This window comes from Mya arenaria, chromosome 6 (assembly GCF_026914265.1).
Source record: "Mya arenaria isolate MELC-2E11 chromosome 6, ASM2691426v1".
Taxonomy (NCBI): domain Eukaryota; kingdom Metazoa; phylum Mollusca; class Bivalvia; order Myida; family Myidae; genus Mya; species Mya arenaria.
In genome coordinates, this window is record NC_069127.1 from 66,071,402 (window position 1) to 66,195,644 (window position 124,243).

The following is a 124,243-nucleotide window of genomic DNA, read 5'->3' on the forward strand; positions in this document are numbered from 1 at the left end:
GTCACTTAATATACCAAAGACAGATAGCTCACCTTTATGCACTAAAATTATACTAACCTGTCCTGTTGTCCGTCTTTGCTTAGCTTTTAAACTCTTTTGATTTAAATAACATTTAGTGTTTACTAAAATACACCGTATTAAATTATTCATTAGTTTTCCAGTTATCCCAGGAATTACTTATACCGATATTTTAACATTTATGTAATGTGTTGGTTGTCTTTTGGCGTGTTTACGTCTCTCGTTTGTAGTTTGTTAAGCCTTGATCTGAGTGCCTTTAAACAGGTTTTTAGTTAAAAGTAAGGCTACTGGGCTTGTCCCTGTTGTTTTGAGTGCTGTATTGTTTCTTTTTATTAAATAATATTTATTTGGTTACCTGGTTTTCAGTACATATCTTAGTTGTGTTGCATGCATTCACTTCGGCCACATTATTACACACATAGCACTCCAGCGATTCTGAAATGTAAAACAAATGGTTATACGTATTGGCTTGTCCATATTGTTTCAACTGCATTGCATTCATATGCACTAAATTACATGCAGCGAAGGAACAAAACTATTACACAAATAACATTAGCTTATTTTAAAGTCAATCTATTTCCCTAGTGGATATTGCCTCGCAATCATTAGAGATTGATGTGTATTTACCGAGACAAGGCGATTACCCCAACATATATCAACGGCGATAGTTTGATTACTTTTGAAAGTTGGGCAATGTCATTCGGAACTCCTCGGCCATTTTCGATCGAAAACAACCCCGGATGTATGCCGGAACATCAGCAGAATAAGTTCGTAAAACTTTTTTATAATGCCTTTTAAATATTTTTGGTGTTTGAATGTGTATTTTTATATCAAAGTTTAAATTGATTGCCAGTGAGTTTATTGTTGCATAAATAATTTAGATTTCCTGGAGTAAAGTCTTAATTTTAAACTGCTTAATTGAAATTATTACGCAATCTATTTGCAACGTAGTTAAATATAAATAATTCTGAAATGGTAAATCGTCCATCTAAATCCGAGGTTGTTTTCGCCGGAAAAAAGGCTGAGGGGCTTCAAATGGTGCAAGGTTTGTTGTTATGTAGCGTTGTCGCCCTTTTAACATGATCTTGGTTAATCTAGTTGTTTTTCCCCCTGTAGTTTCAATTGTATTATCAAAACGAACATTAAGAAAGATTATTCCGCCCAAAACAATCAAAACAAATTTCTAACCAAGCAGAAACCCTGAAGCACCAACGAACACACAACTAAACGCCACTGAAAAACAAATTGTGTTCTCATTAGCCTTTGAACTTTATTACTTTCATAGCGGCGAAACGTCATGATTAAATAATCAAGAGTGTATTATGTATAATTAGTAATACCACGAGCGTGTAAATAACGCAAGAAAGCTATTGAAAACTCAAACAATATAGTTCAATGTGGGATTGAAATGTTACAGAAACAAACAATAAACAGCTTTTGTATTTGTACTCACCAAATTTGAACATCGTTCCAACGTTTCTGTAGTTACGCATCCTGAAGATGAGCAATGCGATCAAATAAATAGCGTACTTAATGCATGCCCGATGCAAGTTGGCCTACATAAGAACTAATCAACTGATAAGGCAGTTACGTCTTTGAAGTACTTGCCATTGTCAGACATATTAAAGCGACAATCGGAACTCCTCGGCCATTTTCCATCGAAAACAACCTCGGATGTATGCCGGTACATCAGAGGAAGTAGTTCGTAAAATTTTAAATAATAGTATTATTTAATTGTTGTGCTTTAACGTGTGTTTATTATATCTAAGTTTATACTGATTGCGAGTGAAGCGTGTAATTGCATCACTAATTAAGATTCCCAAGAGAAATGTCATTAAGTTTAACTGATAAATTTAAATCTACTTGCAGCGCAGTTAATTGAAAATATTTCTGATCGGTAAACCGTCCATATACATCCGTAGTTGTTTTCGATGACAAATGGCCGAAGAGTTCCGAATGATCAAAGCGACACTCTCGGCTAGTTTATATTCACGGACAACACCTGGTTGAATTAAAGGAACACTATATGTGTTGATGAAAATATGATCTTTTTTCTCATTTTAATGCATGTTTATATTTAACGTGGCCACGCATATCCCAGTAAGCGGCCACAAAATATCGGTAATATTTTATCTGTAATCATGAATAATGTAAAACACAAAAAAAATATTTGAATAATATCAACCTAAAGTTTGCACCTAAAGCCTGAGGCAAAAGAAATAATGTTGTGAAGTATCTTCACTTTACCTAAAAAACAATTATTTTCGTGTTGAAAATGTTCTCTTCAATATTGACAAAGTCCGATATGTGGCCAAACTTAGTGAGTTGGTAGATAAATGTTTAACATCATTATTTAATTCTACCAGAATAGAAATATAACCTATTCATGTTCAATTTACTGGTCACTGTTCATTTGTGGACATTAATTCATTCAGCCTAACGGCAAGAATACTGCTGAGAATGCTCGGAACAAGCTCAGGTTTGTGCCAATTCAACCATAATAGAACTATAAAGGGACTGTACATCAGATTGGCATCATTTTTTCTGTAATGAATCTCAGGACAATTATTTAATAAAATGTTTTACTCGTTGATATCATAATGGTAAAAAAAACATACAAGAATTAAATTAAAAAAAATGTGTCGAAGTCCGGGTTCGTACCGGTGTCGCCAAAATTGCAGTCTAGCGTTGTTTTCACTAAGCTACGAAGGCTTAATCTATGTGGGTGATATAATTAAGCTATAAACCTTACTCGGTAATATCATGTGATAACATCGACTAGCCAATCACGCATGAGGAATGAATTCTACTAGGTAGACATACCCAGTAATCTTTTTTAATGGAAAAATACGAAAACACTGCGAAAAATAAATTAATTGTAAACTATGTGGTACTTCAGTTAGTAAGTTTCAATGCATTGTACACGTCGATACCAAAATTATGTCAGTTCTCGACAATTTTCATTATTTTTTTCCCTATTTCATCATACGGAGTACAGTCCCTTTAACGTTCTTTAACAAAACATTAAGCAAGAATGTCTTTGAAGGTCGTATAAAGGCGACATAAAAAGCTCGTAAACAGTTAAGCGTTAATTGACCTTATTGTAAATAATTGACATTAATTTTGTGTCAATAAAGGGAGGTTCATGTTTGCTTATGGTGTTTAATGTGGGGGTGCTATTAGTGGACTCATTACCAATTAAGGGGCTATTGTTTTTCTCAGTTTGTGTTCTCTGTTATTCCAATCAGCCGTCGACGAAATTAGGCACATAATTTTAAACCATAAAGGATGCAAACTATTTTTGAGCAGTAAAGTATCCAATCAAATTACTGCTCAACGAAATTCGATGCAGAATAAACCCTATATAGTTTTGGCAATTTTACGTTCTTTAATATCAAATAATATTTTCCTACTGATAGTGAAAGTGTGATTATACTATAAGGATACCAGGGGTGAATGTCAAGAAAATATGGGTAAGTTATAAATGTAAGATTAGTTTACATACAGTCATGAACAAATCAAATGAAAAACCTTGTGCGGTATTCCTTCCTTTTTACCACTCGATAACCACATGTATTTTGTGTATGAATGAACATTTGAAAGCTCGGATAAATATTGTCTTCTTCATTGAAAGATCGAATAATTGATTGATGGTTGATGTTTAAACTAGCAATTGAATAATAGAGCAGTTGATCTTTAAAAAATGATTGATTGAGAAAAAAAACAAACAACTAATGGTTGATTGAATTAATCAATTAATGAATGGTTTAAATAGGCGAGTTATTGATAAGATAATGCCTCATTCGTTGTATGATTGATTCCATTAATTACGCAATTATTAAATAAATTATTGATTGAATGAATCTGTTTTATATCAACTGGATTGTTTTGTTGAATTGTGTAGACGAACATTCCTCCCACCTCAGATAAGTAGATCCAATAATTTAACCATGCTAGAAATTCTTATCTTGCCCACGGGCGAAGATAAAATGCCCGTATTGAACTCCTTTTGAATGTTCGCCGCATTGTAATTACCTCCCTTGCTGAAAACTGTCGTCTGTAGCATCATGGAAACCTTGTCTTGTTGCAATATTTAGAAAGCTAATTAACTATTTCTCGCTTCAAATGTCACCATAAAACAGCGTTCACGCACCTTTCAAGAAATAATGCTTCACTCTCCTATTACTATTTAAATTTCAATCAATATTAGCAACATTTTAGAATTTTTATATGTATAAGTGGCTTTTTTTGTTTACTAATAATGCATAGAAATAAAAACTGAACTGAAACTTTCACTTTCGGTCAATGGCCGCATAGACAAAGCGAAGAAGAATATATACATATATAGAAGACGATAACCTGTAGACTTTGATAGACTGTGATATTGTCTACATATAGTGAACATTTAGGCCTCCATGACTTTTTGAACCAGTGAGCTTCCCAGAAAACCACTTATGGTCATTTATGACTAAAACAAAAGCCAAGGTCAAACGTTGGTCAAGCGTTGGTTTCATAAATACCAACTGATTAAAAAGCATTATAAATTGGACAAATAAAATTATTATAATCATTATCTGCCAATAATATTTTACCACCCAAAGTTATTGTATGGACTACTTGCTAAATAATTACTAGTAGCTAATGCTATATAATTACTTGAAAAGGCAAATGTATCATTTCAAAGCGTTATAAAACCCATTTTGAATATATATAGACGCAAAATGTGGTCACTATTAAATAAAGTTTACTTTATTTAGCTAAGGAGAAGTTTGCGATAACAACAGTATATATACATAATTCACGTTAACAGCAGCATTTCTTGAAAATTCAATATCCATTGCTCGAACTAAAAGACAATTTACAAACAATTCGTTTTAAGTCACGAAAAAAACTTTTTAAAGGCATAAATAATCTTCTTAAATATTACCCATAACTAAGAAATGCATACGAAACAAAGAATCACGGCGCACACAGCGTTGCATCGTTCTACAAAATACCGTTAAAATATAAGCAAATATTTCACACGTGTAGAAGCAGAAAACAACTTAGTCTTTTGTAGGCTTAGAAATATTTTCATATCTTTTCTGTCAAAAAAGTTATTTAGAAATTAACGCCATTTTCTTGTTTGTTTACATCGGTTTTGACCCGTGGCGACCCATTTATGAACCCTTAGAAGTCACTTGTTTCCTCACCCTGATCTCTAGCATGCGTAATTACGGAATTATCTAAATCTTGACTGGTACCTTGCGTTCTCACCGATACAATTCAGCGGTGTCGGGTCAAATGGGCCTTGTTATCATTTAGGCCCACCTTTGGCACTAAATGTTTTCATCAATTACATAAACAATAATTCTCAATATGCCCGTTTATTCTCACATGCGTGTTACTACGAAGTTCTCATTTTCAATGAACTGCGAAATATTATTACCGTTTCTTTCATGCTTTACGATGAAATATGGGGTTTAAACAGTGAAATAACAACAGTGAAAATATCAATTTGATATCTTCACTGCAAAATAAGGAGTGAAAATATCAACTTTCAGAACTACTTTTAAAATCCTTTTTAGTTACTTGCCTTTATCAAAACAGAACACTGAACCAGTAAATGTTGTCAAAAAACGTTTCAAAATTAAAGAAATATTTTAAAAATCTAAATAAATATATATTTGGAAATTAACAACTTACCGTTTATTACCGGTTTTCCCGTTTTTCAAACATTTTCCTGATCTTTGAAGCTGAATGTTCGAACATTTGCTTTCATACCAAACAAATTACAGACAAAAACAACTGTTCGAAAATAAATAGAATTTTATATCATCATTCAAATGTATTTTTAACTGTTTGCCGTTGTAGTACGTAAAATGAGCTTCCTGGAAAATTCACAACAATTTACAGATAATCCGATATTTTTACCCCACCCACACCTCAAACTTTGTCAACAAATTAGCGTGGCATTCACTCTTTATCTGGAAAACAAACCTGATTTCAAGCGAAACAGACTGGCCTCTGACAGTAAAATTAATTAACTATGAAACACATGCAGTCTTAAACTAAGAAGAATGTTTAAAATCCAATGAGTATCCGCATTTGTTTTGCTAACAAAACCTTCCAAATTTTCATTCATTAAATAGCGGCGTAGTAAATTGGTTATGTATTCATGCCCAAATTAAAATAAAAGTGTTTTTTATTATTTTTTGGAACATATGTGCACTTATAAAACTTCATTGTTTACTGTTCATAAAAGCTTTGCGCTAAAAAACGAGCGAATAATAAGCTATAAGAATAAATAGCAGATAACTATTTCCCAGCAAACCGAAATACAATTAGAAGATGAAGAAGAAGAATGTTTATTCAAGGAAATATAACACACAATATATATTTGGAATAGGCCAACATGACCCGTGATTAAATCAGTCATAGAATATGTAATGGTTTACCTATATAAATACAAATAGCGAACATGTAAACTATAAAACAAGTATGTTTGTATCAAATAAATAAATAAATAGCAACTGCATCTAATGAGTTCGACACATATCATTAATAATAAATAAATGAATTAAACTCTAAAATAGTACATTTGTATAATATTATTAACAGCCGTATTTATAGAATTTGATAACTTTCGAATTACGTCCCATTCACTATAGTCTAAATTTGAAATCGAAAAAGCGAAAGTAGACTATTACAGGACTCGATAAAATAGCTTATTTTGTCGGCATTGAAGTTTTGCCTTTCTCAGATAAAAATTCGTTTTCCAAATATTTTTCTATAATTTAAATAATATTACAGTGTATGATTTATCCTTTCATATAAATTTCTGGTTATGTACTACACGTTAAGAGTGTAGCACGCTGAGTTCGACGTCAGTATAATGGAGATGCGCCGTAAATTGTACGACGGAGCGAAATGCGATTTGCGGCTATATTTATACTTGACAAAGCTAACACGAGAATCCTGGTCGCAAAAATTAAAAAAAAATTACCGTCAAATAACAATTATATTTAAATTTGAATTACTCTATCCACATTTCAGAATTTGTTATAAAAACGACATCACCCTAGACAAGATACATTTATTTTTTAACATTTTGGTAATAATTTGATATCAGAGTAACAAAAAATACATTTGGTTTCAGAAACAATACATTATTAACATCATCAACCAATAGTATCAAACTGTTCTGAAATTATCATATGGTATTACAATTTTAACACACTGTTTTGACGCAAGAAAATGGAACCTTGACGAACCTAGCAAAATAATCAACAAGTTCTAGAAATACTCATGACCTGTTCTTTATTAATAATAAACTTTAACATTTTTATAACAGCAAGCAAAAAAATCAGAATGTTTTACCGTCTCGTTTAAAAAAATATGGGTTTGAAATTCCCAACCACCTATTTCAGCCGTGACTGCAAGTAAGAAAATCTTAAGAAGCTAATACTCATGTGTAAAAAATGAAATTTATTACTTTTTAATGAAAATACTGTAAACACTTCTGTCAAAAATGTTGGGTAATGAAAAAAATGCTTCTGGATCGATTCGAACCGCTACCATGGAACGCTCAATAGATTTGTGGTGCTGTGCTTAATAACATAGCCTAACTCATTAAAATTGAAGAGTTTCAGTTGAAAGTTTTCATTAGGGGTGTGCTACCTTAAGGATGAAGAAACTAATCCTATGCATTAAGTGTTATAACTGTATTTCCTCCAAAACTGGAGAGAACAGTGGTATACCAAATGGTGGTATGATAAGAGACACTATATCAGGTTAAATGTTAAGCTAGCAAATTGTATTCAAACTCTTCTAATAGTATAAAGAAAATGTTAGTACATAGGATGGGTTCGTTAATATATACTTTTGACGCTTTGCGGACACTGAACTTTTTTCTTTCTTTTTTTTTCGAATACCAACATGATGAACTTGAAAATTAAAAAATGATGTATCATACACGTCCGTTCTTGTTGACATCCTGAACTCTGGCTGTGTACACACTCATAACTTGGAAAAGCCACTGTGTTCTTGATTTCCACATTAATTTGTTCGTCTGAGATCCTGTACTTTTCCTAAGTCTTTGAGCTATTGAAACGCCCAGTAATGAGCATCATGGGTATTCTCTTGTAGCATGGAGTTCCTTTGAATCATTGGCGCTTCCGGAATTGTTTCATTTGTTCAGGTCAATCTGGAACCGGTCACATGCACATCAACGTATGGTTTGTTCAATAATACAATGAATAAATACAGGGACAAGCTCAGAAGTCGAAAATTTAAAAAAAATCCCTGTTTAAGGGCACAAGGCAACGGCTCAAACGACAATGCACGATAGACACAAACATATTTGCACCACATACACAAACACACACACACCAAATACAAACCAGCAGTATTTACCTCATGTAAATACTTTGTACAGGTATCATACAGAACTGCCGAAGGATTCGCGAGAAAGCTAAACGTATTTCAAATGTACCTCTCCACTTCCTTAACAAAACATAGTGCTGTAAATACCACACACATCTCTTGACGATGCTAATATTTTGCCTCTAAACGTGCTTATCATAAATCGCTAGTAGTTTTCGTCGTTGTAAATATACAACAAAGCTCGTTAAATGCTTCTTCTTTTGAAAGCGATGTTATAGTTAGATGGCATGAAGTAAAAAAGTAAAATCTTTATGATTAAGAATGGGTGGAGTGACCTTCTTAATTATTAAGATTAAACTTCAGGTTATCTTTCTTACTTAGAATACAACCTCATTGGCTGACACATTGTCAACATAATATATTACACAAATGTATCGGATGAGAGATAGTAGGCGCACCTGCTAAAGTGACATTCTTAATGATTAAGCATAGTACTTAATGATTGCCTATATACAAACCAGCAGTATTCATCTCATGTAAATACTTTGTACAGGTATCATACATATGCAATTCTACTGGCTGGACATCTAAAGGGTCTTGGTATTGGTATTGCATTTGTGTGAGATACCAATAAACGAGTTCAAGCCCGAATTGCTATCATTGGACTGCAATAATTTTAATAGGCAACAAGCTGCATTGTTGTGTAGTACTTGTTTGTGATGGATTCTTTGTGACCATGTGACCTTAAACTCGTCGTGGACACTGGTAAGGTTTGGTACCCATCGTCTAGTTTAAAGCCGTTAATCTCCTTGTTTTATGTATTGAGACGGCACGCCTTTTTCTATTTGAATGTCCCTTGTACAATATCATAGGACGTAAATATAATAAGAAATACTACACAGGCGTTTATCTGTTAAAATCTGTAAAAATGCAAACGTTTAAATCTTACCTGTATATTTTCAATGCATAAGAAATATACTCCATTTAGGTAAAATGAAGAATGGTCTTTCTGGCAATAATATTAATTTCACCTTGTTAATGCATACCCAGTAGTTTTCTTCAGTTATGTGGTTAAGTGCTTTTTACATACGTAATGCTTATATTCTGAACTATTTTTAAGTACCAAATACAATGGCTACCATTTACAATGATACCATTTTATATTAGAATATTATTGTTATATTGTTATGTTCGCCAAAAGTGCATACATACGCCGTTACATATTTCATGTACTTTAGTATTTGATCACTCGTCATGTTGGCCTTATGCTGGCTTAATATTGTGCCACTTAGACAGGGTACTTTTTGTTCAGCAGTAAGCTCATTTTGGTACATCGTAGGCAAACACGGTTCTGAAAAAGCGGAGCCGGTTTAAATCCGGCTTTCGCCGAAATATTTTTTTACGGGAAATCATCGTGTACCTTGCGGAACCAATGAAATTTCTCATTGATTGTTTATGACTATGAGATTTTCATAGCCAAATCGCCCATGGCATACAATGAAGTAAGGCGTATCGGGGGTATCCGACGATGATTTTGGTACTGCACCTAGCTAATACACCGATGTTCGTGGGTTCGAGCTCCACACTAGGCGTATATATTTTTGTTTCTATAGGTTTATTATTTTAATACGAAACCAAAGTTGTATTTTTATGAGCTTTCGCGTCTATAAACCGCTAAGTATAACCTGGGCAATTTGAAAGGCGCATTTCATAAATAAACGTTTCATCATAGAAGTGGTTAGATTCTAAATCCTATACTGTTGTTGTATGGATAATAAGAAATTAATTCAGAGACGTTAACCGTATCAATTCTGGCTTAAATGCACAACATATGCATACTAAATCCCAATTTTCTACAACATCATCTTTGGGATGCCTCAAGATATATCATATTAGGTCAAATATATCATGTTAATTTTCCCATGTATTTGCGACATGCGTTTTGGTTACTTGAACTCACTACTTTACTGCATCAAATACGTATTATCAGAACTACATAAGCCGACTTGATACAATTGGACGACAATTCTGCAAGCTTCGTTACCGGCAGATCCCCCTCGGGTCAGATTTTCCCAAATGTACCGGAAACATAAGAAATTGGTCTTATATTTTACCCTGGCAACATGAAGCACTGATACGAGATGTGTTTCATAAAATTATGCACTATTTTCACAACGACACACATAATGTTTCGAATTAGTTCACAAGTATGTTGTCTTTCACATAAAGTTTGTAGCTTTTTAATGTCAATAACACATTTTAAGAATACCCGGTACTCACTGGAAACGAACAAATTCACTCATTGTCATTAAGCATTGTAACGAATATGTACATAGTTTATAATATAACCTGTAACATATCGATGTGGAAATTTTCCCCTATGCGTTGACTTGTATCGTTGTTTACAGTCCCCCCTTCTGATTGATGGTAAAAATCATGAACCATAATTGTATTGCATCCATAGCAAATGGCTTTATGTAACAGAATAATTGAATGGAATATATTAAACGAACGTTCAAAAGTCACCATTTAAACTAATAAAAGGACACTATTGATTGATTTATAGATTGATTCATAGATTGAATGATTGATTGATTCAGATCTATTTCATGCATGTTTTTATGTATTTGTTTCTGTATTCGTTTGTTTGTTCATTCATTCGTCCGTTCGTTTGTTCATTCGATCGTGTCATTCAACCGATACCATCTAATCCCGTCCATTCGTTCGTTCCTTCATTCATTTTATTTTTTCAGTTAGGCTTGATCCCTTTGATGTATGAGTAAACTGCTATTTTTGTAATCTATTAATTACAGATTTCCAACAGTCCTTCAAAGAGCCAACGATCGTTGATACCGAGTCCGCAGTTGACGAGTCCTCGGTCCGTGACCAGCTAATCATCTACAAAGCCCCAGGACGTGACGTCACTGGGTCGTCCTCCGTCAGCACTGTCCTCACTGAGGGCGATTACGTCGTCAATGCATCGAGCTATGTCGACAACATCGACTGCAACATTCCCACTATGTCACCTGATTCCGCGCACAGCGGAAGTAGCATTTGTTCGGCCACAGAGTCCACGCAAGAGTCGTCAAATTGGAGCACCGTATCACAGGAACCGGAACAGGCAGCTCACACTGATTCTAACACTAACGTCCACGGTTCGTTCCGGTGGTACAAGACTCAAGACGGTATGGACCTACAGACGTACACGGCCCCTGAGCCCTCATTCCTTATGAACAATATTCAGAACGAATTCAGCTCATATCACTCCACTTCCGCTCGGAATCTAAAAAATTCCGATCCCAGCGAACGCGGCTTCGACAGTTTTCCACTCGTATTGCCGCATCTGTTCCCCAAACACATGTTTGACACTACGGCGGAGACAGACGAAGTAGTTCAGCAGCCGCCTTGTATGGCTAACGACGTCGTCCATCGGCCAGTCGATCAAGCAAGTAATAAAGCTGGGAAAGGAAACATAGATTCTGGCGGGAAACCGCCGTACACGTACGCATCTATGATAATTATGACAATACACTTGTCGGATAAGAAAGCACTGACCATTGGTAAAATACGGACCGGTCTTCAGAAAATGTTTCCCCACTTCTACAAGGAGCAGAATAGGAAGTGGAAGCACAGCGTAAGCAACACGCTCTCCAGTACCAAGTATTTCAGTAACTCGTACGACTGTATCCTTGGAAAGACGTGGAGGGTCAACTACGGGCACGTGCACTTTGAGATGTTCCGTGCGAAGAATATAACATGCGAAGGTCGAGACTACATGTCGTACCTGCACGATGAACTGCGTGTAGAGCCTGTCGTCCCGCGCCGCGCACCTCCCTTGAATCTCCCTCCAATGACGTGCTTCAAGGACAACAGCCCGCTCCAAATGGACGTTTCCTGTTCCCGGAACGATTGTGCGCCGACACCTACACCTTCCGTTACCAGCATAGAGTCTGAGACGTCTACGGCACCATCCAACCTACTGAAGCGTAAACGTCACGAGACAGATCCTCTTACCACACAGCCACTGGAGAGAACGGTCAAAGTGAGGCCTACTTCTAAAGAAGCTTCCTCCGCCGCCACCTTGCCGCCTGCGACAACCCTGCTGAAGCCCCAGGTATCCAATGAACAGGTTAACCGCGATGCAGTCACCTCTAAACCCAACATGAACCAATTCCAAAGCGAATGGCACGGTCACTACCCTGGATATACCTACTACGACTACTATGGCTACGGTGCTTCTTACAACCACGCTTCGATTCAGTACGAGCACTCAGCCGCTCCCTTCTGGATGAACCAACAGCAGCCAGCTCGTGCAAACCACATTGATCTTGCAACGAAATCCTGGTGGAACTCTCAGAGCCTTCCGAACGCAGCCTTCGCCCCCTCAGATTCGTACTATACAAACAAGGCAGACGACTACTGGCAGTATCAGGCGCAGTCCATGGAATATTTCGCCGCACATGCGCACTCTGCCCCGTATGTTTCTGCGCATGCTCAGTCTATGATCCATCCTTATGCTACCCAGATGCCCTCACAAGCCGAACCACTGAACCTGACCAAAGTGGAATGAAAAGTTATTATTCGTGATAAATCAATAAGTGTGAACTTCTCTTGTGTATCTCGCAGCTGGGAAGAAACAGATTTGCTTAAAAATAATACGTGTTCATGTATTTCAAGCTTTGAAAATTGTTTTATAAATATGTGCTTATTAATAAAGTTAATTTGAAACTATGTGTTGTGTGCTATTGACTTTTGTTATGGAAGACACTGCACTAAATGACTAAATACTTTCACTAAAATGGGTATTTTTGTTTAAAAGCTGTAAATTTTTCATTTTGTTCAATATGACTCTATATAACAGTGTGTGTACACCACGTGATAAATTACGTCATAAATGCTACGTCGGAAGGCAATATTTTGCTTCGAATGAAGACTTGTTATAAGCGATCTGATAGAGAGCACAACACCTTGATGATAAGTAAGTGTTCGACATTTTATTTTGTCCAATGAAAAGGCAGTATTCCAATCAATGTATTTCAGTAAATTACTAGTCAGCCGGTTTGTTTTTTCAGCAGGTGAATCGATAGATATAAACAGTGGAAAATGTAGAGCTTTTGCGTCGCATCAAACCTTTCATTTTTGTGAGTACATACAACTGTATTTATAATTATCTTTAATTTTATGTGCTTACACAAACACTGATGCTTACTATCTAGATCGGGAACGAGCTGTACTGTTGTTTTGAATGCATTGTTTCCCCGCTATTTCAAATTCACAACGTGTTAATTTGGCGGGAACATAATAAAATGACAAAAAAATGATGTCAATGGTGTATCATTTTGTTTGTTAAAGCGTACCAATAAATGTAGAATTGTACTTTAATGGAACCGTACGAAACGCTACGATTTAAAAATAAGCTTTTACATATAGTAAACAAAACTTTATCGAACCATATTTACTATTTAAGAAAAGGAATAATACCTGTAATTTAAAATTCATACCCTGCCTTTAATACACGGAGATAAATAAATCAATATTTTGCATCTGTCAGCGACTTATTTTCATGTGACTGATTCCACTAGCGGTCTGAGAAGGGGGGGGGGGGTGCCACCCGGCGCGCGCCTCCTCTAGAATCGTCCATGTTAACTTTTTACATAAATATTTTTTATGGGAGAAAAAATAGTAACCAAATACGCTCATAATGCACCATTTCCGACTACAAATTGCTTTTTTTTCTATCGAATCACCAAATCCACATGGAAACAGCTTATGCCATGTCTTCTGGTTCTTAAGGAGGGGCACATGTTGAAATGTTGCGCCCCTAAGTTACGCCCCCTCTAACGGCAAGTCCTGATACCGCCCCTGGGTTCGTCTTATCTGGTTTCTGAACGCTGTTACTTTCAGGCCATTCGTGCTGTCCATTCGGAACACCTCGGCCACTTTCCACCAAAACAACCCCGGATGTATGCCGGTTTTCAATAGAAGTAGTTCGTAAAAATTTAAATAACAGTATTAATCAATTGTACTGTTTGAACTTGTTTTTGTATTACTACGATTAAATTGATCGCCAGTTAAGAGTGTTATTGCATAAATAATTGAGATTCCCAACAGTAAAGTCATTGAGTTTAACCCCTCGATTGAAATTACTACGCGATCTTCTTGCTGCGGAGTTAGATATAAAGATTTCTGACATATACATAAGAGGTTGTTTTTGATGGAAATGGCCGAGGTGTTCCGAATGTCGTGCCGTTCTGCTCTTAGTATTTTTTAAATCAAAGAGATAACATTCCTAGGCGAATTGTTTGCACTGTATTTTTTTTGCTAAAAGACGGTCTTTAATGTAATAGTTAAATAACATGAAGTAAATTCTTAATAAATAAGAATGGGCGGAGTGTGCGTAGCGAACGAGTCATTCTTAATCCTTAAGAAATCACTTCATGTCATCTAACTGACTTTGAATACAACTCATCGGCTGAATTATTGACAACACAGAATCTGGCACAGGGAGTGTGTATCAGATGTGTGGCAGTGGGCAGACCTTTAAACACTCGCGAAAGGTGAAATTCTTAATGAATAAGCTAAGTACTTAATAATTGCCTATCTGCAATTTCTTTGTCTTAAAATGTAGGTTGTATTCTTAGGTTAAAATACGTAGGAAAACATATTGAATTTGCCGAGGCAGCTAGAGTGTTTGTGTTAGGTTTTGGAACGAGCCACCACGTGACAATGTGAGCAGAATCTAATCCGGCAGTACATGTCATATTAGGGCAAAAGTTATATTATATTAATTATACTTATGCTATAAATTCAAATCCGATCATAGAACTTTTGTCCAGCGTCAGCGTTAAATTCGAATATCTATAATAATATATGATGGATACAACTAAGTTACGAAATTAAATTACCTTTATTTAATCAAATAGTCTTCTTAAATACATTTGCTTTGGTTTTATATACTAGAGGGAGTTGTAGTAATAGAATCTTAGTCGAAGCTTTAATAGTCTTAAACCTTTTGAAAGGTCTTCAATAGCAAAGGGTCGATTGTTTTTATTTTCTTAAGTTGTGTATTTAGAAAGTTTAATTTTGACAAATCTGAAATCTGGCACTAAAATAATTTCAATTTTACGATTTTAGTTCTTAATTAAAACAGGCCCCATGATGCAGGCCCCATGATGCATATCAGACAGCGTTTTTTAGTTTTTATACCGGCTGGTGTCACTTCAAGGTGTTGACGATCAATGGTATTGATTAAGGATTCTACCCAGAGAAGAATGCGCCTCTTGTTGCCAACAGAGATGAAACAACCGTTCCATACAAAATTGATAAGTCGTTTTCCCTCGCATCGATAGTGCTACAGATGGTGTACCGGCGTAATATAATATAATGGGCAATCCTTATAATAAAGGCTTCATTAAGAATGCTTAACTTGTTTATGTGAGCTTATTCATCATCATTTCATGGAAGTATAAATACTTACTATTGAGCTTGTGAAAAATAAGTGGCCCTAGGAATAAGATGGAAAAGTGTTATATTTAAGTGTTACAGGCTCGTTGTAACCGTTAAGCCTATCCGAGGATTAACCAACAACAATGACAGGTATTTTTAGCAATATTGTTCCAGTAGCATTTAAATATCCCCTTCAAGATGATGTGGTGATGGTCGGGGGTGTTAGTGGTGATAGGGGGTTGGTGGTGGTGGTGGTGGTGGTGATGATAGTGATGATGATGATGATGATGATGATGATGATGATGATGATGATGATGATGATGATGATGATGATGATGATGATGATGATGATGATGATGATGATGATGATGATGATGATGATGATGATGATGATGATGATGATGATGATGATGATGATGATGATGATGATGACGAAGATGATGATGACGAAGATGATGATGATGATGATGATGATGATGATGATGATGATGATGATGATGATGATGATGATGATGATGATGATGGTGATGATGAAACATGTTAACAAGTAGACTGAGCTGGTAACAACTCTATCAAACATGCATGTTAACAAGTAAGCTGAGCTGATAACAACTCTATCAAACATGCATGTTAACAAGTAAGCTGAGCTGGTAACAACTCTATCAAACATGCATGTAAACAAGTAAGCTGAGCTGGTAACAAATATTTCAAACATGCATGTTAACAAGAAGGCTGAGCTGGTAAAAACTCTATCAAACATGCATGTTAACAAGTAAGCTGAGCTGATAACAAGTAGGCTGAGCCGGTAACAACTCTATCAAACATGCATGTAAACAAGTAAGCTGAGTTGGTAGCAACTCTATCAAACATGCATGTTAACAAGTAAGCTGAGCTGTAAACAAGTAGGCTGAGTTGGTAACAACTCTATCAAACATGCATGTTAACAAGTAGGCTGAGCTGGTAACAGCGCTATCAAACATTCATCTTAACAAGTAAGCTGAGCTGGTAAAACGCTATTGAACATGCATGTTTAAAAGCAGCTGAGCTTGTAACAACACTATGAAACATCGATGTTAACAATAAGCTGGGTCGGTAACAACTCTATCAAACATGAATGTTAACAAGTAAGCTGGGTCGGTAACAACTCTATCAAACATGCATGTTAACAAGTAAACTGAGCCGGTAACAAGTCTATCAAACATGCATGTAAACAAGTAAGCTGAGCCGGTAACAACTCTATCAAACATGCATGTAAACAAGTAAGCTGAGCCGGTAACAACTCTATCAAACATGCATGTAAACAAGTAAGCTGGGTAGGTAACAACTCTATCAAACATGCATGTAAACAAGTAAGCTGAGCCGGTAACAACTCTATCAAACATGCATGTAAACAAGTAAGCTGAGCCGGTAACAACTCTATCAAACATGCATGTAAACAAGTAAGCTGAGCCGGTAACAACTCTAATAAACATGCATGTTAACAAGTAAGCTGAGCCGGTAACAACTCTATCAAACATGCATGTAAACAAGTAAGCTGAGCCGGTAACAACTCTATCAAACATGCATGTTAACAAGTAAGCTGAGCCGGTAACAACTCTATCAAACATGCATGTTAACAAGTAAGCTGAGCCGGTAACAACTCTATCAAACATGCATGTAAACAAGTAAGCTGAGCCGGTAACAAATCTATCAAACATGCATGTAAACAAGTAAGCTGGGTAGGTAACAACTCTATCAAACATGCATGTAAACAAGTAAGCTGAGCCGGTAACAACTCTATCAAACATGCATGTAAACAAGTAAGCTGAGCCGGTAACAACTCTATCAAACATGCATGTAAACAAGTAAGCTGAGCTGGTAACAACTCTAATAAACATGCATGTTAACAAGTAGGCTGAGCCGGTAACAACTCTATCAAACATGCATGTAAACAAGTAAGCTGAGCCTGTAACAACTCTAATAAACATGCATGTTAACAAGTAGGCTGAGCCGGTAACAACTCTATCAAGCATGCATGTAAACAAGTAAGCTGAGCTGGTAACAAATATATCAAACATACATGTAAACAAGTTAGCTGAGCCGGTAACAAATCAAGCAAACATAAAATAGACTATTTTCATACGTTTTCTGCAAAAAAAAGTTATTTAGAAAATCAACGTCACTCACTTTTTTGTTCACATTGGTTGTAACCCGTGATGACCAATGTGAGAACCCCTTTGACCTGATTCTATTCGTTGTCAATTAGCACTAAATGAGTCTTTAAACAAATTTTTAATACTGTCATTCGCCGCACATGTTGCCACGGCCAGGGCTTGGACCTGCATGACCCCAGGTTAAAATTATATGGTTTTGTGTTTATTGTATATATTTCCAGACTGTCCGAGCCTTACAAATATGCTACCGAACTCAACGTTTATCACGAAGGAAACATATCGCGAGTTACAGGTGAACGAATTGTTTCATTGATACTTGTTCTTGAGAAAATTCACTTGCCTATATACAGCCAGGTTTGATAGTGAAATTCTAAAAATCGTAAAAGTCGTAAGAGTCAAAACAAACAAACTTTGATGTGAAATGTGTTATTTAATTTGGTATTGATATTTATCAACCTTACATTTTCAGACTTTCACCAAATAAATAATTTTGTGTATCAGTGGTAGATTTTTAACCTTCATTTGAGACCATTAATTCTAAAAAGATCTAAACCCATTAAGAGTTTGCCCTACATTTCCAGCCAATCGGGGTGCTAGATTTTTAAAATGTTTCGTTTCTTATTTGTGAATAATCTGTTCTTATTTCTGAAGACGACTCTACATGATTTAGTGAAATGCTATAACTGCGCATGCGCATAAAGCCACGCCTACTGTTTTCATATGCAAAGGCACGATTTCAGTGTTAACGCTGAATTAAATGACGTCACGATATTTTTGGAAGGGGTTGTCAGTGATTGATATGTCTTTTTGACCGGCGCATGGCTTAATGTAAAAAGCTGATGCAATAAGGGAGGGGCTAGCACTAAGTCGGTTGGAGTTTATCATTTTATTTCTTCGCAAATAAGAAACAACGATCGCTTCGCTGCGCTCTGCTTGCTTATTCGCATAGAAACTACGTAATAAACTCTAATCTATACGTAAAAGATGCGAGGCCCTTCATTAAAATATCAGTATAAGCCACCAAATCTCAAGAAGGGCTCAATATATTTCACACGCACACCTCATCGATGGATCACAAATTCAATAGCGCATTTCACGACGATTCTTATAGTAATATCTCTTTTATTTTAATGACTATCCGTATAATGTAACGTACAAGTGAGAGTACATAGCCCTCCCAAAACATTGTTAATTTAATATTATGTATATTAGTATAATGTAACCATCAGGTGAGCACGTGGGCGATGAGCCCGGGTACGGTGGTCAGGGTCTCGTGCCTCGATGGACTGGAGCTGGTGGGTGAACCGGAAGTCACTTGTCTCGATAGCGGTCTCTGGTCCGCCGATCCATACTGTGAAGGTAATTTTGACTTATCCAACTTTTTGTGTTACTTGGGGAATAATTAAATGATTGTATAATACATTACAGCCGTTTTGGGCAAACGAAAAAAACAAACTTGTGCACTGATAGATCACAATGATATGTTTTATTGGCTTGCATATTTCTTATATGGTCATCATGTTAGCGTTATGTCTGACTAGTTACTAACTTGGTGTCCGTAAGCTTTTGCTTGATTTCTGTTTCTACATGCAAAACGCAGCAGTATTAAACGAAGTGTAAAACAACATATCCATTACAAAATTATATACAACTGACAGTAATCTAAGAGTTAAATGAAATAGATCGGAAAAGATGACTCCCTCTAGTAACAGCCCGGTGGTCGCCACGTAGGGATTCATTAAGTAAAAACACATTGGCATATCTTATGAAATCCACCAATCGGTAATTTTGGAATATACCCACAACTCTAGGAGATCAACTCTAGAAATAATCGTGAATTTGTTACTATGGTTTGTAAAGAAATTGTACATTTCTGACTCAAGTTCAGTTTGAATGTCAATTGTCTTTTCCATCCCCAACGCTTCTTTAATCTGTTTACCAAGATTACACTTCAACTGGAGGCCATTTTCATAAAGCATCTTAAGTCATTTCCTAACTTAAGTTGATTTCTTAAAATTTTCATAGTTATATTAAAAGAAATGTTGAAAGTGTTTTAAACATTAGAGTATGTTGTTGTTTTTAATAAGGTCAATGAAAACAATATATTTAAGAAATTCTTAAGTTTAAATATCATATAACCAAACAAACAATTAAATTAGGAAAGTAGCTTAAGTTAGGAAATGACTGTAAATTGTTATGAATAGGATAATCACAGGTTCAGTGTCCTGCGTTGGCATTACACAATATTCCTGTTTTAAGGAATCTGACCCTCAAATATGTAAATTTGCGATGCCTTGTGAGCCCATATTATTTTGTATCCTTTGAAAGTTTCTTTTCTAAAGAAAACGGAAATGAAAAACATTAACCAAAAATAATATCAGATATTCATTTCTCCCACCTCAGATAAGTAGATCCATTAATTTAACCATGCTAGAAATTCTTATCTTGCCCATGGGCGAAGATAAAATGCCCGTATGGAACTTCTTTTTAATGGTCGTCACATTGTAATTACCTCCCTTGTTGAAGACTGTCGTCTGTAGCGCATCATGGAAACCTTGTCTTGTGGCAATATTTAGAACGCTAGTTAATTATTTCTCGCTTTAAATGTCACCAGAAAACAATTTTCACGCACCTTTCAAGAAATAATGTTTCACTCTTCTTAGAACTATTTTAAGACCGATCAGACCATTTACATACTCTGAATCACTGCGCGAATATCCATGACAACCACGTATGATCGCATATCCGTCCGCAATTATTTTCACTAAGCACAAAAGAGTTCCAGCAAAAAAAAACATTTTTATTAAATTTTCTTTAACTGAGGTGGGAGAAAAAGCATCTTCCACATAGCCGCTCGTGTAAGATAGGTTCATCCCGACCCTCGCGCAGGGTGTTTTGCGGAAACTCGGTAAACCTCGTTTCCGCAAAACACCCTACAATCGGGTCGGATCTTACACTCTCGGCCATGGAAAATATTTATATTCTTAGTTTTCACAGATTTCTAAATGGGTCTTTTTCGTCCTATTTAAGTTGAATTAATGAGAAAATAATGATGTAAACTGTGTTTTTGAAATTTTAATACTTGCTTATTTGTTGGTTAGATTATATTATTTAATTTTTATCAGTGAAGACGACACCGTTGCCGACAAGGCCAGACGGCATGGACGAACCTCTTATTATCGTCATAGTTCTGGTGGTCATCCTTGTGCTAGTCGCTGCAGTCATAATCTTTGTCTGCATCGCTCTCGCAATGGGCAGGGGCCGAGGAAACAAGCACAAAAGGTGAAACTTTTACTTGTTTGTATGCATCTCATTGTCGTTATTGTTTTGATTGTAATCCTTTTCTCGTCGTGGCTGTCATAAAGTCTTTGCACGCATCGCTCTTGTTTTGGGCAAATGTCGAGGACACAACATGAAAGGATACGACTTATTTATGCACCAGTCAATTGTAACCACGCCCCCAAAGGTCCGGGGGCATACCGGGCATAGCCGGGGAAAAGGGGAAAAGGGTCGTGTTTTTACCTTTCAGTCGACCCCGCAGTGCCGGGTGAATGCGGTGGTTTTGTCTTTGCGCAAAATATAGCGGGGAAAGGGCCTTCTTAGGGTCCCTGGGGTGCGGGGGCATTTTGCGTGGATTTTACCATTAGTTCGCCCCCGCCCCGGGGTTGGCTGGACCAAAAGTCAAAGTCCCCGCTATTCCCCGGACCTTGGGGGGCCGTGGTTCCAATTGACTGGTGCATTACATTTGTCACATTGTTGTACATTTTTGGTGGTAATCTTAGCGTCATAGTCCTCATATATAAGGTCCGAGGAAGTATAAAACTCAATAATTTATTTTATCTTATTTACATTTAGCTCAGTGTTCAGATGGTTCACTTTGTGAACTTAGAGCTTAGGGCATGAAGCTTTTTAGCTCAGTGTTGAGATAGTTCACAATGTGAACTTAGAGCTTAGGGCATGGAGCTTTTTAGCTCTGTGTTGAGATAATTCAAAATGTGAACTTAAAGCTTAGAGCATGGAGCTTTTTAGCGCAGTGTTAAGATAGTTGACAACGTGAACTTAGAGATTAGGGCGTGGAGATCTTAGCTCTGTGTTGAGATAGTTAACATTGTGGACTTAGAGCTAAGGGCATGGAGTATTTTAGCTCAGTCTTGAGATAGTTCACAATGCGAACTTAGAGCTTAGGGCATGGAGCTTTAACGCTCTGTGTTGAGATAGTTCACATTGTGGACTTAGAGTTAAGGGCATGGCGCTTTTTAGCTCAGTGTTGAGATAGTTCTCACTGTAAACTTAGAGCTTAGGGCATGGCGCTTTTTAGCTCAGTGTTGAGATAGTTCTCACTGTAAACTTAGAGCTTAGGGCATGGCGCTTTTTAGCTCAGTGTTGAGATAGTTCTCACTGTGAACCTAGAACTTAAAGCATGTGAACTTAGAGCTTAGGGCATGGAGCTTTTTAGCTCAGTGTTGAGAGAGTTCACATTGTGAATTTAGAGCTTAGGGCATGGAGCTTTTTAGCTCAGTGTTGAGATAGTTCACATTGTGAACTTAAATCTTAGAGCATGGAGCTTTTAGCTTAGTGTTCAGATAGTTCACAAGGTGAGCTTAGAGCATAGAGCTTATAGATCGGTGTTGAGATAGTTCTCATTGTGAACTTAGATCTTAGAGCATGGAGCTTTTTTTAGCTCAGTGTTGAGATAGTTTTCACTGTGAACCTAGAACTTAAAGCATGTGAACTTAGAGCTTAGGGCATAGAGCTTTTTAGCTCAGTGTTGAGAGAGTTCACATTGTGAACTTAGAGCTTAGAGCATGGAGCTTTTAGCTCAGTGTTCAGATAGTTCACAATGTGAGCTTAGAGCATAGAGCTTTTAGATCGGTGTTGAGATAGTTCTCATTGTGAACTTAGATCTTAGAACATGGAGTTTTTTTAGCTCAGTGTTCAGAAAGGTTTCATTGTGAACTGCGAGCTTAGTGCAAAGAGGTCGTTTAAGCTCAGTGTTGAAATAATTCCCATGGTGAGCTCTTGCATTGGGCAAGGGTTGATGAAACAAGTATGAAAATTGAAGTTTAAACTTGCATTTATTTAATTGGGAAAAGTGTCACATTTTAATTACAAATTATATACTAGCGTTATCAACGTATTCGATAAATGTTTTTGTAAAGCCGAAAACAGGAGGCCACTGGGGGCAATAGGGGTAAAAGTCAAAAACAAGAGGCCACTGTGGCTTACTATGGATAAAAGCCGAAAACAAGAGGCCACTGGGGTTTATTGGGGGTAAAAGCAAAACAAATCAGGCCACTGGGGGATACTGGGGTAAAAGCCGAAAACAGGAGGACCCTGGGGTTTACTTGGGGTAAAAGGCCGAAAACAGGAGGCCCCTGGGGTTTACTTGGGCTAAAAGGCCGAAAACAGGAGGTCCCTGGGGATTACTTGGGGTAAAAGGCCGAAAATAGGAGGCCCCTGGGGTTTACTTGGGGTAAAAGGCCGAAAACGGGAAGTCACTGGGGTTTACTTGGGGTAAAGCCGAAAACAGGAGGCCACTGGGGTTTACTTGGGGTAAAGCCGAAAACGGGAGGCCCCTGGGGTTTACTTGGGCTAAAAGGCCGAAAACAGGAGGTCCCTGGGGATTACTTGGGGTAAAAGGCCGAAAATAGGAGGCCCCTGGGGTTTACTTGTGGTAAAAGGCCGAAAACGGGAGGCCACTGGGGTTTACTTGGGGTAAAGCCGAAAACAGGAGGCCACTGGGGTTTTCTTGGGGTAAAGCCGAAAACGGGAGGCCCCTGGGGTTTACTTGAGGTAAAAGGCCGAAAACGGGAGGGCCCTGGGGTTTACTTGGGGAACAGCCGAAAACGGGAGGCCACTGGAGTTTACTTGGGGTGTAGCCGAAAACGGGAGGCCACTGGGGTTTACTTGGGGTTAAGCCGAAAACGGGAGGCCACTGGGGTTTACTTGGGGTAAAGCCGAAAACGGGAGGTCACTGGGGGTTAGAACGGATCACGGAATCTCAATCTCAGTGGGAAGCAATGGAATAAGCTATGACGACATAATGCCGACGCTGGCTCATGCAAACGGAATGGTAGTATTATATATATAGAAAAGAGTAGCTCAATGCAGGCGCGGCTCAAGGATTTGACGTTATAGGGGGTGTTACTTTTTTTACTTGCGGGCCTACCTCAAAAAAGTGTTGGTAGGAGGAGTAGTGGGTTCTCCTCAACGAAAATGTTAACAATTTATTTTTCCGAAATGGTGCATTTTGGGCGTATTTTTATCCTATATTGAAATAAAGTAAACGTGGACAATTTTAGGATGGGCGCGTGCCAGGTGCCCCCCCCCCCCCCACAGTAATACACAATTAGTAAATTTATCAAAATAGTTTCCGATGCCTCATATCCAAATTGACATTATTTTCTTTCAGGTCTAAGAATGGTGACACAGATTCGATGCCATACAGGTAAAATACTAATAATAAACTTATAATGAACATATATGGACCAAATGGTTACCAAGTTATTGATTATACGCATCTTCTATAGTCTAGAGTGTCCCCCAAACCCGTTCTTAGTGTGTTTTGTGGGAAGGAGGTTTACCGAGTTTCCGCAGAACTCCCTACACGAGAGTTGGGATGGGCACTTACATACACGTCTACGAATTATTTTTATTATGTACTACGAAATAGAAATACAAAGATAGTGTATAACGAAATACAGTTCGTTATTTTTAGATTATTTTAATTAACATCTTGCGAATAAATTACCTTAGCGTTATACGAATTGTAATAAGTAGAATATATTTTTATATTTATATCATTTTCAGTGTGTCCACCCATGTATTTGACCAAAACATCGCGCTATATGGAAATATGGGGCGTTCGCAAATAGTTGGAGAGGAAAATGACAACGCCGTGTATTACCATAACGACCCGACACGAAGGAGAGAAAGGGTAAGGGTCCAGGATATAATGCAAAGTCATGGGGTAATGATCCGTAATGCAAGACGAATTGATGGGGCAAGAATCAAGGATAAAAGACGGAGTGATGGGATAAGGGTCCAGGATGCGAGACAGAGAGATGGGGTAAGGGTCCGGGATGCAAGATAGAGAGATGGGATAAGGGTCCGGGATGCGATAGAGAGATGGGGTAAGGGTCTGGGATGCGAGACAGAGAGATGGGGTAAGTGTCCGGGATGCAAGATAGAGAGATGGGGTAAGGGTCCGGGATGCGAGACTGAGTGATGGGGTAAAGGTCCGGGATGCAAGACAGAGAGATGGGGTAAGGGTCCGGGATGCAAGATAGAGAGATGGGGTAAGGGTCCGGGATGCGAGACAGAGTGATGGGGTAAGGGTCCGGGATGCGAGACAGAGTGATGGGGTAAGGGTCCGGGATGCAAGATAGAGAGATGGGGTAAGGGTCCGGGATGCAAGATAGGGAGATCGGGTAAGGGTCCGGGATGCGAGACTGAGTGATGCGGTAAGGGTCCGGGATGCAAGACAGAGTGATTGGGTAGGGATCTAGGATGCGAGACAGAGTGATGGGGTAAGGATCCGGGATGCGAGACAGAGTGATGGGGTAAGGATCCGGGATGCGAGACAGAGTGATTGGGTAAGGGTCCGGGATGCGAGACAGAGTGATGGGGTAAGGTTCCGGGATGCAAGACAGAGTGATGGGGTAAGGGTCCGGGATGCAAGACAGAGTGAATGGGTAAGGGTCCGGGATGCAAGATAGAGAGATCGGGTAAGGGTCCGGGATGCGAGACTGAGTGATGCGGTAAGGGTCCTGGATGCAAGACTGAATGATGCGGTAAGGGTCCTGGATGCAAGACAGAGTGATGCGGTAAGGGTCCGGGATGCGAGACAGAGTGATTGGGTAGGGATCTGGGATGCGAGACAGAGTGATGGGGTAAGGGTCCGGGATGCGAGACAGAGTGATTGGGTAAGGGTCCGGGATGCGAGACAGAGTGATGGGGTAAGGGTCCGGGATGCGAGACAGAGTGATGGGGTAAGGGTCCGGGATGCAAGACAGAGTGATTGGGTAAGGGTCCGGGATGCGAGACAGAGTGATGGGGTAAGGGTCCGGGATGCAAGACAGAGTGATGGGGTAAGGGTCCGGGATGCAAGACAGAGTGATGGGGTAAGGGTTCGGGATGCGAGACAGAGTGATTGGGTAAGGGTTCGGGATGCAAGACTGAGTGATTGGGTCAGGGTTCGAGATGCAAGACTGAGTGATTGGGTCAGGGTTCGGGATGCAAGACTAAGTGATTGGGCAGGGATCTGGGATGCGAGACAGGGTGATGGGGTAAGGATCCGGGATACAAGACGAAGTGATTGGGTAAGGGTCCGTGATACACGACAGAGTGATTGGGTAAGGGTTTGGGATGCAACATAGAGAGATGGAATAAGAGTCCGGGATGCGAGACAGAGTGATGCGGTAAGGGTCTGGGATACAAGACGAATTGATGGGGTAGGGGTCCGGGATGCGAGACTGAGTGATGGGGTAAGGGTTCGGGATGCGATACAGAGTGATTTGGTCAGGGTCCGAGATGCGAGACAGAGTGATTGGGTAAGGGTCCGGGATGCGAGACAGGGTGATGGGGTAAGGGTCCGGGATGCAAGATAGAGTGATGGGGTAAGGTTCGGGGATGTAAGACAGAGTGATTGGGTAAGGGTTCGGGATGCGAGACAGAGTGATGGGGTAGGGATCCGGGATGCGAGACAGAGTGATTGGGTAGGGATCTGGGATGCGAGACAGAGTGATTCGGTAAGGGTTCGGGATGCAAGACAGAGTGATGAGGTAATGGTCTGGGATGCAAGACAGAGTGATGGGGTAAGGGTCCGGGATGCGAGACTAAGTGATTGGGTAAGGGTTCGGGATGCAAGACTGAGTGATTGGGTAAGGGTTCGGGATGCAAGACTGAGTGATTGGGTAAGGGTCCGGGATGCAAGACTGAGTGATTGGGTAAGGGTTCGGGATGCAACATAGAGAGATGGGATAAGAGTCCGGGATGCGAGACAGAGTGACCGGGTAAGGGTCCGGGATGCAAGACTGAGTGATGGGGTCAGGCTTCGGAATGCGAGACAGAGTGATTGGGTAAGGGTTCGGGATGCGAGACAGAGTGATGGGGTAAGGGTTCGGGATGCGAGACTGAGTGATGGGGTAAGGGTCCGGGATGCGAGACAGGGTGATGGGGTAAGGGTTCGGGATGCGAGACAGAGTGGTGGGGTAAGGGTTCGGGATGCGAGACAGAGTGATGGGGTAAGGGTCTGAGATGCAAGACAGAGTGATGGGGTAAGGGTCTGGGATGCGAGACAGAGTGATGGGGTAAGGGTCTGAGATGCAAGACAGAGAGATGGGGTAAGGGTTCGAGATGCGAGACAGAGTGATGGGGTAAGGGTCCGGGATGTAAGACTGAGTGATTGGGTAAGGGTTCGGGATGCGAGACAGAGTGATGGGGTAAGGGTCCGGGATGTAAGACTGAGTGATTGCGTAAGGGTCCGGGATGCGAGACAGAGTGATGCGGTAAGGGTCCGGGATACAAGACGAATTGATGGGGTAGGGGTCCGGGATGCGAGACTGAGTGATGGGGTAAGGGTTCGGGATGCGATACAGAGTGATTTGGTCAGGGTCCGGGATGCGAGACAGAGTGATTGGGTAAGGGTCCGGGATGCGAGACAGGGTGATGGGGTAAGGGTCCGGGATGCAAGACAGAGTGATGGGGTAAGGTTCGGGGATGTAAGACAGAGTGATTGGGTAAGGGTCCGGGATGCGAGACAGAGTGATGGGGTAGGGATCCGGGATGCGAGACAGAGTGATTGGGTAGGGATCTGGGATGCGAGACAGAGTGATTCGGTAAGGGTTCGGGATGCGAGACAGAGTGATGGGGTAAGGGACCGGGATGCGAGACAGAGTGATGGGGTAAGGGTTCGGGATGCGAGACAGAGTGATTGGGTAAGGGACCGGGATGCAAGACAGAGTGATTGGGTAAGGGACCGGGATGTAAGACAGAGTGGTGGGGTAAGGATCCGGGATGCAAGACAGAGTGATTGGGTAAGGGTCCGGGATGCGAGACAGAGTGATTGGGTAAGGGTCCGGGATGCAAGACTGAGTGATGGGGTAAGGGTCCGGGCTGCAAGACAGAGTGATGGGGTAAGGGTCCGGGATGCAAGACAGAGTGATGGGGTAAGGGTCCGGGATGCAAGACAGAGTGATTGGGTAAGGGTTCGGGATGCAAGACAGAGTGATTGGGTAAGGGTTCGGGATGCGAGACAGAGTGATAGGTTAAGGGTTCGGGATGCAAGACAGAGTGATGGGGTAAGGGTCCGGGATGCAAGACAGAGTGATTGGGTAAGGGTCCGGGATGCGAGACAGAGTGATGGGGTAAGGGTTCGGGATGCAAGACAGAGTGATGGGGTAAGGGTTCGGATGCAAGACAGAGTGATGGGGTAAGGGTTCGGGATGCGAGACAGAGTGATTGGGTAAGGGTTCGGGATGCAAGACAGAGTGATGGGGTAAGGGTTCGGGATGCGAGACAGAGTGATTGGGTAAGGGTTCGGATGCAAGACAGAGTGATGGGGTAAGGGTTCGGGATGCAAGACAGAGTGATGGGTTAAGGGTCCGGGATGCGAGACAGAGTGATGGGGTAAGGGTTCGGGATGCGAGACAGAGTGATGGGGTAAGGGTTCGGGATGCAAGACAGAGTGATTGGGTAAGGGATCGGGATGCAAGACAGAGTGATGGGGTAAGGGTTCGGGATGCAAGACAGAGTGATGGGGTAAGGGTTTGGGATGGAAGACAGAGTGATGGGGTAAGGGTTTGGGATGCAAGACAGAGTGATGGGGTAAGGGTTCGGGATGCAAGACAGAGTGATTGGGTAAGGGTCCGGGATGCAAGACAGAGTGATGGGGTAAGGGTTCGGGATGCAAGACAGAGTGATTGGGTAAGGGTCCGGGATGCAAGACAGAGTGATGGGGTAAGGGTTCGGGATGCAAGACAGAGTGATTGGGTAAGGGTCCGGGATGCAAGGCAGAGTGATGGGGTAAGGGTTCGGGATGCAAGACAGAGTGATTGGGTAAGGGTCCGGGATGCAAGACAGAGTGATGGGGTAAGGGTTCGGGATGCAAGACAGAGTGATTGGGTAAGGGTCCGGGATGCAAGACAGAGTGATGGGGTAAGGGTTCGGGATGCAAGACAGAGTGATGGGGTAAGGGTCTGGGATGCGAGACAGAGAGATGGGGTAAGGGTTCGGGATGCGAGACAGAGTGATGGGGTAAGGGTTCGGGATGCGAGACAGAGTGATTGGGTAAGGGTTCGGGATGCAAGACAGAGTGATTGGGTAAGGGTCCGGGATGCAAGACAGAGTTATTGGGTAAGGGTTCGGGATGCGAGACAGAGTGATGGGGTAAGGGTTTGGGATGCGAGACAGAGTGATGGGTTAAGGGTCCGGGATGCGAGACAGAGTGATGGGGTAAGAGTTCGGGATGCAAGACAGAGTGATTGGGTAAGGGTCCAGGATGCAAGACAGAGTGATTGGGTAAGGGTTCGGGATGCGAGACAGAGTGATGGGGTAAGGGTTCGGGATGCGAGACAGAGTGATGGGTAAGGGTTCGGGATGCAAGACAGAGTGATTGGGTAAGGGTCCGGGATGCAAGACAGAGTGATTGGGTAAGGGTTCGGGATGCGAGACAGAGTGATGGGGTAAGGGTTCGGGATGCCAGACAGAGTGATGGGTTAAGGGTCCGGGATGCGAGACAGAGTGATGGGGTAAGGGTCGGGGATGTAAGACAAATTGATGGGGTATGGGTCCGGGATGTAAGACATAGTGATTGGGTAGGGTTCTGGGATGCGAGACAGAGTGATGGGATAAGGTTCCGGGGTGCAAGACTGAGTGATGGGGTAAGGGTCCGGGATACAAGACAGAGTGATTGGGTAGGGATCTTGGATGCAAGACTAAGTGATGGGGTAAGGGTTCGGGAGGTAATACAGAATTATGGGGTATGGGTCAGGGACGCAAGTCTTCTGTTCATTTTAATGACAACTCATGTACAAGGATACAGTACACAAGTGGCCTTTGTAGTTTCCCCTTAGTAAGAATTTCCTTTTTTGTGGACAGCACTTTGCGGTAACATGCTCGTACATAGAGAATATCCATCTGAAACTAGTTGTTTAACATTCAATCGAAAACTTAAAATCACATGGCTATTTTGGAGTCGTCGTTTTAATAACTATTTTGCATTGTTATATTATTTGAGTTTTTTTCCTGTTTAAACATAAAGCACCCTATAAATTGAGTGTTCCTACAGGTAAATTTTTCAGACTTTAACGAGTCAGTGCGATAAAAATAGAAGAAATAAACATGCATGCAGATTACCAAAAAAGTTGTTATTTTAAAACTCCAACGATAACATGTTAAGTAAACATATGTTCGAAAGACATAATTGTAAATAATACTGTTATACATTTTGGAATTGTTTTTTGGTTCTGAACACACTTTAATTTACTGTTATGAGTAAATCGAACGGGGGTAAAAAGACAATACAGTATGAGGAAATAAATTGGAATTTATTCTTTTGAATGAAATTTGCAAAACAAACAAAAAAGCTTAATGTAAGTTTTCAAAACTCCATCAGTCGCTGCTTGCCAATATATATTTCTGCGTATGAGATTGAGAAATGCATTGGAAATTGTTAAAGTTCCGTGTAATCTTCATCTATTTGGGGGAAACTTGGTATTTGAAATAAAAATGTTAAGGGGCATAATAATTTAAGACTTCGTTTGCATTTAAAGTATACCTTTTTTTAAACAGACTGTACTTTTTATCCTGCAACGTAGAAAATATCAAAAGCATTAATCTGCAATTCATGAACTGATCTCTAAGTTAAAGCTACATTTTGGCCAATATCATGATCAATTTATACATTGACATGTCAAATTCCATACAAATGTTAAGAACAATATTATATCCCGAATTTGATTTAAGTGTTAGGTTTTGAAGTGCGGGATTACTGAAGTACTTTATATTCATTACTTGATCAGATGTTTTGATGATGCATAGTATGTCTTTCTTGCTTTGTGACGGTTTAGTGTGTGTTTTGGCCTTTATCTTGCTTTGAGACGGTTAAGTATTTGTACGGGTTGTACCTTGGTTTGGGATCTTACGGGTTAAATCTTGCTTTGGGACGGTTAAGTATTTATACGGGTTAAATCTTGCTTTGAGACGGTTAAGTATTTGTTCGCGTTAAATCTTGCTTTGGGACGGTTAAGTATTTGTACGGATTATATCTTGCTTTGAGACGGTTAAGTATTTGTACGGGTTATATCTTGCTTTGAGACGGTTAAGTATTTGTACGGGTTATATCTTGCTTTGAGACGGTTATGTATTTGTACGGGTTATATCTTGCTTTGAGACGGTTATGTATTTGTACGGGTTATATCTTGCTTTGTGACGGGTAAGTATTTGTACGGGTTATATCTTGCTTTGTGACGGGTAAGTATTTGTACGGGTTATATCTTGCTTTGTGACGGTTAAGTATTTGTACGGATTATATCTTGCTTTGGGACGGGTAAGTGTGTGTACGGGTTATATCTTGCTTTGGGACAGTTAAGTATTTGTACGAGTTATATCTTGCTTTGAGACGGTTAAGTATTTGTACGGGTTATATCTTGCTTTGTGACGGTTAAGTATTTGTACGGGTTATATCTTGCTTTGAGACGGTTAAGTATTTGTACGGGTTATATCTTGCTTTGGGACAGTTAAGTATTTGTACGAGTTATATCTTGCTTTGAGACGGTTAAGTATTTGTACGGGTTATAACTTGCTTTGAGACGGTTAAGTATTTGTACGGGTTATATCTTGCTTTGTGACGGTTAAGTATTTGTACGGGTTATATCTTGCTTTGTGACGGTTAAGTATTTGTACGGGTTATATCTTGCTTTGAGACGGTTAAGTATTTGTACGGGTTATATCTTGCTTTGAGACGGTTAAGTATTTGTACGGGTTATATCTTGCTTTGAGACGGTTAAGTATTTGTACGGATTATATCTTGCTTTGAGACGGTTAAGTATTTGTACGGGTTATATCTTGCTTTGAGACGGTTATGTATTTGTACGGGTTATATCTTGCTTTGAGACGGTTATGTATTTGTACGGGTTATATCTTGCTTTGGGACAGTTAAGTATTTGTACGGGTAATATCTTGCTTTGAGACGGTTAAGTATTTGTACGGATTATATCTTGCTTTGAGACGGTTAAGTATTTGTACGGGTTATATCTTGCTTTGAGACGGTTAAGTATTTGTACGGGTTATATCTTGCTTTGAGACGGTTAAGTATTTGTACGGGTTATATCTTGCTTTGAGACGGTTAAGTATTTGTACGGGTTATATCTTGCTTTGAGACGGTTAAGTATTTGTACGGATTATATCTTGCTTTGTGACGGGTAAGTGTGTGTACGGGTTTTATCTTGCTTTGGGACGGGTAAGTGTGTGTACGGGTTATATCTTGCTTTGGGACAGTTAAGTATTTGTACGAGTTATATCTTGCTTTGTGACGGGTAAGTGTTTGTGCGGGTTATGACTTGCTTTGGGGCGGTTAAGTGTTTGTACGGGTTATATCTTGCGTTGTGACGGTTTAGTTTTTGTGCGGCCTTTATCTTGTTTCTCATAACAGAGTATTCGTGAAAGTTTGGCTACTGCAGTCTCCATTGTAAAAGTAATCATGTTTAAATTTCAAAACACTATTAGGCAGTTCATCATTCATCGAAGGAGATACCCGAAAACCAACAACAAACGGAAGGCGATGTCTACTACGTCTCCTGTAGAATGGCCAATGAAAACCCATCACCCGGTTACCATAGTGACGACTGCGTGTATTGCAGTGAAGGTCAAAGGTTACCAAGAATACGTGATTTTTACGAGGAAGACGACCGGGGATCACCAACGGAACACGAAATGTACATGTATGTTTTAATTATCAGTTTGTATGTAAAAAATAGTGTTGCAATACCAAAAGCATTGTTTAATCATATTATCATGTTATACATCCCCCCTTGCTTAGCTTATAAGAGTAAGAAAAATACATTCTAGTTTATGCTAAAACTGATGTATAACAAACCAAAAACTAAGCGAATATGACCTTTCTACATGGGATGTAGCGATATAACTTTAGCAGAATGATTTTTCAGAAGACTTTAAGACTCAATTTTTTCGTTGGATTATAGAATGAAAAAAAGACACTTAAACAAACTCCTGTCTTATCATTTTAGGAACAAATCGAGGAGGGACGAATTCCTATGGAGAAAAGGGTAATATATTCACCTCTCTGTTTCCAATGGCATCCAAATATATAATGGTTTATGAAAACTATTTTACAAGTTTACCTTTACAGTTATTTGCTTATATATTCATGACGATTTCCGATCAGCTCCGTTCAAGTAATTTTGATAACAAATTAGTTCATAAGCCTCTCAACGTGCATCGAGAAGGACGCGGCCTTTCTTGTCTTCAGCGCATGAATACACAGTGTGTGTATACCGCGTGATAAATTACGTCATAAATGCTTCGTCGGAAGGCAATATTTTGCTTCGAATAAAAACTTTAAAACGGCAAAGATAACTACTATTTTTTCTTCACCAATTTAAATGAAACAAAGGGCAGTCTACGCCACTTAAAAAGCCCCGCCTTCGTTTTATAACCGAAGTTTGATAAGGTGATTAGTTTCCACAAACACTTCGACAAACATGTTTCCAAAATCGGTTTTGACAGTGATCCATCAGGCGGCGTTTTTGTGAAAAGGTTTGTCGAAGTGTTTTTTAAAACCAACTCTGGTAAAAACCCGGCGGCGGTGCTGTGTACGCGGCGTTGACTGCGCTATGTTTCATTGATGTTTGTGAACAAATAATCAATTTATCTTTGTTTAAAGTCACAATTCGAAGCAAAGTATTGCCTTCCACCGAGGCATTTATGACGCAGTTTATCACGTGGTATACACAAACTTATACACATGTCGTTATATGTCACACTTCTTAAAACAAGATATCACGGTTCTTTTGACAACCGTGTGCACAATCGACTTGTCTACAGTTGTCAATCAAAACAGTCGATACAAAATATAATTATTTTTTTGTTATTTTTTTGTAAAACAATAATAGCATGTGATTGCATGATCATAATAATTAACCGAAATGCGTCTCCCAAACTGGATAATCGCTTTTGCGACTTGTCTGTTAAAATGACAGAAAACATACCGATCTGTTTTACAACAAAATTAAAATTGCGTCATTCGAAGCGGAAATGCACATTCAATACTTTACTTGTTATTTTAAGTATGATGAACTAATTGATGTCCAAATGTGGTTTGTAAGTCCACTGTTTTCTTTATTATTTCAGGGACTCAGTAATCAGTGACTTCACCATCCCACGACCACATTATCAGTCAAAACACACTCCATAAGTGATCCTTAAGGACAAAATCAAAGTGTTTATATTTAATGCCATTTAACGATCACCTCTTACCAATTTCCTACCACTTCAGTCGAAGTGCATTATTTACACTTGAAAAAAATGTCGTGTACGGTTCGAGAAAGTATTTCAACAGCTACACTTGTGTCATTATACTTTACATATAAGGCCACTGTTTTTTGAGTGTTCGTTTAACAAACCCGCCGCTCAAAAAAACGCGATTTCAGAAAAAAAATGGAAATCCCAAACTTTTTTGTTCTTTCCGCTCCGAATTTTGCCCATCGATTAAAATAAAACGTCGGGGAAAGAAAGACAACTCATTCCAAATAAACTTTTCGTCATTTCAATAGCCAGTCGTCTATAAGTCATCAAATCGTTAGCGCTGATTTTTGTATCCAGACGTTTGATTGGACAACAACGCTCGAAGAAACATGGTGGACTGGTTACAATTTTAATCTATTTCTCAGCAAACAATAAATTCATTTGTTAAAAAAAATGAAAATGATACTGTCTCCTATATTATTAACACAAGTATTCCCTCTAATACATTCTTAAAGAATGTATGTGGATATCGAACGGCTGGAAATGCAAGTAAACATGAAGGGAGATCGTCATACCATATGACATGCCGGGCTCCGTGTTGATTTCAAATGGCTCAAGACCACAGTTATCTGCCCCCCGTTGACCAAGATCCGGATGTGAATACAGAAACAAAGAGTGCTTGTGTTCAAGTATCAATATTTTATTAAAATTGAATGAAAAAGAAGCAAAAAATGTTCTTTTTGCAGAGAACTTGACTGAATTTGACACTCTATTGCAGAAATTGATAGTTTTCAATGTAAATATTGGAAAAATCATAGCTTGTGGAAGTCTGAAAATTAGTTGTTTGTAGCCGATTGACTCCCTGGCGGAAGGGTTATGTATTTGAACTCAATTTTGACAGTCGGGTCAATGGTCAACATGGTGTTCTCTTGTGATTATATTTTGTGTCTTGAATTGTTCTAGAGATGCCATGTCCTTGTTTTTCAATTGGGGTGTGTATAAAGTCAAAAGCCAGGTTAGTGTCTATATGAAACATATAGTAAAAATAACTGTGGTCTCACGCCTGATATAGAGGAAGCTTTTGGAGGGGTGGCCTATTTTAAATTGTTATAAATTCTTAATTTATACAGCTATCTGGTTGAAATTTGGCCAGTTGACAGTGCTTAGCCATAGAATATTGGTGTTTGAGTATGAAATGTGAAAATCTTATATTACATAATATAAATTAATAATATATAATTTTCTTATATATTTTTGACATTTTTAAAAAAAACTACTTTCACTTTCAATTTAATGTTTGGAAATAGTTCCAAATGATGGTAACTAATGAATGAAAGCCTCACTTTCAATTTCAAAGTATAAATGGAGGGATTTTTTTAACATAGGAAGCAGACCCAGGAGGAACTGTCTGTTGAAGAACCCCCCCCCCACCAAGCTGCCCACCAGAGGCCAAGCTGTACTTGGTGTTTGCCAACATGCTGTAATTTGTAAGTACTTCAAGATAATATATTAGAAAATGGTATCCAAACTGAAGTACAAAGTGAGACAGTTTGGTCATATAAGCCCATTGAGACTGTTTGTTCCATTCCTAAATGAATTTCTTTCATGTTGTCAATCATTTCTGATGTGGCTTTGATAATAATATTATTTTCTAATGAAACTGCTGACTTGTATCAGTCTTTGGTCTGTATTGTGCATCTATTCACACATTTTGTTTGCTCTTTTAAGCAAACATTACAATAATTGCAAATTCTATAAGCAATTAAACAAAACTTACTGCACATAGGATGCAGAATGATGTTTTATTTAGTGTGCATATGATTTTCAGCTTATGGACAAGAAAACATATACTTTAACAATCACAGCAACACAATGAGATCCCAATTTTAAAGAAATAATGCCACCTTTCATTAATTCATTAATTCATTCTATCAATCATTCATATATATTCATTAATTCATTCATTTATTCAGTTTATTCATTGAAAAACTTGACATTTCTCAAGGCAAAATAAATAAAAAGTGAGCAGTTTTCATAAAGAATAGAGCCTTTTCCCTTAATGCATTAAAAAAACACAACCTTAATACAGTATAAATGTTTTAAAAACCCTAATTTATTGCTTATTTTAATAGCCAGCCTGGTTGCTGTAGCCACAGAGGAATTTTCAAGGACAAGAACCAGTGCTGGTAAAACTGTGGTCTCTGTGGTTTTCCATACCGGCTCTCGGCAAGGATTTTCAAGAAAGGAATACCATCTCCAAGTAAGAAGAAATTCTAAGCATGTCTGGTTTGAATGCTTGCAAAATGCATCTGGGTACTCAATAAGATGAGATTTACCTTTGAGTTGTTAAAAACTGATTGCAAAATGTCCAAAAGACTATATATTCTATTAAATTTGTCCTGAAAATCTTTGAATTCATGAACTTTTCTGCATATTTATCACATTTATGACTATATTAAAGGTTGTGTATGCCTCAAATGAGTGTTTACAGGCCTTTTTCAAACTTTAACAGTAGTGGCAGATAGTTTTATTTGTGTAAAACATTGCTTTTGTGTCTTGCTTGCAGATCATGATGTGCCAATAAGCTCCAGTTAGCTGCGGCCCTTTCCCCAGGCGGTAGTCCTGCAATCTGAATCCAGGAGATGCAGCTCTGAATCCAATATTTCAGAAGAATGAAGATGTTAGTCAAATCTGTAGTACTTGTTTGTGTGTAAATGATTCCATTGAGTGAGATTTATAGCAAATCAGGTGTAAATAAGCATCTTATAGACAATAGTGAAGTGCTGTACTCTGAATTTAATGCCAAATCTAGCCTTCAAAACAGATTCTTAAAGTAAAAAAAATTTAAAAATGGGCATAATAATGCTATCTCTGCATTTTCTACATCATGTAGCCACCTCATACATGAAAACACTAGCAGTTGTCATGAATCTTTAAGTTTTGGTGTGTTTTTTGCCATTTCCTTTGTTGCGCCATTTGTCCCGGAAGCTAACAATTTGGCATATAGTGTTGTTTAGACTGTCTATTAACACATGATCACTAAATTTCTTGTGTTAAACTGGACAGTTCTGTTACCTTTGTATATAAGTGGACCAGAAAAGCAAAATTTTGACAAGTTGAGGCATTTCAGTTTGGCTCTATGTCATTTTTTATATAAAACACTAAGCCGATGAAGTGGAAAAACCTTATTTTGCTTGGAAAAAAATCTTAAAAGAGTAGGCAGGCCAGTTCTGTGGTGCTGTTCTATAGACACCATTCAAAGCTACAAGGAAAACTTTACTTGGTCAAATTATTCCAATGCATAAGGAAATAATGGCTCTTCAAAGGTTTGCGGCTTAACATTTGAGGGAAATGGCTGTTTCTGCTTTTTATGAAAATACCACAGGTGCTAATACTTGTCTCATTCATTTAGTGTTTGATATATCATTGCCAAACTTTCAGTATGTGTTGCATATAGCCTGAAGCTGAACTATAGGAGTTTTGAAGTCTGTTTCTGAAAAAATGTTGCTTAAATAGGCTCAAGACCACAGTTATCTGCCCCCCGTTGACCAAGATCCGGATGTGAATACAGAAACAAAGAGTGCTTGTGTTCAAGTATCAATATTTTATTAAAATTGAATGAAAAAGAAGCAAAAAATGTTCTTTTTGCAGAGAACTTGACTGAATTTGACACTCTATTGCAGAAATTGATAGTTTTCAATGTAAATATTGGAAAAATCATAGCTTGTGGAAGTCTGAAAATTAGTTGTTTGTAGCCGATTGACTCCCTGGCGGAAGGGTTATGTATTTGAACTCAATTTTGACAGTCGGGTCAATGGTCAACATGGTGTTCTCTTGTGATTATATTTTGTGTCTTGAATTGTTCTAGAGATGCCATGTCCTTGTTTTTCAATTGGGGTGTGTATAAAGTCAAAAGCCAGGTTAGTGTCTATATGAAACATATAGTAAAAATAACTGTGGTCTCACGCCAAATCGGGTCAAAATTTATTGTCAGTCCAGAGTTACAGATAAGGTGCGTATTTCGTAAATACGCAATTAAAATCAAAGAAAACTCAATTGTTTTAAAAATCGATGAGTAAGAAAACGCATAAGGAAAGGCAGAATACGCAATTAATTTGAAGGACGCGGAATTAATTAATAATGAAAGTTGGAAACTCATTTCGTCTAATTTGCCGAAGTTGATTCGATTAATGTATTAACTCAGTTAAAAATAGATAATGGTTTCCGTAATTGGCCGATCATTTTCCGGAAGCAAGGCGGAAACAATCTAAGACCTGGGGATTTGCCTAAAAACGCTTTCCTTTGAAAAACGAGAAAATACGATGGTATACGATTATAGACGGATGCAGGCGGGAAGCTTGTTATTTTCAACTGTTCCTGCGAAGATGTCAACAAGGAAAAGAGGTCGAAAAAAGATACCACCAACCCAGTCAAACTTGCTAACACTAGTATTGCTATTATGATATTTTAATGCCATAGCTACTCTAATGAATGTGTGATGTGAGTTATTGTCATAATGATATACTTTGTATATGTCATGCAAGTTGTGCACTCACTCATTTCTAATAAAAACATGTTATAAGTAATTGTTTCAAATCTTACTAATAAAAATAATCGTTTATTGTTGTTACTAAATTAAAATCAAATCGATGGGCTAATGGAAACTTGAAATACTCATTTATAATGTGAGATACCCAATTATTTTCAAAAGTGTGGAGTAACACTCAACCAAATTGGAAAACTTATCTGAAACTCTGTTAAAATTGTCATAGAGGTTCTGTCAAAAACAAAGGAAGAAAACATGCCACCTTAAAGGACTGTCAGTTCATTTGATGTATAATGATGTTCACGGCGAAGAAATATGATTGGGTACTTATTCAGGCAGTTTTTGACTCTTAACTTGATATTTTATTTGTGCCAGTGTCACGGACCTATTATATTCCGTGTTTGCGCCATACCAAAGAAAACGCTGCGCATAATAAGTCCAAAATAGTTTTTACTTTCTTTTGCTGTGTATAAACCTAGAAAGAAAAGTCTGCCCTGGTTTGGGATTCAACCCACAACCACCGGAGCACTAGCATCTAATAGCAAGTTTCAGACTCATGATTTGGTCTGAAATGGTGTTTGAAAGTCATTTTGGGACCAAATCAATTGAGCTAGTGTTGAGATTGTGAACAGTGTTATGATTGCGAACAGTATCTATCTAGTCAGTATTAACAGTCATGTGATAATTCAAATGAAACTTAAGTGTTTAATATAAAACTAATGTTAAGATTGTGGACAGTACCTAGTCAGTATTAACTATCATGTGATAATTTATACAAAACTTGTTAAAATTTAATGATGTGAACACCGTTCAGGCAGTAATTGTTCAGTGATTGGAAGACAAGTATTGTTTAATATAGCATTGGTGGTAAGCGCGTTGTTGAGCGTGACTCATCTTACATGGGGGTGTAAGACGAGTTTTTCCAGCACCGGTCACATGACCGGAAACACACGTCCGGTATGCAAGAAATATCTTTCTCCCACCTCAGATAAGTAGATCCATTAATTTAACCATGCTAGAAATTCTTATCTTGCCCACGGGCGAAGATAAAATGCCCGTATGGAACTTCTTTTAATGGCCACCACATTGTAATTACCTCCCTTGTTGAAGACTGTCGTCTGTAGCGCATCATGGAAACCTTGTCTGGTGGCAATATTAAAAACGCGAGTTAATTATTTCTCGCTTCAAATGTCACCAGAAAACAGTTTTCACGCACCTTTCAAGAAATAATGCTTCACTCTTCTTATAACTATTTAAAAACCGGTCAGACCATTTACATACTCTGAATCACTGCGCGAATATCCATGATAACCACGAATTATTGCAAATCCGTACGCACTTATCTTACACTCTCGGCCATGGAAAATACTTATAATCTATGATAGTGTCTACACGAAAATGGAAGAAAGATTCGAAACTAAACCAAAATTTAGACAAAAGTGTTGCTAGTAGTGTGTAAATTGTGTTTTTTTTCATAAAACTGAAAATAATCTACTTTTAGTAGTCGACAGCAACAAGTTTGAATGATGAGTTTTTCGAAACCTTAAAAACGGATAATGTATTATGGTATAGTCACTTAATGAAAAAAAACATACCTTGTAAAACATTCAGGACATATTGGGACATGTTTCTGCCTAATAAAACATTCTTACATTCCAAACAGATCCATAAAACGACATTAACATTGCTTCATTTGCATATGAGCCGATTTTGGGCATTCGGACATACATTTGCGTTTATTATGTTGTTGAGTATTTTGAATAAGATGGCATTTCAGGAAATTATACTGAACATTTCATGATATGGTTTGTTATGTTACGGGTTTTTTAGCTGGATTTTTTTACATTCGACATGGCGTCAGAAGACATACTAAAGTATGCAGCATACATTAATTAAGTATACTGCAGGACACTGCATATTCCGGACGCAGTATTGCCTTTGACGTGCAGACAAAAGCACTTAAAATATATATATACTATAAAGTCCTCAGGAACTACCTGCCAATACAAAGTTTACAATAAACAGCTTTACTGCATATTAAGAAGGCAAAATATTATTTTACGTCATTAGTATTGTTTACAATAACAATGTTGTTCATTTTGAGTGTGTGTTATTTACAACGATATACTATTTCCTGAACAACTTAACTATGAAGAGACTTACCAAAACCATATAAACATCATGATTGAGTTCCCAGCGAAAGTATGTGACAATTAATTGAAAGAAACAACCATGATTTTGAAACTGCTGCTTCTCGTTTCTTTTATGCTTTGCTCAGCGTTTTATATAGATGAGCTATCAATGAAAGTGGTAGAGTTGAAAATCAAATTGTTGGAAGATGAGATAAGTGTTTTAAAACAAAAGGTCCGGATCGAGATCCCAGCACAGTTACATTTTTTTGGAAAAGGACTTAAAGAGTCGGCCATCCGTCGAAAATAATCGCACTGTGTATAACGAAAGTGCTGGAAATTGCGATCAATCTGTGAACAACATACGAAATGCTGATGTCCTTCATGAAAGATTGACGAAAGCGTTTGAAGCTGAAAAAGTCAGGGCAAAGCAAGTTGAAAGTACGCTGAAGGATTATTTAGAAAATGTGGAGAAAATCAACGCAAACAATATGAAAATCAACGGATTAGAATATGACATTTCTAAATTAGAACAGTCGGATACGAACCAAGGTCAAATTCTTCAAACGTTGCAGCTGCGATTAAAAGAAATACACGACGTGGTCATGTCATTCGATGCATGGAAAGTAAACCAACTGGATATAAATACGAACATAACAAAGCTGATCGCCGATCTATCAAATACAATTGTTGAAGCCAAAAGTTCTGTAGAACAACTAGAACGCATGAATATAAAACAATCATACAAACCATCTTTCATCAGTAAGTGGTATTTGATGAAAGCGCTAGATAAACAGCTCTCGCATTTAACAATTGAGCATAGATTAGGGGTTTTACCATATAAAGTTGAGGTTCAAATTCGTCCTGTTTCAGGCCCCAACTCCGGCTGGGTGTTTAAAGGTGACAGCGCAATCCGTAGTGATGACGACTTGAATAAAGATTATGGAGGAATACTGTACTTCTACAACGAAGAAAAGGTCGAATTAATTGCGCCAGTGAAGGGCAATCAAAATCGAGACGTAGGTGTTATTATAAACACAGGAAAGGAAGATGGAAGACGGTTGGGAAATAACCACGACGCTGTGAATCAGGCGTTTGTTCGTGTAAAAGTTTGGGCTCCTATAGATCTTCCTACTCCGGACTTTCAATCAGAATGGCTACCATTGGATATTGAAGATCCAGCAAAGACATACCAAGAAATTGAACACTCGTTAGGCGGGTTTCCTGCATTACTTTCTGTCCAGATTAAGTGCGAGTCCCCGAAGAGCTACCTTATATCCGACGGAATGGGAGTAGCGACTAGCCACACTAGGGAATGGGATGCCAGTGGGGGCACAGTATGGTCATACAACGAGAAAAACGTGAGGGTGTGGATCGGGCACGATTTAAGAGAAAATTACGACTATAGGTTGTTTGGAAACGTAGATGGGTGGTCGAATATATTAAATGGCTTTGACACAACGCATGGAAATGTCCGAGTACTGGCATGGAAAAGAACAACATTTGGTAATGGAAATCTTGAATCTGTTTCGGAGGATAATGTTTTGTTTCCTGAGTGGCAACCGTTCAAAGCTATTGACTATGAACGCGATTTAGTTTCGATATTTATAGAAGCGAACGAAGGTCCGAATAAGGGGTTTCGATTTCCGGCATTTGGAAGTTCACAAGCTCAGACCTCTTCACTTGGCGGCGTCGTGTTCGCCTTTAAACAGACTGGAGAGCTTAGACTGTGGCGACCTAACCCAGATATGGATGGATTCCTTGTCTACGTTCCACATCTCTACGGAAACGGTGTGCATAACCAAGCCACGAACAATGCTTCTTATGTTGCTGTTTTGTTGAAAGGATGAAAGCACACAGTGCAAAATATATTAAGACAGCTTTAACGCATGTTAATTTCTTACTTATTAAATAGACCGCACATTGAGATAAATTATATGTGACGGAAAATGATTTAATTTGCTTTTCTATATCTAAATATCAAGTAAAAAGGGAATGGCAAAGAAAGTTTTCCTGAATTGATGAATTGTATGATCAGTTTGATTCATGTATGTATTAAACTCGTTTGTGTTTTTTCTACAGTAATTCAAATATACTTCAATGATTATCCATGTAACAGTACTCATGTTAAGATGGAAGTATTTATTTGTTGAAATTCTATAAAGTTTCGGTTGTTTTACTATTTGTTTGTTTTCATAAAATTGTATGCATGATTCTACATTCAAGTACCCCGCCCCTATTTCTCGAAAAATCTTAAGTACATTAAATGTGGTTGATCACGTTAATAATTTGCATTTCACGAAAAAATAACGCGCTCAATAGTTTTATTAAGTAGGATGCTGAGCACGTTATTTGAGTCAACTAGGTAGTTGATTTAAGTCAGTTGTCTCTCTCTCAAATATGGCCGCCATACAACGTCGTCTGCAGATAATACGTCACAGAAATCGGGATCTTCCGTTTCCGAGGGTCTTTCAAGACCGTTCACACGCACGATACTGGGTATGAATCACTGTAATTTTGTCCTTATTTACAATTAAAACTAATGGGTTTCCAAGCGGTAATGTAAATATACATTTAAACAGGTGCATAAATGATTGCAATTGTGGTTATTGTGGTTAACGCGAGTTTAATGTCATGTACAAGGTGTTTAATAATGTCTCTAAAAGTACTGAGCTACATAGACGCGTTTCTTACATAAAAGACATGCGTTTCTATATTTTAACTGTTCTAAAACTGTTGTTTTCCCCGACCTCTGTAAAACAACTAACGCACCACAGATCGCTATTTCAGAAAACAAACCTATTTTAATAGATAATGATATGTGCGGATTGAAAGTTAAATATTTTAGATGGGCGCTGACGAAATCATATATTTTTTATGAAACAAATATTACAACAATATTATTATAAAACGACATTGTCGATAATTATTTTACATTTGCTTCAAATTACTGCGCGTCATGAAGATGCCGGCAATTGACAACTACGCACGCTCTTTTTTGGTGTATTAAAACCGCATTTACAACGTCCGGCCCTTGAGCATGCTGCGTGGCCGGTAATTCGGTAAGCGTCGTTTCCGGTTTCAGGGTATATAGAGGCTATGTATTCCAGTGCCTTTGCTATTGGTCCCAGATAAAAGTTAGATAACATGAAGTAACATTTAATGATTAAGAATGTACGGAATAAGCTAAGCGAAGGTTAGAACACTACCTCAATGGCGGACACATGGTTAAGAATAGTACTTAATGATTACATATATGCAATTACATTGACTGTTTATTGTAGCTTTCAATATGTTGCACAATGGGCACGCAATGGAAACACTTCGTTGTATGAAGATATAATATATTTACATCAGAGCATATAATTTATACACATTGAATGCATATCAGGGTACTATACATATATACCAGGGTAACCGTCCCTCCTATTAATGGTCATAAGTTGAAGTTTACAGATCACCCCCCCCCCCCCACAAAAGGTAACATCATACACTCTTCCGGAGCAAAATACACCTCAAAAACTCCTTAATAAAATCTTCCTGAATATGGAAATGAAATCAACAAGTATTACTACATGCTTAAACAAACGCGCATATAAAACTGATAGAGATGGAGATACCAACCTTGGCCATCGGGTTTGCGTTTAATCTGAATTATGCCCCCGAAAACAGTTTTAATTATTAACCGGTATGTATTAATAAGTGTTCAGGACTCGGTTTATAATGAGGATTTAGAACACGCTCGAAATTCAAGTACTTCCCCGGGACTGAATAAGGTGGTTAGTGGGTATACATCCAGGTACATGTATATACACATTTATATACACATAAGAGTACACACCTGTGCATTGTTTTCTGTTTCTAATTATGTCGTTTGAATACAGTATATGTATCCTGTCATACTGTACTTTTAGTTTTGAGTAACATTAAGAGAAAGAAGTCCATAATGTTCTTTGTACCATATCCGAGTGTCTTCTTCGTTTCATCTACATATTGAGTTCCATATCGCAACGGTTGCAAACAAAATGGGCCTTACCATTCTATATCCAACGTGCCGATAAAGTGCATTGCTAATGTTCTTATACCGCACCCTATTAAATGAACGTTGTCCTTGACAACATTAAACAAAACGGTTCCGTCAGCCGAAACCCTCGTGATTGAAATTTATTCACTCGCGCTAAAGTGCTTGTGTATAATGTCAATAAACAGAACGATAATAAGTAAACGGAGACTAACCGTTCAATAACTATCATGCTGATAAATCACAAAGCTATTCACTTACCCGCACGCTAATTATCAGTGTTCGGGAAACACACTGGTTCTCCTTTAGTGATTCTTATTGGAAAACTTCTTAATTTAGGGAAAGCGCTGATTTTTCATAAACAATGATAAAACATACCATGTGTTTGAGGATATTAAGTCTACGTTTAATCAAAAACCATTGCTATGTACAAGAAAGATAGGTCTTAAATCGTACCGTTTTTTTTTTCAATACTTGAGATTTGGGTGTCAAACAATTATGTTCGATCACTTGTAATAATACAAAATGCTGCGTCACCTGACTGGGAAACACTTAAAAGCTGTTTTCCCTTTTTAATTGGGAAACATTTATGCTACTTGGCTGTTGTTTTATGACATTACATATAACTCTTATAAAGATCATATCAGGGAACATGTTCACATATGTAATATAATAATTGGCAATAGTCATGGGGTTGCTCATTAACACACATTCTCCTGTCATTTAGGACTGTTTCCTGAAAGACTTGACTATGAAGTGTTTTATAAAACTTACCAGAGCTGTTTAGTGTTATGTTAACATCTTGGATACGCGTCCTACGAGCATATGTGGAAATAAATGAAAACAAAAATGATATTAAAACTAATATACCTTCTTTCGATAACGTTCTTCACAGCGTTGGGTGATGAAGAGTTTTCGATGAAAGAGTTAGAGATGACTATCAAATTGATAGAGCATGACATTAATGGGATGAAAAGGAAAGTCTGGATCGAGCTTCCAGATAAATTGCATCGTTTGGAAAAAGAGTTATCGAATCGATCATTCGTCGATAATAATCAAAATGTGTATAACTATAGTGCTGGAAATTGTGATTCATCTGTTAAAACCTTACAAAATATTGATAACCTCCATGGCAGGTTGACAAAAGCGTTTGAAGCTGAAAAGTTCAGAGCAAAAATAACTGAAATAAAACTTGAACAATTGGAAAGTACTCTGAAGGAGTATTTAGAAAATGTGGAGAGAATCAACGCAAACAGTTTGAAAATCAGGGTGCTAGAAGAGGACATTTCTAAAATAGAACGGTCGGATCGGAACCAAAGTCAAATTATCCAAGCGTTGCAGCTTCGATTAAAAGAAATTCACGGCAAAATGATATCATTCGATGCATGGAAAGGAATCCAGGTGGTTTCAAATGATAATATAACAAAGCTTCTTGCAGATCTCTCTTATACAATTGATTCAGTCAAAAGTTCTGTAGAACAACTGGAACGAATGAACTTTAAACAATCATACAAACCATCTTTCATCAGTAAGTGGTATTTGATGAAAGCGCTAGATGAACAGCTCTCGCATTTAACTATTGAGCATGGATTAGGGGTTTTACCATATAAAGTTGAGGTTCAAATTCGTCCTGTTTCAGGCCCCAATTCCGGCTGGGTGTTTAAAGGTGACAGTGCAATCCGTAGTGATGACGACTTGAATAAAAAATATGGAGGAATAGTGTATTTTTACAACGAAGAGAAAGTGGAATTAATTGCGCCAGTGAAGGGTAATAATAATCGAGACATCGGTGTTATCATCAACACTGGACAGGAAGATGGAAGACGGTTGGGAAATAACCACGACGCTGTGAATCAGGCGTTTGTTCGTGTAAAGATTTGGGCTCCGAGGGACCTTCCTACTCCGGACTTTCAATCAGAATGGCTACCAATGGATATTGAAGATCCAGCAAAGACATACCAAGAAATTGAACACTCTTTAGACGGGTATCCAGGATTACTGTCTGTCCAGATAAAATGTGAATCGCCAAAGAGCTACCTTATATCCGACGGAACGGGAGCAGCATCAATTCACACGCGGGAATATGATAACACCGGGGGAACTGTATGGTCATACAACGACAAATATGTAAGGATGTGGGTCGGCCATGATTTAAGAGACAAATACGAATACAGATTATTTGGTGGTGTACCTGATGGATGGTTCGATATGTTGACGGGATTTGACACAGCTCGTGGGAAGGTTCGTGTACTGGCTTGGAAAACAACAACATTTGGTAATGGAAATCTTGAATCTGTTTCAGACGATACTGTTGTGTTTCCAGAGTGGCAACCATTCAAAGCTATTGACTATGAACGCGACTTTGTATCGTTATTTGTGGAAGCGAACGAAGGTCCGAATAAGGGTTTTCGATTTCCGGCATCTGGAAGTTCACAAGCCAAGACATCTCCGTTTGGCGGCGTCGTGTTCGCTTATGAAACGTGTGGCAAATTCCGAATGTGGCGTCCAAGCCCAGACATCGATGGATTCCTAATTCACGTCCCACGTTTCTATGGGAACGGCGTGCATAGCCAAGCCACGAACAATGCTTCTTATGTTGCTGTTTTGTTGAAAACATGAAACTGTAATGTGTAAGATATCACATAACCTATAAGACGCTTCTTTTTATCAGGGCAAAACTCACTTAATCATTTTGCTTTTGGGATAATGAATATTAATCTTGCAACTGTCTCTTCTCAATCTTATCAATTCATGTACTTTCTACAATGCACGGTTATGTAACTTACAGTTTTTTATAATAATATTAGAGCACAATTTAATATTAGAGCACAATTTAATATTAGAGAGCGGCGATTTTTTCGACATTATCATGAATGGCAATATGCTATTTCGATCACGTGATTCTAAACTCTGTCTGTTTATTAGTTTATGGAACTTCTGGAGATTCTTTTGTTTGGTATATAGGGTCATTTCACGAAAAAAGCTTTAATTAAAAATTCGTTGGCAGCCGAACGTAATAAGTAAGTCCATGTGATAATTTGTTTGTATGCAAAAAAAACCACTTTCATCTATACACTTAAGAATGTCAAGAGAAATATTGATGTTCTTCCTATATACAAAACTGCACAGGACATTGCTAATTGCATGTTGACAAGCAAATAAGTGCTCCTTGTAGCAATTGCTATTTCTACATTCCTGATCGCCGTACATCGTAACAAACCATTGTTTATATGATGTCATTTAATTGTTTAAGTAAAATTTTAACTTTAATTGCATTTAAATAGTTGTTTGTTTTACTATTTAATGCTGAAAATTTTAAAAGGTAATTTTATAGTCGATATAAACCTGTCGTGTACTTGTTGTACGCCTACCGTTTACATTTGTGTACTCATAAAATTCGATTACAAAAAGATAATATGACTGTAAAGAAAATATACATGTTATTACAATATGATAATACTCAAATGCTTTTTCTGAAAGAAAATTGAAATATATGAAACGGTCTACGGCGGTCGCGGTTTAAGTGTAATAGTTTGAATGCAAATGCTTTTGTAACTTAATATTGTAAAAATCGCTCAACTCTCAAACCATGCAACATTTTAGCGTGACTAGCTTGAGTATATTGTTTATGTTTAATAAGATTTGATAAACACTCAAGAGTAAAACAAACGTCCTTTCCAATATGTGTTTGTGTCATAAGGAGTTGAGCCAATTTTACAAAAGAAGTGTTTTTAATCACATTTTGGCTCAAAAAGCATTTACATGTTTTCCAATAAGGCCACACCAAATTGATATTTCGTTCCGCGGATTTACCGCTCCTATTTTTTTGAAAATGTAAAAAAAATATTTTTATTTTTTTTGTGCGCCCGCACCTCCATTTTGATCGCCAAGCAGATTTTTTTCAGGTAATAATTTATTAAAAGGCTAAAAATAATCAAGTATAATTTTTCTACGCTAGTTTTCGTGTTTTAGTAAAGGGAAGTTACCGATGCGTAGTTTTTATACTGTATATCGATCGGTTTAGCATGGGTTTCAATAAATTCAATCAAAACGGCGGCTTCCGGTATAAACAATGTGGCTCGAAGTTTGGAAATTAAATCTTATTTTTGACAATAAATATGTTTTGAGCATGCTTGAAGTCATTGTTGATCGTCTCATGCACTAAAGGATCATTATTTAAAGCAATCATTATGCAATAAAGCATGTGTACTAGTATCTAAGACTGGTAGCGATTATATTGCGTAATTATGAATGGAAATCGGACAGGTCAACTTAACTGCAACATAAGTCATTATTTGGTCCAAATTGATGTATCAAGCTCATTTTTGATCAAATTCTGACAAAACGACAGTTTTGAACAAATATCTTTTCACAAATAGCGATATAAACACTGGTCTGGATATACCTCAACATAAGTAAGCCTAAGTTTATCACCTTATATTTTGTTTTTATTTGCAGCATAATCCGGGATTGTAATGCACTTGTCAATTGTAACCACTGCCCCGCCCACCCATCGCCCTTGTTCCAGGGGTATACCGGGGACAGCAGAGGCAATGGGCTGTGTTTTTACCTTTCAGGTGGCCCCGCAGTGCCTAGTGAATGTGGTTTTGTCTTCATATTGAAAATAGTCAGGAATGGGCCTCACATAGGTATTCGGGGTTGCGGGGCCATTTGGCAGGGATTTTACCAGCAATGTGTCCCTGCAGGTCGGGTATTTTACCCGGGTTTTGAGAGACCTGAAGTCAAAGTCCCTGCTATTACGGACTTAGGGGGGGGGGGGGGGGGGGGCATATACAATTGGCTGGTGCATAAAAACATCTAAATAACCAAAAAAGTACTCTGAAAAATACCCTTGTTCTTTTTGTTTTAATAAGCACATGTCATTGCATTTCCTGTGATAATAAAAACAAAATTTAGTCTATGTTATATGGAGTCTGATGTTTGATGATGCCTGTGTAAGTGATCATTTTTTACAAATCCCAAATCAATCCTACGTTATGTCTAAATACAGTTGCATATGATGTTAAACTGATTCAGGTAGATTTATATAAGTCGTTTCAAACTTTTTACTAAAAGCAGGGTTATTTATTATTATGAATGATTGTCATATTAAAGTACGTTTTAATTATATAAGAAATTAGATGAACGGATGAATAAATAGTATGTATTCCGACATTTTCCAAATGTCCATTAGAGGTTCAGTTCAAGATGGCATTAAAATGGGTTTAAGGGCAATTATTTTGAACAATCTTTCTTATTTATATTGAATATAAGGAAAAATATATTTTTCGCTCTTCGCTCGCTTCGGTTTTTATGAAAACTGACAAACTTTTATTTCTATTTTTTTTTTTCGCTCGCTCGCTCCATTTTTTTTTGGCAAAAATCCGAGGAACTAAACATTAATTTGGTGTGGCCTAAAGTCTATCCACAATATAAATATGTGTTGTGGCAAAATGCTCCAGATTACATAGGCAACTATTCCTTGTGGTTTCTTGATGATAACTTTTCAAATAAGAAATCACAATATATTGTGAACTGGATAGTCTTGAATATTTAGATACACAAACATATTTATTTTGTAGTAAGACTTCTCCTAAAAACTGTAAATGCTTTTAGAAACAAAATCTTATAAAATTCTCTACGGGAAAATTTGTTTAACTTCTATTTTACACCCACACATATTTCAAAGGATGTTTCACTAACATTTTAAAGGATGTTTCACACATATTTCAAAGGATGTTTCACACACATTTTAAAGGATGTTTCAAACACATTTTAAAAGATGTTTCACACACATTTTAAAGGATGTTTCACACATATTTTAAAAGTTGTTTGTATTATGCTTTCTAAATACTGAACCTCAAAACTGAATAGAAAATGAAATTTGGAAACATTTCCTATTTTGATTTTCCAAATCAACTTTTGCACTGTGGACGGTAAGTTTGAAACCTCTTGTTAGTACATCTTTCTATGTGATTAAAACATAAACCATGCAAAAACGAATATTTCAAGTAGATGTGACGAACAAGTAAATGCCTTCGACATATTGAATTTACCTTTTACCTTCATTTACTGGAATTACACTGTTGCCTCTTCAACCTGCACTCTCACAAATTGACAGTTTTGACATTTTTTGTCTCTGAATCAGCTGATTTTGGTAGCAATGCCTCTCAATAGAACAGATATCAATTATTTGGAAAACTGGCGACAATTTTATTTTTTTCTTAAAGCATTACGCTTTAAGCCATAATACATTACTTCTTAAACGTAAATATGAAAAACAAACTGCGGTCTGATATTTTGTCAGCAGTCTTGATTCACTGTTTCTCCGACATTTACGCAAAAAGTGGCTTAATCCAAGACAAAGAATAAAACATGATATCAAAAAGGTCAATCTGTCAGAGTGCAGCTTTAAAACCAAATTGTCTGATAAGTCAGAAACCAAAGTTATCCAATCAGATAGCCGAAAATGTTATTCAGTCCGATTTACGACTTCACTTTCATTGTGAAACCTGGGCCTGGGGTTTATTCCTTCTATTGGATGCAAATAAAAGCTTCATTATAACATTCTCAGTTGCTTTAGTTTCCTTCATATCGCATTTCGGCCCATCCTGTAATCATTCAATATCTAAAGTACCAATAACACATAGATGACGATCTACTCCCGACCTCTGACGACCAGAATTTGCGGCGACCAATGACAGCCTTTAATTGTTTGTAAATTAAGTTGACAAAGGGTTGGAGATAGCGGTTGGTCGTGACACCGGTTGGCAATTGTTATCCAACCGAGAGCAGCCGCTCCTAAGACCATCGGCATCCGGTAGGCGACACCATTCAAAGACTGGATGGCGAGTGGTTAACAGTTTTCATACAATGATCGTAAACCTCTTCCGATCATTTCTCACAAAACTCTCACTATTTAGATAGTTATTAAAAGAGAAAGGGCACTGTTTCAGCTTGACTTGGTCTATAACAACTCAATCGTTTGTTTTTGTTCAGGGCTGAGTTGCTCCTCGGACTTTGACTTCTTATTGGGCGGTTCTGACTGATCTTCGTCATCTGTGTCATCGTTCATGATTTTGGTACCGTCTGACCTCATCATCTTACTTTGTTCAGTTGCTGCATCGGGGGTGGTGACATCGGCATAAATATGTTCAATTTTTCCTTGCTACTGTGCCGGGTAGCACATATTTATTCTCAGGCAGGGGGAAATATACATTAAACTTTTTTTAAACCATACTCTTCTAAAGTCAAAAAAGACTTTTCTAAATGAAAGTAATTTCAAACCATGTTCAGGAGAAATTGTAAACATATTCAACTGCCTTAAAGATTAAGGTTTCACGTATTTGTTCCTGTATGATTTCCTTATATATCGTTTAGTCATGTAAAAGGATTGTTTGTTGTTGTTTTTCGTCTGGGTTTGTTCTTGTTTCTCTATTAAAAAAGTTCTTGTCAATGTCGTTTATTTTATTTCATTGAAGCAAGAGGGTTTACCTGCAAAACAAAATATAAATATAACCAGTGTTTTAGGTCTGGATTTAGTCCTAAAAGAGTTGAGTATTTATGATGTATTGCAAATAGCTTGAACAATAAAAAAGATATTCTCTTCGATACACTATTTCCCGGAAGACTTGGAAATGAAGTGTTTTATAAAGTCTTCGAATACAGCTGGATGAGTCATTAAAATGTGTTTTAAATAAGTTATGAAAACCAGTGAATGAGTGACCTGCGTGACATTTAAGAAATGCAAGAGTATGTTTAAACGACCATAACACAAACCCTCCAATAAGTCAAAGTTTATGTCCTTTTAAGATTACATATTTAGATAGGATAAAACATGAGTCCTGTTATGATACATATGCAGGTGTTGTGATAGCTTTGCAAAATTTACGACAGGTGATTTAACTGATTTTGGTCCAAAAGCATTTGCATTTTTTTCCTAAAACAATGTTACAAGGCTAGGAAAGGTTTCAGGTGCCAAAGTGTAGAGCACTATCCAAACAATAATACATTGTAGCTTTGTGGTGGTTGCTTCTGTTTTAAGAAAGATATTTCCATTGTTGTTCCCAGGAAATAAATTTAAATCACTATTTTTTGACCATTTCATTTTACATATTTCTTATTAATAAGAGATCACCACGAATACACAAGACATTGTTATTTTGATTAGCTGGAACATTCCGACATAAAAACATATTCATAATTTCGAAATAGTTTCTGAAAAAATGGAACCGGAATTTGAACAAATCTGTGACAATATGTTCCTCCTCAAACATATCTCAACTGCTTATTACACCAAAACACGTTGCAAAAAATGTTGGTTTTACTCTGGCAAAATAGTATACGTCATAACTCCATAAATAAGTACGCGTACTCATTTCTGGCATTCCACACCCACATTGGTAAAGGCCCTTAACCTATTAAAACAAGCATTATTTTAAAATCGATGTAAATCGTATCTTTTACGCTATACATTGGACAATAAGGATACAATAAATGCAAACAGTGTGGAAGTCTATGTGTTAGATAATGAAAAATTCTAGAATGTAACGATTGGAAACGGACCTATGTCAAAATCTTACAAGAATGCAGTTCCAACTGATAAACAATTATTGTCATTTTATGTCATGTTATATAACATTTACACAAAATCTCTACAACCGATAAGAAATAGAACCTGCGCCGACTAAAAACCCTATATATACTGTATTTATCATAAACATTGCCTTAAGGAACATATTATAGACAAACCCCACCCACATTTTTTATCATAAGATCTTTGGTAGACAAGGCTTCCGACACAGTGTTAGGCCACAACACTTGTTTTAGGCACCATTGCTTTACAAGAAAACGTTGTTTAGCATCATTTCATATGTATGGGTGAAAAATAGAAGCGGTCGCTTAAAAAGAAAATGATTTCGTTTTCGATAAAACATGCAACTTTGGTAAATTTATAGAACGAAACATCAATTTGTTGAACACATACGAGTTAATTCTAAGTGAATTGGTAAGGAAATAAAGTAAAACAAAGACATTACACCATACGTGTAAGGAATGTATTATCAGGATATTTAAATTTCGCAAAAAAAGGAACGATCTTGTCTTCGAATCTTGTTTTCGTAGGAAAGATCCAGTTTCCGAAACTGACGTTAGTTTTGTAGAAAAAACTGTCCTGAGAAAGGTTTAAAAAACCTCAAGCAAAAAATCAAAATCAAGCCGTTACAATGACGATTTCAATCCGAAAACACATACAAAATACCTTACTTTCGTTGGTAACGTACCGTAACGAAGAAAACAGACGTATATGTAATATAAGTCTATAAAACACGCCTTAACTGCAATATTAAAATAAAAATCAAATGATAAAAGTGTTTAACATATAAGACGTCGTTGCCTCATTTGCTATTGGAAGTAAATTCCAGACATACACGTACTTTACGTTATACAATAAAACTATAAGGGAATAAAGGGGCTTTGAAATTTTCCTAACACCAAACGAAGAGTTTATGAACAAATATTATTTTATAAAATAAGCACCAACAAGCCACAACAAATTGATGTTTCGTTCTATAAATTTACCAAAGTTGCATGTTTTATCGAAAACGAAATCATTTTCTTTTTAAGCGACCGCTTCTATTTTTCACCCATACATATGAAATGATGCTAAACAACGTTTTCTTGTAAAGCAATGGTGCCTAAAACAAGTGTTGTGGCCTAACACTGTGTCGGAAGCCTTGTCTACCAAAGATCTTATGATAAAAAATGTGGGTGGGGTAAATCTAACCAGCTGCAAAAAATACCATTTTTACACCAAATTGTGAATTGGAAACACTGTAAATTCATTTTAATACTAAGTTCAGTATGCTTTTACAGGAGAAAGGAAAATCTATGATTAGCAAATATCATAAAAATGATACAATATTTCAGTACAAAACTTCTTATTTTTAATTAAGCAAACAATGTCAATTACGAAGGAATTGTTATCAAGATCGAATTTTAATAAATAATATTAAACGTAATAACGCATAAGCCTATATTATGCGGCTTAAACTCCCATATCGAAAAAGGTAGCAAGCGGGAGGATCTTAACTGTGCAATAACTAACGTATGGCTAAATTACAAAGATATTCAACACTACGCACGATATACATTCAACGTTGGAATATCCCAACATTGTACTGAACAGTTAAATCATACTTTAAAGTGACAATCTTATTAAAAATCAACACACATATGTTGACAAACATAAAATTTGAGTGATAAACCTTTATAACTACTTACTAAATAATGCATTTATGAAAAATATTAATTACTGATAACAAGATTGTAACCGCGTATTTAATAGCTGAAAACGCAGAAATATTAAATGATTGGTGAGTGCTAAAATATTTACTGCGATCTACTATCATCTCATAAGGTAGAAATGCCCTGTTTTCTGCACCATTCTTTCAAATTATACTCAATATCCTTCATAAGAACTATTAATTTGGAATGTATTCATCCTTTTTGGTATACTTAAACAATTGTATTATTTGTGGTAAATCTTATTTGGGAGTAAGAGTGCATCTTTAACCTTATGATTGAAATAATAGAACTAGGCCGTGAATCTTATCAGATGACCGTATTTCTCTTCTGCTTATCGACTACTTATAATTACCGACATGGCTGACACTTTGAGTGCATTGATGTTTAAAGGTAAATCTACGATTATATCATGTTTCTTGTGTAAAATGTATCAGTGAATCATTCTACGTTTTATGTTTTAATCAGTATATCACAGACACAAGCGTCCTTAATAGACTAAATTGCGGTCGGGTCGAGAATATGGTTGTTTATGCTACGGACTGCATACATATGCTGACTCCTAAGCGAAAGTGTATAAGTTACATGGGGAACATTCATGTATACTTATTTAAAGTAATTACTTAATTGAACAAGTTAATTTATTCAGAATTTGGCGAACACTGTGCTCTATACCAGATATTACAAACTCTTGGGACTGTTTCAATAAAAGAACTTCAATTATCTTAAATTAAACGTTACAAATGGCAATATATTGATTTTTTTTATTTCATCAACTTCGTTTTTTTTTCAATATAGGCTGAAGTTCAATTAACACAAATATGTTGAAAATATGAAACTATGACTCTAAGATACTTCCAATAAATGACTAAAATCAAAGTTCTTTATTTGAATGCCCCCGGAACATATAATGTTTAAGGCATTTCATGATTGTGTAATGTTGTGAACGTACTGTTAATATTCGGATAATTAGTGTTTAATTAATTTATGTTGTGTGTACTTTAAACATTCGGATAATGTATGTCGATATGATTTATGCTGTGTTTCCTTCCAGGTTATTTGGCCTGCTTTCTTTTTTCGACATATATTCAACTGACTTGTAAGTATGTTACTTGTGCATATTGATAATGGTTAAAGCTGAATTTCATAACAAGTCATGAAGATAAGAGAAGCTAAATTGAGATATATAGGCGCTCTGGCCCGGTTGAAGCTTGACCTTTTTAGGAAGAACATATCATTGCCTATCATTATTATAAAACAAATGAAGTGTCATAATCATATACTTGTTTTCATGTGTTTTTATATTATATTTATATTAAATTGTTTGCCCGTGATTCATTATCTTTGAAACCCATACTATTGGATTAACACGGATTTTCTTTATATGTTATATATGAATTCGTTTTATTAAATTAAACATCGTTCCCTTAAATATGTGAAATGCATGTGTATTAAGTGAATATTTTAGTAATTAAACTACTGTTCCATGGCATGTGTATGACTAACCAGTTGCAAAAACCTTATAGCTTGCTGAATATACAGACAAATTTACAACTCTTTCTTTACTTCTTAGGCATTGTAATGAAATTAATAGTTCATTTAGTGTAGATATATTTATTTAATAAACCTATGTTAAATTAAAACTTCCATGACTTCATGTTCTAATGGATTCGATCGTCGTCATAACATTCTTAAAATGGTTCGTAAGCAATTTCACTTTGTTTAAGGCTTACGTTTAGAATTTAACTCTATTCTATTTATTTCATTAAATATAATCTACAAATTAAATATACAAAGCACATGTTTGTTATATGATATGTCTCTTCGTGAACATTGGAATTTAAATATTTTGCTTAACGCTTGTTTGTCCATCCTCAATGTCCTTTTAAACAATATGTAATCGAATTTAATGTGAAAATTCTGATTATTAATAGTGATCATATTATATCTGTCGTGTCTCCCATTCAAACCTATTGTGTTATAATTGCATATATGTATAATTGAATTATATTTTGATCATGTAATGAGGAATACGTTTGTGTTCAATTTACTGAATAAATGTGTTAAATCTTGAATCTATATATATTGTGATGAATGGTGAGGTTATTTCTTTGAGAAATGTCCATTTAGAGATATAAGAATAATATAACACGTCGCCCTTATTCATTCGAAATTGTGGTTATTTGTTAACGAGAGAAATTACAAAAACAGACAGTGTTTATCATATGCATAAAAATGGTAACTAACAAGAGTAACACATTTTATTTTTTCTTAATTGCCACACATTGATAATTGAAACAACTCGTGGGATGCCGTCCGAACTTCTTGTTTATCAGCTTATTACTATATGTGCACAGTCAGCCAAATATATAAAAGTGTTAATAAATCCGACACAGAAAATGTGAATTGTGTATGCATGATTAACATATATCATTTCAGAATCATTTCAAAGGTTTTTTTAAGAGTGAGGAAAATGTCCAGCATTTACCGAAAATAACAAAAAAAATATTGTGGGGAGTCAAATGTTGCAACGCTAGTCTTTCTTGTTCGATTTCAGTTGAAAAACGCACAAGAATGAAAACTATGATAAAAATGTAAAACGTACGTTGTGTAAGCAATACGCAAACAGATGCAAAGCGTATATGGCGTAAACCAGGTATTAAAGTGAATAAAATGGTCAATGGATTCTCCACTAACTAGCTAAGTTTTCGGTCGGATTGTTTACTCATAGCGATTTTGTCGTTCGGTAATAATTCTTTTTTGTTCGCAATATACTATGATAATAATGACGCTGACACACGTGACAGCTGGGGACGTTAAAAGTTTATACAACATTATGCACCAGTCAATTGTAACCACGGCCCCCTAGGTCCGGAGAATAGCGGGGACTTTGATTTTCGGTCAAGCCAACCCCGGCTAAGATCCCCGCACTGCGGGGACGGACTGATGGTAAAATCCCCGCTACATGCCCCAGCACCCAAGGGACCTAGGTAAGGCCCATTCCCCGCTATATTTTGCCCGAAGACAAAACCACCGCATTCACCGGCACTGCGGGGCCACCTGATAGGTAAAACACGGCCCATTTCCCCGGGTATTCCCGGTATACCCCCAGACCTGGGGGCGTGGTTGCAATTGACTGGTGCATTATTTAGTAAGGGCAATTTCATCATGAATCCTAGGAACGTTGTCGTTACAGGATATCTGCTCTGTATCTATGATGGTGTTTATGAACTGTCGCGCCAGTAGAAAGTTCTAAAGCAACAGTCCATCAACATGTATACATGTATGTCTACCTTATTTACAGCCTGTTCATACGTGTGCCTAAAGGGTTCATCAACCATCGGGGCAGCGGAATGCACAACCGTAGAAACATGCGGCCCACATGAGGTATGTCACCTCAACCGATTATGTGTTGTCATTCTTTGACTAGTTTATGCACCCTTTTGTGAAAATACGTCGTCCATATATAAATAAAACATTATTTAGTCTATAAAACATTTGCAGATAAACGCATGCAAAATTTATTCCTAAAATGTGTACAGTATATGTCGAAACTAATGCAACACTGCTGTTAATTTTACTGTTAGTTTTTGCAAATAGTTTCGTTCTATAAACTGGAATCGAAAGGGTGTAAAAGCGTCACTACGGTTAACAAGCATAATCAATGGCATCTTCTGATGCCAAACACCGGTAAAATAAGGACCACAACAAATTTTGTTCAGCTAGTGCGAACCAGATTTTTCATATAAAGCGCTTGAAAACCGGGAGAAAATTTGGCCATTTTTTAACATGCATATGGTAATAACCAATGATTCGACCTTCCAAGAAAGTTCTCTGAACACCTTAGTCGATATATACACATTTATATGGTTAAACACTAAATAAAACATGAAGCTCCTACTTATAGTAAAAAAATGTCAAATTGAACAATTAACGTGAAGATAGCGTCCTAGTGATTTTGAAATAGTGAACACTTCAGGCCGCTGGACCGCTTACTTCACGCCGCTAGGTCGCTAGACAACTTACTTCACGCCGCTAGGCTCCTAACTTCACGTACATGACAAATTGAACATTATTCGAATCTCATCAGATTTTAAATTCTGTCAAATTCAAAGCGTAAAATGAAAAGAAATAATACTCCGTTAGATAAGAGCAACATACGCATTTAGTTGTTTCATAGCGTTCAAAATAAAACCGATGATAAAAATGTCAGATTTAGATATATATTGTTAACTTTTGCTAAAGGGCTTCGGTTCACTTTTAGTGTCGAAAGAGAGGCCTTCGGAATTTCTTTCGGTGGCACTTTAGAGGCTTTCGGTTCCCTGACAGTCGTATATAAAAAAACACCATATAGATGCTTTCCTCACAGTGGGGAGTAAGAGGCGCACGGTTCCTTTAAATGGAGCGTTGGTGGACTAAGTCCAATTACAGTGTTTTGTTAGTGGTCTTCGGGGGCCGTGGACCATATGTGGCCTTCGTTTCTATTACAGAGGTTAATTAGTTGATTCCCTCATTTTATAGTGGTGCGTCTGTGACTTTGGTCGTCGGCTCCTTCACAGTGGTGCATTAATGACCTTTGTCTCCTTACATGGGACGCACGAATGCTCGTTGAATCTCTAACAGTGGCGCATTGATGACTGTCGCCTATCTTACAGTGGTGCATTATAGGCCGTTGACGCACCTCACTTACAGTGGGGCATAAATGACTACAAAGTCTCCCTTACAGTCGTGCATTAGTGACGGTCGACTTCCGTACAGTGGTACATTAGTGACCGCCGTCTTCCCTTCACTTGAGCATAAGTGACCGTCGTCTTCCAGTACAATGGTGCATTAGTGACTGACGACTTCCCTACAATGGTACATTAGTGACCTTCAACTTCCTTACAGTGGTACATAAGTGACTGTCGACTTCCGTACAGTGGTGCATTAGTGACCGTCGACTTCTGTACATTGGTGCATTAGTGACCGTCGACTTCCGTACAGTGGTGCATTAGTGACTGTCGACTTCCGTACAGTTGTGCATTAGTAACTTACGACTTCCGTACAATGGTACATAAGTGACCGTCAACTTCCGTACAGTGGTACATAAGTGACTGTCGACTTCCGTACAATGGTGCATTAATGACTGACGACTTCCGTACAATGGTACATTAGTGACCTTCAACTTCCTTACAGTGGTACATAAGTGACCGTCGACTTCCGTACAATACTGCATAAGTGACCGTCGGCTTCCGTACAGTGTTACATAAGTGACCGTCGACTTCCGTATAGTGGTGCATTAGTGACTGACGACTTCCGTACAGTGGTGCATTAGTGACCGTAGACTTCCGTACATTGGTGCATTAGTGACCGTAGACTCACGTACATTAGCATATTAGTGACCGTTGCCGCCCTTGGCATTTTAGACTTAAGTCGATCCCATTTATAAGCGTACATTGTATAGCAAATTTGTTGACCTGGGTATTGGATTTGTTGGGAACTTGATGGACATAAATTGAGCCGAACTCTTTCAAGCGTGATTATAGCAACATTGTAACTTAATATATGTACATTACTATGGTGGCTATGAGACCAAAAAATCAGGATTTACTACACATAGGTACCTTTTCTTTGTGTGGACACAACCAACATACACTCTGATGCGTGACTTTTGACCACATCCTAAATGTCGTCCTCTTCCAATCTGTTAAGCATGTTACGTTACGTTACGTTACCTTTGAAAGTATTTGCATCGTTTTAGGTCTGCTTTTCCGACGCATATTCAACAACAACAGGGATACGCCGCGAATATGGATGTCGAGACTCACAGGTACATGCATACAACTAGTTTCCCTTTCGTTTAAAACACGAACTGAGCACTGAGAGCGCTTGTGTGTTTTATACCAGAGGAGACAGACGGGAATGAAAATATAGTTTAGAAGAGACAATCAGCGGTTACGGAAGGAAACATCCGATGTATGAAAGTATAGAAATAAATGTTTAATTAAATTTGTTTATTGACAACAATGAAAAGTTCAACATTGTCAACATCAATCAAGCACAAACTTAAGCAGGGTTCTATTTCCCAGAAATCACTTCTCACAAAGTCTTCTATGCTACAAGCTTAAACGAAATCAGAAAAAAACCCACAGTTTAAAAACACACAGTTTTTATTATGGGAAATTCAGTCTTGTATCCGATTCCTCACTAAGAGGTTGAAATTATTTTGCAGCATTTTATTAATGTAATAACTATTGTAAAGAAAAAGTACCTCTTAATTGCATAAACGTGAATGTGTTTTTTTGCTTTGATATGTTGTTGTTAATAGTTATGTGCCAGTAACCACGTAGGACGGCGGCGAGCATCCACTGGCGGCTTGTTGGCTTGTTCACAATGTTGCCAGGGGGATTTGTGCAATTCCAAGCTCTGTGGCGAAAAAGGTATAAATATATGCCTGAGTGTAACCGCTTGGATTTGAATTTGACGTTCGATAAAATTGGGACTTAATAACAAACATACATCAAACAAACATGGAACGGAGTATCTCTATCCACTTGTACATGCGTTATTTAATAGCCCAACCTGTTCCGTTCTTAGTCGTGATATTTTTAGTTACAAATAACATGAATAACCCGACAAAGGCCAAAACTTCTTATTGACCTATATGTAAATATAAATAACATGTTTTTAACGACCCGACAAAGGCCTAAAAAAGTCTTATTGACGTATACTAGTATGTATATATACATACATATAGTACTATATGTATATAAGACACATAGCTTGTGTCGGCGACCCGACAATGACCAAAACGCTTTATTTTCGTATATGTATGACTAAATAACTGAAATATATTAAGCCTAAGACCAAGTTTGGTGTAAAAGGGTGGACAACCACACGTTTTAGAGTGTTAAACTGTTACAAAATAGCTTAAATCACATTACCATTGCGACAGTATGTGTTTATGTTGCTCTAACGGAATGTTACAATTTGACTTCCCCAGGTTTTCAGCTGCAAGGCGGTCCAACATGTTTTGCCTGTGACCTGTTTCCAGGTCCTGATACCTGCAACACTATTCAACATTGTGGTAGAGATGAGGTCAATATATTTTAATGATTCTAAATGTTTAATAGTATTGCTATGATGTACAGTATGCTTATAATACTTAGTAATAGATTTTACGTTCAATGTGCACACTACTGTATGAAACGTACTTTTACTGATGATTATTAATGTAATTAGAATAAGCCACTCACGGTTCGGTAAATGATAAATCATGGCGATTCCTGAAAATCTTACAGAAAGTTTGTATTCTTTTATGAACAAAATTAATCGATAACAAATAACAGTCTGCTCACGCGCATTTTGATTTTTTTTTGATTTTTTTTTTTGGGGGGGGGGGCATTTTCTCACCATTCGACGTCTGTGTCTTAGGTAAACATATTTCATTGGAAAATGTTACATGTTAAAATATGAAAAAAATCGTTTCGTAGCAATCTGATTCTTAAATCATTCTCAATGCGCTTTGCATGCGGACCTGAAGTACATATAATGTCACCTTTTGACGACATTTCCGTTAGCCAATCAGATGAAAGTGATCGAAGAAGATGTATCCGATATTCAGCTTGGCTTTCAAAATAGTTTCGAGGATAGAGCTTTTAATATTCAAGCACACGTTTTAATATTGATGTATGAAATTCGGAGTACGAAGCGTGGATGAAATCAGAAAGTAGTAGTTAAATTCGAAAATTTCCAACAACAACAACAATTACCTTTCTTGCATAGACGATCAGCAAATGATTTCTTTATTTATATAATCACCATTACCACGAATATGTTTTTTAACAGCAATGGAAATACCGATATTTCGAAATACTCATTTCAAACAGATTTCGTTTCATCAGATCTTCGCGCAAGCAAAGATTTTAGTAAGATTGGTTATGTCGCGGACATATTTTGCGCCTCGTTTAAGTTTTTAGCAGTAAAATGATTAAATTGAACACAAATGACAATCCAGTACAGATATGTTTCAAAACATTTGTAAACGATAACCTGAAAAAAATCATATTGAATAAAACAAGTCTTCAGTGAATGCAAATGCATTAACTCCAATGGAAGTCAATTACCACCGACATCATTTGCCCTGCATTGTGTGACGCGCACAATAACTGTCCAAATTGTGTCCACCATTCGGAACTCCTCGGCCATTTTTTTTTTTCAAAAACAACCTCGGTTGTATGAAGGTACATCAGTTGAAGTAGTTCGTAAAATTTTGAATTATATCATTAATTAAATGTAGTGATTTAGAGTTGTATTTATTGATCTAAGTTTAAATTGATTGCCATTGAATTGTATTATTGCAAACATATTTAAGAATCCCAAGAGTAATGTAACAAAGTTTAACTGCTAAATAAAATCACTACGCGATCTACTTGCAGCGGACTTAAACGTACCACTTTTTGAGTATGTAAACCGTCCAAATACATCCGAGGTTGTTTTCGATAAAATGGCCGAGGAGCTCCGAATGTTGTGTCCACACGCAGTTTCAATACTCGAGATTCGTTCGGAACTCCTCAGCCATTAAAATACGTCGAAAACAACCTCGGATGCATATGGACGGTTTTTTATATTAACCTACAATGCATGTATATCGTGTAGTAATTTCAATTTAGCAGTTAAACTTAATGACTTCACTTATGGGAATCTTAATTATGTATGCGATAAAACCCCTCCATGGAAATGAATTTAAACTTAGATAAGTCAAAATACACGTAAAACACTTCTATCAATTTAAACTATTATTTCAAAGTTTACGAAGTATTTCTACGGATGTATCGGCATATATCCGACGTTGTTTTTGGAAGGAAGATGGACGAGAAATTCCGAATGACTCTATACCAATACATGTTTCAAGTGTTTCCATATTGATCAGATATGTGAAATACTCCCGGACCTATCAACCGTTACCCACAGAAGTATGTACACAAGTCGTTGCGCAAAACCTAAGGTAGGAATATATTTATGATTTTCTATTTACGTAAAATGCATATCATGAAATAAGTGTACAAAATATTAAGATCGCAACAGGCTGATAATCGAAATTGATCTAAGACAACATTATCAACACGTACAGGCCTAATATATTTTCGATACTTAGTATTGAACATTTTAAAGCTACATGTTCACAGATGAGAAATGACAAAATTGAATAAAAATAAAAAATATTCTTTTTAATGTTGTTGCAGGTCTTAAAATCACGCTTATCTTATACATGGTCGAACTTACCTTGCGTCATACAAGCTGTATTATCATTTTTTTTTAAAGCGACAGTCAATTGCAACATGGTTAAACATGTGACATGGCTCATGAATCATGATGAATACTACTTGTCTTCAATGTGTTTGTTTTCTAAATATGATTCCCCAAAAAGCTTTAAAGGATAAAGGTAAGCACTAGCGAGATTGAAGATTTTTTATTTAAGTTCAAAAAATGATGATTTGTGCATTTTTCTTAAACCGTTATTAACGGTTTTAGCCACAAAGCATTAATTTTGGAAAGGAAATATATAAATCTGCGATCGTTTGTAAACAGTCTTTTATAACTCGTTTGCAGATATTTACGCAAAAATTTGCTCATTCCAAGACAAAAAATAAAAAAGTTGTAAAAACGGTAAATCTATGAGAGTGCAGCTTTAAAGTTGCACTAATACAGATTGAACGTTTATACAACTTTTTCAATTTTTGTTTTGGAACGACCCAATGTTTGCGAAAATCCATGGAAGTTCAAAAATTGATGTTTTATGCATTTTTTTAAACCGTTAGTGAAACCATTAAACATTAATTTTCGAACTTTTATATGAAAATCTGCGATCTGAGTTTTTGTCAGCAAATTTCATCATTGGTTTGCAGATATTTACGCAAAAAATTGCTCTTTCAAAGACAAAAAATAAAAAAAGTTGTAAACATGGTAAATCTGTGAGAGTGCAGCTTTAAAACAGAAAGCCCGTTACAAACTTGTAAAGTTTGATCATGTGCAACAACTTTATTTCACGATATACGAAAACAACATTGAATCATTGAAAAGCCGTTTAGTTGAGCTTCAGGCTTGCATGAAATAGACATGTTATAATTAATTATCTTCACAACCTCATTTTTCAGTCATGTGAAACACAAAAGAATAACGTGCTAATGTTCTCAACCGGTAAGTTTAGTATTATAAAGATGCAATGTTGTCGCTCACTAACTTTGATTATAAAACGCCGCAGAAAATGCAAAAGTCAATGCCCCTTAACATATACCGTGTTAAACTGTTATGGTAACCAACACCGATAAATGAATTATTGAAATGTTAATATTTTATTTCATTCTCTAAAATTCGGCTTTTGATAAGCAAAGGGGTGCATCACATAAAGGTTTCATAGATGTACCCCTTTGTTGCTAAGTATTTTCTTCATTCGTTTATTTACAGGCCCGGTGTGCGGCACCAAATGTTGCAACACGTCCCTGTGCAACACCGACAGCTGTAGCCAAAACAGTCAGACAACAGTTACGAACCCTGTTCCAACACACAGTACGGGTAATGGATCTACATATTTAGATCGTGTCTACAGTGCAAAAAGGTCGAACATAACAATGTTGTCTATAAAGCAAATAGTGTCTGATATAATAACAGTTTCGATAGTACAAATATCTCTTATATAACAACGGTGTCTAGAGTACAAATATCTCTAATATAACAACGGTGTCTAGAGTAGAAATATCTCTAATATAACAACGGTGTCTAGAGTACAAATATCTCTAATATAACAACGGTGTCTAGAGTACAAATATCTCTAATATAACAACGGTGTCTAGAGTACAAATATCTCTAATATACGACGGTGTCTATAGCACAAATATCTCTTATATAACAATGGTGTCTAGAGCACAAATATCTCTAATATAACAATGGTGTCTAGAGTACAAATATCTCTAATATAACAACGGTGTCTAGAGTACAAATAGTCTCTAATAAATTATAACAACGGTGTCTAGAGTACAAATATCTCTAATATAACAACGGTGTCTAGAGTACAAATATCTCTAATATAACAATGGTGTCAAGAGTACAAATATCTCTTATATAACAACGGTGTTTAGAGTACAAATATCTCTAATATAGCAACGGTGTCTAGAGTACAAATATCTCTAATATAACAACGGTGTCTAGAGAACAAATATCTCTTATATAACAACGGTGTCTAGAGTACAAATATCTCTAATATAACAACGGTGTCTAGAGTACAAATATCTCTAATATAACAACGGTGTCTAGAGTACAAATATCTCTTATATAACAATGATGTCTAGAGTATAAATATCTCTAATATAACAATGGTGTCTAGAGTACAAATATCTCTAATATAACAACGGTGTCTAGAGTACAAATCTCTCTTATATAACAAAGGTGTCTAGAGTACAAATCTCTCTAATATAACAATGGTGTCTAGAGTATAAATATCTCTAATATAACAACGGTGTCTAGAGTACAAATATCTCTTATATAACAACGGTGTCTAGTGTACATATATCTCTTATATAACAACGGTGTCTAGAGTACAAATATCTCTAATATAACAACGGTGTCTAGAGTACAAAAATCTCTTATATAACAACGGTGTCTAGAGTACAAATATCTCTAATATAACAACGGTGTCTAGTGTACAAATATATCTTATATAACAACGGTGTCTAGAGTACAAATATCTCTTATATAACAACGGTGTCTAGAGTATAAATATATCTAATATAACAATGGTGTCTAGAGTACAAATATCTCTAATATAACAACGGTGTCTAGAGTACAAATATCTCTTATATAACAAAGGTGTCTAGAGTACAAATATCTCTAATATAACAATGGTGTCTAGAGTATAAATATCTCTAATATAACAACGGTGTCTAGAGTACAAATATCTCTTATATAACAACGGTGTCTAGAGTACACATATCTTTAATATAACAACGGTGTCTAGAGTACAAATATCTCTTATATAACAACGGTGTCTAGAGTACAAATATCTCTAATATAGCAACGGTGTCTAGAGTACAAATATCTCTTATATAACAACGGTGTCTAGAGTACAAATATCTCTAATATAACAACGGTGTCTAGAGAACAAATATCTCTTATATAACAATGGTGTCTAGAGAACAAATATCTCTTATATAACAATGGTGTCTAGAGTACACATATCTCTAATATTACAACGGTGTCTAGAGTACAAATATCTCTTATATAACAACGGTGTCTAGAGTACAAATATCTCTAATATAACAACGGTGTCTAGTGTACAAATATATCTTATATAACAACGGTGTCTAGAGTACAAATATCTCTTATATAACAATGGTGTCTAGAGTATAAATATCTCTAAAATAACAATGGTGTCTAGAGTACAAATATCTCTAATATAACAACGGTGTCTAGAGTACAAATCTCTCTTATATAACAAAGGTGTCTAGAGTACGAATTTCTCTAATATAACAATGGTGTCTAGAGTATAAATATCTCTAATATAACAACGGTGTCTAGAGTACAAATATCTCTTATATAACAACGGTGTCTAGTGTACATATATCTCTTATATAACAACGGTGTCTAGAGTACAAATATCTCTAATATAACAACGGTGTCTAGTGTATAAATATATCTGATATAACAAAGGTCTCTAGAGTACAAATATCTCTTATATAACAATTGTGTCTAGAGTATAAATATCTCTAAAATAACAATGGTGTCTAGAGTACAAATATCTCTAATATAACAACGGTGTCTAGAGTACAAATATCTCTTATATAACAACGGTGTCTAGAGTACAAATATCTCTTAAATAACAACGGTGTCTAGAGCACAAATATTTCTTATATAACAACGGTGTCTAGAGTACAAGTATCTCTAATATAACAACGGTGTCTAGAGCACAAATATCTCTTATATAACAACGGTGTCTAGAGTACAAATATCTCTAATATAACAACGGTGTCTAGAGTACAAATATCTCTAATATAACAACGGTGTCTAGAGCACAAATATCTCTAATATAACAACGGTGTCTAGAGTACAAATATCTCTTATATAACAACGGTGTCTAGAGCACAAATATTTCTTATATAACAACGGTGTCTAGAGTACAAGTATCTCTAATATAACAACGGTGTCTAGAGCACAAATATCTCTTATATAACAACGGTGTCTAGAGTACAAATATCTCTAATATAACAACGGTGTCTAGAGCACAAATATCTCTTATATAACAACGGTGTCTAGAGTACACATATCTCTAATATAACAACGGTGTCTAGAGAACAAATATCTCTCATTTAACAACGGTGTCTAGAGTACAAAAATCTCTTATATAACAACGGTGTCTAGAGTACAAATATCTCTTATATAACAACGGTGTCTAGAGTACAAATATCTCTTATATAACAACGGTGTCTAGAGTACAAATATCTCTTATATAACAACGGTGTCTAGAGTACAAATATCTCTTATATAACAACGGTGTCTAGAGTACAAATATCTCTTATATAACAACGTTGTCTAGAGTACAAATATCTCTTATATAACAACGGTGTTTAGAGTACAAATATCTCTTATATAACAAAGGTCTCTAGAGTACAAATATCTCTAATATAACAACGGTGTCTAGAGTACAAATATCTCTTATATAACAACGGTGTCTGGTGTACAAATATCTCTAATATAACAACGGTGTCTAGAGTACAAATCTCTCTAATATAACAACGGTGTCTAGAGTACATATCTCTAATATAACAACGGTATCTAGTGTACATATCTCTAATATAACAAAGGTGTCTAGAGTACAAATATCTCTTATATAACAACGGTGTCTAGAGTACAAATATCTCTTATAAAACAACGGTGTCTAGAGTACAAATATCTCTTATATAACAACGGTGTCTAGAGTACAAATATCTCTTATATAACAACGGTGTCTAGAGTATAAATATCTCTAATATAACAACGGTGTCTAGAGTACAAATATCTCTTATATAACAACGGTGTCTAGAGTACAAATATCTCTAATATAACAACGGTATCTAGTGTACATATCTCTAATATAAGAATGGTCTTTAGAGTAGAAATATCTCTTATATAACAACGGTATCTAGTGTACAAATATCTCTAATATAACAACGGTGTCTAGTGTACAAATATCTCTAATATAACAACGGTGTCTAGAGTACAAATATCTCTAATATAACAACGGTGTCTAGAGTACAAATATCTCTAATATAACAACGGTGTCTAGAGTACAAATATCTCTTATATAACAACGGTGTCTAGAGTACAAATATCTCTTATATAACAACGGTGTCTAGAGTATAAATATCTCTAATATAACAACGGTGTCTAGAGTACAAATATCTCTTATATAACAACGGTGTCTAGAGTACAAATATCTCTAATATAACAACGGTATCTAGTGTACATATCTCTAATATAAGAATGGTCTTTAGAGTACAAATATCTCTTATATAACAACGGTGTCTAGTGTACAAATATCTCTAATATAACAACGGTGTCTAGTGTACAAATATCTCTAATATAACAACGGTGTCTAGAGTACAAATATCTTTAATATAACAACGGTGTCTAGAGTACAAATATCTCTAATATAACAACGGTGTCTAGAGTACAAATATCTCTTATATAACAACGGTGTCTAGAGTACAAATATCTCTTATATAACAACGGTGTCTAGAGTACAAATATCTCTTATATAACAATGGTGTCTAGAGTACAAATATCTCTTATATAACAACGGCGTCTAGAGTACAAATATCACTTATATTACAAAGGTCTCTAGAGTACAAATATCTCTTATATAACAACGGTGTCTAGAGTACAAATATCTCTTATATAACAACGGTGTCTAGAGTACAAATATCTCTCATATAACAACGGTGTCTAGAGTACAAATAGTCTCTTATATAACAACGGTGTCTAGTGTACAAATATCTCTAATATAACAACGGTGTCTAGAGTACAAATATCTCTAATATAACAACGGTGTCATGAGTACAAATGTCTCTCATATAACAACGGTGTCTAGTGTACAAATATCTCTAATATAACAAAGGTGTCTAGAGTACAAATATCTCTTATATAACAACGGTGTCTAGAGTACAAATATCTCTAATATTACAACGGTGTCTAGTGTACAAATATCTCTTATATAACAACGGTGTCTAGAGTACAAATATCTCTAATATAACAAAGGTGTCTAGAGTACAAATATCTCTAATATACGACGGTGTCTATAGCACAAATATCTCTTATATAACAATGGTGTCTAGAGCACAAATATCTCTAATATAACAACGATGTCTAGAGTACAAATATCTCTAATATACCAACGGTGTCTAGAGTACAAATATCTCTAATATAACAACGGTGTCTAGAGTACAAATATCTCTAATATAACAACGGTGTCTAGAGTACAAATATCTCTTATATAACAACCGTGTCTAGAGTACAAATATCTCTTATATAACAACGGTGTCTAGAGTACAAATATCTCTTATATAACAACGGTGTCTAGAGTAGAAATATCTCTTATATAACAACGGTGTCTAGTGTACACATATATCTAATATAACAACGGTGTCTTGAGTACAAATAGTCTCTAATATTACAACGGTGTCTAGAGTACAAATATCTCTTATATAACAAAGGTGTCTAGAGTACAAATATCTCTAATATAACAACGGTGTCTAGAGTACAAATATCTCTTATATAACAACGGTGTCTAGAGTACAAATATCTCTTATATAACAACGGTGTCTAGAGTACAAATATCTCTTATATAACAACGGTGTCTAGAGTACAAATATCTCTAATATAACAACGGTGTCTAGAGTACAAATATCTCTAATATAACAACGGTGTCTAGAGTACAAATATCTCTAATATAACAACGGTGTCTAGAGTACAAATATCTCTTATATAACAACGGTGTCTAGAGTACAAATATCTCTTATATAAGAAAGGTGTCTAGAGTACAAATAGTGTCTAATATAACGACGGTGTCTTGAGTACAAATATCTCTTATATAACGACAGTATCTAGAGTACAAATATCTCTAAGATAACAAAGGTGTCTAGAGTATATATATCTCTAATATAACAATGGTGTCTAGAGTACAAATATCTCTTATATAACAACGGTGTCTAGAGTACAAATATCTCTTATATAACAAAGGTGTCTAGAGTACAAATATCTCTTATATAACAACGGTGTCTAGAGTACAAATATCTCTAATATAACAACGGTATCTAGATTACAAATAGTATATTTTATAACAATGGTGTCTATAGTACAAAGAGTGTTTACTATTACACGGTGTTTAGAGTACAAATAGTCTCTGATATAACAACGGTGTCTATAGTGCAAATAGTCTCTAATAAAACAACTTTGTCTATAGTACAAATAGTGTCTAATATAACAACGGTGTCTTTAGTAAAAATAGTGTCTAATATAACAAGGGTGTCTAGAGTACAAATAGTCTCTGATTTAACAACGACGTCCATAGTACAACTAGTCTCTAGTATAACATCGATGTCTAGAGTACTCTAGTATTACAACAAATAGTCTCTAATATAACAGCGGTTTCTAGAGTACAAATAATCTCTAATTTAACAACGACGTCCATAGTACAACTAGTCTCTAGTATAACATCGATGTCTAGAGTACTCTAGTATTACAACAAATAGTCTCTAATATAACAACGGTTTCTAGAGTACAAATAGTCTCTAATTTAACAACAGCGTCCATAGTATAACTAGTCTCTAGTATAACATCGATATCTAGAGTACTCTAGTATTACAACAAATAGTCTCTTATATAACAACGGTTTCTAGAGTACAGATAGTCTCTTATTTAACAACAGTGTCTAAAGTACAACAAGTCTCTAGTTTAACAACGGTGTCTATAGTACAAATAGTCTTTAATATAACAACGGTGTCTAGAGTACAAATATTTCTAATATTACAACGGTGTCTTTAGAACAAATAGTCTCTAATATAGCAACGGTGTCTAGAGTACAAATAGTCTCTAATATAACAACTGTGTCTAGAGTACAAATAGTCTCTAATATTACAACGGTGTCGTTAGAACAAATAGTCTCTAATATAACAACGGTGTCTAGAGCACAAATATCTCTAATATAACAACTGTGTCTAGTGTACAAATATCTCTTATATAACAACGGTGTCTAGAGTACAAATAGTCTCTAATATAACAAAGGTGTCTAGAGTACAAATATCTCTAATATAACAAAGGTGTCTAGAGTACAAATATCTCTTGTATAACAACGGTGTCTAGAGTACAAATAGTCTCTAATATAACAACGGTGTCTTGAGTACAAATAGTCTCTAATATTACAACGGTGTCTAGAGTACAAATATCTCTTATATAACAAAGGTGTCTAGAGTACAAATATCTCTAATATAACAACGGTGTCTAGAGTACAAATATCTCTTATATAACAACGGTGTCTAGAGTAGAAATATCTCTAATATAACAACTGTGTCTAGAGTACAAATATCTCTAATATAACAACGGTGTCTAGAGTACAAATATCTCTAATATACCAACGGTGTCTAGAGTACAAATATCTCTAATATAACAACGGTGTCTAGAGTACAAATATCTCTAATATAACAACGGTGTCTAGAGTACAAATATCTCTTATATAACAACGGTGTCTAGTGTACATATATCTCTTATATCACAAAGGTGTCTAGAGTACAAATATCTCTTATATAACAAAGGTGTCTAGAGTACAAATATCTCTTATATAACAACGGTGTCTCTAGAGTACACATATCTCTAATATAACAACGGTGTCTAGAGTACAAATATCTCTAATATAACAACGGTGTCTAGAGTACAAATATCTCTTATATAACAACGGTGTCTAGTGTACATATATCTCTTATATCACAAAGGTGTCTAGAGTACAAATATCTCTTATATAACAAAGGTGTCTAGAGTACAAATATCTCTTATATAACAACGGTGTCTCTAGAGTACACATATCTCTAATATAACAACGGTGTCTAGAGTACAAATATCTCTTATATAACAACGGTGTCTAGAGTACAAATATCTCTAATATAACAACGGTGTCTAGAGTAAAAATATCTCTAATATAACAACGGTGTCTAGAGTACAAATATCTCTAATATAACAACGGTGTCTAGAGTACAAATATCTCTAATATAACAAAGGTGTCTAGAGTACAAATATCTCTTATATAACAACGGTGTCTAGAGTACAAATATCTCTTATATAAGAAAGGTGTCTAGAGTACAAATAGTGTCTAATATAACGACGTTGTCTTGAGTACAAATATCTCTTATATAACGACAGTATCTAGAGTACAAATATCTCTAAGATAACAAAGATGTCTAGAGTATAAATATCTCTAATATAACAATGGTGTCTAGAGTACAAATATCTCTTATATAACAAAGGTGTCTAGAGTACAAATATCTCTTATATAACAACGGTGTCTAAAGTACAAATATCTCTAATATAACAACGGTATCTAGATTACAAATAGTATATTTTATAACAATGGTGTCTATAGTACAAAGAGTGTTTACTATTACACGGTGTTTAGAGTACAAATAGTCTCTGATATAACAACGGTGTCTATAGTGCAAATAGTCTCTAATATAACAACTTTGTCTATAGTACAAATAGTGTCTAATATAACAACGGTGTCTTTAGTAAAAATAGTGTCTAATATAACAAGGGTGTCTAGAGTACAAATAGTCTCTGATTTAACAACGACGTCCATAGTACAACTAGTCTCTAGTATAACATCGATGTCTAGAGTACTCTAGTATTACAACAAATAGTCTCTAATATAACAGCGGTTTCTAGAGTACAAATAATCTCTAATTTAACAACGACGTCCATAGTACAACTAGTCTCTAGTATAACATCGATGTCTAGAGTACTCTAGTATTACAACAAATAGTCTCTAATATAACAACGGTTTCTAGAGTACAAATAGTCTCTAATTTAACAACGGCGTCCATAGTATAACCAGTCTCTAGTATAACATCGATGTCTAGAGTACTCTAGTATTACAACAAATAGTCTCTTATATAACAACGGTTTCTAGAGTACAGATAGTCTCTTATTTAACAACAGTGTCTAAAGTACAACAAGTCTCTAGTTTAACAACGGTGTCTATAGTACAAATAGTCTTTAATTGAACAACGGCGTCAAAAGTACAAATAGTCTCTAATATAACAACGGTGTCTAGAGTACAAATAGTCTCTAATATAACAACTGTGTCTAGAGTACAAATAGTCTCTTATATTACAACGGTGTCTTTAGAACTAATAGTCTCTAATATAACAACGGTGTCTAGAGTACAAATAGTCTCTAATATAACAACTGTGTCTAGAGTACAAATAGTCTCTAATATTACAACGGTGTCGTTAGAACAAATAGTCTCTAATATAACAACGGTGTCTAGAGTACAAATATCTCTAATATAACAAAGGTGTCTAGAGTACAAATATCTCTTATATAACAACGGTGTCTAGAGTACAAATAGTCTCTAATATAACAACGGTGTCTTGAGTACAAATAGTCTCTAATATTACAACGGTGTCTAGAGTACAAATATCTCTTATATAACAAAGGTGTCTAGAGTACAAATATCTCTAATAAAACAATGGTGTCTAGAGTACAAATATCTCTTATATAACAACGGTGTCTAGAGTAGAAATATCTCTAATATAACAACTGTGTCTAGAGTACAAATATCTCTAATATAACAACGGTGTCTAGAGTACAAATATCTCTAATATAACAACGGTGTCTAGAGTACAAATATCTCTAATATAACAACGGTGTCTAGAGTACAAATATCTCTAATATAACAACGGTGTCTAGAGTGCAAATAGTCTCTTATATAACAACGGTGTCTAGTGTACATATATCTCTTATATAACAAAGGTGTCTAGAGTACAAATATCTCTTATATAACAAAGGTGTCTAGAGTACAAATATCTCTTATATAACAACGGTGTCTCTAGAGTACACATATCTCTAATATAACAACGGTGTCTAGAGTACAAATATCTCTTATATAACAACTGTGTCTAGAGTACAAATATCTCTAATATAACAACGGTGTCTAGAGTACAAATATCTCTAATATAAAAACGGTGTCTAGAGTACAAATATCTCTAATATAACAAAGGTGTCTAGAGTACAAATATCTCTAATATAACAACGGTGTCTAGAGTATAAATATCTCTTATATAACAACGGTGTCTAGAGTACAAATATCTCTTATATAAGAAAGGTGTCTTGAGTACAAATAGTGTCTAATATAACGACGGTGTCTTGAGTACAAATATATCTTATATAACGACAGTATCTAGAGTACAAATATCTCTAAGATAACAAAGGTTTCTAGAGTATAAATATCTCTAATATAACAATGGTGTCTAGAGTACAAATATCTCTTATATAACAACGGTGTCTAGAGTACAAATATCTCTTATATGACAATGGTGTCTAGAGTACAAATATCTCTAATATACCAACGGTGTCTAGAGTACAAATATCTCTAATATAACAACGGTATCTAGATTACAAATAGTATATTTTATAACAATGGTGTCTATAGTACAAAGAGTGTTTACTATTACACGGTGTTTAGAGTACAAATAGTCTCTGATATAACAACGGTGTCTATAGTGCAAATAGTCTCTAATATAACAACTTTGTCTATATTACAAATAGTGTCTAATATAACAACGGTGTCTTTAGTAAAAATAGTGTCTAATATAACAAGGGTGTCTAGAGTACAAATAGTCTCTGATTTAACAACGACGTCCATAGTACAACTAGTCTCTAGTATAACATCGATGTCTAGAGTACTCTAGTATTACAACAAATAGTCTCTAATATAACAGCGGTTTCTAGAGTACAAATAATCTCTAATTTAACAACGACGTCCATAGTACAACTAGTCTCTAGTATAACATCGATGTCTAGATTACTCTAGTATTACAACAAATAGTCTCTAATATAACAACGGTTTCTAGAGTACAAATAGTCTCTAATTTAACAACGGCGTCCATAGTATAACTAGTCTCTAGTATAACATCGATGTCTAGAGTACTCTAGTATTACAACAAATAGTCTCTTATATAACAACGGTTTCTAGAGTACAGATAGTCTCTTATTTAACAACAGTGTCTAAAGTACAACAAGTCTCTAGTTTAACAACGGTGTCTATAGTACAAAAAGTCTTTAATTGAACAACGGCGTCAAAAGTACAAATAGTCTCTAATATAACAACGGTGTCTAGAGTACAAATAGTCTCTAATATAACAACTGTGTCTAGAGTACAAATAGTCTCTTATATTACAACGGTGTCTTTAGAACAAATAGTCTCTAATATAACAAAGGTGTCTAGAGTACAAATATCTCTAATATAACAAAGGTGTCTAGAGTACAAATATCTCTTATATAACAACGGTGTCTAGAGTACAAATAGTCTCTAATATAACAAAGGTGTCTAGAGTACAAATATCACTTATATAACAACGGTGTCTAGAGTACAAATATCTCTAATATAACAACGGTGTCTAGAGTACAAATATCTCTAATATAACAATGGTGTCTAGAGTACAAATAGTGTCTAATATAACGACGGTGTCTTGAGTACAAATAGTCTCTTCTATAACAACGGTGTCTAGAGTACAAATAGTCTCTAATATAACAACGGTGTCATGAGTACAAATGTCTCTCATATAACAACGGTGTCTAGTGTACAAATATCTCTAATATAACAAAGGTGTCTAGAGTACAAATATCTCTTATATAATAACGGTGTCTAGAGTACAAATATCTCTAATATTACAACGGTGTCTAGTGTACAAATATCTCTTATATAACAACGGTGTCTAGAGTACAAATATCTCTAATAAAACAAAGGTGTCTAGAGTACAAATATCTCTAATATACGACGGTGTCTATAGCACAAATATCTCTTATATAACAATGGTGTCTAGAGCACAAATATCTCTAATATAACAACGATGTCTAGAGTACAAATATCTCTAATATACCAACGGTGTCTAGAGTACAAATATCTCTAATATAACAACGGTGTCTAGAGTACAAATATCTCTAATATAACAACGGTGTCTAGAGTACAAATATCTCTTATATAACAACCGTGTCTAGAGTACAAATATCTCTTATATAACAACGGTGTCTAGAGTACAAATATCTCTTATATAACAACGGTGTCTAGAGTAGAAATATCTCTTATATAACAACGGTGTCTAGTGTACACATATATCTAATATAACAACGGTGTCTTGAGTACAAATAGTCTCTAATATTACAACGGTGTCTAGAGTACAAATATCTCTTATATAACAAAGGTGTCTAGAGTACAAATATCTCTAATATAACAACGGTGTCTAGAGTACAAATATCTCTTATATAACAACGGTGTCTAGAGTACAAATATCTCTTATATAACAACGGTGTCTAGAGTACAAATATCTCTTATATAACAACGGTGTCTAGAGTACAAATATCTCTAATATAACAACTGTGTCTAGAGTACAAATATCTCTAATATAACAAAGGTGTCTAGAGTACAAATATCTCTAATATAACAACGGTGTCTAGAGTATAAATATCTCTTATATAACAACGGTGTCTAGAGTACAAATATCTCTTATATAAGAAAGGTGTCTAGAGTACAAATAGTGTCTAATATAACGACGGTGTCTTGAGTACAAATATCTCTTATATAACGACAGTATTTAGAGTACAAATATCTCTAAGATAACAAAGGTGTCTAGAGTATATATATCTCTAATATAACAATGGTGTCTAGAGTACAAATATCTCTTATATAACAACGGTGTCTAGAGTACAAATATCTCTTATATAACAAAGGTGTCTAGAGTACAAATATCTCTTATATAACAACGGTGTCTAGAGTACAAATATCTCTAATATAACAACGGTATCTAGATTACAAATAGTATATTTTATAACAATGGTGTCTATAGTACAAAGAGTGTTTACTATTACACGGTGTTTAGAGTACAAATAGTCTCTGATATAACAACGGTGTCTATAGTGCAAATAGTCTCTAATAAAACAACTTTGTCTATAGTACAAATAGTGTCTAATATAACAACGGTGTCTTTAGTAAAAATAGTGTCTAATATAACAAGGGTGTCTAGAGTACAAATAGTCTCTGATTTAACAACGACGTCCATAGTACAACTAGTCTCTAGTATAACATCGATGTCTAGAGTACTCTAGTATTACAACAAATAGTCTCTAATATAACAGCGGTTTCTAGAGTACAAATAATCTCTAATTTAACAACGACGTCCATAGTACAACTAGTCTCTAGTATAACATCGATGTCTAGAGTACTCTAGTATTACAACAAATAGTCTCTAATATAACAACGGTTTCTAGAGTACAAATAGTCTCTAATTTAACAACAGCGTCCATAGTATAACTAGTCTCTAGTATAACATCGATATCTAGAGTACTCTAGTATTACAACAAATAGTCTCTTATATAACAACGGTTTCTAGAGTACAGATAGTCTCTTATTTAACAACAGTGTCTAAAGTACAACAAGTCTCTAGTTTAACAACGGTGTCTATAGTACAAATAGTCTTTAATATAACAACGGTGTCTAGAGTACAAATATTTCTAATATTACAACGGTGTCTTTAGAACAAATAGTCTCTAATATAGCAACGGTGTCTAGAGTACAAATAGTCTCTAATATAACAACTGTGTCTAGAGTACAAATAGTCTCTAATATTACAACGGTGTCGTTAGAACAAATAGTCTCTAATATAACAACGGTGTCTAGAGCACAAATATCTCTAATATAACAACTGTGTCTAGTGTACAAATATCTCTTATATAACAACGGTGTCTAGAGTACAAATAGTCTCTAATATAACAAAGGTGTCTAGAGTACAAATATCTCTAATATAACAAAGGTGTCTAGAGTACAAATATCTCTTGTATAACAACGGTGTCTAGAGTACAAATAGTCTCTAATATAACAACGGTGTCTTGAGTACAAATAGTCTCTAATATTACAACGGTGTCTAGAGTACAAATATCTCTTATATAACAAAGGTGTCTAGAGTACAAATATCTCTAATATAACAACGGTGTCTAGAGTACAAATATCTCTTATATAACAACGGTGTCTAGAGTAGAAATATCTCTAATATAACAACTGTGTCTAGAGTACAAATATCTCTAAGATAACAACGGTGTCTAGAGTACAAATATCTCTAATATACCAACGGTGTCTAGAGTACAAATATCTCTAATATAGCAACGGTGTCTAGAGTACAAATATCTCTAATATAACAACGGTGTCTAGAGTACAAATATCTCTTATATAACAACGGTGTCTAGTGTACATATATCTCTTATATCACAAAGGTGTCTAGAGTACAAATATCTCTTATATAACAAAGGTGTCTAGAGTACAAATATCTCTTATATAACAACGGTGTCTCTAGAGTACACATATCTCTAATATAACAACGGTGTCTAGAGTACAAATATCTCTAATATAACAACGGTGTCTAGAGTACAAATATCTCTTATATAACAACGGTGTCTAGTGTACATATATCTCTTATATCACAAAGGTGTCTAGAGTACAAATATCTCTTATATAACAAAGGTGTCTAGAGTACAAATATCTCTTATATAACAACGGTGTCTCTAGAGTACACATATCTCTAATATAACAACGGTGTCTAGAGTACAAATATCTCTTATATAACAACGGTGTCTAGAGTACAAATATCTCTAATATAACAACGGTGTCTAGAGTAAAAATATCTCTAATATAACAACGGTGTCTAGAGTACAAATATCTCTAATATAACAACGGTGTCTAGAGTACAAATATCTCTAATATAACAAAGGTGTCTAGAGTACAAATATCTCTTATATAACAACGGTGTCTAGAGTACAAATATCTCTTATATAAGAAAGGTGTCTAGAGTACAAATAGTGTCTAATATAACGACGTTGTCTTGAGTACAAATATCTCTTATATAACGACAGTATCTAGAGTACAAATATCTCTAAGATAACAAAGATGTCTAGAGTATAAATATCTCTAATATAACAATGGTGTCTAGAGTACAAATATCTCTTATATAACAAAGGTGTCTAGAGTACAAATATCTCTTATATAACAACGGTGTCTAAAGTACAAATATCTCTAATATAACAACGGTATCTAGATTACAAATAGTATATTTTATAACAATGGTGTCTATAGTACAAAGAGTGTTTACTATTACACGGTGTTTAGAGTACAAATAGTCTCTGATATAACAACGGTGTCTATAGTGCAAATAGTCTCTAATATAACAACTTTGTCTATAGTACAAATAGTGTCTAATATAACAACGGTGTCTTTAGTAAAAATAGTGTCTAATATAACAAGGGTGTCTAGAGTACAAATAGTCTCTGATTTAACAACGACGTCCATAGTACAACTAGTCTCTAGTATAACATCGATGTCTAGAGTACTCTAGTATTACAACAAATAGTCTCTAATATAACAGCGGTTTCTAGAGTACAAATAATCTCTAATTTAACAACGACGTCCATAGTACAACTAGTCTCTAGTATAACATCGATGTCTAGAGTACTCTAGTATTACAACAAATAGTCTCTAATATAACAACGGTTTCTAGAGTACAAATAGTCTCTAATTTAACAACGGCGTCCATAGTATAACCAGTCTCTAGTATAACATCGATGTCTAGAGTACTCTAGTATTACAACAAATAGTCTCTTATATAACAACGGTTTCTAGAGTACAGATAGTCTCTTATTTAACAACAGTGTCTAAAGTACAACAAGTCTCTAGTTTAACAACGGTGTCTATAGTACAAATAGTCTTTAATTGAACAACGGCGTCAAAAGTACAAATAGTCTCTAATATAACAACGGTGTCTAGAGTACAAATAGTCTCTAATATAACAACTGTGTCTAGAGTACAAATAGTCTCTTATATTACAACGGTGTCTTTAGAACTAATAGTCTCTAATATAACAACGGTGTCTAGAGTACAAATAGTCTCTAATATAACAACTGTGTCTAGAGTACAAATAGTCTCTAATATTACAACGGTGTCGTTAGAACAAATAGTCTCTAATATAACAACGGTGTCTAGAGTACAAATATCTCTAATATAACAAAGGTGTCTAGAGTACAAATATCTCTTATATAACAACGGTGTCTAGAGTACAAATAGTCTCTAATATAACAACGGTGTCTTGAGTACAAATAGTCTCTAATATTACAACGGTGTCTAGAGTACAAATATCTCTTATATAACAAAGGTGTCTAGAGTACAAATATCTCTAATAAAACAATGGTGTCTAGAGTACAAATATCTCTTATATAACAACGGTGTCTAGAGTAGAAATATCTCTAATATAACAACTGTGTCTAGAGTACAAATATCTCTAATATAACAACGGTGTCTAGAGTACAAATATCTCTAATATACCAACGGTGTCTAGAGTACAAATATCTCTAATATAACAACGGTGTCTAGAGTACAAATATCTCTAATATAACAACGGTGTCTAGAGTGCAAATAGTCTCTTATATAACAACGGTGTCTAGTGTACATATATCTCTTATATAACAAAGGTGTCTAGAGTACAAATATCTCTTATATAACAAAGGTGTCTAGAGTACAAATATCTCTTATATAACAACGGTGTCTCTAGAGTACACATATCTCTAATATAACAACGGTGTCTAGAGTACAAATATCTCTTATATAACAACTGTGTCTAGAGTACAAATATCTCTAATATAACAACGGTGTCTAGAGTACAAATATCTCTAATATAAAAACGGTGTCTAGAGTACAAATATCTCTAATATAACAAAGGTGTCTAGAGTACAAATATCTCTAATATAACAACGGTGTCTAGAGTATAAATATCTCTTATATAACAACGGTGTCTAGAGTACAAATATCTCTTATATAAGAAAGGTGTCTTGAGTACAAATAGTGTCTAATATAACGACGGTGTCTTGAGTACAAATATATCTTATATAACGACAGTATCTAGAGTACAAATATCTCTAAGATAACAAAGGTTTCTAGAGTATAAATATCTCTAATATAACAATGGTGTCTAGAGTACAAATATCTCTTATATAACAACGGTGTCTAGAGTACAAATATCTCTTATATGACAATGGTGTCTAGAGTACAAATATCTCTAATATACCAACGGTGTCTAGAGTACAAATATCTCTAATATAACAACGGTATCTAGATTACAAATAGTATATTTTATAACAATGGTGTCTATAGTACAAAGAGTGTTTACTATTACACGGTGTTTAGAGTACAAATAGTCTCTGATATAACAACGGTGTCTATAGTGCAAATAGTCTCTAATATAACAACTTTGTCTATATTACAAATAGTGTCTAATATAACAACGGTGTCTTTAGTAAAAATAGTGTCTAATATAACAAGGGTGTCTAGAGTACAAATAGTCTCTGATTTAACAACGACGTCCATAGTACAACTAGTCTCTAGTATAACATCGATGTCTAGAGTACTCTAGTATTACAACAAATAGTCTCTAATATAACAGCGGTTTCTAGAGTACAAATAATCTCTAATTTAACAACGACGTCCATAGTACAACTAGTCTCTAGTATAACATCGATGTCTAGATTACTCTAGTATTACAACAAATAGTCTCTAATATAACAACGGTTTCTAGAGTACAAATAGTCTCTAATTTAACAACGGCGTCCATAGTATAACTAGTCTCTAGTATAACATCGATGTCTAGAGTACTCTAGTATTACAACAAATAGTCTCTTATATAACAACGGTTTCTAGAGTACAGATAGTCTCTTATTTAACAACAGTGTCTAAAGTACAACAAGTCTCTAGTTTAACAACGGTGTCTATAGTACAAAAAGTCTTTAATTGAACAACGGCGTCAAAAGTACAAATAGTCTCTAATATAACAACGGTGTCTAGAGTACAAATAGTCTCTAATATAACAACTGTGTCTAGAGTACAAATAGTCTCTTATATTACAACGGTGTCTTTAGAACAAATAGTCTCTAATATAACAAAGGTGTCTAGAGTACAAATATCTCTAATATAACAAAGGTGTCTAGAGTACAAATATCTCTTATATAACAACGGTGTCTAGAGTACAAATAGTCTCTAATATAACAAAGGTGTCTAGAGTACAAATATCACTTATATAACAACGGTGTCTAGAGTACAAATATCTCTAATATAACAACGGTGTCTAGAGTACAAATATCTCTAATATAACAATGGTGTCTAGAGTACAAATAGTGTCTAATATAACGACGGTGTCTTGAGTACAAATAGTCTCTTCTATAACAACGGTGTCTAGAGTACAAATAGTCTCTAATATAACAACGGTGTCATGAGTACAAATGTCTCTCATATAACAACGGTGTCTAGTGTACAAATATCTCTAATATAACAAAGGTGTCTAGAGTACAAATATCTCTTATATAATAACGGTGTCTAGAGTACAAATATCTCTAATATTACAACGGTGTCTAGTGTACAAATATCTCTTATATAACAACGGTGTCTAGAGTACAAATATCTCTAATAAAACAAAGGTGTCTAGAGTACAAATATCTCTAATATACGACGGTGTCTATAGCACAAATATCTCTTATATAACAATGGTGTCTAGAGCACAAATATCTCTAATATAACAACGATGTCTAGAGTACAAATATCTCTAATATACCAACGGTGTCTAGAGTACAAATATCTCTAATATAACAACGGTGTCTAGAGTACAAATATCTCTAATATAACAACGGTGTCTAGAGTACAAATATCTCTTATATAACAACCGTGTCTAGAGTACAAATATCTCTTATATAACAACGGTGTCTAGAGTACAAATATCTCTTATATAACAACGGTGTCTAGAGTAGAAATATCTCTTATATAACAACGGTGTCTAGTGTACACATATATCTAATATAACAACGGTGTCTTGAGTACAAATAGTCTCTAATATTACAACGGTGTCTAGAGTACAAATATCTCTTATATAACAAAGGTGTCTAGAGTACAAATATCTCTAATATAACAACGGTGTCTAGAGTACAAATATCTCTTATATAACAACGGTGTCTAGAGTACAAATATCTCTTATATAACAACGGTGTCTAGAGTACAAATATCTCTTATATAACAACGGTGTCTAGAGTACAAATATCTCTAATATAACAACTGTGTCTAGAGTACAAATATCTCTAATATAACAAAGGTGTCTAGAGTACAAATATCTCTAATATAACAACGGTGTCTAGAGTATAAATATCTCTTATATAACAACGGTGTCTAGAGTACAAATATCTCTTATATAAGAAAGGTGTCTAGAGTACAAATAGTGTCTAATATAACGACGGTGTCTTGAGTACAAATATCTCTTATATAACGACAGTATTTAGAGTACAAATATCTCTAAGATAACAAAGGTGTCTAGAGTATATATATCTCTAATATAACAATGGTGTCTAGAGTACAAATATCTCTTATATAACAACGGTGTCTAGAGTACAAATATCTCTTATATAACAAAGGTGTCTAGAGTACAAATATCTCTTATATAACAACGGTGTCTAGAGTACAAATATCTCTAATATAACAACGGTATCTAGATTACAAATAGTATATTTTATAACAATGGTGTCTATAGTACAAAGAGTGTTTACTATTACACGGTGTTTAGAGTACAAATAGTCTCTGATATAACAACGGTGTCTATAGTGCAAATAGTCTCTAATAAAACAACTTTGTCTATAGTACAAATAGTGTCTAATATAACAACGGTGTCTTTAGTAAAAATAGTGTCTAATATAACAAGGGTGTCTAGAGTACAAATAGTCTCTGATTTAACAACGACGTCCATAGTACAACTAGTCTCTAGTATAACATCGATGTCTAGAGTACTCTAGTATTACAACAAATAGTCTCTAATATAACAGCGGTTTCTAGAGTACAAATAATCTCTAATTTAACAACGACGTCCATAGTACAACTAGTCTCTAGTATAACATCGATGTCTAGAGTACTCTAGTATTACAACAAATAGTCTCTAATATAACAACGGTTTCTAGAGTACAAATAGTCTCTAATTTAACAACAGCGTCCATAGTATAACTAGTCTCTAGTATAACATCGATATCTAGAGTACTCTAGTATTACAACAAATAGTCTCTTATATAACAACGGTTTCTAGAGTACAGATAGTCTCTTATTTAACAACAGTGTCTAAAGTACAACAAGTCTCTAGTTTAACAACGGTGTCTATAGTACAAATAGTCTTTAATATAACAACGGTGTCTAGAGTACAAATATTTCTAATATTACAACGGTGTCTTTAGAACAAATAGTCTCTAATATAGCAACGGTGTCTAGAGTACAAATAGTCTCTAATATAACAACTGTGTCTAGAGTACAAATAGTCTCTAATATTACAACGGTGTCGTTAGAACAAATAGTCTCTAATATAACAACGGTGTCTAGAGCACAAATATCTCTAATATAACAACTGTGTCTAGTGTACAAATATCTCTTATATAACAACGGTGTCTAGAGTACAAATAGTCTCTAATATAACAAAGGTGTCTAGAGTACAAATATCTCTAATATAACAAAGGTGTCTAGAGTACAAATATCTCTTGTATAACAACGGTGTCTAGAGTACAAATAGTCTCTAATATAACAACGGTGTCTTGAGTACAAATAGTCTCTAATATTACAACGGTGTCTAGAGTACAAATATCTCTTATATAACAAAGGTGTCTAGAGTACAAATATCTCTAATATAACAACGGTGTCTAGAGTACAAATATCTCTTATATAACAACGGTGTCTAGAGTAGAAATATCTCTAATATAACAACTGTGTCTAGAGTACAAATATCTCTAAGATAACAACGGTGTCTAGAGTACAAATATCTCTAATATACCAACGGTGTCTAGAGTACAAATATCTCTAATATAGCAACGGTGTCTAGAGTACAAATATCTCTAATATAACAACGGTGTCTAGAGTACAAATATCTCTTATATAACAACGGTGTCTAGTGTACATATATCTCTTATATCACAAAGGTGTCTAGAGTACAAATATCTCTTATATAACAAAGGTGTCTAGAGTACAAATATCTCTTATATAACAACGGTGTCTCTAGAGTACACATATCTCTAATATAACAACGGTGTCTAGAGTACAAATATCTCTAATATAACAACGGTGTCTAGAGTACAAATATCTCTTATATAACAACGGTGTCTAGTGTACATATATCTCTTATATCACAAAGGTGTCTAGAGTACAAATATCTCTTATATAACAAAGGTGTCTAGAGTACAAATATCTCTTATATAACAACGGTGTCTCTAGAGTACACATATCTCTAATATAACAACGGTGTCTAGAGTACAAATATCTCTTATATAACAACGGTGTCTAGAGTACAAATATCTCTAATATAACAACGGTGTCTAGAGTAAAAATATCTCTAATATAACAACGGTGTCTAGAGTACAAATATCTCTAATATAACAACGGTGTCTAGAGTACAAATATCTCTAATATAACAAAGGTGTCTAGAGTACAAATATCTCTTATATAACAACGGTGTCTAGAGTACAAATATCTCTTATATAAGAAAGGTGTCTAGAGTACAAATAGTGTCTAATATAACGACGTTGTCTTGAGTACAAATATCTCTTATATAACGACAGTATCTAGAGTACAAATATCTCTAAGATAACAAAGATGTCTAGAGTATAAATATCTCTAATATAACAATGGTGTCTAGAGTACAAATATCTCTTATATAACAAAGGTGTCTAGAGTACAAATATCTCTTATATAACAACGGTGTCTAAAGTACAAATATCTCTAATATAACAACGGTATCTAGATTACAAATAGTATATTTTATAACAATGGTGTCTATAGTACAAAGAGTGTTTACTATTACACGGTGTTTAGAGTACAAATAGTCTCTGATATAACAACGGTGTCTATAGTGCAAATAGTCTCTAATATAACAACTTTGTCTATAGTACAAATAGTGTCTAATATAACAACGGTGTCTTTAGTAAAAATAGTGTCTAATATAACAAGGGTGTCTAGAGTACAAATAGTCTCTGATTTAACAACGACGTCCATAGTACAACTAGTCTCTAGTATAACATCGATGTCTAGAGTACTCTAGTATTACAACAAATAGTCTCTAATATAACAGCGGTTTCTAGAGTACAAATAATCTCTAATTTAACAACGACGTCCATAGTACAACTAGTCTCTAGTATAACATCGATGTCTAGAGTACTCTAGTATTACAACAAATAGTCTCTAATATAACAACGGTTTCTAGAGTACAAATAGTCTCTAATTTAACAACGGCGTCCATAGTATAACCAGTCTCTAGTATAACATCGATGTCTAGAGTACTCTAGTATTACAACAAATAGTCTCTTATATAACAACGGTTTCTAGAGTACAGATAGTCTCTTATTTAACAACAGTGTCTAAAGTACAACAAGTCTCTAGTTTAACAACGGTGTCTATAGTACAAATAGTCTTTAATTGAACAACGGCGTCAAAAGTACAAATAGTCTCTAATATAACAACGGTGTCTAGAGTACAAATAGTCTCTAATATAACAACTGTGTCTAGAGTACAAATAGTCTCTTATATTACAACGGTGTCTTTAGAACTAATAGTCTCTAATATAACAACGGTGTCTAGAGTACAAATAGTCTCTAATATAACAACTGTGTCTAGAGTACAAATAGTCTCTAATATTACAACGGTGTCGTTAGAACAAATAGTCTCTAATATAACAACGGTGTCTAGAGTACAAATATCTCTAATATAACAAAGGTGTCTAGAGTACAAATATCTCTTATATAACAACGGTGTCTAGAGTACAAATAGTCTCTAATATAACAACGGTGTCTTGAGTACAAATAGTCTCTAATATTACAACGGTGTCTAGAGTACAAATATCTCTTATATAACAAAGGTGTCTAGAGTACAAATATCTCTAATAAAACAATGGTGTCTAGAGTACAAATATCTCTTATATAACAACGGTGTCTAGAGTAGAAATATCTCTAATATAACAACTGTGTCTAGAGTACAAATATCTCTAATATAACAACGGTGTCTAGAGTACAAATATCTCTAATATACCAACGGTGTCTAGAGTACAAATATCTCTAATATAACAACGGTGTCTAGAGTACAAATATCTCTAATATAACAACGGTGTCTAGAGTGCAAATAGTCTCTTATATAACAACGGTGTCTAGTGTACATATATCTCTTATATAACAAAGGTGTCTAGAGTACAAATATCTCTTATATAACAAAGGTGTCTAGAGTACAAATATCTCTTATATAACAACGGTGTCTCTAGAGTACACATATCTCTAATATAACAACGGTGTCTAGAGTACAAATATCTCTTATATAACAACTGTGTCTAGAGTACAAATATCTCTAATATAACAACGGTGTCTAGAGTACAAATATCTCTAATATAAAAACGGTGTCTAGAGTACAAATATCTCTAATATAACAAAGGTGTCTAGAGTACAAATATCTCTAATATAACAACGGTGTCTAGAGTATAAATATCTCTTATATAACAACGGTGTCTAGAGTACAAATATCTCTTATATAAGAAAGGTGTCTTGAGTACAAATAGTGTCTAATATAACGACGGTGTCTTGAGTACAAATATATCTTATATAACGACAGTATCTAGAGTACAAATATCTCTAAGATAACAAAGGTTTCTAGAGTATAAATATCTCTAATATAACAATGGTGTCTAGAGTACAAATATCTCTTATATAACAACGGTGTCTAGAGTACAAATATCTCTTATATGACAATGGTGTCTAGAGTACAAATATCTCTAATATACCAACGGTGTCTAGAGTACAAATATCTCTAATATAACAACGGTATCTAGATTACAAATAGTATATTTTATAACAATGGTGTCTATAGTACAAAGAGTGTTTACTATTACACGGTGTTTAGAGTACAAATAGTCTCTGATATAACAACGGTGTCTATAGTGCAAATAGTCTCTAATATAACAACTTTGTCTATATTACAAATAGTGTCTAATATAACAACGGTGTCTTTAGTAAAAATAGTGTCTAATATAACAAGGGTGTCTAGAGTACAAATAGTCTCTGATTTAACAACGACGTCCATAGTACAACTAGTCTCTAGTATAACATCGATGTCTAGAGTACTCTAGTATTACAACAAATAGTCTCTAATATAACAGCGGTTTCTAGAGTACAAATAATCTCTAATTTAACAACGACGTCCATAGTACAACTAGTCTCTAGTATAACATCGATGTCTAGATTACTCTAGTATTACAACAAATAGTCTCTAATATAACAACGGTTTCTAGAGTACAAATAGTCTCTAATTTAACAACGGCGTCCATAGTATAACTAGTCTCTAGTATAACATCGATGTCTAGAGTACTCTAGTATTACAACAAATAGTCTCTTATATAACAACGGTTTCTAGAGTACAGATAGTCTCTTATTTAACAACAGTGTCTAAAGTACAACAAGTCTCTAGTTTAACAACGGTGTCTATAGTACAAAAAGTCTTTAATTGAACAACGGCGTCAAAAGTACAAATAGTCTCTAATATAACAACGGTGTCTAGAGTACAAATAGTCTCTAATATAACAACTGTGTCTAGAGTACAAATAGTCTCTTATATTACAACGGTGTCTTTAGAACAAATAGTCTCTAATATAACAAAGGTGTCTAGAGTACAAATATCTCTAATATAACAAAGGTGTCTAGAGTACAAATATCTCTTATATAACAACGGTGTCTAGAGTACAAATAGTCTCTAATATAACAAAGGTGTCTAGAGTACAAATATCACTTATATAACAACGGTGTCTAGAGTACAAATATCTCTAATATAACAACGGTGTCTAGAGTACAAATATCTCTAATATAACAATGGTGTCTAGAGTACAAATAGTGTCTAATATAACGACGGTGTCTTGAGTACAAATAGTCTCTTATATAACAACGGTGTCTAGAGTACAAATAGTCTCTAATATAACAACGGTGTCTAGAGTACAAATAGTCTCTAATATAACAACGGTGTCTAGAGTACAAATAGTCTCTAATATTACAACGGTGTCGTTAGAACAAATAGTCTCTAATATAACAACGGTGTCTAGAGCACAAATATCTCTAATATAACAACTGTGTCTAGTGTACAAATATCTCTTATATAACAACGGTGTCTAGAGTACAAATAGTCTCTAATATAACAAAGGTGTCTAGAGTACAAATATCTCTAATATAACAAAGGTGTCTAGAGTACAAATATCTCTTATATAACAACGGTGTCTAGAGTACAAATAGTCTCTAATATAACAAAGGTGTCTAGAGTACAAATATCACTTATATAACAACGGTGTCTAGAGTACAAATATCTCTAATATAACAACGGTGTCTAGAGTACAAATATCTCTAATATAACAATGGTGTCTAGAGTACAAATAGTGTCTAATATAACGACGGTGTCTTGAGTACAAATAGTCTCTTCTATAACAACGGTGTCTAGAGTACAAATAGTCTCTAATATAACAACGGTGTCTAGAGTACAAATATTCTCTAATATTAAAACGGGTTTTTTAGTACAAAAAGTCTCTAATATAATAACGGTGTCTATATTACAGATAGTCTCTGATATACCAACGGTGTCTATAGTACAGATAGTCTCTGATATGACAACGGTTTTTATAGTACAGATAGTCTATGCTATACCAACGGTGTCTATAGTACAGATAGTCTATGATATACCAACGGTGTCTATAGAATAGATAGTCTCTGATATAACAAAATTTTCTACATTGCAAGGCTGCCCAACAGGAAACCACTGGATTGACTTCGGCAACTCTTGCTACTTCATCGGCGATAGGGAATTAAGCTGGAGCGACTCCCAGGTAATGGACTGGCCTCTAGTGGGCCTTTTTTCATAAACACATTGGGTCTTTGACACATAAAAGCAGTTAAGACTTCGACATATGGGTAGAAACAGTGTGATGTTGTGCTGGCCATATGGATAAATGAATGAAGTGTGTTCGCCAAAAGCTCCAATACTGCTTGAGGGATGTTTGTGAAACTTCATGATAGCTTGGTTGTTCATAAAAATCGGCAAGTTCCGCTTGGGTTATTTTTCATCCAGTTTTAACCCATTTATATAAATACCAAATATAAAAAAAAATGCATGTTATTTGGAGAACATTATCGCATTGGTCTCGTTCTACCTTGGCTCAGTGACTTAAAATTATTAGTGGATGTGCGCATAAACATTCTCTTATCGCATTCAATTTGGCTGAAGGTGACCATATTGGATTTTGTCATTACGAAGTTTGTCTGCACAATAACTCCAAAACTACTTTGTGGATGTTGATAAATCTTCAAAATTGTTTTGAGCCTGGTTGTGCATTAACAGCGGCATGTTCTTCTCGGCTAGTATTTGATAACGGGAGTTATGACCCTTCATTTGTTATTTAGTGCACGGAACGTTATATCCAGTACATGATTGCATTGACGTATTTCTACCTTAGCAGAGTAACTCAATACTATAAGCAAGTGGATGTGCGTTACATGAAAAATCCAATAGTATTCAAGATGACTGACAGGTGTGTTTTATTGAATTTTAACATACTTTCGTAGAGTTAACATCTTCTACAGTATGTGCTGCATAATATTCAGCCTGTGTATACCACGTGATAAAATCAATAACGTCATAGAATGCTACGTCGAAATTCTTCGAATGATGACTTGAAAACAAAGATAACGTTTATTCTTCTCCACTATTTTTAATAAAATGAAATTAATTTAATAAAACAGCCCCATATTCGTTTTCTGTTTCTAATATAATGTTTTGACAGAAGCAAATGTCGACCTACTATTGATTGCTTTATTTTGAAAACTTGGTAATTAATAAGAAAAGCTGTGCTAAATTGTATCTCTTCCGTTCAAAATTCTGAAGTGAATGTAATCAATTCGATATACCTTATTACAAGTTGTAATTGCTTTCCTGTATATATGATGTATATATAGAGAATTGACAGCACGCAAGAATCTAAAGAGGGACAATTAGGATTATCTGCATAAAGATAAAAAAAACTAAATTGGTAAAATTGTATGACTAACAAGTGTTATTTCATTATTGAATCGCATTTATATTATCATTTGGTATTTTGCCTGGATCAAGTTAAGTGGTCTAAATACTTAATCGGACATGGGAAATAACTGGCTCATTACTTAACCGACCATACTTCCGGAATGAGAGATTTCGGCACATTAGTTTAGAGAATAATCACCGTAGAAATTTAATTGACACCAATTGTTTCAGAACATGTGTCGATCTAGTGTTAGCTTACCATGCGCCATTTCGGTAATTTTCTCCTCAAATAACGTTCCTACAAGTAATTATCTTGTGCCATTCGGAATTCCTCGGCCATTTTATCGAAAACAACCTCGGATGTAGATGGACGGTTTACATACTCAAAAATCGGTATGTTTCAGTTCTTAATTATATTTGCAATAACACACTTCATTGGCAATCAATTCAAACTTATACCAATAAATACAAGCTAAAACTTTCACTTTAAGAACAGGTGATTTCAATACAGGTCCAATTTTCAGTTTACTTAAAGTAATGTATAGGCCGCACAAGTGTTTTGAACAAAAATGCATGTTTCCCATACCTGGTTGGTTAGGATATACAAGTAGAAATGGCGGTACGCACAGCATGCATTCATTCACTCTGAAAATTTGCAGCAAATCACATTGTAACTTACAAAACATTCACTCTGAAAAATATGCAGCCAATCACACTGTAACTTACAAAACATTCACTCTGAAAAATATGCAGCCAATCACACTGTAACTTACAAAACATTCACTCTGAAAAATATGCAGCCAATCACACTGTAACTTACAAAACATTCACTCTGAAAAATATGCAGCCAATCACACTGTAACTTACAAAACATTCACTCTGAAAAATATGCAGCCAATCACACTGTAACTTACAAAACATTCACTCTGGAAAATATGCAGCCAATCACAATGTAACTTACAAAACATTCACTCTGAAAAATATGCAGCCAATCACACTATAGCTTACAAAACATTCACTCTGAAAAATATGCAGCCAATCACTGTGTAACGTACAAAAAATTCACATTGTAACTGAGAAAACATTCGCTCTGAAACTTATGCAGCCGACCGCATTGTAACTTACAAAACATACACTTCGAAAATCTGAAATCAAACAGACGAACTCTGACATTGGATAAAGGCATTCCCGCCGGACGCTGACCTTGACACAAGTCTTATTGACTGAAGAAAACGATCACAAACGGACATTTTTGATAACTTTTCGTCAAAACGACGATCTTCTTTGGAGCCTCACGCGAAGCACCATTTTATTTAACAACGTTGAAATGTGTTGGAGTAAAGATTTTTAAATAGTTGAAGAATGGAGTTTACCTTCAAGTAGTACAAACGATATACGCAATATTTAACATCCGTGACATTTACATGTAGTTATCAAGATGTTACAAGTAAAATACGGTTTTATTTTTATAGTTGTTTGAGGTTTAAACAACATGTATTTAATCAAGTAACATAATTCAATAATTAGGGAACAAGGTTATTTAGTAGTTATCAAGTTTTTAAGATTTAAAGACAGAAACTAGAAAAAGTTCAAAAGTTTTATATATATAACATCCGGAAGTCCATGGCCAATGTGGACACATATCATATTCGGTATTTACAGGTGAACGCATATACAACAAAGTATTACCATTCTTATTACCAAAATTAACTGTATGTACATCAATATGAAAACATCAAGCAATAAAGCAAAATACTTAAAATGGGTTTGACAGTTCTACTTTCTATACTGTGATGCAGGGTTTGACAGTTCTACTTTCTATACTGTGATGCAGGGTTTGACAGTTCTACTTTCTATACTGTGATGCAGGGTTTGACAGTTCTACTTTCTATACTGTGATGCAGGGTTTGACAGTTCTACTTTCTATACAGTGATGCAGGAAGAATAAGCAAAATACACATATACACAGACAAATAACATCTAACAGTTGCATCATAATCTGATTCTGTACATGGCGTTCAGCGAGTTATACTAGATCAACTCGTCTAAATTGAAAAAAAATGAATACAAATTCGATGTAGTCTTAAATGATCCGGATCGTACTATTTAAAATGACTTCAAACTATAAGGTCTTGCATATAAAGATATATATCTTTTAGATTCAACATAAAAAGATGAGAAATTGTTCATAAACTCATCAATATAATTTAAAGGATTGGGATGTGGCTTATCAGTTATTTTGCATTGTTACTTCTTTTTTCAGAGTTATTGTCAACAAAAAGGCGGATTTCTTGCACGACTCGACAGCCAGGCAAAGACTGATCACATCAATCCAATTTTGCAGTCATTAAAGGCAACAGGTATTGTGCGATTTGTTAAAGTATAGTTCGTGAAAAACAATACTATAATTGTATAACAAATTTTAAAGGGAGGCCCAGTGGTGTGCCTTCATCCAGTTTTTTTTTTTAAATGGTGGGTTATTATATACCTCTAGCTCAAAATAGTCTACATAATTTTCATAAATTGTATTTTTCACAAGTTTTTAGAAAAAGGTATGCTGGTCTTTTGCTGACAACAAAAGGTATAGAATTTCCGGCGCATCATTCCGGCAGGGCGTATTTTTAAGTCAAACGTAAATCGATTTGAGCAAACAAACATGGCGACCAAATAATGGCTAGATTTAATTCGTTTTTCATTTTTAATACATTTTGTTCCAATAAAGAAAAACCTATGTTTCTCTGGAAAATGTCGTTGGACACTTGTAGTCCAGTTCACCAATCATATTCTTTATGATTAACACTTCACGTATCGGAAAAGTATGATCGGATGAATCTTTTGGTTATTTTTGATGTAATACGATGAAAAATGGAGGGTCAAGGCCAGTAGCCGAATCATTAGCATAGATCATGGTTAGAGGCACAAGGTTCTGAAAGGTATAAAATCGAGAACCAAAAACTTGCAAAACATCAACAAACAAGAGGGCCAAGATGGCCCTAGATCGCTCACCAGTAAAACGGTCTTAACATATTTCGGCTCTGTGACCTAGTTTTTGACCCCAGATGACCCATATTAGAACTTGACCTTAAAATCGACCAACAATCAAAACAATCTTTCTTACAAACTTCCAGGATATTTGGACTGAAAATGTTACCTGTTAGAGTGTAAACAATGATTTTTTTTCCAAATTTTGGCTCTGTGACCTAGTTTTTTACCCCAAATGACCCATATTCGACCTTGACTTATAATCATCACAACAACCTTTCTGACAAATTTCCAGGATATTTGGGCTGAAAGTGGTACCTCTAGAGTGTTAACAAGGTTTTTCTAAAATTTGGGCTCTGTGACCTAGTTTTAGACCCCAGATGACCCATATTCGAACTTGAACTAAAAATAAACGAAACAACATTTCTGACAAATTTCCTGGATATTTGGGCTGAAATATTTGGGTTCTGTGACCTAGGTTTTTCCATATTTGGGCTCTGTGACCTAGTTGTTCCCAGATGACCCATATTCGCACCTGAGCTATAAATAATCGAAACAACCTTTCTGACAAATTTCCAGGATAGTTGGGCTGAAAATGTTACCTCTAGAGTGTTAACAAGGATTTTCTATAGTTGGGCCCTGTGACCTAGTTTTTGACCCCAGATGAACCATATTCGAACTTGAGCGAGAAATCAATGAAACAACCTTTCTGACAAATTTTCAGGATAGTTGGGCTGAAAATGTTACCTCTAGAGTGTTAACAAGGTTTTTCTATAGTTGGGCCCTGTGACCTAGTTTTTGACCCCAGATAAACCATATTCGAACTTGAGCGAGAAATCAATGAAACAACCTTTCTGACAAATTTCTAGGACATTTTGACTTAAAAAGTAGCCTCTAGAGTGTTAACAAGAGTTTTCTATTTTGGGTCATGTGACCTAGTATTTCATCCCAGATGACCCATATTCGAATTCGTCCGAGTAATTACTAGGAAAAATATCCTGATCAAGTTTCGTGACAATTGAGGCAAACATGTGACCACTAGATTGTTAACAAACTAAGACGGACGACAGACATTCATTGATCCTAATAGCTCACCCTCAGCCTACGGCTAAGGTGAGCTAAAAAGCTTGGGTTGATATCAGAATTTCGGACTACTGGGCTTGTCACTGAAGTCATTGTATTAGTGGTAGGCACTACATTAAACATTTCTTTATAAAATACAAAATTTGTCTTCATGTTTAATATGAGTAATTTAACATCTCGTTTTGCAAACATTTTCACACTTGAACTATCTTTTTAAGACTGGGAAAATCCCCCAGTCTTAAGGCATATCAACAAGTGTCCGAGGTGAGTTTACGTTGTGAAATGTCAAAATCGAATGATCATTATGCAGTTAAAGCAGTCCTTTTGTGCGTAGGAATTGTTGGCTTGTATTTTAATTATAAGAAACACACACAAACACGTGCGCGCTTGAGCGCACATACATTGCAACATTCTGTTTAAAGGCATCCAAGCAGGCTCTAAACGAAAGACACCAAACGTCAATTTACACATTACGCAATTTCAACATGAAGATACCTAGGCAATAATTTCGTTCTTAATGATTCGAACAATACTCCTGCATGCACCTTATGGTTCGTTTGATTGATGCAGGTAGGTAACCAACTATATCAGTACGGAATGTTGGTACCTTCTGAAATGATCCAAGCGATATAAACACTTATGTTTGCACTAATATCAATATCGGTGTATGCATTTTAGTGTGTGGACATGACATCAAGGATTTTTCAAACTTTCTGCTCAATAATTTTGCATATCTCTATTCAGACGAATGCCCCAAAAAGCCAATCAATTTTTCCACCAAGACTCTCGTGCAAAACGATTGTCAGTATAGTAAAAGGTAGTATATACTTGCAGTGTTTTAACTAACTTGTCAAATTACTGTCAGCATAGTAAAATGAAGCATATACTAGGTGTTTTATATAACTTGTCAAACTAGTGTCAGTATAGTAAAGGGTAGAATATACTTCGTGATTTAGCTCATTTGTCAAACTAGTGTCAGTATAGTAAAATGTAGCAAATACTTGGTGATTTAGCTTACTTGTCAAACTAGTGTCAGTATAATAGTAAAAGGCAGCGTATACTTGGTGATTAAGCTAACTTGTCAAACTAGTGTCAGTATAGTAAAAGGTAGCGTATACTTGGTGATTTAGCTAACTTGTCAAACTAGTGTCAGTATAGTAAAAGGTAGCGTATACTTGGTGATTAAGCTAACTTGTCAAACTAGTGTCAGTATAGTAAAAGGTAGCGTATACTTGGTGATTTAGCTAACTTGTCAAACTAGTGTCAGTATAATAAAAGGTAGCATATACTTGTTGATTTAGCTCACTTGTCAAACTAGTGTCAGTATAGTAAAAGGTAGCATATACTTGATGATTTAGCTCACTTGTCAAACCAGTGTCAGTATAATAAAAGGTAGCATATACTTGGTGATTTAGCTAACTTGTCAAACTAGTGTCAGTATAGTAAAAGGTAGCATATACTTGGTGATTTAGCTAACTTGTCAAACTAGTGTCAGTATAGTAAAAGGTAGCATATACTTGGTGATTTAGCTAACTTGTCAAACTAGTGTCCGTATAATAAAAGGTAGCATATACTTGGTGATTAAGCTCACTTGTCAAACTAGTGTCAGTATAGTAAAAGGTAGCGTATACTTGGTGATTTAGCTCACTTGTCAAACTAGTTTCAGTATAATAAAAGGTAGCATATACTTGGTGATTAAGCTAACTTGTCAAACTAGTGTCAGTATGGTAAAAGGTAGCGTATACTTGGTGATTTAGCTCACTTGTCAAACTAGTGTCAGTATAGTAAAAGGTAGCATATACTTCGTGATTTAGCTCACTTGTCAAACTAGTGTCAGTATAGTAAAAGGTAGCATATACTTGGTGATTAAGCTCACTTGTCAAACTAGTGTCAGTATAGTAAAAGGTAGCATATACTTGGTGATTAAGCTAACTTGTCAAACTAGTGTCAGTATAGTAAAAGGTAGCATATACTTGGTGATTTAGCGAACTTGTCAAACTAGTGTCAGTATAGTCAAAGGTAGCGTATACTTGGTGATTAAGCGAACTGGTCAAACTAGTGTCAGTATAGTCAAAGGTAGCGTATACTTGGTGATTTAGCGAACTTGTCAAACTAGTGTCAGTATAGTAAAAGGTAGCGTATACTTGGTGATTTAGCGAACTTGTCAAACTAGTGTCAGTATAATAGTAAAAGGTAGCGTATACTTGGTGATTAAGCGAACTGGTCAAACTAGTGTCAGTATAGTAAAAGGTAGCATAAACTTGGTGATTAAGCGAACTGGTCAAACTAGTGTCAGTATAGTAAAAGGTAGCGTGTACTTGGTGATTTAGCGAACTTGTCAAACTAGTGTCAGTATAGTAAAAGGTAGCATAAACTTGGTGATTAAGCGAACTGGTCAAACTAGTGTCAGTATAGTAAAAGGTAGCGTGTACTTGGTGATTTAGCGAACTTGTCAAACTAGTGTCATTATAGTAAAAGGTAGCATAAACTTGGTGATTAAGCGAACTGGTCAAACTAGTGTCAGTATAGTAAAAGGTAGCGTATACTTGGTGATTTAGCTCACTTGTCAAACTAATGTCAGTATAGTAAAAGGTAGCATAAACTTGGTGATTAAGCGAACTGGTCAAACTAGTGTCAGTATAGTAAAAGGTAGCGTATACTTGGTGATTAAGCAAACTTGTCAAACCAGTGTCAGTATAGTAAAAGGTAGCATAAACTTGGTGATTTAGCGAACTTGTCAAACTAGTGTCAGTATAGTAAAAGGTAGCATAAACTTGGTGATTAAGCGAACTTGTCAAACTAGTGTCAGTATAGTAAAAGGTAGCATAAACTTGGTGATTTAGCGAACTTGTCAAACTAGTGTCAGTATAGTAAAAGGTAGCATAAACTTGGTGATTTAGCGAACTTGTCAAACTAGTGTCAGTATAGTAAAAGGTAGCATAAACTTGGTGATTAAGCGAACTTGTCAAACTAGTGTCAGTATAGTAAAAGGTAGCGTATACTTGGTGATTAAGCGAACTTGTCAAACTAGTGTCAGTATAGTAAAAGGTAGCATAAACTTGGTGATTTAGCGAACTTGTCAAACTAGTGTCAGTATAGTAAAAGGTAGCATAAACTTGGTGATTAAGCGAACTTGTCAAACTAGTGTCAGTATGGTAAAAGGTAGCGTATACTTGGTGATTAAGCGAACTTTTCAAACTAGTGTCAGTATAGTAAAAGGTAGCATAAACTTGGTGATTAAGCGAACTTGTCAAACTAGTGTCAGTATAGTAAAAGATAGCGTATACTTGGTGATTAAGCGAACTTGTCAAACTAGTGTCAGTATAGTTAATGGTAGCATATACTTCGTGTTTTGCTAACTTGTTAAACTAGTGTCAGTTGTTTCATAAATTTTGCGCTTTTGAAGAATGTAAAACACGAAAAAAAGTTAGAGTCCAATATTAAGGATCTATTTCCTCGGCCATGGACATTTGTTACTTGTATATCGCCAAAATAAAAACTCGAACATACACCTCGTCGAGTGATGTTTTAGTGACATAGTAAATTTTATTTCAGTCGGTATACAAGCAGGGTCCTACTGGATTGGTTTAAATGACATACATACTACAGGGGTCTGGGTATGGGTCGACACAAACACTCCTGCGACATATACCAGTAATCTTTACTTTGTTCTTTAAGAGTGAATTAACTTAAAATTTATATTCTTTAGATAACTATAAAAAAACAAGCACGTAAGGGTTCTGCTCTGCTTAATTTTCATGGACTATAATGTTATTTTTTAGGCGTGACGTTATCGCATGGAAGACAATCAACTGCATGCATATATCTTCCGAAAATAAGCGTGTACCTATATTGTATTACTTCGGCTATTAGTTAATAAAACGTTTATTTTATAAACTATTCCAACTGAAATTGAAATATCTTATATATAATATGTCTGATTATTGTAGATAACTATTCTCACATCCTAAACATCCTCAAATTCTCATTATTGTAGATATCACGCTTTTAATAGAATACACTTCACTAACCGAATATTTGGTAGATTCTCCTTCTCTGTTCATAAATTTTAAATTTCGCTTGACTGAACTGGGGATTGTTCAAACATTATAAAATATATTGCCTCCATTTGAAATGTGTGTTTATATCATAGATTGCCGTATTTAATATGAATTCTCACAAACCGACATTATCAATTATAAAACTAACATACCTATGCCTTTTCTTTTGCATTGGCCACCAGACTGGTACCCAGGCCAAGTTCTGAATCAGAATTTTCCAGAAAGTTGTGCTGTGGCGGCTCATTATATAAGCTGGAAATGGCAAATCTACGGATGTAATAATACTAACGTACACCAGCTTTGTGAAATGTAAGCAATTAGGAATTTTTTACACGTAGCATACCGGGATTTGATATAACGTCCCAAAACTCTTTCAACGCGTAGATCAATAAATAACATTGAATGTCGTTTATTTTGTATTGTTAAAAATGTATATGAGCCGTATTCAGGTAAATGTGGCCACAATGATAAATAATTTATAAAAAAAAAGAACAATTTTGAACATGACTTAAAGACATTCGGAACTCGGTCAGTATATCATAAGAAGTTCGTAATATTTTAGATAATATGATTACTAAAATGAAGTGTTTTAATGTGCATTTTGAAGTTCTAAGTTTAAATCAAAAACAGTAAACTGTATTATTGCATGCATAATCAAGAGTTAGGTCATTAAGTTTAACTGCTAAATTGAAATTACTACGCGGTCTACTTGCAGCGTATTTAAAAGAAAACATTTCTGACACTGTAAACTGTCCATATACATTCGAGCAATTCCGAATGGACGTTACAAATGACTTGCATTAATTGATGAAACAAGGCTTTGTCACTTTCGCCAACTACTAGAGAGTAGTGTGCAGTGCTAATAAAAGTGGAACACAGTAGACGACATTTCATTTTCGTTCTGATTGTTTTTCTTCAAATCTCATTCAAGTTCCTCATGAGCAAATATCAATACACGGGGCATGATATCCAGTAAAATATAAAACTTGTCCGTTCGTGTGTTTTTTATATCAGTTTTGTCAAATAAACGTAGAAAATAATATAAGTTTATCAATTGTATAAAGATGAATGAAATTATTTCTATTCTTTGTTAGCATATGAGTTTTTTTAAAGTGTTTAATATTCTATTATATTCTGGCTGAAAGGTCTTTCATCACATAATTTAGTGTTAAATGGCAGCTTTTCATGGAAATGTTTTCTGATAGGAACTGCAATGTTCAACCTAACGGTCAATTCTGCCTTATCTGGAAAATTGACGGATGTAGTATTTTTCTCCCACCCCAGATAAGTAGCTACAAATATTTGGACCGGCCGGATATTATTATCATGCCCACGGGCAAAGATGAAAAAATACCGGTAAAGAACTACCTTTTTTCACTACGCACAATTGAGTTTCAGCCCAAACATATTTTTTATATATTTTGTTTGACTAAAGTGGAAGAAAACGCATCTACCATGGTTGCTCGCGTTATATAGGCTCAACCCAACCCTCGCGCTGGTTGGTCTGAGGAAACTCGTTAAACCTAGTTTCCGCAAAAACACGTACACTTTGGTAGGAATAAACCTAGCTTACACTCTCGGCCATGGAATATACTTATTATTTAATGACTGAATTAATGACCTCGTATCGTATTGTGCATGTCTTCGATAGTATTGTGTTAACTAGAACACAATACTATTTTACATCTTTCATGAAAGTGTATTTTTGGAAAATGAATAACACACCACATTGTGAAACTGATAACAGGCTTTATAACAGATATTACCATGGTTACGAATTATAATTAAAAAGAAATTGTTTTTGTTTTTGTTTTAGACCAAAGGCGACTGGCGGACATATAGTTGGTTAACGATAAGGAAGAATAAACAAACAACTGCAAAACCGTTGGCCATAATTTGTTCATTCTTTATTGTGAATACATTACAATTCGCCTAACATTGTCCCTTTTTAATTGTCAATACAGTACTATTTGACTTTCAATTGTTTATTCTTAAGTGTGAATACAGTATAATTCGCCTTAATTTGTCCCTTCTTTATTGTGAATACAGTATAATTTGACTTAAATTGTCTATTCCTTATTGTGAATACAGTATAATTTGGCCTTAAATTGTCCATTCTTTATTGTGAATACAGTATAATTCGCCTTAAATTGTCCATTCTTTATTGTGAATACAGTATAATTCGCCTTAAATTGTCCATTCTTAATTGTCAATGCAGTACAAATTGCACTTCTTTTTTTTCGTTTTAATAGTGAGTCCAGTACATCTTGGCCTTAAATTATTCATCCTTTATTGTAAATACAGAACAATCCGGCCTTAAATTGTTCACTATTTATTCTGAATACAGTACAAACCGGCAATAAATTGTCTATTCTTAATGTGAATTCAGTACAATTTGGGCTTAAATTGTCTATTCTTAATGTGAATTCAGTACAATTTGGGCTTAAATTGTCTATTCTTAATGTAAATTCAGTACAATTTGGGCTTAAATTGTCCATTCTAAATGTGAATTCAGTACAATTTGGGCTTAAATTGTCCATTCTTTATTGTAAATACAGTACATCTCGGCCTTAATTTATTCACTCTTAATTTTTAAAACAGTACATCTCGGCCTTAAATTGTTCATTCTTAAATGTGAATTCAGTACAATTTGGGCTTAAATTGTCCATTCTTTATTGTAAATACAGTACATTTCGGCCTTTATTTGTTCACTCATTGTTGTGAATACAGTACAGTTTGGCATTTATTAGTTCACTCTTTATTGTGAATACAGTACATTTTGGCATTTATTAGTTCAGTCTTTATTGTGAATACAGTACAATCCGGCTTAAATTGTCCATTCTTTATTGTAAATACTGTACATCTCGGCCTTAATTTGTTCACTCTTAATTGTGAATACTGTACATTTCAGCCTTAATTTATTAATTCTTAATTTTGAGTACAGTACAATTCGGCCTTAAATTGTTCATTCTAAAGTATAAATTGTCCATTCTTTTTTGTGAATACGGTACATCTAGGCCTTAAATTGTCCATTCTTAATTGAGAATGCAGTTTATTTCGGCCTTAATTTGTTCATTCTATAAAAATGAATACATTACATTTCGGTCTTAAAGTACCCACTCTTTATTTTGAAAACAGTATTTTTCGGCTTGAGTAAGAATATGAAACATCTCGTAAAAATGAGTGAGTTTATGTTTCCGCCTTCTCTCCTTCAGTGATTCAAGTCCAGTTTCAATATAAAGATTTGAAATGGAGACAAGTCGCGTTGCTCCGGAAATTATTTGGGCTGCCCCATGCTGAGTCTTCTCTAGGTCCTCTTCGTCAGCTTGCGTTAGATTGTCCCAAACTACATCTGCGTATTCCAATAGTGGTCGAATAAATGTTCTATATAAGACTTCTAGCGATTTGCGATCAAAAACGTATTTCAATGATCGCATGAGGTAAATACGTTGTCATGCCTTGGTTTTGACGGAGTTAATATGCTATTTGAACATTATTCATAAAATTAGTTGGAAGTGCCTGCCTGTTGTTTTTTTTCGAGATATTAAAAATGGTTCGGTTTTTGCGGGGTTTAATGATATAAGCCACCTTCCTGCCCACATATGGATTTTGTTCATGTCATCATTTAGTTGCTGAGCGGCAGACAAAGGATCATTGCTTATGTTATTTTCAACAGGACTAACAGATACCCGCACTCGGGTTTTTATTTTAAAGCATAGAAGTGAGATGTGTATATTACTTTAAATAGAAAATGAAAATATAACAAAGGTTTTGAATATGATCTCGGTTATCATCTATGCTACTGGGCTGTTCGCTGTTGTTTCCAATGTTCTTTTATGATATTACATTTAGCTCTTATAAAGAGCATTTTAGAGCACGTGTTTACATATATTATATTATAATTGGCAAAACTCATAAGGTTGCTCATTATTAACAAACATTTTCATGTCATTTAGAACAGTGATAGACTGTTTCCTGAAACACTTGACTAGTGTTTTATAAATCTTGCCAGTGCTGTGTAGGATTACATAAACATCTCTGATACGTGTCCTACGAGCATATGTGACATTAAAATGAAAACAAATATGATTTTAAAACTTATGTTCCTAGTATCGTTAACGTTTTTCACAGCGTAGGGTGATGAAGAAATTTCGATGAAAGAGTTTGAGATGACTATCAAATTGATAGAGCATGATATTAATGGGATGAAACGGAAAGTCTGGATCGAACTTCCAGAACAATTGCATCGTTTGAAAAAGGTGTTATCGAATCGATCATTCGTCGATAATACTCGAAATGTGTATAACGACAGTGCTGGAAATTGTGATCCATCTGTTCAATGCATACGGAATGTTGATAACCTTCATGACAGGTTGACAAAAGCGTTTGAAGCTGAAAAGGTCAGAGCAAAAATAACTGAACAGAACGTTGAACAGTTGAACATTACTCTGAATGACTATTTAGAAAATGTGGAGAAAATCAACATGAACAATTTGAAAATCAGTGCGCTAGAAGATGAACTTTCTAAATTAGAACGGTCGGATACGAACAAAGGTCAAATTATTTAAACGTTGCAGCTGCGATTAAAAGAAATGTACGACGAAAGCAATGCATGGAAAGGAATCCAACTGGATTCAAATGAGAACATAAAAAAGCTGATCGCCGATCTCTCTAATAAACTTGTTGAAGTCAAACCTTCTGTAGAACAAGTGGAACGCATGCAAAGAAAGCAATCATACAAACCATCTTTCGTCAGCAAATGGTATATGATGAAAGCTCAAGACAAACAGCTCTCGCATTTAACTACCGAGCATGGATTAGGGGTTTTACCATATAAAGTTGACGTTCAAATTCGTCCTGTTTCAGGTCCCAATGCCGGCTGGGTATTTAAAGGTGACAGTGCAATCCTTAGTGATGACGACACAAGCAAATTTTATGGAGGAATACTATACTTCTATAACGAAGAGAAAGTGGAATTAATCGCACCAGTGCAGGCAAATGATGGAGACACGGGCGTTATTATAAATACAGGACAGGAAGATGGAAGACGGTTGGGAAATAACCACGAAGTAGTGATAGAGGCATTTGTTCGTGTAAAGGTTTGGGCTCCTGGCGATCTTCCTGCTCCTGACTTTCGATCAGAATGGCTAACATTGGATATTGAAGATCCAGCAAAGACGTTCAGAGAAATTGGACATTCTTTAGACGAGTATCCAGGATTACTTTCTGTCCAGATTAAGTGCGTGTCCTCAACGAGCTTCCTTATATCAGACTGTGTTGGAGTAACGACTATCCAAACTGGGAAATGAGATAACAGAGGGGGTACATTATGGTCTTACAACGATAGATATGTTAGGGTGTGGGTAGGACATGATATAAGAGACAAATACTTGTACAGACTGTTTGGCGGTTTACCTGATGGATGGTTCGATATGTTGACTGGATTTGAAACAACGCGTGGGAATGTCCGTGTACTGGCTTGGAAAACAACAACAATTGGTAATGATGATCTTGAATCTGTTTCGGAGGATACTGTTGTGTTTCCAGAGTGGCAACCGTTCAAAACACTTAACTATAACCGCGATTTGGTTTCGTTGTTTGTAGAAGCGAACGAAGGTCCGAATAAGGGTTTCCGATTTCCGGAATCTGGGAGTTCACAAGCGAAGATATCTCCGTTTGGCGGTGTCGTGTTCGCTTATAAACAGTCTGGCGATTTTAAACTGTGGCGACCTAACCCAGACATCGATGGATTCCTTGTCTACGTTCCACCTCCGCTGAATCGAAAGTGCCTATAGAGTTATATAGGGAAAATATGGTTAAACTGTTCTCACGACTTAGTCTTTCAACAGATCAACTTACTTCCTATATATATGTTAGGTTAATTCTTGCCCTTGAAGATGATGGTTTTGTATTAATTGTATCATTTTTACATTTTGGTCCTTTTTAAGGGTTTTGTTGGTCATTAAAAGTTACATTGAATTAAGAGGGAGCTAAAATTGTTTTGCTATTAAAAGTTATTATAGTCATCCGATCGCTTAGCTTCCAGCGGAATACGATGCAGATTTTTTTCTCTTTCAAATGCACTTTTCGAAATAATGAATTTTTAAATATCTTTTGGTCCTTTTTGAACATTTATGTAAAATGTGTAGAAAATCGATGCCCAGAAATTGTGTATTCAACTGTACGATAATGGTTTTATGGCCCACCCCGCGGCGTATTCACAGCAGGATAGAAATAATCAATCGGCAAGGTTATGACACTGGGAATGACATGTGCAACGAAGTTTGTCTTTTAAGTTTCATAAAATTGTATGCATAATTCTACATTTGAGTACCCGAACACCTTGATAAAAGCTACTAGGTATGAATCACTGTTGTCCTTATCTACACAATTCAAACTGGTCGTTTTCCAAGCGGTAACGTAAATATACATTTGTCAAAGGTACATAGATAATTGCAATTGTGGTTATTGTGGTTAAAGTGAGGTTATTGTCATATACAAAGTGTTTAATTATGTCCTCTTCATGTATCAAGCTATAGAGACGCGTTTCTACATAAAAGGCAAGCGTTATATTTGAGCTGTTCTGGAAATTTCTGTCTTCCCAGCCCTCGGTAAGACAACTCCAGTTGTCTGGTTAGCGCACTCGCTTCTCACCTCGGCGGCCCGTGTTCGATTCCCGGCTTGGGCGCATGTGAGTTAAGTATGTGGTCACCAAGCCGGACAAGTAGGTTTTCTCCGGGATCTCCGTTTTCCCCAACAACACACGACTACATTTTCGCGTAAAATCGTGTAAACAAGGTGATTGATATAATGTTGTAATAACTTGTTTCACAATCGTTATAAAATAAGTTTAAACTAAAACAACAATAAAAACACTACTTACACAATTATCATTTAAATGGCGATGTCAATAACCTTTTAACTTTTACTTCATATTACCACTTGCCATGACGATGACGGCAATTAACAACTAAACACGCGCTATTTGGTGTTTTTAAAAACGGTATTTACAAAGTCCGGCCCTTGGGCACGCTGCATGACCGGCAATTCGGTAAACCTCGTTTCCGGTTTTAGGACGGGCCCTCGGGTTGGATATTATGAAGACATGTAGGTGCTGTGTATTCAATCCCTCTGTTATTGGTCCCAGGTAATAGTTAGATGACATGAAATAACATCTTTATTATAAAGAATGAGCGAAGTAAGCCTAGCAAAGGTTAGAATTCACCCTCATTGGCTGACACATTAAACACTTAATACCTGTTATCACTCCTGGTTCTGCTTCCCGAATTGGAACTGGGTGCTTTCATATCGAGAAATAGTGAGAATATACCCAATATAGAATGGGGGAATAAAAATAGAATTTCAACATTTTCTTAGTTTGTATTGCGCCACCGAAATGAAATGGGCCAAAAACGGCCAAACATATTAACAAGACTTTTCGAACACTGACATTATGTGAAGTGACCAATGTATTTGACCTTGTAAGTACAATTTGACATGGAGTTCAATGATCAACAACCTTTCTGACCAAGTTTCATGATTGGCATCCAGTTTTATCAATGATTATCTTAAATTTGACCTATACTGTTTGACTAGACATGAACTGTATTAAAAATATAACTTGACGTTCAGTTCTTAACAAGTTTCTTTAAGATTGTGTACAAAACATGGCATCCAGAGTGACATTTTTCTCATGTTTGACCTTGGCTAGTTTTTCACCATTGTACAATGTTGACCATAGTGTATCTACATGTAGTATCAAATTTGGCTTAAAGTTCGTGATGGCTTTCAATTATAAACTAGTTCATAAAGATTGTGTAGAAAATGTGGCATAAAATTGTAATAATGTTTGTTATATTTGACCTAATGGCTTAGTTTATGACCGGACACGACCCTTTATCCGTCTTTTCCTTAAGTAGTAGATATAACTGTTCCAAGAAGAAAATTTCATTTAAACAGGTAATATAATCATGAAACAAAATTGAAAGTATTTTACCAATTATACTATGCTATTAATTTTTATCAGTTTGTTATAGAAATGTATGGAACTGCAAGTATATAGCTTTGTTTTTAAAAATTAACATTGCTGTATTATACAACCTAGATCAAAGAAGTAAATTTAGGATAGTGCTTTTGTGTTTTCATTCGCCATTTGCTTGTTGTTGTTTTTTTTTCAAAATGCATGAAAAATAGTGTTACTTGCATCTACAAAAGTTAATTACTCAATTGGTATACAAGGTTTCATTTTCTCAGATCATGACTCATAATATTATTAGTTTTTGGAGAAGTCCCAGATAATTTTTATTAAGCAATATTGCTTTAAAAAGATTTTTAGGTTTTAGACCAAAGGCGACTGGTGGAAATACAACTGGTTGACGAAAACGGGGAATAATCAAACAACTATACTACCGTTGGCTTTATTTTAGTCATTCTTAATTATGAATACAATACATTTCGGCCTTTATGTGTTCATTTTTATTGTCAATACAATATATTTCGGCAATTTGATTTGTTCATTCTTCAGTGCAAATACAATACATTTCGAACTTCATTTGCTCACTCTTTATTGCGAATATAACACATTTTGACCCTCATTTGTTCACTCTTAATAGTGAATACAATACATTTCGGCTTTAATTTATTCCCTCTTTATTGAAAATACAATACATTTCGAACTTCATTTGCTCACTCTTTATTGCAAATATAAAATATTTCCGTCTTCATTTGTTCACTCTTTAGTGCAAATATAATACATTTCGACCTTAATTTTTTCACTCTTTGTTGTGAATTCAATACATTTCGACCTTTATTTATTCACTCTTTATTGCGAATACTATTCATTTCGGCCATTTGATTTGTTCATTCTTTATTGTTGTCGCGAAAATCGCAAAATATTGTTGATTGAGTTTGCTCTTTATTAAAACAAACATACCGGTATTTATTATAATAATATATACCGGTTAGTGTTATATTAGTACACTACACCGTCGGTGAAGTCTTCGTTTTGCACGGAATTGATCCCGTGCAACGCATGACTTGGCGGGAATTTATCGTAAATAAAGTAATCTTTTTCTCTGAGCCAGGACTTCTTTCACATTGGATTTAAACGCTTGATGTTAAAATTATAGACTTAATTCGAAATTAAGAATTAATAAAAAGGATATATTTGTGTGTTATAAGAAACGAATAAAATACTAAAACTCGTATTGTCTTAAAGTTTATAGATTCCGGTGTGGCAAGTTCGGGTTAAATATAATAAACAAGAGGGCCCTTAAGGCACTGTATCGCTCACCTGATCCAATTCAATTAACCTGCTGTAATAAGTACATTCTGTCCAGGTTTTATATAGACAAAGTAGAAAAAAGGCCTCAGCAGTGTTTTAACAATGTTTTCTATGATTTGACTTCGTGACCTAGTGTTTGAACTCAGTATAACCAGTTTCAAACTTGACATAGAATTCATAAACACAAACATTCTGACATGGTTCCATGGTGATCAAAGAGAGAATGTAACCTCTACAGTGTTTACAAAGTTTTCTATGATTCGACCTAGTGGCCTGGTTTTTGATCTCTGATTACCAAGTTTCAAACTCTACCTAAAGATCATCAAGAATAACATTCTGATTAAGTTCCATGAACATATGGTCATAAATGTGGCCTCTAGAGTGTTAACATGCTTTTCCTATTATTTAACCTGGTGACCTAGTTTTTGACCGCACATAACCCGGATTCAAACTTGACCTAGAGCTAATCAATATAAACATTCTGACTAAGTTTCATGAACACACAGCCATAAATGTGTCCTCTAGAGTGCTAACAAGCTTTTCCTATGATTTGACCTAATGACCTAGTTTTTGACAACACATAACCCGGATTCAAACTTATCTTAGAGATTTTTAATATAAACATTCTGACTAACTTTCATGAAGATACAGTTATAAATGTGACCTTTAGAGTGTTAACAAGCTTTTCCTTAAATTTGACCTGGTGACCTAGTTTTTAACTGCACATGACCCAGAATCGAACTTGACCTAGAGCTAATCAATATAAACATTCTGACTAAGTTTCATGAACATACAACCATAAATATGGCCTCTAGAGTGCTAACAAGCTTTTCCTATGATTTGACCTAATGACCTAGTGTTTGACCATACATGACCCAGATTCGAACTTGCCCTAGAGATTATTAATATTAATATTCTGACCATGTTTCCTGAAGATACAGTCATAAATGTGACCTCTAAAGTGTTTACAAGCTTTTCCTTTAATTTGACCTGGTGACCTAGTTTTTAACCACAGAAGACCTAATATCTAACTCGTCCAAGATTTTATTGAGGGTAACATTCTGACCAAATTACATTAAGATTGTACCCAAATTGTGACCTCTAGAGAGTTAACAGTCATATTGTTGACGACGGACGACGAACGACAGCGGACGACTACGACGGACGACGGACACAGGGCGATCACAATAGCACACCTTGAGCACGTGCTCAGGTGAGCTAAAAATAGATAACTTCGCCACAATTGTGAATACAGTACATTACGGGCTTACTGTGTTCATTCTTTATTGTGGAAATTGTTTACTTTTTTGCAAATACAATACAGTTCGACTATTTGTTTTTTATATTATTCTAAAATTAATATTCATTTATCTTGGATAATAACCTGTGGAACCGGCTTTACACGTTTTCACATCTGTTATAATCACTATGGGGGAACGGACACCGGATATAGCTCAAAAAGTGATAAATCGATAAGCGTTTGATTTTGACACATGGAAAATTTTCATTTTTTGTATTTTATGGTGATATATTTATCATAATCGAAGAGTTTTGAATTACTTGATACTGTGCAGTATACGACTTTGATGGAATGTGTCTCCTCTTTTGCATAACAGCCCAATTCTCGACGAAAATTGCATGATCGCTCACAAATGTTCATTTATGTGGTACGATTTCAAACATAAATCAACAAGTTGAAAATAAGAACAAAAACTGAATCGAGCGATTTCATTGTAATTACATTATCTAGTAATGTGTATGATATAAATACGATATATTTTGTTGTTACGGAGATCATACCTTTTGATGCCCTGGCGGTGTACTGGGGATAGATGAAGCAAATAAATAACTGCACAAGGGATAGCTTTTAAGTGGACTGAGGATACTAACGATGTATTTAGTATAACGAGACTATGATAATGATTACGGCCATCAACCTATACGCGAGCTCGAGAGAAATTGTTCGATGTTGTCCATATCGAGGGATGAGAGCAAAAAACATGTTGTTGTTTTTTGTATCTGTATGCACTTAAAACTGTTTCATTCATACAGATGAGTTAACCATTATGTGTTTTTCACAAGTATCAACGTTCGAGTCGCAAATATCTAAATATTTGTAATACGCCGGTAATCTGATTTATTGAGGAACACAAAACATATGGCCGTAGAATTTATGTGGTGTTTGCTATTCGTAAATATAGTATTGCTTTGTAAATCAAGCAGGTACGTTTTTGCACACAGGAAGTCATCAGTAGGGAATGAGATATTGTGATCAAATTTGGAACACGTGAAGCTTTTTTCTAAGCTTGGGTCGATGTTGCTATTACATGTACTCAGAACAGTAGCTCGTTCACTTCAGTGAGAAAGTATGTATTGTGACCAACCCTGATATTTAAGCAGCTTGCATATATACGTTCATTTAGGAGGATGGATCAAACTCATTGTCAACTAAAAAGTTTGCTCAATAATTTCTTATCAAATTGTACTCTCACTTTTTGCAGATTATTTGAAAGTTCGAAATAGACATACATGTATATTGTATACTAACGGTGTTACTATCAATTTTTGTTCCATTTTAGATGTTATCATCAGAACACATTTCTCAACTTTGAAACTATCCCCAGTGCATAATACGGCTATACCCAATACAGTACTGTGAACATTTCTAAGGGCATATCTTTAACAGTTTAAAAGTTACATTGCCATTTCTTACAATAAAAATAGTTGAGCTTATGCTTGTGAAATCCTCCGATTCAGATTTTTTTATTTTTCGATATATTTCCTAAAAATAACAATACTTGTCGAAATTCTGTAAGTTTTGAGGTGATCATATCAGATTTGAAGAAACATTTATTGAGGTCTGCTAAATCGTAAGCACTTTAAAGTATACCATAGGCCAAATTTAGCATACAGCTATAAGTTCAAATACTTGCTTCATTTGTGGATACGGTAGATATGCGTTTACACCGCAAGATCTTACCTCTGGTAAAAAAACCCAGCATATTTGTCTGACTTATCACTTTTTGAGCTATATCCGGTGTCCGTTCCCACACAGTGATAACTTAAGTGGCAAAAATGTGAGGTTGCTTATTAATAACAGACATTTTCACGTCATTTAGAACAAAGTGATTAGCTATTTCCTGAAAGTCTTGACTATGAAGTTTTTTGCAAAACCTACCAGTGCTGTGTAGTGTTTCATTGAAGCGGAGCTTAGATTATATAATTTATATAAACATCTTCAATATTTATATGAAAAGCTACAGAAACAAGCTCAGTAATACGTATCCTACGGGCATATGTGACATTTAAATGAAAACAAAAATGATTTTAAAACTAATGTTCCTCGTAGCGTTTACGTTTTTCACAGCGTTTGGTGATGGAGAGCTTTCGATGGAAAAGTTAGAGATGACTATCAAATTGATAGAGCATGACATTAATGGGATGAAACGGAAAGTCTGGATCGAGCTTCCAGAACAATTGTATCGTTTGGAAAAGGAGTTATCGAATCGATCATTCGTCGAAAGTAATGTGCATAACGACAGTGCTGGAAAATGCGATTCATCTGTAAAACCCTTACAAAATATTGATAACCTTCATGACAGGTTGACAAAAGCGTTTGAAGCTGAAAAAGTCAGAGCAAAAATTACTGAAATAAAACTTGAACAATTGGAAAGTACTCTGAATAAGTATTTAGAAAATGTGGAGAGAATCAACGCAAACAATTTGAAAATCAGGGTGCTAAAAGAGGAAATTTCTAAAATAGTACAATCGGATACGAACCGATGGCAAATTATCCAAACCTTGCAGCTCCAATTAAAAAAAAACTCATGACGAAGTCATGTCATTCGATGCATGGAAAGGAAACCAACTGGATTCAAATGAGAACTTAACAAAGCTGATCGGAGATCTATCTAACACACTTGTTGCAGTCAAGAGTTCTGTAGAACAACTGGATCGTATGAACTTTAAACAGTCATACGAGCCATCTTTCGTCAGTAAGTGGTATTTGATGAAAGCGCTAGACGAACAGCTCTCACATTTGACTATTGAGCATGGATTAGGGGTTTTACCATATAAAGTTGAGGTTCAAATTCGTCCTGTTTCAGGCCCCAATTCCGGCTGGGTTTTTAAAGGTGACAGTGCATTCCGTAGTGATGACGACGTGAATAAGGTTTATGGAGGAATAGTGTATTTCTACAACGAAAAGAAAGTGGAATTACTTGAGCCAGTGAAAGGTAATCAAAATCGAGACGTAGGTGTTATCATCAACACTGGACAGGAAGATGGAAGACGGTTGGGAAATAACCACGACGCTGTGAATGAGGCGTTTGTTCGTGTAAAGGTTTGGGCTCCGTGGGATCTTCCTACACCGGACTTTCAATCACAATGGCTACCATTGGATATAACAGATCCAGCAGAGACATACCAAGAAATTGAACACTCGTTAGGCGGGTATCCTGCATTACTGTCTATCCAGATTAAGTGCGAGTCCCCGAAGAGCTACCTTATATCCGACGGAACGGGAGAAGCGACTGTTCATACTAGGGAATGGGATGCCAGTGGTGGTACAGTATGGTCATACAACGAGAAATACGTGAGGGTTTGGATCGGGCATGATTTAAAAATAAATTACGACTATAGGTTGTTTGGTGACGTAGATGGGTGGTTCAAAATATTGGATGGATTTGACACAAAGCGCGGACATGTTCGAGTACTGGCATGGAAAAGAACAACATTTGGCAATGGACAATTTGCATCTGTTTCAGACGAAGCTGTTCCGTTTCCTACCGAGTTGCAACCATTCAAAGCTATTGACTATGAACGCGATTTAGTTTCGTTATTTGTGGAAGCTAACGAAGGTCCGAATAAGGGGTTTCGATTTCCGGCATTTGGAAGTTCACAAGCTCAGACCTCTTCACTTGGCGGCGTCGTGTTCGCCTATAAACAGACTGGAGAGCTCAGACTGTGGCGACCTAACCCAAATATGGATGGATTCCTCGTCTTCGTTCCACCTCCCTATGGGAACGGCGTGCACAGCCAAGCCACGAACAATGCATCGTATGTTGCTGTTTTGCTGAAAGGATGAAAGCCGAGATGTAAAATATCAAAACAGCTGTAACACTTTCCTAACGTCATATTAATTTCTAAATCATTCAATTGACCACACATTCAGATAAATTATATGTGACGGAAAAAGATTGAATATGCTTTTCTGATTCTAAACGTTAAATATACATGTTTTGACTTATTGTTGTGTTAGCTTAAAAAAGCAATGGCAAATAAAATTGTCCTCATATTCATGAATTTTATGTTGAAGTTGATACATGTATGTATAAACTTGCTTTAATCTGTATGCATGCAACTGTATTTATCTTTAGATGGGAGTATCTATTTAGAAACAATGTAATAAAAATTGCCAAATGCATCCGGCATTCTGAAAAAACATTATTTCGGTAGTTTTACTGTTTGTTATGTTTTCATAAAATTGTATGCATAATTAATGCACTAGAATACTTTGATAAAAAGTGACACACGCACGACAGTAGGTTGACCATATTGCAATTCAAACTGTTAGTTTTCCAGGCGGTAACGCAAATATACATTTACAGGTACATAAATAATTGCAATTGTGGTTCTTGTGGTTAACGAGAGTTTATTGTCGTGTACGACGTGTTGAATTATGTCCTCTAAATGTATTGAGGTACATAGACGCGTTTCTTACATAACAGACTTACGTTTCAATGTTTATACCGGTCCTGGAAATCTTTGTCTTCTGTAATAGATAACGAAACGTGCGGATTAAAAATGAAATATTTTAGATGGGCGTTGTCGAATTCTGATATTTTTATGAAACAAATATTACAAGAATATTATTTTAAAACGACAATGTCGATAATTATTTTACATTTGCTTTAAATTACTGCGCCTCATGAAGATGCCGGCAATTGACAACTACGCATGCGCTTTTTTGGTGTATTAAAATGGCATTTACAAAACTGCGTGGCTGTTAGTTCGGTAAGCGTCGTTTCCAGCTTAAGGACATGCTCTCGTGTTGGACATTATGAAGGTATGTAGGGGCTATGTAATAGTTAGATAAAATGAAGTAAAATATTTATGATTAAGAATTGGCGGAGTAAGCCAAGCGAAGATTAGAATACAACCTCATTGGCTGACACATTGTCAACGCAAACTCTGAAAAAGAAAGTGTGTATCGGATGAGTGTACGGGCATGCCTTTTAACATCCGCAAAAGATGAAATTCTTGATGATTTAGTCGTGTACATAATGATTGCATATCTGCAATTTCATTGGAAATTTATTGTCGCTTATTATTGCACAATGGGCTCGCAATGGAAACAAATCATTGTATGTATCATCTATACATCAGAGTATATCCTTTATACAAAGTGAATGCATATTAGAATATACATGTATATCAGGTAGACCATTACTACTATCAATAGTCATTAGTTGTAGTTTACAGATCCCCCGCCCCCAGAATAATTAACAGTATAGGCTACCTAAGCTATGATAAAACTGACTTGTACTTTCTCTAAAAAAAGCCAAGCCGAAATAAGCTACGTACAACTTGCATATTTTATTTACAAAATGTACCGCTAAAAACTCTTTCCGGAGCAAATCACAATTCAAAGACAAACTCTTCCTGAATATGAAAATAAAGTCAACATTATTTCCTCATGCTTAAACAGATCCGTATAAAAAACCCATTTGAGATGGAGTTCTCAACCATAAACGTCAGGTTTGCGTTAAATATGAAGTATGCCCCGAAAACTGTTTTAATTATTAACCGGTATGCGTTAATAAGTGTTCAGGATCCGGTTTATAATGAGGATTCAGGACACGCTCGAAATTCAAGTAGTTCCTCGGGCCTGAATGAGGTGCGGAGTGGGTCTACATCCACATATATACACACATGTGTCCACCAATTCCAATGAGTACCAATATGTGCATTGCTTTCTGTTTCTATTTATGTGGTTTCGATTGTTGGTTACAAGTGTCTTCTTCGTTTTCATCTACACATTCACTTCCATATCACAACGATAGCAGAAAAAATGGGCGTTACCATTTAATATCTTACGTGCCGATGAAGTACAATGCCGATATGCTTATACCACACGCTATGAAATGAACGTTGTCCTTGACAACATGAAACAAAACGGTTCCGTCACACGAAATCCTCGTGATTGAAGTTATTTTCTCGAGTTTAATCTCAATAACTAGAACGGTAATAAGAAAACAGACCTTAACCGTTCAATAACTAGCGTGCTGATAAATCACAACGCTATTCACTTACCCACACGCTAGTTATCAGTGATCGGGAAACAAGGGGATTTCCCTTCAGTGTTTCCCCATTGGGAAATTATCCTCAATTTAGGAAAAACGATCATTTTTCATAAACCATAACAAAATTGTCATTTGCATAAGGATATAAAGTCTACAGACAATAAAAAAAAACATGGTTGTGTACAGGAAATATAGATCTTTAATCGTACCGTTAAGATGATATTTTGCAATACTTGAGACAATGGAATCAAACAACTATGAAAGGTCAGTTGTAATTACACAAAACTGTTGCGTCTTCTGCTTATCTGTTTTCATTGCTGGTTTTGTTTCCCGATTGGGAAATCGGTGCTTTCAAAGCGGGAAACATGACGAAAACATCTCAACTTTTCGAGAATGGAGAAATAAAAATTTAATATGACCAGGTTTTCAACATTTTCTTTGTTTGTATTGCGCTACCAAGTTAAAATGGGCTAAGAAATGCTACCACCAAGTTAAAATGGGCTAAGAAATGGTACACAAATTAATTAGGTCTTACAGCCACAGTACATGGAGTTACCAATGTATTTGACCTTTTAAGTACAATTTGATCTGAAGGTCATTTATCAACAACCTTTCTGACCAAATTTCATGAAGAAACATGACATCCAGTTTTAACAAGGCTTTTCTTTATATATGACCTATATGGTTTGTCAATACATGAACTGTATTAAAATACAACTTGACGCCCAGTCCTTAACAAGATTCATCAAGATCGCGTACAAAACATGTCACCCAGAGTGTAAAGTTTCTCATGTTTGACCTTGGCTAGTTTTTCACCATTGAACAATGTTGACCATAGTGTACCTAGTATCAAATTTGGCTTAAAGTTCGTGATGGGTTTCAATTCTGAACTAGTTTCATAAAGATTGTGTAGAAAATGTGGCATACGAGTGAAATCAATAGTTGTTAGATTTGACCTAGTAATAGATATAACTTTTTCAAGGTCAAGCAAATTTGATAAGGCTTCCAAACCAAAAAAATAATAATTTAAAAATCAACTTCAAGAGAACAAAATTTTATTTAAAAAGGTATACCGTAATATAATCATGAAATAAGTTTGAAAGTATTTCACCAATTATACAAAGTTTGTTTAAGGAATGAATAGAACTGCAAGTAAATAGGTTTGTTTTTAAAACCAAAAATTGCCGGATTGCTAATCTGAGCACATGCTGTAATTTACATTGTAGATCAAAGAGGTAAGTTAAGGATAATGCTTTTTTTTTCATTCGCCATTTGCTTGTTTCATTCTGCCAGGTAGGTAGCCACAGGCTAAACATAGAATCAATGTAGTATTTTCATCAGCAGAAACAAGGCGATACATGTGGCTTCCATCTTTATGGGCAAAACCATAATGTGGCTTTCATCTTTAAGGGCAATACTATTATGTGGCTTCAATTTTTATGAGTAATACTAGTATGAGGCTTCCATCTTTAAAGGCAATACTAGTATGAGGCTTCCATCTTTATGGGCAATACTAGTATGAGGTTTCCATCTTTAAAGGCAATACTAGTATGAGGCTTCTATCTTTTAAAGGCAATACTAGTATGAGGCTTCCATCTGTAAAGGCAATACTAGTATGAGGCTTCCATCTTTAAAGGCAATACTAGTATGAGGCTTCCATCTTTATGGGCAATACTAGTATGAGGCTTCCATCTTTAAAGGCAATACTAGTATGAGGCTTCCATCTTTATGGGCAATACTAGTATGAGGCTTCCATCTTTAAAGGCAATACTAGTATGAGGCTTCCATCTTTAAAGACAATACTAGTATGAGGCTTCCATCTTTAAAGGCAATACTTGTATGAGGCTTCCATCTTTAAAGGCAATACTAGTATGAGGCTTCCATCTTTAAAGGCAATACTAGTATGAGGCTTCCATCTTTAAAGGCAATACTAGTATGAGGCTTCTAACTTTATGGGCAATACTAGTATGAGGCTTCCATCTTTAAAGGCAATACTAGTATGAGGCTTCCATCTTTAAAGGCAATACTAGTATGAGGCTTCCATCTTTAAAGGCAATACTAGTATGAGGCTTCTATCTTTATGGGCAAAACTAGTATGAGGCTTCCATCTTTAAAGGCAAAACTAGTATGAGGCTTGTATCTTTATGGGCAATACTAGTATGAGGCTTCCATCTTTATGGGCAATACTAGTATGAGGCTTCCATCTTTAAAGGCAATACTAGTATGAGGCTTCTATCTTTATGGGCAATACTAGTATGAGGTTTCTATCTTTAAAGGCAATACTAGTATGAGGCTTCTATCTTTATGGGCAATACTAGTATGAGGCTTTTATCTTTATGAGTAATACTAGTATGAGGCTTCCATCTTTAAAGGCAATCCTAGTATGAGGCTTCCATCTTTAAAGGCAATAGTAGTATGAGGTTTCTATCTTTAAAGGCAATACTAGTATGAGGCTTCTATCTTTATGGGCAATACTAGTATGAGGCTTTTATCTTTATGAGTAATACTAGTATGAGGCTTCCATCTTTAAAGGCAATACTAGTATGAGGCTTCCATCTTTAAAGGCAATACTAGTATGAGGCTTCCATCTTTATGGGCAATACTAGTATGAGGCTTCTATCTTTAAAGGCAATACAAGTATGAGGCTTCCATCTTTATGGGCAATACTTGTATGAGGCTTCCATCTTTAAAGGCAATACTAGTATGAGGCTTCCATCTTTAAAGGCAATACTAGTATGAGGCTTCCATCTTTAAAGGCAATACTAGTATGAGGCTTCTAAATTTATGGGCAATACAAGTATGAGGCTTCCATCTTTAAAGGCAATACTAGTATGAGGCTTCCATCTTTAAAGGCAATACTAGTATGAGGCTTCCATCTTTAAAGGCAATACTAGTATGAGGCTTCTAACTTTATGGGCAAAACTAGTATGAGGCTTCCATCTTTAAAGGCAAAACTAGTATGAGGCTTGTATCTTTATGGGCAATACTAGTATGAGGCTTCCATCTTTAAAGGCAATACTAGTATGAGGCTTCCATCTTTAAAGGCAATACTAGTATGAGGCTTCTATCTTTATGGGCAATACTAGTATGAGGCTTCCATCTTTAAAGGCAATACTAGTATGAGGCTTCTATCTTTATGGGCAATACTAGTATGAGGCTTTTATCTTTATGAGTAATACTAGTATGAGGCTTCCATCTTTAAAGGCAATCCTAGTATGAGGCTTCCATCTTTAAAGGCAATAGTAGTATGAGGTTTCTATCTTTAAAGGCAATACTAGTATGAGGCTTCTATCTTTATGGGCAATACTAGTATGAGGCTTTTATCTTTATGAGTAATACTAGTATGAGGCTTCCATCTTTAAAGGCAATACTAGTATGAGGCTTCCATCTTTAAAGGCAATACTAGTATGAGGCTTCCATCTTTATGGGCAATACTAGTATGAGGCTTCTATCTTTAAAGGCAATACTAGTATGAGGCTTCCATCTTTATGGGCAATACTAGTATGAGGCTTCTATCTTTATGGGCAATACTAGTATGAGGCTTCTATCTTTATGGGCAATACTAGTATGAGGCTTCTATCTTTATGGGCAATACTAGTATGAGGCTTCTATCTTTATGGGCAATACTAGTATGAGGCTTCCATCTTTAAAGGCAATACTAGTATGAGGCTTCCATCTTTAAAGGCAATACTAGTATGAGGCTTCTATCTTTATGGGCAATACTAGTATGAGGCTTCTATCTTTATGGGCAATACTAGTATGAGGCTTCCATCTTTAAAGGAAATACTAGCATGAGGCTTCTATCTTTATGGCCAATACTAGTATGAGGCTTCCATCTTTATGGGCAATACTAGTATGAGGCTTCCATCTTTAAAGGCAATACTAGCATGAGGCTTCCATCTTTAAAGGCAATACTAGTATGTGACTTCCATCTTTAAAGGCAATACTAGTATGAGGCTTCCATCTTTAAAGGCAATACTAGTATGAGGCTTCCATCTTTAAAGCAATACTAGTATGAGGCTTCCATCTTTAAAGGCAATACTAGTATGAGGCTTCCATCTTTAAAGGCAATACTAGTATGAGGCTTCCATCTTTAAAGGCAATACTAGTATGAGGCTTCTATCTTTATGGGCAATACTATTATGTGACTTCCATCTTTATGGGCAATACAATTATGTGGCTTCCATCTTCATGGGCAATACTATTATATGGCTTCCATCTTTATTGGCAATACTATCATGTTGCTATATTCGTTATGGGCAGTCATTATATGTGGCTTCCATCCTTACGGGTAATACTAGTATGAGGCTTCCATCTTTATGGGCAGTCATAATATGTGGCTTTCATCTTTATGGGTGGTACTAGAACGAGGCTTACATCTTTATGGGCAATACTATTATGTGGCTTCCATCTTTATGGGTAATACTAGTATGAGGCTTCTATCTTTATGGGCAATACTATTATGTGGCTTCCATCTTTATGGGAAATACTATTGTGCGGCTTCCATCTTTATGGGCAGTCATAATATGTGACTCTCAACTTCATGCGCAATACTATAATGTGGCTTCCATCTTTATGGGCAAAACTATAATGTGGCTTCCATCTTTATGAGCAAAACTGTAATGTGACTTCCATCTTTATGGGCAAAACTATAATGTGGCTTCCATCTTTATGCGCAGTACTATAATGTGACTTCCATCTTTAAGGGCAAAACTATAATGGGGCTTCCATCTTTATGGGCAAAACTATAATGTGACTTCCATCTTTATAGGCAATACTATAATGTGGCTTCCATCTTTATGGGCAATACTATAATGTGGCTTCCATCTTTATGCGCAGTACTATAATGTGACTTCCATCTTTATGGGCAATACTATAATGTGACTTTCATCCAATCTGGCAATACCATTATGTGGCTCTCATCTTTTCTAGCAATACCAGTATGTGGTTTCCATCTTTATGTGCAATACTTTAAAGTGACTTCCCTCTTTATGGGCAATATTATTGTGTGTATTCCATCTATATGGGCAGTATGATTGTGTGGCTTCACTTTTTATGGGCAATACTATTGTGAGGCTTCCATCTTTATGAGCAATACTTTAATGCGCCTCCAACTTTATGGGCAATACTATTATGTGACTTCCATTTTTATGGGCAATACAATAATGTGGCTTCCATTTTCATGGGCAATACTATTATGTGGCTTTCAGCTTTATGAGCAATACTTTTATGTGGCTTTCAACTTTATGGGCAACACTTTAACATGGCTTCAATATTTATGGGCAAAACTATAATGTGGCCTCCATCTTTACGGGCAACACCATTAAGTGGTTTTCAGCTTGATGGGCAATACTTTTTATGTGGCTTCCACCTTTATGAGCAATACTATAATGTGACTTCCATCTTTATGGGCAATACTATAATGTGGCTTCCATCTTTATGGGCAATACTATAATGTGGCTTCCACCTTTATGGGCAATACTATAATGTGGCTTCCATCTTTATGGGCAAAACTATAATGGGGCTTCCATTTTTATGGGCAATACTATAATGTGGCTTCCAACTTTATGGGCAATACTATAATGGGGCTTTCATCTTTATGGGCAATACTATAATGTGGCTTCCATCTTTATGGGCAATACTATAATGTGGCTTCCATCTTTATGGGCAAAACTATAATGTGGCTTCCATCTTTATGGGCAATACTATAATGTGGCTTCCATCTTTATGGGCAATACTATAGTGTGGCTTCCATTTTTATGGGCAACACTACTATGTGGGCTTTCAGCTTTATGGGCAATACTATAATGTGGCTTCCATCTTTATGGGCAACACTACTATGTGGCTTTCAGCTTTATAGGCAATACTATAATGTGGCTTCCATCTTTATGGGCAAAACTATAATGTGGCTTCCATCTTTATGGGCAAAACTATAATGTGGCTTCCATCTTTATGGGCAATACTATAATGTGGCTTCCATCTTTATGGGCAATACTATAATGTGGCTTCCATCTTTATGGGCAACACTACTATGTGGCTTTCAGCTTTATAGGCAATACTATAATGTGGCTTCCATCTTTATGGGCAATACTATAATGTGGCTTCCATCTTTATGGGCAATACTATAATGTGGCTTCCATCTTTATGGGCAATACTATAATGTGGCTTCCATCTTTATGGGCAATACTATAATGTGGCTTCCATCTTTATGGGCAATACTATAATGTGGCTTCCATCTTTACGGGCAATACTATAATGTGGCTTCCATCTTTATGGGCAATACTATAATGTGGCTTCCATCTTTATGGGCAAAACTATAATGTGGCTTCCATTTTTATGGGCAATACTGGTATGTGGCTTCCATCTTTATGGGCAATACTATAATGTGGCTTCCATCTTTATGGGCAATACTATAATGTGGCTTCCATCTTTATGGGCAATACTGGTATGGGGCTTCCATCTTTATGGGCAAAACTATAATATGGCTTCCATCTTTACGGGCAATACTATAATGTGGCTTCCATTTTTATGGGCAATACTATAATGTGGCTTCCATCTTTATGGGCAAAAGTATAATATGGCTTCCATCTTTATGGGCAATACTATAATGTGGCTTCCATCTTTATGGGCAATACTATAATGTGACTTCCATCTTTATGGGCAA

General features: G+C 35.6%; 6 protein-coding genes and 1 long non-coding RNA gene across 9 annotated transcripts; all 7 read left to right on the forward strand.

The window, feature by feature from the left end:
- The first annotated feature begins 15,766 nt into the window (after positions 1-15,766).
- On the forward strand, positions 15,767-35,550 carry LOC128239025 (uncharacterized). Of its 2 annotated transcripts, none has more exons than XM_052955451.1 (9): positions 15,767-15,978; positions 18,203-18,273; positions 19,211-19,340; positions 21,107-21,263; positions 24,394-24,429; positions 24,792-24,918; positions 32,709-32,917; positions 33,230-33,268; positions 34,353-35,550. In XM_052955451.1, exons 1-9 carry the CDS (start codon positions 15,972-15,974, stop codon positions 34,414-34,416), a joined length of 840 nt encoding a protein of 279 aa, XP_052811411.1. In that variant the 5' UTR covers positions 15,767-15,971; the 3' UTR covers positions 34,417-35,550. The 2 variants fall into 2 exon arrangements, with proteins under 2 accessions (XP_052811411.1, XP_052811410.1); XM_052955450.1 differs by having other exon boundaries at positions 15,771-15,978; positions 32,709-32,923.
- Positions 35,551-35,851: 301 nt separating this feature from the next.
- LOC128239327 (uncharacterized) lies at positions 35,852-39,000 on the forward strand. Its single transcript, XR_008261864.1, has 3 exons — positions 35,852-35,953; positions 36,599-36,726; positions 37,033-39,000. It is a non-coding gene; the product is annotated as an uncharacterized LOC128239327 (long non-coding RNA).
- Positions 39,001-41,109: 2,109 nt separating this feature from the next.
- On the forward strand, positions 41,110-43,320 carry LOC128239444 (uncharacterized). Its single transcript, XM_052956076.1, has one exon. The coding sequence runs from the start codon at positions 41,633-41,635 to the stop codon at positions 42,989-42,991; it is 1,359 nt and encodes a 452-aa protein (XP_052812036.1). The 5' UTR covers positions 41,110-41,632; the 3' UTR covers positions 42,992-43,320.
- Positions 43,321-45,876: 2,556 nt separating this feature from the next.
- Positions 45,877-51,735, forward strand: LOC128238494 (uncharacterized). The gene has a single exon (XM_052954466.1). It carries the CDS (start codon positions 46,000-46,002, stop codon positions 47,779-47,781), a length of 1,782 nt encoding a protein of 593 aa, XP_052810426.1. The 5' UTR covers positions 45,877-45,999; the 3' UTR covers positions 47,782-51,735.
- A 4,081-nt stretch (positions 51,736-55,816) lies between these two features.
- Positions 55,817-102,930, forward strand: LOC128239158 (uncharacterized). 2 transcript variants are annotated; one of them, XM_052955657.1, is made up of 14 exons: positions 55,817-55,857; positions 56,519-56,563; positions 58,769-58,851; positions 61,205-61,273; positions 61,772-61,883; positions 62,447-62,541; positions 64,376-64,450; positions 65,601-65,643; positions 65,911-66,018; positions 91,591-91,676; positions 95,130-95,226; positions 100,487-100,585; positions 101,175-101,301; positions 102,809-102,930. In XM_052955657.1, exons 1-14 carry the CDS (start codon positions 55,824-55,826, stop codon positions 102,840-102,842), a joined length of 1,107 nt encoding a protein of 368 aa, XP_052811617.1. In that variant the 5' UTR covers positions 55,817-55,823; the 3' UTR covers positions 102,843-102,930. The 2 variants fall into 2 exon arrangements, with proteins under 2 accessions (XP_052811617.1, XP_052811618.1); XM_052955658.1 differs by having other exon boundaries at positions 65,911-66,012.
- Positions 102,931-105,028: 2,098 nt separating this feature from the next.
- Positions 105,029-106,426, forward strand: LOC128236483 (uncharacterized). Its single transcript, XM_052951359.1, has one exon. The coding sequence runs from the start codon at positions 105,585-105,587 to the stop codon at positions 106,299-106,301; it is 717 nt and encodes a 238-aa protein (XP_052807319.1). The 5' UTR covers positions 105,029-105,584; the 3' UTR covers positions 106,302-106,426.
- A 7,047-nt stretch (positions 106,427-113,473) lies between these two features.
- LOC128236482 (uncharacterized) lies at positions 113,474-115,711 on the forward strand. The gene has a single exon (XM_052951358.1). It carries the CDS (start codon positions 114,114-114,116, stop codon positions 115,359-115,361), a length of 1,248 nt encoding a protein of 415 aa, XP_052807318.1. The 5' UTR covers positions 113,474-114,113; the 3' UTR covers positions 115,362-115,711.
- The last annotated feature ends 8,532 nt before the right edge of the window (positions 115,712-124,243 follow it).

Bases quoted from the DNA above. Each gene is read 5' to 3' on its own strand.
- LOC128239025 (XM_052955450.1), top strand. The intron at 19,341-21,106 runs GTAATTTTGACT...AATTTTTATCAG, and splicing joins CGCCGATCCATACTGTGAAG to TGAAGACGACACCGTTGCCG. The intron at 24,919-32,708 runs GTAAGGGTCCAG...AAACACTATTAG, and splicing joins CGACACGAAGGAGAGAAAGG to GCAGTTCATCATTCATCGAA.
- LOC128239444 (XM_052956076.1), top strand. From the start codon at position 41,633: ATGAAAATCAACGGATTAGAATATGACATTTCTAAATTAGAACAGTCG.
- LOC128238494 (XM_052954466.1), top strand. From the start codon at position 46,000: ATGAAAACAAAAATGATATTAAAACTAATATACCTTCTTTCGATAACG.
- LOC128239158 (XM_052955657.1), top strand. From the start codon at position 55,824: ATGGCTGACACTTTGAGTGCATTGATGTTTAAAG. The intron at 56,564-58,768 runs GTAAGTATGTTA...CCTTATTTACAG, and splicing joins GACATATATTCAACTGACTT to CCTGTTCATACGTGTGCCTA. The intron at 65,644-65,910 runs GTAAGTTTAGTA...GTTTATTTACAG, and splicing joins CGTGCTAATGTTCTCAACCG to GCCCGGTGTGCGGCACCAAA.
- LOC128236483 (XM_052951359.1), top strand. From the start codon at position 105,585: ATGTACGACGAAAGCAATGCATGGAAAGGAATCCAACTGGATTCAAAT.
- LOC128236482 (XM_052951358.1), top strand. From the start codon at position 114,114: ATGTCATTCGATGCATGGAAAGGAAACCAACTGGATTCAAATGAGAAC.